The sequence below is a fragment of the Danio aesculapii genome, chromosome 3, assembly GCF_903798145.1.
Source record: "Danio aesculapii chromosome 3, fDanAes4.1, whole genome shotgun sequence".
In the NCBI taxonomy this organism is placed as follows: Eukaryota; Metazoa; Chordata; class Actinopteri; order Cypriniformes; family Danionidae; genus Danio; species Danio aesculapii.
In genome coordinates, this window is record NC_079437.1 from 3349932 (window position 1) to 3452400 (window position 102469).

Genomic DNA, 102469 nt, shown 5'->3' on the forward strand with positions numbered 1-102469 from the left:
ACTGGTGTGAGAGAGTATGTGTGCTTTGAGTGCGAGAAGACTTTTATTACAGCTGCGAACTTACAACAACACCAGATGATTCACACCGGAGAGAAACCTTACATGTGTTCACACTGCGACAAGAGATTCAGTCAGTTACCACATCTGAAAACACACCAGAGGATTCACACCGGAGAGAAACCGTACAAGTGTTCACACTGCGACATGAGATTTAATCAGTTATCACATCTGAAAACACATGAGAGAATTCACACTGGAGAGAAACCATACATGTGTTCACACTGCGACAAGAGATTCACTCAGTTAGGAGGCTTAAAAAAGCATGAGAAGATTCACACCGGAGAGAAACAAGTGAGATTCAGTCAGTCAGAAACATTGAAAACACACTAGAGTGTCACATCTGAGAGTAACCTTAACATACAAATATGCAAACTTGCAATATTGATGGGTCGTTCTGGAACAAATCTTTAAAGGTTCAAGAAACCCTCAGGTACTTTTATTGTGTTGAGCATCTGGTTAGACAATGTTAGCGCCTGTCAGCTTTAATTAGGAGGGAAACTGCATAATTTTGAGCTTTTGTGAGCTAATTTAATCTTCATGGTTTAAACAGATTTTTGGGGTAAGATCACAATCGGTGACGTATCGCAGAAACGCAGATGATGCGTCGATTTCTCATTATTATTCATAGCAGAGTTTTCTTATCCTATGAGAAGAGCCTGCTTCCTAATTATTCATAACTGCAAGTGGTGATTTCTAAGGGCAAGACAGACCTGCCAGTGCCAAGCTGTGAGACCCTATGTTGATGACTGGGGAGCCCGTGTCCACAGACCCACGGCACACAGTTTTTAGCCGTTGAAGGGTCGTATGTGTTTGTTTCCATGATCCACTGGGTTTGTTGCATGTTTTTCCCTGGGATCCTTTCAGGACCAATACAGCAAATCTCTTTGTGTGTAGCAAGCATTTCTGTCGGGAGAGCAGTTTGAGAATTGGTGAATGGCAGACTTTGTCTTTTATCAGTGGAGTTTGTTCACATTTAGACTCATTTATAGTGTTTATATAAACACGATTATCTTTATAATGATATAAAGTGTGGCGGTGTGTATGAAATACGAATAACAAATGTAGCCGGGCATTGATTTACTGTTTATTTCTTTGCATTTTAACTTTGTAAACTGTAAAATCATGGGTCTCCTCTAGTGTTGGGCGATATACAAAATTTTCAGATCGCCATATCGTCTCCCTGTGAGATTGTGATACACGATATATAAAATGTTAAATGATTTCTGCTGCTTTATTATGTCATAGAAGTAAAATATATTGATATTTAAAGTGTTTTCTTTGTTGCATGTCCACACTTAAGATGTTTACTTATGACACATGATGTCTACTGCTGAAAAGCAGAGATAATCGCTCGTTGTGATACAGATCCACAAAATGAGGTAGGAACACCTCAGTAAAGAGAAGAACTCAAAGAAATACAGGGAGGAATGAAGAGAAATGAAAGTGCCAGTCTACTCTTTCTGAAAATGAGTCCAATCTTCTCCACACTAAACTCATTTGCTGTGTCCCAATTCTTGTACTACGTTCTAGTCATCTCGACACATCATCCACATTTCTTTCATATTTAATTACCTACCATATTGGAGAAGCAGCAGCAGGTTAATCTAACGAGTCTTCCATGCAGAGAAATCTCCTCAGATATTTGGATAACTGCACATTCAGAAGGTAAATCTCCAAACACGCCTTTATATTATGGCCCGTTTCCACTGAGTGGTACGGTTCGGTTTGGTTTGGTACGCTTTTATAGCCGTTTCCACTGTCAAAAAGCGAACCGAACCGTAACATACCACTTTTTCGGCACCCTTTCGAAAGGGTACCAAACACGAGAAAGGGTACCAAAAGGCGAAGCCACACGCACAGCTGAACGCTATTGGTTTACAGAGATACGTCATTCGCTTACGCAACAAGCCAGAATGAAAACAAAAAACCCGCCATGTTTGAAATACGCAGCGAGAGATTTTAGCGGAATTATAAATACATATAATAACGAGCCATGGTCGATCTGGGCTCAAACAAACCTTGTCATCGTCTTGATGAACAGCCACAAAGCCATGGAGTAGAGCAGATTTACCCTGTGCCCCGTAGTTTTTTACAAGGCAGTCTGAGGCGCGAGCGGTTTCGCTTTCTTGCTAGTGCTCGCGCGCGTCTAACATTATATCTGAAATAACAAACTTCTTGAGCTGATGATAATAACCTGCACTTGATTATTGACGTGCTTTTGAAACCCGATCCTGTCAGACACTGACAAACGCGAGAGTGAAGCGCGGAAAAACAAAGGAGAAGCCGGAAAAAAGGAGCACATTATTTTTTGAGCAGACGTGAACACACTGCCTTATTTAATTATTATTGTTATTATCACCTTTTGGACTAATATGAACTCAGAATGATGGAATTACTCTCTAACAGAGGCTACATGTGCTGCTGAAGATTATAGACACAGATAAGAGGTTTTCACTGACTGTGGGCTATATTTTGTTTTGTTTTTAACCTAAATACGGACGAAATGTCTGCTGTGTGTAGTTCTTCTGTAGTTGGGAACATATCGGAGACTGTAAGGGGCTGTATGTGTTCATATATGTTCATTTATTTAGTTATTTAATATAATTACAGACGTTACAGTAGGCTTTGATCTGCAGTTATAATCAACTCATGTTCATTAAAAAGTTAGTAATAAACATTTCTACACAAGTATTTATGTGTGTAAAGCATCTGTTTTATGAGAAGTGCTTTTCATATATGTGAGCTACCTGTACAGCTTTATTGTAGACATTTCCTCGAGCTAGAATGACGTCGACTGAAACTTTCTGTCATACACCACGCCCACCAAAAGGGTACCCTTGTTAGTGGAAACGCAAGCCTGATAAAGGTGACCCGTACCAAACCGAACCGTACCGTACCAGTCAGTGGAAACGAGCCATTAGGTCACATTGTTGTTGCAGACAAAATATAACACACAAACGTGATTTTAATATTTCCATTCAGCTAGATGTTAATTAATAGTCATTCAAACAATGTTACCAAAGCCTTTGGACTTTTGACGGTTGGCCTCGCGCGTCCGCCATGTTTGTAGTTTGTTTGCACTCTCCCCCTTCTTACGGAAATAGTCGGAAATACGCCAGAACCGTTGACATCCTCTTCTCAACATTCTGCGGATTGGAACACTAATTCTATTTTCGAACACGCGTTCCCGCCTTCCACCATTCAAATACAAACCACATGATGGCGTCACCAGCGTGAACTTACAATCGTCCATAAACAAAGCAAAGCACTGCTGGGAAAGATAGCGGCACAGAATCAGGTTCAAAGTAAGTCCTGTTTCAGATTCATTCATGTACTTTACTACAGTAAAACACTATATAGTATTTATTCCTATTTTTTATGTTGATACTTCTATTTAAATTGTGTGAAGGTGACTGTCTTTTAGAGAGTTTTATGTTCTTTATCGGTTGTTTGTGCTCTGCAGATGATGTTTTCTCTCAAATGAAAGGGGATGTGGCGATTAGTGGATGTTGCTGTTATTGTCCTCTAGATGGCAGTAGTGCTGAGCACACAGTTAGCAGAGGCATTATCCGAGTAAAAGCTCAGAGCAAGGAAAACTCGTGTGGAGGAGGGTCGGAGGAAGCGGAAGCTACGTCACGGATTGAGACAACAACAAGCTGGAGTTCGCGGTATCTGTAACATTTCTTAAAAATAACAACTTTAAGTGAATAAACAGTCATCGCTTGATCTGATCTGTGCTTGTTGTGCAATCATGGATGATGACTCGGATGAGTCAATGATAAATGAAAGTATGGGCTTTACAGAAGTATTTTCCAAAAAGAAAAACTCTAAACGTAAGAAAGCCATGTATAAAGAACAGGAAGACTATGAGGATACGCATAATGTGGTAAATGGAAATAAAAAAAAAGACTAAAACGAGTGAGAAAGAGAATAAGAAAGACCAAACGCAAAATGAAATATCAGGATATAAAGTAATGATGACGTTTGACAAAGGTACAGGGAAACATCTACATCCAATAGGGCTGTCTAAGGCTATAGATAAGCTAATCGGAACAGTTAGTTTGGCAAGATGTATGGGACAAGGAAGAGTGCTAATAATAGTTAAGGACATTGCACAAAGAAATAAATTGCTTGGAATTAAAGAGATGAACGGAGAAAAAGTAAGTTCTAGAGAAATTAGAGTAGCCAAAAATGAGAAGGGGGTAATTGCAGGTGTTCCAACACATATTTCCAACGAAGAGATTGAAGAAAATATTATAGGAGGCAAAGTAATCAATGTGAGAAGATTGCTTAAAAATGTAAATGGGGATAGACAAGAAAGTATGAGCATTTTGCTGACATTTGAAGGTAAAATGCCTGAAAAGGTGAAAATGGGATACATCAGCTACACAGTTAGAGAATACATTCCAAAGCCCTTGAGATGTTACAAATGTCAGCGTATTGGTCATGTAGCAGCAGTATGTAGAGGAAAAATGAGATGTGTGAAGTGTGGGGAAGATCATGAATATGACAAATGTACAAATGATCTAAAATGTTGCAATTGTGGGGGTCCACACAGTGCGGCATGTGGAGGATGTGAATTTCAGATAAAAGCAAAAGAGGTACAGAAATTCAAGATGGAACACAAAGTTTCATATGCAGAAGCAGTCAAGAGCTGCCAGAAAAGGTAGATAAGAACAGAGGAAGTAATGACAAATGAAAAACAACTGGAAATGAATACTGAGACTGGGAACAGAAGGGAAAATATTTGTAATCACAAATGTATAAAGGAAAATGACTTAATAATGACAAAAGAGAACTTTCTGGTATTCATTGTCAAAGTGATTAATGTAACAGCTGTAATGACAAGCAGGTCAGCTAAAATTAAAACAATTCTAGATGCTGCAGCAGAGTTTTTAGGAATTACAGGAATTTCTGCCCATATGATTCATGACATTCTCACTCGATCAACAATAAATGATGCTTCTCAAGTTTCTGATTAGCTTAATGGTTATAAGTATTCTACAATGGAATGCAAGAAGTTTGATTGCGAATGGGCAAGAGTTTAAAAAATTTGTTTTAGAGTTAGAATATAAACCAAATGTAATATGTGTGCAGGAAACATGGCTTAAACCAAATATTCAGTTTGTTTTAAAAGGTTATAAATTGATACGGAAAGACAGGGAAGGGAGTCAAGGAGGAGGGGTAGCTACATTTATAAGTGATGAAATGACGTACAGAGTCTTGGGAGAGGTGGAGGGATTAGAGTGTGTGATGGTTGAGGTTTATTATTGTGAAAATTCACTGGTAATATATAACTTTTATAATCCGTGTAAAAAAATTCAATCAATTCACTTGAAAAGGTTGAAAGAGGAAAGAAAGAACTTTGGTGTGGGGATTTTAATGCTCACAATTGGTTATGGGGGAGTAAAAAAATAGATGATAATGGGGAAATAATAGAACAATATATGGAAGAAAGATCTTTAGTTTGCCTGAACACTGGAGAAGGCACTAGGTATAATATAATTGACAATACAGTATCATGTTTAGACCTAACATTTATTTCAAATGAAATAGCTAATATCTGTGAATGGAAAGTATTAAGTGAGAGCACAATTGGAAGTGATCATTTTCCAATAATATGTCAATTAAATGTAAGGAATTTTAATAGTGGTCAATATCTACAGAATTGCTGGAAATATGAGAAAGCAGATTGGGTAGCATTTGGGAAATACTGTGAAGAAAATTTAGTAAAAGTAAAAGAGGAAACAGTTGAAATATTATGCAAGTCATTGACAGATTTAATAATACAATCAGCTAATTTATACATCCCTATAAGAACTGCAGGTGAAAAAAAGAGGAACATTCCATGGTGGACAGAAGAGTGTAGCAAGGCAATTAAAGAAAGGAATAAGGCATTCAAACAGCTTAGGAAAAACATGAACTTTGATAACATGCTGATTTACAAGAGAGCAAGAGCTAAAGTAAGGAGACTGATTAAAACCGCTAAGAGGGAGGGATGGAGAAAATTTTGCTCGACGATGGGGAAAGATACCACCATAGATCAAGTATGGAAAATGTTACAAAATATGAGTGGAAAAGGGAAAAAGAGAAAACCAATACCAGTGTTGCTTGAGAAGGATGTAACTGCTATATCAGAAATTGAAAAGGCTAATATGCTAGGAAATGTACTACAAAGATTATATAGTATAGAATTGGGGGACGAGTATGTAGAAAGTAGAAGGGAGTTTATGGAAATGAATCCAAATATTATGCATAATAAAATAAATGGAAATAGTTGTATGGGTGTAGATTTTACAGCTTCAGAATTGAAAAGAGCACTGGGGAAATGTGCAAATACTGCCCCAGGTGGAGACAGGGTAAGCTACATAATGATTAAACATCTTTCAGAAAAAGTTATTTTATTGATTCTTAAACTATACAACAGAATATGGAAAGAAGGAGTTATCCCAAAAATGTGGAAACAAGCAATAGTAATACCGATTAAAAAACCAATGAAAGATCCTACAAAACCGGAAAATTACAGACCAATAGCATTAACATCAAATTTAGGTAAATTAATGGAAAAAATGATAATGAATAGAATTAATTATGATGTGGAGAAAAAGGAAAAATATAGCAAATATCAGTGTGGTTTTAGAAGAGGAAGATCAACTATAGATGCATTAAGTAAAGTCACTAATGAAATAGAAAAAGCAATTAACATGAAAGAGTTTATGGTAGTCGTGTACTTTGATATTGAAAAAGCATATGATACAGTTTGGCGAGAAGGATTGTTAGCTAAAGTTGATAAAATGAACATAGAAGGAAAATTATATAACTGGATAAAACAATTTCTGAATGATAGAACATTTATGGTTCAAGTGGGAAATGCTCATTCTTCATCTTTTAATGCAGAAAACGGTATTCCTCAAGGCAGTACTATTAGTCCATTGCTTTTTAATATAATGATTAATGATATTTTCAAAGACTTAGGACCTGGGATAGGAAGTGCTCTTTACGCTGACGATGGAGCTATATGGAAGCGAGGAAGAAACCTAAAGCAGGTACTTAAAAATATACAAGCTGCGATAGATAAGGTAGAAAAGTGGAGTAATTTTTGGAGATTCAAAATATCGATCAGTAAGTCATGTTATATGATCTTTAGTAGGAAAAATAAGATATCAAGTGACATTAAATTATCAATATATGGGAAATCATTAGAAGAGGTTAAAGAATTTAAATATCTAGGGATTTGGTTGGATAGCAGGTACACATGGAAAAAGCATATTGAGGAAGTGGAAAAGAAGTGTAGGAAAACTTTAAATGCAATGAGGGCAATAGCAGGCAAAGAATGGGGAGCAGAGAGATCATTAATGCTCACAGTGTATCAGGCTTTAATAAGATCGGTACTTGATTATGGGTGTATGGTATATGCGGCAGCATCAAAGACTATTTTAAAAAGACTTGATAGAATTCAATATAGAGCACTTCGAATGTGTATAGGAGCAGTAAAATCAACACCGGTTAATGCTTTAATTGTTGAAACAAATGAATTACCATTATATCTGCGTAGGGAGAAATTGGCGCTGGCGTATTGGTCATCTATTAAAAGCTATGCTGGAGAGAACATTGTAAAAGAAACTTTAATGGATTGTTGGGAGTATACAAATAATAGAGGAAGAGGATTTGGATGGGATATACATAATATAGCAAAAAAACACCAAGTATTTGATATAGTGGGTAATAAAAGCCCAGTATGGAGTGAAGTCCCCCTATGGATAATACCTGAAGTTAAAATTAATCTTGAGATCTTGGATAAAAGAAATGAGTGGGAGGAATCAGGTACACTCAAACAAAATGTATATAAGCATATAGTTGGAAAATTTTATGGGAGTACACAAATGTATACTGATGGATCTAAAGACCCTGACAAGGGTGTGACAGGAATAGGAGTGTGTGTTCCTGATTTGGAGGTATTTATAAAAAAAAGAACAACATCAGAACTGTCAATATATTCTGTTGAAATGGTTGCTATCATTGTGGGACTTATGTGGGTAGAAGAAGTGACACCAGACAGAGTTGTGATTTGCTCAGACTCTGCTTCAGTATTAAAATCATTAGCCAGTCATCAGTCATCTAGAGAAGATTTAATGAATGAAGTCTTTACATTAATATGGAGAATCCAAAGGAAAGGAATTCTAGTTGGGTTTTGTTGGATTCCAGCACATATAGGGGTGGTGGGAAATGAAATAAGTGATGAATTAGCTAAAAATGTGACTAAAAGAAAAGAAATCGATATAAATGTTCCATTAAGTAAAGGAGAAATTAAAAGTATTATTAAGAAAAATGTGACAATACATTGGCAAGAAGTATGGAATACAGATTTGAAGGGAAGAGGTCTATATAAAATCAAAAAGAATGTAGACACTAAAATGGTTATTCATGGAAGGAATAGGAAGGAAGAGGGGGGGTAATTACCAGACTGAGACTGGGGCACACCGGATTGAATGATTCATTGTTTTTAATTGGTATACATGAGAATGGATTATGTGACTCTTGTGATGTTAAAGAAACAATTGAGCATGTAATATATGAGTGTTTAAAATATAGAGAAGAAAGAAAGGAACTAATTGAATACCTTAAGGAGAAAGGAAAGGAAGATAAAGATATAGGATACCTATTGGGGTATGAGTTTAATTATGATCGGATAGGATATAGGACTCTAATAAATTTTTTATATAATACAGGATTAGATAAAAGGATATAATAAAATAATATATAACTAATAATAATATAACTAAAATATAACTCATGTAAGTAAATAAAATAAGTGCTCTGTTACAAGTCTAGAGATTAAGGAGTTCAGTGTGCAGGGGGGAGGAGCTGAACACGCAGCGTCAACCGGCGCCTGGACTCTGAGGTCTGTGGGATTGGGGCAGAGCAATCACAGAATCTGGTTGCACAACTAGCACAGTAGGTGGCGATATGCACAAAGAATGCAATTCGCCAAAAAACGAAGAAGAAGAAGAACTCGTGTGGAGGTTCAGTGCTGAAGAAATCACGACAACACACTCCAGCTTTTCTATTTAACCTTCTGCTGCCAGACTGTTTATCTGACGGACACTTCAGCTGCTTGCCTTTATTCAGTATATATTGGGGCTCAACTGTAAATTCCTCTACAAAAGCGATCAGGAACGCCGGACTGCTATTTCATCCGCAAACAGGTATGTTTCTTTCCTTATTTATGTTTCTTTCTTTATTTATCAGTTCATATTTTCAGAGAGTATCGCACAAAAGCAAGATAAAGAGGTTAAGATGTAAATTTCACGCTATCCTGACTGAATACCTGACTTTAACCCTGGCTGAGTCGCTTATAATAAGCAAGTTAAACATTAAGCTAAGCTATATGAAGTCACTTAAGATTTATTCTTTGTCTTTATTACTGTACTCGTAGCTCAAACTCGCCCATTTAGAAGCAAGAACTTTAATCATAAAGTGAACACAAAACAGAAGTCTGGAGCTCCTCCACTGGACTCTTCTTCTTTAGATGTTTTGTGGTAAACCAACATTAAAGGTGCTCTACTGACACCTGCCGGACTGGGGTGTGAAGCACTGATGGGCATTTTAGTTCTGGAAGCTGGACTGTTAGTTTTCTTCCTTTTCATTTAGTATTTTACTATTTTCCAGCATTCATTTGCTCCATTACTACCACTACACGAATCATCATTAACTTCTGAATACATTATTATTATCCAAAGACCTGAGGAGATTCTCTGCATGAAAGACTTGTGAATATCAGATTAACACACATCTGAATCTGCAATAATGTAGGTAATTAAATATGAAAGAAATGTGGATGATGTGTGGAGATGATTGAAAGGGGACGTAACTAACCCCCGGCTCCAGCTTGGAACTTTATGGTGGGCGAAGTGACATACCAGGTGGGCCAAAAACGTGTATCTTTCTATGTGTGTCTTGCTATGATTTATTGTTATTTCTATACATTACTAGATTCATCCATAACAGAGTTCACAAACAATATTAAAACTGTTTATTTCTCTAAAAGTAAAACATTTAATCACTTATGTTTGGCACAAGCTGAATTATAAAAATTAAAAATGCTTTTAATAAAATACTGGAAATAATTGCTCTTTTTAAAGTTTTATTCCTTAACTTTTTAAAATGTCAACTATACATGCAATGAAATCACCCTTATTGCTTTTAATGCATATAATAATGTTTATAGTAACTGTAGTGTTGTCACGATGCTGGAATGTCCAACTTCAAGATGATACCATTAAAAAATATTAACATTTCATACAACTTTCTATATTAGTGATTTTTAAAGACATCTTAATATTATTATTAATTATTATTTAATGCACCAGAGCCAAAATAGACATTAGTATTTTTTTAATAACAATTTTTTTTTAAAATAACAGATCTTTGCATATTAGCCTACTTGTTAGTGGTGGATAGCTAATATATTACCATTTATAGCCTATCAAAAACTTTTTTTAGCGTTTATTTCGCATATAACATTGTATTAATCAATACACATATGACGTTTAGCGTGCTTTACCATAGATGTACTGATCAGCTACTTTTGGCTGTCCCAGGCGCAAGGTTAAAAACCAGGGGGGACCGTGCCTTTGCAGTGGTGGCCCCCAAACTTTGGAATAATTTGCCTCCCTGCGTTAGGCAGGCTGCAACCCTTTCTGTTTTTAAATCAAGTCTTAAAACCCATTTTTACTCTTTGGCTTTTAATACCATATGAGAGTCATGTGTCTGTTGAATTTGTCCTTTGTTTTAAATGGTGTATGTGTGTGTACAGCACTTTGCTAAGCACTTGTTGTTTTTAAAAAGCGCTTTATAAATAAACTTTGACTTGACTTGACCATAGCACTCTGTGTGTGCGTCGACCTGCCCGCTGAAACATCTTAAATTATCAATATTTATTCAATACTCATTATTGAATCCTGAATTTTCAATTTTGTATTGCACTTCTGTTAAGCACAACAGTAAACAGTAACACTAATTACTTTAAAGGGAGATTTAATGGGAAAAATCAGTGATCTTGAAATTAGTTCAGTTTTTAGCCTTTTGATATTGTTTACACAGATCAGGGACCTGTTCTTCGTACATCGCTTTAATGATCTAAGATGATTTGGCAGATCCTGGATCTTTTAATCTTGATAACTGATCTCTGGCTAATTTGGTTCTTCAAACAAGTTCACAAATCAGATTGAAATGTCAGGATGAACTGATCTGAGATCGTTGCGCGTGTTGTGAAAGACAACAAATACACAGACCTACGTGCCTTTTGGATCGTTTATACGTGGGGAAATACATCTGTTTTGCTTTGCGGTTGTTGTAAACGTTTTAAAACTGTATGTATAAATGTGCCAACATAGTATTATCATAAGACATATTTAAATAAGTGTATCGCTCGCGTACACACAGCCTGCTTACCTTAACAAACGACAGAAATGAGGCGTGAGGAGCAGAGGTCTATCAAATGCCTGCAAGTTCTATCATGGACACAGAGCAACATTAAATTTTTGTCACGAAGTACAGCGAAAAGCAGCCCATACAGTCACATATGCTATACATTTTAAGGAGTGTAAATATTGCAGTTATGACAGAGTTAAATGTCCTCAGGAGAAAAAAAACTAAGAAAAATCACTTGATCACATTAAAATGACAGGTAATATGTGTGTATTTTTACATATTTATTCCCGTTTGCATTACTGAGAGCAGGACAGAGACAGGCTGCACTGGTAAGCTGTATCCCCATATTCCCATAATTAAACTAAATGATCAACAATTGAATCTGTCTTGACAAGTGAAGGAATTATCTACACGCAATATGAATTTCCAATTAGAAAAATACTACAAACTATAAAATACAATTTAGGTAAACACTTAAACAACAGAGAAACTCAAATGCCTGGAACACAAGCGAGCTGCACTCCAGACGAGTTCAGCTCGATGACGTATAATGTCTCCGACACCGCCTGTAGTCCCATTTAGCAACTTGATAGCAACTGTCTTTTTAAAGAAGCATAACCGATTTAAAACTCAAGAGTGTGCTGTAACTGATGTGTTTTATGTCGTAGAATAAAACGTGAAAGTATATTGAAGTTGTGTTTGCCACAAACCTTATTTAAGCGATTTAACTGAAATCCCATTGAAAAAACCCATTGACTTTGGGACGAGGGAACCGTAACTGCTAAAATGCTCGCTCCAGGGTTTTTGCATACAAGGTGACGTCATAGTTCCCCCACTTTATTGTACACGTTTGCAAAATTCTTCTCCCACCACCAGGTGGCAGTCTTTGTATTTTTTTTGGAGTGCAGATTGCAAGTTTTATTATATATATATATATATATATATATATATATATATATATATATATATATATATATATATATATTAGGGCTGGGCCAATACCCAATTGTAATTTAAACTTTTTTTCTACTATAAAATAAAATATTACGCTATGATTGCATACATCATTATGAAAAATATTAAAACATACTAGATTTTAATTTAATGCATTAATTCTGTTGTATTTTTATTAATTGTGTTTTTGTAAATAGATATTGTTCAGTTACTTCAATGTTTTAGACATTTATTGTCTTTTTATCGTTAAGGATTTATCACTGTTTCGTATTGAGTTGAGGGAATGAATATTATCTTCACATACAATAAATGATAGTACTCTGAGTAATTTTCTCACAACAAACTTTATTTTTGAGTACTTTTTCATGAGTCCTACAAGTCATCAAGCTGCAAACAATGCAGAGAAAAATGATGAAAAATAAACATTGGATTAATCTTTTTTTTTTTTTTTTGACGTAGAAAATAACATTAAATAAAATAAACGCTTTACATTCTTGTTGGGGAGATTTTTCATTTCTCGAGTAAAAAACAGTGGAAATATCTGCCGCCTTTCGTGCGCTGTATTAGTGTCGGCAGAGACCCCCTTTTTAAATTGTAATATCAATCTGGGAAAAAATACACATCACAAGCAAATAATTTTTGCTTTAACCTAAGAGAGCTCCTATTATAATGTGTGTGATCACAAAAAATTGTGATATTTTGATTTTCAAAATCTTATTTGTAATCATTACAAAACTTCTAAACAATTGTTAAACTGTTATTGTGTTACTTTTATTGTCTTTGGTAGCACTTTCAGATCGATAATAGTACTCAGTACTCATAGCACTAAAATATGTTACAAATAATAATTGTGTTACACATTATACATTTTATTTGACCATTTTGACTTTAAAGTTTTTTATTTTTCCAGAAAACGTTGCTAGAAAATTGTCCCAGAATGGTACAATAACACCACTATTGGTACAATAGCAAGCTGTAAATATCATAAAACAATGCTATCTTTTGACACTAATTTTGATCAAATCAAACACTAAAATAATTGTTTGTTAGTGTAATATTTTACGCCACATTGATTTATGCCATAAAACCTGGTCATTTTCAGGAATCGCTTTAATAAAATCAATAACCTTACTCGTGAGTCTGATTCAACTCAATTCACCTTTATTTGTATAGCGCTTTTACAATGTAGATTATGTCAAAGCAGCTTCACATAGAAGATCATAGTAAATTAAAACAGTGTAGTTCAGTTTTCAGTGTTTAAGTTCAGTTCAGTTTAGCTCGGTTCAGTGTGGTTTAATAATCACTACTGAGAGTCCAAACACTGAAGAGCAAATCCAACGATGCGCAGCTCTACAGATCCTGAACCATGCAAGCCAGTGGCGACAGCGGAGAGGGAAAAAAACTTCACTAATTGGTGAAAGTGAAGAAAAAAAACCTCGAGAGAAACCAGACTCAGTTGGGCACGACCATTTCTCCACTGGCCAAACGTCTTGTGCAGAGCTGCAGTAAAGGTGCCGGAGGCTAGAGAATGCTGGACCTCAGCAAAGACTCGTCTGTCCCGAGAGCGTCACCTCCTTTACTCGACTTTGCTGTTCTAGGTACTACCAGAAGCCCTAAGTTTTGAGATCTTTTAGAGCGGGTTGGATTGTAGCGAGACAGAAGATTGGTTAGATAAACAGGAGCTAGATTATTTAAAGCTTTGTAGGTAAGAAGCAATATTTTAAATTCAATACGAAACTTAACAGGCAGCCAGTGTAAGGAGGATAAAATTGGGGTGATGTGATCAAATTTTCTAGACCTGGTAAGAACTCTAGCAGCTGCATTTTGTACTAGCTGAAGTTGGTTAATAGAGCATGCTGGGCAACTAGCGAACAGAGCATTACAGTAATCCAGCCTAGAAGTCATAAAAGCATGGACTAGCTTTTCTGCATCTGAGATGGATAGCATACTTCATAACTTAGCGATATTTCTCAGATGAAAGAAAGCAGTTTTTGTGACATGGGATATATGATTTTTAAAAGTTAAATTGCTGTCCAATATGACACCCAGATCTTTTATAGTAGAGCTAACGCTAACTTTGAATCCCTCTAATTGCAGGTCGAGTTGTGAGATCTGCTGTGTACAGGATTTAGGCCCAATAAGTAATAATTCTGTTTTGTCTGAGTTTAAGAGAAGATAATTGTTGGTCATCCAGTCTTTAACATCTTTAATACACTCAGTTAGCTTGGACAGATTAGACGTCTCGTCAGGTTTAGTTGAAATATATAATTGAGTATCATCTGCATAGCAGTGAAAGCTGATCCCATGTCTTCTAATAATGTCTCCCAGGGGTAGCATGTATATTGTAAACAGTAAAGGGCCTAAAACTGATCCTTGAGGCACCCCGTATTTTACTGGGCTGATTTGTGAAGGCTGTCCATTTATATTTACAAACTGGTAACGGTCAGCTAAGTATGACTTAAACCATTGTAGAGCCTGTCCCTGGACACCTGTAGACTTTAAGCGATTAATAAGGATACCGTAGTCAATGGTGTCAAATGCCGCACTAAGATCGAGTAGAACTAATAGCGAGATGCACCCTTGGTCAGCAGCTAAGAGTAAATCGTTGGTTATTTTCACTAATGCAGTTTCTGTACTGTGATGAGCTCTGAAACCTGACTGAAACACTTCAAAAACATTGTTCGTCTGCAGAAAGGAGCATAATTGAGCAGAAACAACTTTTTCTAGTATTTTAGATATAAATGGAAGGTTTGAAATAGGCCTATAATTAGCTCAGTTGCTGGGGTCCAGTTGTGGTTTCTTAATAATAGGTTTAATAACAGCTAACTTGTAAGGATTTGGAACATGGCCTAAAGATAAAGAAGAGTTGATAATGTTAAGAAGAGGTTCTCCTATAACAGGTAGCAATTCTTTCAGTAACTTTGTTGGAACTGGGTCCAATATACACGTAGCTGATTTAGAGCTATTTATAATTTTGTCTAGCTCTTCCTGTTCTATGATTTTAAAGCACTGTAGGTTATTTAGATTCAGAGACGTGTTTACTGGATCTGAAGTATAAGGCGGTGCAGAAAGTTTAATATCTCCTATTTTCTGTCTAAAGCCTTCTATTTTATCACTGAAAAAATTCATGAAGTCATCACTACTAATTTGCGGTTTCACTTTCGAAATGCGGTATAAATTCCTCCCATTTTGGCATTTTGAATTCTTTTGAACGCATTCAGGTGCTGCTTGTCAAATTGACAAGGCTTCTACGTTCGTTCTTGCTGTCAATTGCGGAAGAAATTATTGATAAAAGGTTTCTGGTAAACCGCTGTGAAAGCTGCAAGACGTGTGACGTGTGTGCACGCAAGCGGGAGTCAGATTTCGATACAACACCGGCACTGCATGTTCCTCCATGTCGCGTCAGTGATGGGTCGTTCTTGAACGATTCGTTCATTTTGAACAAATCTTTTGCTTGACTCATGGAGTGAATCATTAATTTGCGCATGCGCACATTTGGAGCTTGCGTGCTACCCTGGAGTGGTCTGTTGTGTGCAGAATGTGCATGTGTGGCCTCAAACCATATCGATATGAACGATACTGGATAATCCTGCATCGCGTTGGGGAATCATATCGATATATATCCTCAGAAGTCGATATACCGCCCAGCCCTAGTTCCAAGGTGCATGATCAGCAGCCACATCTTAATAAAACTATAGCCTTCACAATGAAACTTCATACCAAACTTTTTAAAATCGTTATTGACCATGGTGTACGGGCAATAAATACTGATACCGAAGCTCTGAAATATTGTATTATAGTTCCTCGCTGATAATAGTTTTTGCAGGGTAGGATGTCTGAATATATTACTCAAGTGGACTTGATATTTTAAGGCCTTTAAATGATTTAATAGCTAGAAATCTCCTGAGCATAAGAGAAAGCTCAACCTATTTGATTACTGAGGTGACTTCAATTAAACTGATGCAATTAAAAAATGAAACTAGTTTGGTTAGCGCTGTTGCCTCACAGGGAGAAGGTTGCTGGTTCGAGTCCCGGCTGGGCCAGTTGGCATTTCTGTGTGGAGTTTGCCTGTTTTCCCCATGTTGGCGTGGGTTTCCTCCGGGTGCTCTGGTTTCCCCCACAGTCCAAACCCATGCGCTATAGGGGAATTGTGTAAACATAATTGGCCATAGTAGCTGGAAGGGTATCCGCTGCGTAAAACGTGTACTGGAATAGTTGTCAGTTCATAGTTGTCTACTATAATTTTTTGTGTCACTTATATAAAATGCTGTCTTTTCACTTTCATTTCAGGCCTGATGGAGGAGACACCCCATGTTAAAATGAGAGAAAAAACTAAATCACTAAAGGAAAGAGACAAAAAATGTTTCACCTGCACTCAGTGTGGAAAGAGTCTGGCAAACAAAGTGAATCTCAAGGTCCACATGAGGATCCACACCGGAGAGAAACCATTCACATGTTCTCAGTGTGGGAGAAGTTTCAGAGACTCATCAAACCTTAATCAACACATGAAGATCCACACTGGAGAGAAAACACACACATGTGATCAGTGCAGCAAAACATTTTTAAGGGCTTCAGAGCTGAATCTTCATCTTAGAGTTCACACAAAGGAGAAGCCTTATTCATGCTCTGTGTGTGGAAAGAGTTTTGTAAATCAAGGAAGTTTAAGATATCATCAGAAGACTCACACTGGTGTGAGAGAGTATGTGTGCTCCGAGTGTGAGAAGACCTTTATTACAGCTACAATCTTAAAACAACACCAGATGATTCACACTGGAGAGAAACCGTACAAGTGTTCACACTGCGACATGAGATTCAGTTATTTAGGAAGACAGAAAACACATGAGAGGATTCACACTGGAGAGAAACCTTACAAGTGTTCACACTGCGACAAGAGATTCAGTCGGATAGAAAACCACAAATCACATGAGAGGATTCACACTGGGGAGAAACCGTACAAGTGTTCACAGTGCGACAAGAGATTCCGTGATTCCCAATGTCTAAAAATGCACCAGAGGATTCACACTGGAGAGAAACCTTATAAATGTTCACACTGCGACAAGAGATTCAGTTGCATAGGAAATCAGAAATCACATGAGAAGATTCACACTGGAGAGAAACATTACAGGTGTTCACACTGCGACAAGAGATTCAGTCATTTAGGAAACCAGAAATCACATGAGAGGATTCACACTAGAGAGAAACGTCACAAGTGAAATTCAGTCAGTCAAAAACACTGAAAAACACACGAGGGTCACATCTGAGAGTAACCTCAATGTACAATTATGCAAACTTGCAATATTGATGGGTCTTGCAATATTGATGGATCACTTAATGTCCACACGGGGGACTATTTGAAAACTATTTACTGTACACCACACTGCTTTAATGCCAACAGCAGATGTCTTTGGCTAAAAGGGAGCTGAATGGAGTGAGGACCTAACTAAAAATGCTGGACTCTGCAGTTCTTATGTTATATCAGGTAAGTTCACGCTGTGCTGAATCATACACATTACTCATTTTTGATTGCAGCAATGTTGAACGAATATGGCCGATCAATTATTTGGCTTTTATTCAACAAATGCGTCAGCCAACACAGCACCAACAGTACGCCCAGGAAAAGACTGAATGGTCAGTTGTAATCTGAGGTATTTACGACACAAAGGAATGTGCTCACTGCACTGGACAGACATGGTCAAAACTTCTATAAGCTCCTTGCTTAAGACTGATGTTTTATTGTAAACTTTTATTCTCTCTTCATGTGTAATCAGCTGTTTTGCAATGTTTCCCTTGCTCCTGTATTAATATTATTGTTTTAATACTTCTGCAATCAATGTTTACCTCTACTGCAGCTAAACAAGCTCATAGATAGTTCATGTTTGATGTCCTTTTGAAGCGATTGTTTACATTTTATGTTAATACAAGTGCAACATATTAACATTTTAAGAAACTTGAACATTTCTGCCTTAGTTTACATCAAAGTACCTATGCAAATCACTATATTTCTGAACAAAGGACTAATAAGCATGTCTCAGGGAAGTTATTTCTGATTGGTCAAATTGGCCCTGGAGGGTGGATACAAACCATCCTTATAAAAGCTTGTGCCTAAGCCACTGCCCTAAGACAGAAGAGACCCAAAAGACCCGAAGACATTAGAAAGAAACAGACCTAAGCAGATAAACCTTCAAGAATGCAGAAACAGGAAACCCCAGAGACCCAGAAACCCCAGGCCAGAGAAAGGCTTGAACTCCGAGGACTCCAGGGAGCAGGCGGGGACCCAGACGAAATGGGTTAATCACACAGTTCAGACATTCCCATCTCTGATACGTTCTTTTCTTTCTTGTCCATCGAGAGTCTAACGTTAGTTAAGTTTAGTGCGCCGCAAACCAGTAGTCCTCATGATTTGCACTGTTGCCGCTTCAAGCTTGAAATGACCGACTTCACCCCACTCCAAGGCTCGCGAGGACAAAGAACGACCAGCCAGCCACGTGCTCAACAGAGGGAGCTTCTTCACATCACAAAGGAATGCAAGTAACACTTCCATCTGAACTGGTGTGAACTAAATGGAACCCTAAAGAGACCATAGAAGGGTTCGCTTGATTATTTTTGGTTCGCTTGGTTTGGTCTTACAAAATCTGAGGTTTTCCATCATTACATTCTCTCAACCTCTTACTTTACTTTCTTTACTCTTCTCTACACTTGTATGAATGTGTGTTTGTGTTAGGTGTTAGTTTCTGTTAGATTAGTCAATAAAGTTTCATTTTGTATAAAGACCGTTGCCTGTGCATATTTATAAATCTATTGTCTTAAACTTCGATCTTGCTACCCTGCTTAAACATAAATGGGTTTTTATTTTGATAGCAATAGCCGAAATTAACGTTCGAACGATCGCTGGATGATTCGTTTGTTCGGATTTAGAGTAGATTCTTTTGAAGCCCTGTTCAAATGAATCTTCTTCTTCCCTTTGAGCTAATCTGCTACAGTATTAATGGTGGAGAATGCACGGGAAGTTTAACTTTGAGCTAATCCGCTACAATAATAATGGTGGAGAACGCACGGGAAGTTTAACTTTGAGCTAATCCGCTACAGTATTAATGGTGGAGAACGCACGGGAAATTTAATTTTGAGCTAATTCGCTACAAATGATTTCTGCAAAAACAGTTAAATATGGTGAATTAAACTGCGGACGCTGAATGCTTAGAATGAAACGTAAACATGTAAGTTGTACAGTTCCGTCTTCTTTCCTTGTCTTTGGCTAAGCAGAGCCTCGGTTTTTAGCTGTACATAGTGTTGAATCTGGTCATCCTGGAGGATTATTTCTTGCTCATGACCACACAGAACAACATTGTTGGCATCCAAAGACTTGTAGATCTTTAAAGAGCCCATATTATAGATGAAATAGGGTCATATTTAGGTTGTAAGGGTCTCCAACAACAGTCTAATATGCATGCAAGGTCAAACAACACTTTGATGGTCTTATAATATGCATTTATTTTTACCTAGTTATCCCAGCGACTCCCATATGAATCGTTCAGCGATTCATTTGTACCCAAACCCGTCCTCAGCGCGAAGCTAATCTGCGCTGATTGGACCAATGACAGGCTGCTGCGATTGGTCGACGACACTGACAGGCTTCAGGGCTAGACAGAGTGAAATGCCCAGCAGATTATCAACAATATAAAAGTAGTCACAGTGCATACACGCTTCATAGTGGATTTTGGCTGCCAGTGGGTGAATGTAAATACAGACGATGGACTAGAAAATACTGACGACTAATTATTTTATCAAGCAAAAAGTCCAAGAACTGGCGAGGATATGTCCTAGCAGTCTACTTGCTCTTTTTACACACACGCACACACAGGGCCGGCGCGTCCAGAATAGAGACGGCGCGGCGGCGACACCTCCCTCCCCCTCCGCGTCCTCAGTTACATCCGCGATTACAACCCTAAGATTTCAACCGCGACACCCCCTAAAGTCCTCACTTTACAAACGGGTCCCTTTGATCACCCTTTGCCTAGAGCTTTACCCTATTCAGAGACACGCACACACACACATCAACCTCCTAAGAGGAGACACTCACACAAACGACCGTCCTCAGAGGAGCCACACACACACACATTACACACACACATAGCTGACTATCCATAAACAAAGCGGCACGCGTCGCGTTTTCAACGTGGCTTTACACGCGATATGAGAATATAAAGAGTTAACCTGATACAGTACACGCGGTTACAAGTAACAAAACACAACTAAATGCATAATTTGCAAGCTAGAGTAAACGAGGCAACAATTTTAATCGCACGTACTTACACTGGTGAAATGGGGGAAGAAACTGATTCATGATCCACTGATCCTTGTTCTGACAGTCTTTACCGATCCTTCCTTTAACAAACTGATGAAGTCTTCTTTGTAAGCAGGTAGTTTCCAGAGGCTCTCGATCTGCTCAAGGCTAGGCTATATGCTAAGGTTTCATCTTTGGGTGAATTGTCAATAATCTCCATCTGCACAGCGTGACTTCATTCTACCGGTGTCTGTGTGTCTCTGTGTGTGTGTGTGTGTGACTTTTTTCTGTTAGTGGGCGGAGCCGCAGGTTTCAAATCTCCCAGGCTTGCGCGTGCAACTACTTGTGTTTCGTAGCTGCGTCATCGTGAAACACCTAATAACTCGTTATCAAGACGACTCGTTTGAAGCACTATGAGTCGACTCTTTTATAGATGAATCAATAGTTTTAAACACTGTACACTTACAGATTTAAGCCTTAGCTGGATATTTCACTTCACTTAGAGCTGTGTGACACACTACATGGAAGGGCATTTTCAAAAAGCCATAATATGGGCTCTTTAACTTCTCTCTTGTAAAATCACTTGGAGCTTCAATGAGATTGTATATTTTGGGCTGGATGCTTGGTCACTTCGTCTTATCCAATATTCATTGGGAGGGTGCTATCGCAGATGGACCAGTCAGATAAACGCCGCTCACTTTAACGTTAATTTTGCCGAATAACTGTGCTTATCACTGGGTGACGAGCTGTTATAATACATTGAAAGCATTAAGTAAATTATAGATATAATATGTAATCAATATATCTTATTTCTAAGACAACAAACTCTTTACCGCATCGGATGTCATTCCCTCACTGTAAATACTAGCGTTCCTGTCTTTTTCTGCCACCTCGCTGCGCGTGCATTTTGAATGTTTACAAACATGGTAATTCGTCTATTGACCAGAAAAGACGGTGATGCAGTGTATGTCTGAACTTCTGCGTTAAACAGTCACTAATTGGCCTAATTGACTTATTGAGTATTTCACTGCGTGTGTTCTTTATGAGTGAATGAGCAAAAACGTGCTCTTGATGGAGTTAAAGACTGTCAGAAGGTCGTTTACAAAAGAGAGTCATGTACCAGCAGAATCGTGTGAAAAGTCAATCGATTGCTAATGAACTGTCTGAAAATGACTATACCGCTTTACTTATTGCTCTCGTCTTTTGAACTTATTTTCATTAAATTCTTTTGTTAAATTAGTTGTGAGCATCTGAATTACTATAACCGAGTGAATCCTTGAACTGAGTGAATCATTGAACTGTTTAAAGACCTGAATTATTTGAACTGTGTGAGTCATGGAAAGGTTTAAATTGTTCATATTGAATCCCTGTGTGACATAGTGCATGAATCAGGGTATCTTCCGTCCAATCCATATCTGTTTTCATACAAAAAATAGGGAAATTAAGAAAACGGCCGTTTTTCTGTTTTTCATTTGCTCACAAAAAACTAAAAAAAGATTTTGGCTTATTTATTTATTTATTTATTTTTTTTAATTTAGGGTAGGAAAATGGATAAACGACTTCAAAATTCATTATACACATGTACACCGTGCTGAAACGCCCATTTTCCTCTGATTGGTCAACCATATCTGAGCTTGTGATGTAGCCTTCAAAATAAGAGCCCTCTGTGGACCAGCACCCAGGCTTTTAATTATTATTATTTAATTATATATATATATATATATATATATATATATATATATATATATATATATATATATATATATATATATATAGTAGGGATGGTATACAGTTTAACCCAAAGAATGACCGGTCTGTCAGATGAAGAAGAGCCAAAGTCAGAGATTCAAATAAATAAATAGTTTACTGAAGATAGTTTGCAGTTTTATCAGCAGACACACACCATGAGTTCCTAGGCCGCTCTGACTTGCAGTACAACAATGCAGCAATTAAACTCTTTACACACGTCCAGAAAAGGTGGGATCCAGGTAAACAGTTCTCATTGGTTACAACAAAAATAGACAATTCTAAATGTGTGCGTCATTGAAGTATTATATCTAGCTTCAGATATGGATAGCCAAAATGTGTGCGTCAAGGAAGAATTGTACCTAACTCCAGATATGAATGGCGGCATGATTCTTGGGGGTCAGGCCCTAAACCAGGGATGGGCAAACTCGATCCTGGAGGGCCGGTGTCCCTGCATAGTTTTGCTCCAACCCTAATCAAACACACCTGCTTGTAGCTTTCTAGTGATCTTAAAGACACTAATTAGGGTGTTCAGGTGTGTTTGATTAGTGTTGGAGCAAAACTCTGGAGGGACACCGGCCCTCGAGGATCAAGTTTGCCCATGCCTGATCTAAACTATTAAGTGCTGATCTCCGACCTGTAAAAAGCTAAATCATAGACTCAGTAGACACTAGAGATAATCTGTTGTGGAAACTCAAGGTTGTTTCTTGCACGTTCAGCTGTTTTATCAAACTGGTTCAAAACTGGTTTAATCAACATTCGGCTACAATATCCTCACTACACACAAAGTCTATCTAGCATAAAAAGGAATTACTTTAAAAGAATTAACTGTAAAAATAGTCACTTTAGACATTTTAGATAGTGTTAACTCATAGAAATAACAATAGAGACAGATGCTTCTAGTCCTCAGCCCTCAGTTTCACTCAAGGTCTCCGTGACCTCTGACCTAGTTTGGTGGCTCTTGAAAAAGTTACACTGAGACAGGCAAATGCACTGAACATCTTACATAGAGCAGTGTGTTACTTATTCATTAGTTAAAATCAATTCAAAGTTAAATACTCATTTAAATGATCAAATAATTATATTTAATAAAAAAATGAGGAACAGGATGATGGAAAAGGATAAATGGTGATCCATGATGACACGGATTGGAAGGCAGAAATCTGAATCCTTGTTTATATATATATATATATATATATATATATATATATATATATATATATATATATATATATATATATTAGGGGTGGGCGATATGACCTAAAATTAATATCACGGTATTTTTCATCTTTTGAACGGTGACGGTATAATATCATGGTGTTACTTTCAATAGCAAAATAATATAAATCTCAAGGAAGAACGAACAAAAGAAAGTCTCACTTCTATCACTCTTTAAAGTTTCGGTTTGGGTCATTGTAAATGCTCCGTCTCGTTATGAGCTGATCTTCATTTCTCTGTGTTGGTGGAATAAAGCAGGCGAGTCAGCCGCACCAATTTATGAGCAGACAGAGCAGGATTCTCGCGATGACCTCGCAATTCCGCTCTTTGTTATGAGCCGTAGTTTCAGTGTAAACTTAGTAAAGGTGAGTTTCTTTGGCGATGATGTGTACAGTATTAGACTTTATATTTAGCGGACATTTGCGCTGAACACGCGGTGAATGCAACGCATCGAGATTCGGGCACCTTCTCCGAAAACACTCGATTGATCTCAGCTGGTGGATCAACATTTACCTCATGTTATGATCGCTGTCATCTGCGCCATTATTATTATTATAACTTTAGGTGAGGTTTGCAAACCTGTGCACTTTTCACTCTTCACCCGTTTGCATTTCCTGGAGTAACAAAAGCTCCCTGTTATCTGACAGCGGGAAGCGTTGAATGACTGACAGCTAATATGAACCAATACAGCGGCAGGGTAGAGCGATTCAGGAAGTTTATAGAGAAAATCAAATCAGATTGCACTACAACCATTATATTCAGACACACAAATGCTCCCAAATATATTATGAGGGCGCGTAGATTAAATTTCGGGTGCTCGTGCGACCAAAATGGTTGCAATTTCGAGCCCTGTAGTATAAGGACATGTATTCAGACCACAACTGAACGTTTGAAGAAAATTGAATGCCTTATTATTTAGAATTAGCTATTATTGATGTAAATGCAGCCGTTCAAGGCGCATAATTGATTTATTACGGTATTGACGATATTAGAAAATCCATGTCGTGGCGCAATGTCACACCGGTGATGACTATGACACCAGTGTACCGCCCACCCCTAATATATATATGAACTAAGTTTACATATTCTGTCATTTGATCAGTTAGCAGGCTTACATCAATGACTATAGCTTTACAGCGCGTGCGTCAAAGATGTAAAGTATAAAAATATAGTTAATGCACATTCGTCTTATTCTTCAGTAGATCTGTAGATGATGTATTTTATAAACTGATCATTAATAAGGACTAAGCTATTAATAACGGTAATTCTCTAAATGAAAAAGGCTTGATTAAAGTCCTGTCATTTTAAAGATTTGCGTGCTTTATGAATGCACTTCCCTCTTTTATTATTTCGCTATTGCAAAGAATCAGTCAGAGCTCAGAGAGACTGCATATGTTAAGCTTTTATGGTGCTGTCAAATAGTGAATAAATGACTCAAAAACAGATTAAGGACTCGAGACATGAACAAATCAATACCTTTTCCAGCTCAACATGTATATGTTAAGCTTATAGATCTATCACATGCTGAACCAAAGCACTGCATAAATTTAGATTATGGAAATGTGACGTGACAAAAATATTCAATTAACTACCCAGGGACTTGAAAGATGAAGGATAAATTGAGACCTCAGAAATCAAGACTAAATGATCATAGTTTATAAAATGATCTGAACTTACAATCGGTAATGTGAAGAGAGATTCAGTCAGTAAAACAAACTAAAAACACTACGAAAAGACTCAAACTGAGAGAAACTGCCCTGATAACACATTCAGCAAAACATTTACTTTTGTGGAAAGAGTGTAGATATCTGAACAATGGAAAAATACTGGTGTAGGAGATCAGAAAAGTTTTATCAGAAAAGTATTCTTAGTCAGTATTTCATGTATTGCCGTTATGTCGACTTGTATTATTAAAACTTTATTGTAAAAACTTTTTGTATTGGTCTATATTATTATAAAACTCATTTTCTTGTGTTAAATAATTTCTGCTGCATTATTACATCATATAGGTAAAATATATTGATAATTAAAATGTTTTCTTTGTTGCATGTCCACACTTAAGATGTTTACTTAAGATGACTTAAGATTTACTTACATGATGTCTACTGCAGAAAAGCAAAGATAATCACTCGTTGTGATACAGATCCAGAAAACAAGGTAGGAACACCTCAGTAAAGAGAAGAACTCGAAGAAATACAGGGAGGAAAAGAGGAATGAAAGTGCCAGTCTACTCTTTCTGAAATTAAATTTTAAATGAGTCCAATCTTCTCCACACTGAACTCATTTGCTGTGTCCCAATCCTTATACTTATACTATGACCTAGTCATCTCAACACCATCTACATTTCTTTCACATTTAATTACCTACCATATTGAAGAAGCAGCAGCAGGTTAATCTGCCATTCACTAGTCTTCCATGCAGAGAAATCTCCTCAGGTATTTGGATAACTGCATTCAGAAGATAATGTTCAAGCACGACTTTATATTAGTTCACATTGTTGTTGCAGATGAAATATAAAGCGGAAAACGTGATTTAAATATTTCCATTCGGCTAGATGTTAATTAATAGTCATTCAAACAATGTTACCGAAGCCTCTCTACTTTTGACGGTTGGCCGCGCGTCCGCCATGTTTGTAGTTCGTTTACACTTTTCCCCTGAGTATGTAGTTCTGATCGATTTTCGTCCAACATATAATAATATTGTGGACAATATTAGCGGTTAAATTACTTCAGATTTCTTAAATAACCGGAAATACACCAGAACCTTTCACATCCGCTTATCAACATTCTGCGGTTTGGAACACTAATTCTATTTTCGAACACGCGTTCCCGCCTTCCGCCATTCAAATACAATCCACATGATGGCGTCACCAGCGTGTACTTACAATCGCCCATAAACAAAGCAAAGCACTGCTGGGAAAGAGTCAGTCAGCTTCATTTACAAAACTCACTGTCAGGAACAAGTGGGAAATTATTACCTCAGAGGACCAGCAGATGCAGCTTTACTCAGAGGAGCACACGTGTTTCAGGTAACCTATTGTAATGTTATATATAATTTACCATAACTGAACCAGTCAAACTACTTGCAAATAAAAAAGTAGACATATTTATTAATTAGATCACCAAGGCTGTGATTACTTGAATAAAACATAAATAAAACCAGATTTAAAGTACTTGTTTTTCGTGTGAATGTAGTTTAAGGTTTTTCATTTGTGGTCAAAGTGAATTTTTCAGCATCAGTGCTTCAGTCTTCAGTGACAAAATCATTCAGAAACTGTTCATATATGCTGAATTGATGCTCAAATAACAGTTTATTATTACAACAGTGTTGCAGACACGTGATATGGTACTTTAAAACATTTATATTTTTAAACACTCATGAGAGAATCATTAAATAAACGTAAATGTTATAATAATCGAAGCAATGACCACATATTTTACTTAAAATGCTGTTATTTTGAAGAATATTTAAGCCATTAAAAACAGCTCCTCTAAATTGAAATACAATTTCACAACACTACTTTGTTGCATTTCTTATCAAATGCTTTGCTTTTGTGATTAAACGAGACCTCAAACATATTATTAAATCTGTTTATAATGTGCTAAACAACAGCAGTGTAGTTTCTTGTGAGCAATACATAAAATGTTTGTGTATAATAATCATATGTAGTAACTTCCGAGCTAGAAGGGAACCTTCTCTCAACTTTGGCTAACATTCCCTACAGGTTGTGTTAATGTTTTAAAGAAAACATTTCAATGTAATATCCAATGAATATTCAAAAAAATAATAATTCCAGAACAAGAACATTCTAGCAATGTTTTGAAACATTGGTAAGGGACCAGATTAAACAATGTTCTCTTAGACAACGTTTTCACAATGTTTCATAAAACCAAAGTAGGAACATTCTCAGTCACATTAGAAATGTTTTAAGAACATCGTTGAGATGTGGAATGTTCTTTGAAGAATGTTCTAGCAATAAGACATTTAAACAAAGCTACCACATTTTATTTTTTAAAAACCTTGTAAGATTATTGAAATGGCACCAGATTAAACAATGTTCTCTTAGACAACGTTTTCACAATGTTTTATAATACCCAAAGCAACAACATTCTCACAGTCACATTAGAGAAATGTTATAAGAACATGATTTCTTTTCAATAACAAGACAGAAAGACAATTAACATACTAATTTTAACCTGTACTTATTAAAATATAAAAAATGTCATTTTCAAAAACTTATTGCAAACAAATAAGTAAAACCTAAAGGTTTAAAAAATAGTGGCAAAGCATACAGATTTAAAGTAACTATTATTATTTCATACAATAAGTAAAATTTGTATTATGTGTCAGCAAATAATTCTTGTTTTAAATATACCAGATTTTAATTGTTTTTTTGTTTTATTTGTTACATGTGTTATACAACGAGCACAAGAATGTAAGAAAATGCAGTGCTTTAAACTTTCTTTTTCACATTGCTACAGTAAAATTAAATATTTTAAATGGTTATAGAGAGTGTTTTGTGTCTGTCATATCATTACTGTACATTTTAGAAACAAAAAAGAAAACAAACAATGTTATTAACTTATATGTAGAATATTTAGAGAAGACTGTCCTGACTTTGTAAAAGGCTTTCTGGGAACTAAAACAAAATACCTGCTGAAAATGTTAGAGTCTAATATTTTAACAATGGTACCATTAAACGGGATTAGAATGTTTTAGAGAACATTTACCTGTCTTTTAAGAGAATGTTCTGGGAAGTGAAATAAAACAATTCGTTGAAACGTTAGAGTATAATGTTGTAACAATGTTACTTCGAAATGTATTTAGAATGTATTTAAAGAATGTTTTCCTACAATTAACGAGAACATTCTGGGAACTTAAAGAAAACTACCTACTAATAATGTTATAAGAATGTTAGAATATAATGTTCTGAAACTGTTACCAGCGAATGTGGTTAGAATGTTTGTAGAAAATATTTTCCTATCTTGTAAGAGAATGTTCTGGGAACTAAAACAAAACTATCCGCTGAAAACAGTAATGCAACATTGCTTGGTAATATTCTCAGAAGATGTAGAGAACTAAAATTTCTTGCTCGGTTGCCATGTTTATTGCGGAGTTAACAATGAGCAGTCAGGAATGCCTCTTGCCCGAAGCTTATTTATAATACACGCTCTTCTACCCCCTTTATAAAACAAAGAACGTGTTGTCACCCCCTAGTTACTAAATAATGGCCCATCACGAAATTCTGGCACTCAAATGACTACGTCAATTAAATCTTACACCCAAAGGAAGAAAGACCTACTGTGTGTATCTCCTCTTTTCCTGTCCGGAAAGTATAGCACAGTTATTGTCTCTGCACAAGAGGATTTTCTGACATTTCACGTTTAAAAGTGTGTTTTGCTTAAACGTTTTATTGCTAATAGTTACTATGTTTGTCAGCAAGTGCATTCACTATAGTGTGCATGTAAATGAAACGTTGTAGCATGTGTATTATGCATGTAATTACTGTATTTGATAAAGGCTGTGATGTGTGGTGTCAAACTGGAGCTATAAGGCTTCAGAGAACATTGGTTTGGGTGATAAAACTGTATCTGCAAATAGTAGTTATTTACAAAGCTTCATTGAATTTTTTATCACAGTAAGTAAAGTATTATGTCCAACTCGTGACCACGGGTCTCCCCCACCCTGGACGTAGACAACCAGGGAAAAGAGAGCTCGCTTAGTAGCCACAGCCAGGGGTGTAGCAACGGGGGGTGTGGGGTGAGTCTCACTTTTAGAGACAGACCATTTAGAAATAGGTGATTAATAATTATATGAAGGTATGATGTCATACACCCCCCCCCCCCACTTTTAAAATGTCTGCTACGCCCCTGGCCACAGCCATTGGACAATCACAGAAGGGGCTGGGCTAAATTCGGCTTTCGCTTTGGCTTCACGAGGGGTTTCTACTCACAAGCTTTGTGTTGCCGTGTTGTGTTGCCGCTTCCCGTCCTTACAACACGCCTGCCGGACATCGCTCTTGGAAGTATATACTGCATCTGGGTGCTTTATGTGTTTCTAAGTTACTGCCTCAGCTATATGGTCTTGCTACTTTGCTTGTATAAATACTGAAATCCTGTTTTATATTATTATTGTTGGCCACGTAATAATATAACATAGATTTACTTAAGATAAAGTTACGCTGCTTACTTCTATTAGGGTGGACCAATAGACGACGTAAGTGTACATGTTAACCTGTTTCTGACTGTGAGCCAGTCGTTCGAATCTTCTGATTTGAATTAATTTGAACTTATGAGCTACTTCTTACAGTAAAGTACATATTAGATGGTCCAGGCACTACACATGTAATACTGTAAAATATTGTGAAACATGTTTGTTGTGAATATTAGTTCTAGTAATTGCTGGTGTTGATGTTGCAGAGCGAGCTGTACAGTGGACTAATATTATTCTACACATGCTGAAGGTGAACTCCATCACTGAGAACTTCATGGCAGAAACACCAGAAAGGCCTCTGGAAATGTCAGGTATGTTCAATTATGACTTCAGTTGAACAGAAATGCACTTATTTCGTTGACTAAGTTGTTCACAATCTACAGAAACACAAAGAAACTCATGCTCTGCACTAGTCAACATTTGAAGTGAATCAATAAATTTAAAGTTGCTTTAAGACAAGAATGGGACAAAGACAAAGACAAGAACTTTGATGAAAGATTGTGATTTACTTCAAGTGTTGCCTAGTGTTGATCTCCTCATTTACTCTGTCTCATACTAATGGCCCATTAGGAGACGGACTTTCCCTCTAAAGGTGAGAACGTCCTTCAATATTCATGACAAAGGCTCTACTATATATAATGTCTGTCTAACAAAAATGGGTTTTACGAAATGTAAATCAATACATTTTTAAATCTGAATGAGTAAACGGGGTGATTTTTACACCATTTTGTGGTACAAACTCAAACTATTAGCAAAAGCTTGATAAATACATTTTACTCTCTGCTTTTTTGCCCTTTTTTCAGTCCCTGTTTATGGAGCTCCTAATTGGACTGGTGGTGGAATAATTTGTAAAAGTTTTTGCATTCTCTTGCCAAGCTTTGCGTTCTTTCCAAGCGACAACCTCCCGCTCTCCCTCGGAAAGCCAATACGGAAGTAACTGAAACTGCAATTCATCAAAATTCTGCTAGTCCTGGCTCCATAATAGAGCAAATTTCAGTTGAGCCCACTGTTAGAATGGCCAACTTTACAACAGGAAAAAAGGTGTTTACAGCCTGGTACAAAGAACCATTTTGGTTCATATAGCTATTATTACCCTTCATGACAACTGTGAGGGGGGTGAATTTTTTTATAACTCATCCATTTCCTTTATATTAGGTTATATTAAGTTTGCATAATTAAGGGCGTGGCCACTTTAGTGACAGCTAGGTCTCGCTGGTCGCCGTCACTTCACCTCAGCTGAATCTGGCTGATTAGCTGCTGATCTTGGCATATTCATCGTATTTTTGTGTTGTTTTATGTGACTTTACACAGTCAGTTGCCTTTTGGACTTATTTCTTACAATTATCAGATGATATGGGATGCTGTGTACACTTAATTGTGCTCACAAACCGTTCACGTGGCCTCGTTTCCCTGGTGAGTAAAGTTATATACTTGTATACCATCTCTATAAATGTACTTGTTTTATTTAAGATCATTTATCATTTATAATGTTCTTTAGAGCTGTAATTCACTCCAGAATGTGACAGATTGATTAGCTGTAGGCTCTAGATCAGTCATCTGAAGCGTTATCATACAGTGTTATGCTGGAGTTCATCAATAGTCTTGCATTTACTAACACAGACTATATCTGAAGTGTTTGGAAGTAATTCGCGTTTTCCTCCTGTAGAAAAACGTCATAAGAACAATGTTTAGTGGCTCAATGTATTACTACAGTGTTTTTAAAAGTCTAAACACTTTATTGATATAGTGTACAGCCAAGCACATGTGGTCAGAACACAAACGAATCGCAGGTAATAAAGTATCAAGCGTTTCTCCCAAAGTAAAGTCTGTCTGCCAGGTCTAAGCAAAGTGCCAGCAGGTGTCTGTAGCTCCGCTCACTCTCTCCTCTTTGCCCTTGTTTGGTATCCCGCTGTGGGTGCGACGATGATGGTTGGCCGCGCCTACTTGTAGCTTCTTTTGCGCTCTTCAGAAACCTATGGGTGACGTCACGGATGCTACGTCCATATATTTTACAGTCTATGGTTCTTTCTCAAAGATGTTTGAAATCCCTTACAAAATCTGTTCATTTCAGAGTTAGACTAGACATATGTTTTTAATAAAACAAAGTGTTTGTCTATGTACAAGCAAGCATGAACCCAGTGTACGCAACAGAAGAATTATTCAATTATACTACACAATATTATATTAAATGACGTACATTATTGTATACCTGAGCTGTATTCAGTCTCTCTAATAAAAAAAAAAATGATACAATAATTGAATTAAACTAAATTAGTGTCGGATAAATAATCAACACATTAAAAATATCTTTGATTATATAAAATTTTATCAAATAAACAACACAATAATTTGGCTGGGAAATGAGTATAGCTTTTTATTTGATTTGTCAGACTTCTCCACTAAAATCAACATGTCTGAAAGTGCATCAGTCTTTTAATTGTGAAAATTAAAGTGCACCTTTCGTAGTTCAGAATGATTCAGTAATGAACCAGTGGTTCTTAAAGTCGAGGGACAATGAGGGACAATAACCTTTTAAAAGTACTATATTTTTTTGTATAACATCCTACAGGAGCCCAACATGTGAACCAAACTCCTGCTCCATCCATACAGAGACTAGCTCACATGCCTCTACAACATATTTTGGAGGTCTGGGACAGTACCTTTGGACTTGAAAACTGAGGTTGTGGTTTCCATGTTTAAGATAGGGGATCGGAGGGTGACTATAGACTACAGTCTAGGCCAGGGTGCTGGAGCAAAATCCAGCTAATGATTGAACCTTGGATACAGGGGGAACAATGTGGATTTTTTTGCGGTCCGTGGAGCACTGGACTGGGTTTATACCCTCGATAGGGTGCTCAAGGATTCATGGAAGTATGCCTGACCAGTCGACATGTGTTTTGGAGAAGGCATTTAGCCATGTCGCTTTATTACTTTCTGTGGGTGGTGCTCTTGGAGTATGTGGTCGGAGACTCTGTTAAGGGAATTTACGTTTATTAGTCAAATAATAACATGATTTAATTTATCAAAAAACATTCAAAATCATACCTGATGTTATTTATCCATACTGCTTTTATACTCTATTCTGTATACTGCGTTTATACTGTTCTCACACCAAGCTTGCTTTGCGTTATGGCAACCATGGCTTGAGGTTGCCTGCACAGTTTTAATGTTGTGCCACTTGTTGAGAGACATGGAAAATGCATTTTTTCACTTATAGTTCATGAATGCTTTGGTCAAAACTCTCTAAATAAGTGTCATTAGATTCAGAATGGCAAACCAAGCTTATTGATTAAAATGTTTGCTGACCAAAGCCCATAGAACAGTGTGCACCGTTCAGTGAATAGGTATTGAAATGAATAAGTTTAAATTATGGAGATGTGATGTGACAAAAATAACCTATTAACTATCCAGAGACTTGAAAGATGAAGGGTGAACTAATAGACTGCATAATGTGGAGACCCAGGTAATCAATTAATTTATCTTTACTGTTCATTATTGTTTTTTATTTTTGAAATGCCACCATTTACGTAACTGTGTATGTAACATTCAAATTAAATTCTGCTCAATTGAGTGAAATGACTTGAAAAAGGTTTACTATTTTTTGCTTAATGAGACCTCAGAGATTGTGGGGTGTTTATACCTAAACACTGGAAAATACTGGTGTAAGAGATCATTGAATGTGGGAAGTCTATATTTATATATTATAATCTACATTTGGTTTCCATGCATTATTCATTTTTGTTGATTTTATCATTAAAGTATTCTTATGGTCATTATTTATTGTATTTCATTAAATTTTGACTTGTTAAAATTTTCTGTAACCAATTTTCATATTTGTCTATATTATTGTGAAACTCATTTTCTAGAATACTTTTCGACAACACTGGATTCACATATATTTTGCTATGCCAGCAATTTAAGCTTATCTATTAGCGAATCATCCAAGTCCAAAACCTTTAATGTTTCTATTTCCATTGGAGTTGGGCGATGTCGACCAATTCATACGATGTCTACTGTGAAACATCGTGATAGACGATGGCATCGTCGTCATAGGCGGCGGCGGTGATTTAATTATTTATTAATAATTAATGAATTCATAACGAATTAATTATTTGTAGCCTACCGTTTCAACTACCTGACCCGCATGGTCTTTGTTTTACCCATAACCAAATCATAAATAAACAAAGATTAGTTACACACAAATTACCACCTGTCAATCACGTTTTCTGCAGGACTCGGACATGAATAGGCAGAGTGATCTGTGTCGTTATAATGGCGTCGACAAACTTTGTTGGTAAAAAAGATGCACAACCAACAGCAATCAACCAACAGTATCTAAGGTTTAGCTAAAATTACAAAGTACAAGTATGAAAGCGAATGATTGAAGCAGTGTACTGACGCTGCGACACGTTACCTGGTAGATTCAAAAGACAGAAGAGCCGTTAGATAGAGACAAGTTAATAGTATATAATTAATAATATTAAAAGAATAATAATATTATCAAGGTACAGCCTTGATAAACTGTCCGACGTGCACTGCTCTCTGGGGTTTTGTGTGTGTGGTCACTTGATGTGCGTTTTCAGCTGTATAGTGTGGACGGAGGGCTGTTCAGAAATGCTAGATAAAACACCAGTGTGGACGTGAAAAGTTTTCTTTCTATAATGCCATTTTGAAACTAAGATGTATTAGTGTAAACAGGGCCTGTGTGTGTATGCGAGCGGAGGATCGCATGCCCGGCTCAGCATAGTGATGTCTATCGGCCATTGGTCCATCTCTGCAGGGGACAGATAGATCTTTAAAAATATTTTTTATGATAAATTATTTTGATTATTAAGAGTCGCATAATCTTGTATTTATTTTTCATTTAATTTGATTATTAAATAGACAAAAAGTTTTATGTTCATAAATAAAATACCCTTATATAGAAAAAAATCAGAGAGGTGCATAAATGTGAATAATATTTATATTTGTATTAGTCTGTTATCATAAAACCTATCTTCTTATCATGTTATATGATGTCATAAAGCAGCAGAAATCATTTAAGTAAAATATATTAACATTTAAAGTGTTTTCTTTGTTGCAAGTCCACACTAAAGATGTTTATCCATGTCATGCGTTGCTTACAGCAGAAAAGCAGAGAAACGGTTCATTGTAATACAGATCCCCAAAACAAGACAGGAACACCTCAGTAAAGAAGAGAAGAAAGGCAAGGAGGAAAGATGATAAATTAAAGTGCCAGTCTACTCTTTTTGAAAACAAATTTCCTCTAATTTAGTAAGCCGTTTCAAATGAGTCCAATCTTCTCCATACTAACTTGCTGCGTCCCAATTCTTATACTTCTACCACGTTCTAGTCATCTCGACACATCATCCACATTTCTTTCATATTTAATTACCTACATTATTTGAGAAGCAGCAGCAGGTTAATCTGCCATTCACGAGTCTTTCATGCTGAGAAATCTCCTCAGGTATTTAGATAACTATACATTCAGAAGGTAATGTCCAAACACGCCTTTATATTAGTTCACATTGTTGTTGCAGATGAAATATAACACAAAAAACGTGTTTTCAATATTTCCAGTCGGCTAGATGTTAATTAATAGTCATTCAAACGTTAAGCCTCTCTACTTTTGACGGTTGGCATCGCGCGTCCGCCATGTTTGTAGTTTGTTTACAGTTTTCCCCCCGAGTATGTAGTACTGATAGATTCGCGTCCAAATAATAATATTGTGGGCAAAATTTGCGGTTAAAGTACTTCGAATTTCTTACAGAAATAGTCAGAAATACACCAGAGCCTTTGACATCCTCTTATCAACATTCTGCGGTTTGGAACACTAATTCTATTTTCGAACGCGCGTTCCCGCCTTCCACTTTTCAAATACAAACCACATGATGGCGTCACCAGCGTGAACTTGGAATCGCCCATTAACAAAGCAAAGCACTGCTGGGAAAGAGTCAGTCAGCTTCATTTACAAAAATCACTGTCAGGAACAAGTAACCTCAGAGGACCAGAAGATGCAGCTTTATTCAGAGGAGGACACGTGTTTCAGGTCAGCTATTATATTTATTTACCGTAGTTTAACCAGTCAAACGTTTGCAAATGAACCCTGAGATATTAATTAATTATATAACTAAGGCTGTGACAATTTGAACAAAAACATAAATTAAATATGCCTAAAAGTAATTGTTTTTCGTGTGAATGTAGTTTAAGATATTTTGTTTGTGGTCAAAGTGAGGTTTTCAGCATCAGTGCGTCAGTCTTCAGTGACAAAATCATTCAGAAACTGTTCATATATGCTGAATTGATGCTCAAATAACAGTTTATTATTATAATAGTGTTGCAGACACATGATATGATACATTTATATGATATATAAAATATATATTAAAAGCATTTAAGAGAATCATTAAATGAACTGAAATGTTATAATAATTAAAACAATGACAACATATTTTACTCAAAATGTTATTTTGAAGAATATTTAAGCCATTAAATGTACATTTCTTTATATTTACATTAAAAGCAGTTCCTCCTAAATTGAAATACAATTTAACAACATTACTTTTTGCATTTCTTATCAAATAAATGTTGCTTTTGTGAGCAAAGAAGACCTCAAAAAGTATTATCAAATCGGTTTATGATGATCTAAACAACAGCAGTGTAGTTTCTTGTGTGCAATATAAAAATGTTTGTGTATAATAGTAACATAATACTGTAAAATATTGTGAAGCATGTTTGTTGTGAGTGAATATTAGTTTTAGTAATTGCACGTATTGATGTTGCAGAGCGAGCTGTACAGTGGACTGATATTATTCTACACATGCTGAAGGTGAACTCCATCACTGAGAACTTCATGGCAGAAACACCAGAAAGGCCTCTGGAAATGTCAGGTATGTTCAATTATGACTTCAGTTGAACAGAAATGCACTTATTTCGTTGACTAAGTTGTTCACAATCTACAGAAACACAAAGAAACTCATGCTCTGCACTAGTCAACATTTGAAGTGAATCAATAAATTTAAAGTTGCTTTAAGACAAGAATGGGACAAAGACAAAGACAAGAACTTTGATGAAAGATTGTGATTTACTTCAAGTGTTGCCTAGTGTTGATCTCCTCATTTACTCTGTCTCATACTAATGGCCCATTAGGAGACGGACTTTCCCTCTAAAGGTGAGAACGTCCTTCAATATTCATGACAAAGGCTCTACTATATATAATGTCTGTCTAACAAAAATGGGTTTTACGAAATGTAAATCAATACATTTTTAAATCTGAATGAGTAAACGGGGGTGATTTTTACACCATTTTGTGGTACAAACTCAAACTATTAGCAAAAGCTTGATAAATACATTTTACTCTCTGCTTTTTTGCCCTTTTTTCAGTCCCTGTTTATGGAGCTCCTAATTGGACTGGTGGTGGAATAATTTGTAAAAGTTTTTGCATTCTCTTGCCAAGCTTTGCGTTCTTTCCAAGCGACAACCTCCCGCTCTCCCTCGGAAAGCCAATACGGAAGTAACTGAAACTGCAATTCATCAAAATTCCGCTAGTCCTGGCTCCATAATAGAGCAAATTTCAGTTGAGCCCACTGTTAGAATGGCCAACTTTACAACAGAAAAAAAGGTGTTTACAGCCTGGTACAAAGAACGATGTTGGTTCATATAGCTATTATGACCCTCCATGACAACTGTGAGGGGGGTGAATTTTTTTATAACTCATCCATTTCCTTTATATTAGGTTATATTAAGTTTGCATAATTAAGGGCGTGGCCACTTGAGTGACAGCTAGGTCTCGCTGGTCGCCGTCACTTCACCTCAGCTGAATCCGGCAGATTAGCCACTGATCTCGGCATATTCATCATATTTTTGTTTTGTTTTATGTGGCTTTACACAGTCAGCTGCCTTTTGGACTTATTTCTTACAATTATCAGATGATATGGGATGCTGTGTGCACTTAATTGTGCTCACAAACCATTCACGTGGCCACCGTTTCCCATGTGAGTAAAGTTATATACTTATACACCATCTCTATAAATGTATTTGTTTTATTTAAGATCATTTATCATTAATATTTTTCTTTAGACCTGTAAAGCACTCCAGAATGTGACAGATTGATTAGCTGTAGGCTCTAGAACAGTCATCTGAAGCGTTATCATACAGTGTTATGCTGGATTTTATCAATAGTCCTGCATTTACTAACACAGACTATATCTGAAGTGTTTGGAAGTAATTCGCGTTTTCCTCCTGTAGAAAAACGTCATAAGAACAATGTTTAGTGGCTCAATGTATTACTACAGTGTTTTTAAAAGTCTAAACACTTTATTGATATAGTGTACAGCCAAGCACATGTGGTCAGAACACAAACGAGTCGCAGGTAATAAAGTATCAAGCGTTTCTCCCAAAGTAAAGTCTGTCTGCCAGGTCTAAGCAAAGTGCCAGCAGGTGTCTGTAGCTCCGCTCACTCTCTCCTCTTTGCCCTTGTTTGGTATCCCGCTATGGGTGCGACGATGATGGTTGGCCGCGCCTACTTGTAGCTTCTTTTGTGCTCTTCAGAAACCTATGGGTGACGTCACGGATGCTACGTCCATATATTTTACAGTCTATGGTTCTTTCTCAAAGATGTTTGAAATCCCTTACAAAATCTGTTCATTTCAGAGTTAGACTAGACATATGTTTTTAATAAAACAAAGTGTTTGTCTATGTACAAGCAAGCATGAACCCAGTGTACTCAACAGAAGAATTATTCAATTATACTATACAATATTATATTAAATGATGTACATTATTGTATACCTGAGCTGTATTCAGTCTCTCTAATAAAAAAAATGATACAATAATTGAATTAAACTAAATTAGTGTTGGATAAATAATCAACACATTAAAAATATCTTTGATTATATAAAATTCGTATCAGATAAACAACACAACAATTTGGGGGGGAAATGAGGATAGCCTTTTATTTGATTTGTCAGACTTCTCCACTAAAATCAACATGTCTAAAAGTGCATCAGTCTTTTAATTGTGAAAATTACAGTGCACCTTTCGTAGTTCAGAATGATTCAGTAATGAACCAGTGGTTCTTAAAGTCGAGGGACAATGAGGGACAATAACCTTTTAAAAGTACTATATATTTTGCATAACATCCGCTGTGTAAAACATATGCTGTGGTGACCTCTGATAAATGAGGGACTAATCAGATGGAAATTGAATGAAGGAAAATTGTGTCGGCAAATATTAAATATTTAAATAAAGAAGGTGACTGGAACATCTGTGTATCTTGTTGATGGCCAAAATGATCAGGATTTTATAGTTGTATCACTTATATAAAATGCTGTCTTTTCACTTTTATGTCAGGCCTGATTGAGGAGAGAAAAATGAGAGAAAAAACAAAATCACTGAAGAGAAAAGACAAAAAACGTGTCACCTGCACTCAGTGTGGAAAGAGTCTGTCAAACAAAGACAGTCTTAAGGTCCACATGAGGATTCACACTGGAGAGAAACCATTCACATGCTCTCAGTGTGGGAAGAGTTTCAGAGACTCATCAAACCTTAATAAACACATGAAGATCCACACTGGAGAGAAAACACACGCATGTGATCAATGCGGAAAATCATTTCTGTTGGCTTCAGAGCTGAAGGTTCATCTTAGAGTTCATGCAAAGGAGAAGCCTTCATGCTCTGTGTGTGGAAAGAGTTTTGCGCATCAAAGAAATTTAAGAAAACATCAGAAGATTCATACTGGTGTGAGAGAGTATGTGTGCTTTGAGTGCGAGAAGACTTTTATTACAGCTGGAAACTTAAAACAACACCAGATGATTCACACTGGAGCGAAACCTTACATGTGTTCACACTGCGACAAGAGATTCAGACAGTTAGAAGGCCAGAAAACACATGAGAGGATTCACACTGGAGAGAAACCATACATGTGTTCACACTGCGACAAGAGATTCAGACAGTTAGGAGGCCTAAAAAAAACATGAGAGGATTCACACCGGAGAGAAGCAAGTGAGATTCAGTCAGTCAGAAACATTGAAAAACACACTAGAGTGTCACATCTGAGAGTAACCTTAACATACAAATATGCAAACTTGCAATATTGATGGGTCGTTCTTCGATCTTTCATTGTCTATGTGCAGATAGGGGAAAGGATTAGTTATTTTTCAAATATTCCATTAGCTTTGAGTCATTCGTTCAATACCTATAAATCTATCCTCTATGCACTTTGAGTCGGAAAAATGTATTTATTCATCTTTTCAAGTCCTCTGGTTTTTGAGTTGTTTGTCTTTACATGTAACTTGATGGCAGGATCGGACGTAGGCAATAGTTAAATTAACATTTCCGTCTGAAAGAGCTCAACTCTTTCAGTATTCATAGCATCCAAAATGTCTTAAACCCTGTCAATACACATTTAAAAGACATTGGAGAATGTGTTATTCTTTAAATTGAGGATAATTCATTAATATAGATCATTTAAAATATTTTACAATGGCAGTCCACAGAACCATTTGTGGGAAATGTATGAAATTTGGCACAGTGATGAAATTTCAACACTAACCACACCAAATTTGGAGTCTCTGACACTCTAGCACAGCCACTCCTATTCATCTTAACTTTTGGACCATAAGGTGCAAACATATATATATATTTATCTCTGTAATCTGAGCTCATGCTAAATAAAATAAAAAAAACACACTAAATTAATTGTCACAATTATTAATAGCTTAACCTGTTTTTTCTATCTCAATGATTCTTTTTTATAATGCTGAATATAGTAAAACCTGATCCATAATTGCTCAAGAAGTAGAAGAATCCGTCACAGCTCAGAGAGACTGCATATGTTATTATTTTTTGGTGCTGTCAAATAGTGAATAAATGACTCAAAAACCAGATTAAGTACTCAAGACATGAACAAATGAATACCTTTTCCAGCTCAACATGTATATGTTAAGCTTATGGATCTATCACATGCAGAACCAAACCACTGCATAAATTTAGATTATGGAGATGAGAAATGACAAAGTAACCAATTTACTACCCAACGACATTCAAATTAAACTCTGCTCAATTAGGTTTGTTATTTTTTGCTAAATGGTACCTCAGAGATCAAGACTCAGAGATAGCGGGGTGTTTATACCTGAACATTGGATAATACTGGTGTACGAGATCATTGAATGTGGGAAGTCTATATTTATACTTGATAATCTACATTTTTTGACATGCGTTGTTCATTTTTGCTTGATTTTATCAGACAAGTACTTTTATAGTCATTACTTTTTGCATTTCATTTATTTTTGACTTATTAAAATTTCATATTTGTCTATATTATTGTGATACTTCTTTCCTAGAATATTTTCGACAACACTGGATTCACATCATAATTTACTATGCCAGCAATTTAAGCTTAACTCTTAGCGGCTCATCAAAAGCTTTCTATGTTTTTATTTCCATCCCGAGGTAGCCCAAATGTTGTAGCCTATGATAGACCCTTTTAACAATGACGTCACTTCACTTTAGCCTTTCCGCCACACAGAGTATTAGTAGGCTCGGTTTACCTTTGAATGAGTCAGTATTTAAATGTTAATAATAAAAATATTAATAGTGCACGTTGTCATTTAAGACTATTAAAGGGCCCAGCCAACCCCAAAACTTTAGTTAATATTAAATCTTAAAAAAGGGGTAAAATAGGTGCCCTTTAAAGTTCCAGCACAAGTAAAATTACCTACAAGTCTACACTGTAAAACATATATGATCAATTAGTCATGACAGCATATGTTTTTAGCTTGCTGTAACTTGCTGAATAAAGTTAATCATGTTCTAACTCATTTTTATATGTTAGGCAAGATGTTTTTAGTCAGTTTAACAATATAAGTTTAATGGACTCATAAGGTTAATTTGATTCAGCTTAAAAATTTAAGGCAACAATTTTTTACGGTGTATAAAAACATCTTTAATAATTTACTCATCCATTAATGGCTTGTTCAGTTTCTCTTTTAAGGATTTAAGACCTTACACCAGGGGTCTCAAATTGGCGGGGGCCATTTCCGTCACTGACAATTCATAGGAGGGCCGCTTTAACATTCAAGCACAAGAAAAAAAGTGGAAACCTGACATAATTGATGCGTCTTAGGACAACCGATATGATGATTATATTTCAGCTGCTGAAATATATCTGTAGTGTGTATGGCAGAGCATTAGACACACTCAGTCATTCTTCCACAGACTATATGCAGTCAAAACTCCAGCTTTTTGCTTCATTCATTCATTTTCTTTTTGGCTTAGTCCCTTTATTAATCTGGGGTCGCCACTGCAGAATGAACCGCCAACTTATCCAGCATATGTCTTACACAGCGGGTGTCCTTCCAGCTGCAACCTATCTCTGGGAAACATCCATACACACTCATTCACTACGGACAATTTAGCCTACCCAATTCACCTGTACCACATGTCTTTGGACTGTGGGGGAAACCGGAGCACCCGGAGTAAACCCACGCCAACATGGGGAGAACATACAAACTCTGCACAGAAATGCCAACTGACCCAGCTGATGGTCGAACTAGTGACCTTCTTGCTGTGAGGCGACAGCACTACCTACTGCGCCACAGCGTCGTCGCATTTTGTTTCTTGCTGTACATATTAAAGGGGGAGTTTAAATTGCTAATAAAATGCTACAAATATTATATAATAAATAACAAATGTCTTCGCACAGTTATTTACCTGCTTTATGTTATTAATGTAGGGTAATGATGTTAATGATACTGGATAAATACCCTGTCTCTCAATATCAGTCTATTGTGTGTTTTCTCAAGGGTGTACTCGACTTATAATATTTTTTGTTTGTGCTGCCCAATAGTTCATTCATTCACTTTTCGGCTTAGTCCCTTTATTAATCAGGGGTTGCCACAGCGGAATGAACCGCCAACTTATCCAGCACATGTTTTACACAGCAGATGCCCTTCCAGCCGCAACCCATCTCTGGGAAACATCCATACACACTCACTCACACACACTATATGGACAATTTAGCCTACCCAATTCACCTGTACTGCATGTATTTGGATGGTGGGGGAAACCGGAGCACCCGGAGGAAACCCACGCGAACGCAGGGAGAACATGCAAACTCCACACAGAAGCGCTAACTGACCCAGCCGAGGTTAGAACCAGAGACCTTCTTGCTGTGAGGCGACAGCACTACCTACTGCACCATTGCGTCGCCCTGCCCAATATTATAATTTAAACCTCAATTTTCTTTACATTTGCACAAAGTTTTAAAAGAATTCCTTGGTGGTTATTCTAAATAAAAGGCTAATTTGATCAATGATTTCCTTGCACAGGCTCATATTTCACTGGAATTATCTAAATTAGAAAATATTCTAGAGCAGGAGTCGGGAACCTTTTTTTCAGCAGAGAGCCATTTCTGATTTTTCTTTGGCAAATGCAATTTTTTAAAGAGCCATTTGGGATATAGCAGCATCACAAGTCCATGAACTAAGAAAGGATCATTTCTAGATTTTTTTTCTTTTAGCCATCAACACTGATGAATGAATTTACGTGCTCAGGGTTACCTTAGATATGTAAGTAGCACGCCCTTTATTAGTGTCTGATTCTAGTTAATCCACAGCGCTGCACATGCGCATTGGTTGAAATGTCCTTTTATTCTTATTCATTTTGCTGTAAAAATATACAATAAAAAGGTCATTTTGATTGTCTTTTCAATAGAAAACTGATTTTTAGTGACAGTTTAAATGTTTTATTGAAAGGAGACCACATATTTTTGGTCAAAGAGCCACATGTGGCTCCTGAGCCATAGCTTCCCTACCGCTGTTCTAGAGAATGCTTCAATGTTGAAGGTAAAGATATCTGAGATATATGCAGTCTTAAGAGACCAAGCTGATACTTTTTTAATCTCACTAAAAAACGCATGGGAAACAGACTTTGGTTGTAAATTTGATGACGATCAGTGGGATGTTGTTTACAGATGTATTTCGTTTTCATTTTCTAGTAACAAGATAATTGAATAAAAAATTCAAATTTATACAAAGAATATAATTGACCCCATCACCTCAGTAGGATATATCCAATTCAGTTCAATTCAATTCCCCTTTATTTGTATAGCGCTTATACAATGTAGATTGTGTCAAAGCAGCTTCACATAAAAGGTCACAGTAAATAGGAACAGTGTAGTTCAGTTTGTAGTGTTTAAGTTCAGTTCAGTTTAGCTCAGTTCAGTGTGGTTTAATAATCACTACTGAGAGTCCAAACACTGAAGAGCAAATCCAACGATGTGCAGCTCTACAGATCCCGAACCATGCAAGCTAGTGGAGACAGCGGAGAGGGAAAAAAACTTCACTAATGGCGGAAGTGAAGAAAAAAAACCTTGAGAGAAACCAGGCTCAGTTGGGCATGACCATTTTAATTTCTCCGCTGGCCAAACGTCTTGCGCAGAGCTGCAGTCTCAGTGGCGGAGACTGGAAGCTGGCCTCAGCGAAGACTCATCTGTCTCTGGAGCGTCACAGGTATCAGTCTCATGTTCTCCACTCTTCCATGACCACCACAGTAGCTGCTCAGGATACGGCCTGGTCCAGGATATGGAAACCTTGGGATCATCTCGTCGTTGGTCTTGGATCGAATCAGTGACTCTGCATAGTCTGAGGGCCTCGGGAAGAGTATCCCCAGGTGGAAATGGAGAATAATATCCCGGTGCATCGACTTTATGTAACCGCCGGTGTAAGAAACATAAGAGCACCATTATGCAGATTTTTTTGGAACTGTAAAAGCTAAATGAGTTTTGGGATTCATGAGTTTTCTGTGATGTTCCTGGGAAAGAAATCTCTCAAGACTCCTTTAATATATGTTTTTGGGGTGGACTTGAATGAGGTATCAGACCCTTTTTTTAACCAAAAGGATAGGTCTAATTTCTAAGTATCTAGGAAATGTATTCTGTTATACTGGAAACAGGAACTCTCAACATTTGGATTGTTTAAAAATATCATAAATGACACGCTGCATTTGGGATATCTAACATATAGCTTAAAAAAACAAAACACACATATTTTTAGAAACCTGGATTATTCTTATGGACCTGTTATGAACCCTTTGACCTGAGCCTACATAACACCTATATGCTGTTATTTGATTCCTGTTTTAATCTAGTAACATAAACTGGATTGTTGATGTATATATTTTTATATTTGTATTTGATGCTACTTAATGCTAAATATTCTTTTTGTCAGTTGTGCTGTTTGTTATATTGTAAAATGATAAATAAATAATAATAATAAATGCTACAAATATTAGGTATAATTAATATTATTCTGTCCCAACCAATTGTATTGTCCCAATAACGTAAGAAAAGCAAAAACAAAACAGTTTGTGTAACTGAAGTGACTTTACTGGCAATTGTTAATCTCAATTTCTTTATGTTTTTGTAAAACTTCAACAAAGAGGGGAAATGTGTGTATATATTCATTTACATTTACATTTAGTCATTTAGCAGACGCTTTTATCCAAAGCGACTTACAAATGAGGACAAGGAAGCAATTTACACAACTATAAGAGCAGCAGTGAACAAGTGCTATAGACAAGTTTCAGGTGTGTAAAGTCTAAGAAGCAAAGCATTAGTAATGTTTTTTTTTTTTTTTTTTTTGGAGAGAGAGAGAGAGAGAGAGAGAGAGGGCACAGTTAGTGGTATAGCCAGAGAGGCAATTGCAGATTAGGAAGGAAAGTGGAGACTAAACAGTTGCGTTTTTAGTCGTTTCTTGAAGACAGCAAGTGACTCTGCTGTTCTGATGCAGTTAGGGAGTTCATTCCACCAACTGGGCAGATTGAATGTGAGAGTTCGGGAAAGTGATTTCTTCCCTCTTAGGGATGGAACAACGAGGCGACGTTCATTCACAGAACGCAAGTTTCTGGAGGGCACATATATCTGCAGAAGTGAGAGCAGATAAGGAGCAGAGCCAGAGGTCACTTTGTAAGCAAACATCAGAGCTTTGAATTTGATGCGGGCAGCAACTGGCAGCCAGTGCAAACGGGTGAGTAGCGGAGTGACATGTGCTCTTTTGGGTTCATCAAAGACCACTCGTGCTGCTGATTTCTGAAGCAGCTGAAGAGGTTTGATAGAACTAGCTGGTAGCCCGGCTAGCAGAGAGTTGCAATAGTCCAGTTTGGAGAGAACAAGAGCTTGAACAATGAGTTGAGCTGTATGTTCAGATAGGAAGGGTCGGACCTTTCTGATGTTGTAGAGTGTGAATCTGCAAGATCGGGCAGTTCTAGAAATGGGCTCAGAGAAGTTCAGTTGGTCATCAATCGTAACTCCAAGGCTTTTTACCATTTTGGATGCAGTGATGGTTGCTCCGTCCATCTGGATTGAAAAGTTATGGTGAAGAGTCGGGTTGGCAGAAACTTCAAGCATTTCCATTTTCGTGAGGTTAAGCTGGAGATGATGATCTTTCATCCAGAGTGAAATGTCTGACAGGCAGGCTGAAATGCGAGCTGGAACCGAGGGATCGTCAGGGTGAAAAGAGAGGTATAGCTGGGTGTCATCAGCATAGCAGTGGTAGGAAAAACCATGTTTCTGGATGACTGTTCCTAAAGATGCTGTGTAGATAGAGAAGAGAAGTGGCCCAAGAACAGAGCCCTGAGGTACCCCAGTGTTTAGATGCTGTAGGTTGGACACTTCTCCCCTCCACGACACCCTGAATGACCTGTCCGAGAGGTAGGAACTGAACCATTGAATAACAGTGCCTGCGACGCCCAGTGACTCAAGCGTAGATAGCAGGATCTGGTGGTCAATTTGTTTAATTCAACCAGCTGTACAATTTTACTAATGTACATAGTTTTTTATGTAAACATTAATAAGCATAGGAGGGAAATATTAGAAAATTAATCATCAAACAAAATACAAGTGGAATAAAAAACTGATAACAATCAAACGACCCTTAAATATTTACAAAAATAGAGCTTTAGTAAAAATAGAGCACCTACGGACATATATTTTAACGTTTAAATCAGTCACAGGATTAAAACGCATGCGTGTTACTCTCGACCGTTCACTGAGAAACCGAAAGTGAAACTAATCTGAATGCAGTACTTTAAATGTCGACCAGGTGGTTAGACCAGACACGACTGCACAACAATGATAGTGGTTCAAACATATATGTTTTGGCGGGCCGATTCTCTTTATATTTTTGACGTCAGTTGCTGGCCAGAGGGAGGAGGAGGGCATAATTACTTTTTTTTTTTTTTTTTATCTCTGCCACCATATTATAACGTTTCTAGATAATTGAAAGGTTATTTAAACATACACTGAATGTCCCATCATGGTTATTTTAGGCAAGTTAAAAATAACCATCCTGCAACATTGTAGGAACGTTATTTTATGGTTGCAGGAAATAAAACCTGAAAATAACCGTTCCACTAATTTTATTTTTGAGTTACTCAGAAAATAACCATCTAAAATATAAGGTTAGGGGAGCGTTATCTTCGTCGTTGTTTTCTATTCTCCAGAAATCAATGATACTCTCATATTATTAACATCACATACCACAAGGAAACCTGATCAAACTAATTTACAAGACTGTGCCTATCCATATGATAAATACTACAGTAATTTTCTGAAATATTCTGGTAAAGTGTATTTTTTTTTTATTTAAATATTAGGCCTATTGCTTTTTAATGATTGCAGTACATACATCATATTGTCATGAACTGATAAACTTTATTGAGTATACTTTAGTTTTTACTACAGTAAACTGGTGCATTGGAGTGTGTAATGTGTGAAGGTGACACATTTTTTGTCTTAAAATGTCTTTTAGTCACAATTAGAGAGTTTAATGTTCTTTATCGGTTTTGTGCTCTGCAAATGATGTTTTCTCTTAAATGAAAGGGGATGTGGCGATTAGTGGATGTTGCTGTTATTGTCCTCTAGATGGCAGTAGTGCTGAGCACACAGTTAGCAGAGGCATTATCCGAGTAAAAGCTCAGGACAAGGAAAACTCCTGTAGAGATTCAGTGCTGAAGAAATCACGACAACACACTCCAGCTTTTCTATTTAACCTTCTGCTGCCAGACTGTTTATCTGACGGACACTTCAGCTGCTTGCCTTTATTCACTATATATTGGGGCTCAACTGTAAATTCCTCTACAAAAGCGATCAGGAACGCTGGACTTTGTTATTTCAGCTGCTATTTCATACGCAAACAGGTATGTTTATTCCCTTATTTATGTTTCTCACCTTATTTATGTTTCTCTCCTTATTTATCAGTTCATATTTTCAGAGAGTATCATTTAGACACGGGAACTGCGAGAACTGTAATCATAAAGTAAACACAAAACAAAAGCATCCATCTGAGGTCCATTCTTCGTATGTGGATTTCTCAGTAAGCTGGATTTGGTTCTTGACCATTTGACATGATCCAAGATAGTTTCGTTCTTCACTCTTTTTTAAATTTTTTTTATTTTTTATTTTAGGAAAAATGCATTTATGTAGTCGTGCACATGTTTTGACAGTTAATATGATGGTGGGTGCTCTACAAAAGTTGCAGACACTTTTACCAACCTAAAAATGCTTTTGTATTGAAAAATTAATTTATTAATTTATAATACTATGGCTACTATAATAAAGAACATCCGCTCTGACTGTAAAACTGAATAAGTTGCTAAATCTGACACATGAAAGTGTAAAGCCTGCAGCCCACAACAAAGATGTACAGTTATTGCGTATCATATTTAACAAACCGGTTACTATTAATGTGTAATTTTGCTCACGTGGATAATTGAATATTAATCAGATGATGTCATGCTGTGTCGTCAGCCAATCGTTGCATTGCTGATCATGATTTCGAGTATCAATAGATCTGTCTTTCACAACACAAGCAGCGATCTCAGATCAGTTCACGCAGATATTTTAATCTGATTCGTGAACGTGTTTGAAGAACAAAATTAGCCAGAGACCAGTTATCAAGATTAAAAGATCCTGGATCTGCCAAATCATCTTAGATCATTTAAGCGAGGTACGAAGAACGGAGCCCTGGAGCTCTTCCACGGGACTCTTGTTCTTGATGGTTACCGCCACCGCTAGGCGAAGCACTGATCGGCATTTTAGTTCTGTAGACTAGACTGTAAGTTGTCTTCCTTTTAGTGTAGTATTTTACTATTTTCCACCATTCATTTGCCTCATTACTGCCGCTACACGAATCATCATTCATGGAGTGTAAACAAACAACAAACATGGCGGACGCGCGAACTCAGCCGTCAAGTAGAGAAGCCTCGGTAAAGTTCTTTGAACGACTATTAATTATAATTTTGCCAACTGGAAAAGATTTAATTCCCGTTTCTGTGTTATATTTCGTCTGCAACCACTATTTGAACTAATATAAAGGTGTGTTAGGACCTTAACGTCGGAATGGATGATTATCCAAACACCTGAGGAGATTTAATTGAGGTAAAGTTGGTTTTATATTCACACATTCGTTCAGTGTCAACTTGTGACATGGTCCCTGTATTGTTTACCATGGTACTTTGAATATTGGGTCTGAAATCTCATCTAAGTATGACTTGAAAACAACATTAGCACTATTTATTTGACTGTGAACAATGTACTTTGATCATATGATTTCCCTATTTAAGCAAAGATTTATTTATTTTAAGTTAACTTTAGTTAAGGAGAAAGTCAGAATGTGCGAATATAAAACCAACTTTACCTCAATGGAGATTTAAGGGCATGAAAGACTCGTGAATGGCAGATTAACCTGCTGCTGAATCTACAAAATGGAAAGTAATTAAATATCAAAGAAATGGTGATGATGTGTCGAGGTGATTGACAGGGAACGTAGTGCAACACAACGGTCCGTTAATGAGGTACAGACTCAACAGTATGTACCTTTCCCTCTCAAAAAGTACATACTTTTAGAATGTTGTATAAGAATTGGGACACAGTGAAAGTCTAGTTTTGTAAGCTGACTATCAAAACACCTCCTCCTGTTCACCACAGTCCAAGCTTTACTTCTTCATATGCTTGAACTTCTTAAGTAGACTATCAAACACAGTCAGTGCCCCTCATGGCCAGGTAAACAATGTCTAAAAAAAACAATGTAACAGACATTGTACAGTGGATCTTACTCCTGTCTGGGAGTGCATTGCTTTAGGAACAAGATTTTTAAAAGTGCACTAAAGTGGTCATAATTTCATGTAGTTTTTGTGTACTTTTCATTTTTTTGTCATTTATTTAAAATGTTGTTTTTGTATTTTTATTTCAGGCTTGATGGAGGAGACACAGCATCATGTCAAAACAAGAGAAACTCACTTGCTGAAAAGAGAAGACAGAAAATGTGTCACCTGCACCCAGTGTGGAAAGAGTCTGGCAAACAAAAACAGTCTCAGGAATCACATGAGGATCCACGCTGAAGAGAGACCATTCACATGTACTCAGTGTGGGATGAGTTTCAAATACTCCTCAGCCCTTAATAAACACATGTTGATCCACACTGGAGAGAAACCACACACATGTTCTCAGTGTGGGAAGAGTTTCAGACACTCATCAACCCTTAATAAACACATGTTGATCCACACTGGAGAGAAAACACACAAGTGTGATCAATGCAGCAAAACATTTTTGAGGCGTTCAGAGCTGAAGGTTCATCTTAGAGTTCACACAAAGGAGAGGCCTTATTCATGCTCTGTGTGTGGAAACAGTTTCACACATCAAGATAGTTTAAGAAGACATGAGAAGATCCACACTGGTGTGAGAGAGTACATGTGCTTTGAGTGTAAGAAGACTTTTCGTACGGCTGCAAAATTGAAAATTCATGAGAGGATTCACACTGGAGAGAAACCTTACATGTGTTCACACTGCAACAAGAGGTTCAGTCGTTCAGGAAGCCTAAAAACACATGAGAGGATTCACACTGGAGAGAAACCATACAAGTGTGTATACTGCAACAAGAGATTCAGTCATTCAGGACATCTAAAAAAACATGAGAGGATTCACACTGGCGAGAAACCATACAAGTGTTCACACTGCAACAAGAGATTCAGTTGTTCAGGACATCTCCAACTACACCAGAGGATTCACACTGGAGAGAAACCTTACATGTGTTCACACTGCGAAAAGAGATTCATTCAGTCAGTACATCTTAAATCACATGAGAGGATTCACACTAGAAAGAAACCTCCCACATGAGATCAGTCTCGAGTTTCACACAGTTGTTGCATCTTAAGGAACACATGAAAATCCACACAGGAAAGGAACAGCCTGAATTAAAGTATGTGAAAAATACTGTGTAACCAGAGCCCAAAACTTATTTTCTGCCAAACTTGCCTAGTCGTCTTTAATGCCTTGATTAGTCGGATCCAGGGGCGGAGCTACCCTGCTTGTAATTGCATTGTGACTGCTAAAATCTCGAGACCCGCAATCACACTTGGGTATCATAATCCAATCCAATTTAGCAGACATCATACTGAGAGACAGCTCGGCTAAGAAGTGCATTGGGGACGTGTTTTCAAGTAAGTGAACATCCAAAACTATTATTTTGTTGGTTTATTTGTCCCATGATGTGTAACATTTCAGCCTGGTTTAAGCTAATGGCCTGGTTGAAAGAAAAGTTAGGTTGCAGTTATGCATGCTGGGGCGTTGCTAGACATAAAGCTCTACTGGGGCACAGCACCCCCTCCAAACAAACAAAGAAAAAATTATATATATATATATATATATATATATATATATATATATATATATATATATATATATATATATATATATATATATATATATATATTATAAAACAGATTTTCTTTTTTTACAATTATTATTTTAAATAAACAACAGAAATTAATCCTAAATGTACTGGAAAACAATCTAAAGTCACAACTGGAGTGATGCTAAAATTATTTAAGAAATCTTTTGCATGTGTATTAATTTTATTAGAATGAAATTCAATAGACAGTTCAATAGAATACAACAATACGGTTTATTAAGTCTAACCTCACTGACTTCATCGCTCCTTTCTGCTTCATACCAAAAAAATCTATCACCATCATATTATTTAAAGCCTGTTTTGTCTTCTTGCAAAACTCCCTGCATGCCGACACCTCCGCATAAAAGCAGCGCGGCTTTTTTTTGGCGTGCAGGTTCACATCTGGACCGGGAGCAGAGCAGCGCGTCAGCATCAAGCAGGAGCGGTGCGTGAGGCGCACGCAGATTTGTTTTTCTGTTCAAGCTCAGTTTTCTTTTTGATTAAACTACATTGCTTCCATCAGCGTTGGTTCGATTGCACATAGAGAATAACGTCTTTATTCTGGGATTGCCACTCTTAATAATTACACTTGCATTGAAAGTAAATCATGTCTCAAAGCATTTACTGGGGCACTGGCGATTTTTACTGGGGCACGTGCCCCAATCAGTGTGGTCTAGCGATGCCCCTGGTGGCATGATTTACTGGTGCCATGGTAGTATCGTGATACTATGGCTCCAAAAAGCTGGTGGTGCCACTGTAGTTCGTAAACAGCAGTATCGTCATTAACGGTCTATCTACAATAGATAATGTTGCATGTGGAAAAGTCACTAAAATGCTCACATGTTTGTGCAACAATAGATCCTTTTAATTTAATAGTCTGTGGAGCCCTTTAAAGGCCCACGAAACCCCCTTGTTTCAGCAGGGTTTTTTCACACCTCTACTTTGGAAAAAGTCAGGAAAGTGGGCGTGTCCAGCTCTGTTTATGGGGGAGTGTCGGAGGAGGGAAAAAGGCAAGGTCCGTAAAAATATGCGTAAAAATGGGAGTGTCGGTTTGGGCACGCGCTGATTTTCACAGAGGCAAGACAAACACAGACGCAGAGGAGAAAGACAGGGACTGTGTTGACATGGACATCAATAATCAAATTATTTGCCAAATTATTAAATGGTGGACTTCAACTGCAGTTTGGCTTTTTCATTCAGGAATTTCATTCATGCCCCTCGTGAAAAATTAGGTATTTAATTCGAGGAATTGCTGGAAGTGTGTGTTATTCATGGATTTCACCATTTTCAGATGCGAAAAGCTGTCTGGTTAAAAATATGTTCCTCAGACACGTATTTCTGTCTTGCGTTGCGTGTACTGTACTGCCACACGAGTCCAGCTGCGCTCTCATAGTGGGGAAATGAAAACCTTCTCTCTGCCGTCTGAACACTGTAAAAGGTAAAAACAGTATTCGAAGCTATCATGCATATTAATGAAGTTGCACCGCATACACAATAGAGCGCGCTGATTGGTTTGAACCAAGTCTTACTCATGAATGACTGCAACACACTCAGAGACGTCATAAGGTACTCCCAGGTACAGACGTCCAGTCTACACGCTGGAATACACGCTAAGATCTCATGGCCGTGACGCAGCCTAAAAAATTTGTTTCAAATTGGAAGTACGAATTTGCTTGAAATAACGCAAAAACAACCAATTTTCACTTTTTAGTCCAATATTTGTGTCCTAATAGTGTTTTTAGCAGTGTGGGACACATATATGACTGTCAACAGCTCAAAAAATGTGTTTTGGTGTTTCGTGACCCACCATGTTTTTGCGTTATTTCGAGTAAATTCGTACTTCCGGACTGTGACGGGCTAGGAGATCTCCTCCCCAGTTCTTGGAGTTTTTGCTCTATAAAATAGTCGTCGGTATTTTCAAGTCCATCGTCTGTATTTACATTCACCCACTGGCAGCCAAAATCCACACCTTACACTATAAAGTGTGTATGCACTGTGATTAATTTTATATTGTTAATTAGCTGCTGGGCATTTCACTCTGTCTCACGCTGAAGCCTGTCAGTTTCGACCAATCGCAACAGGCTGTCATCGGTCCAATCAGCGCAGATTAGCTTTGTGCCAAGGAGTGGTTTGGGAACAAATGAATCGCTGAACGATTCATATGGGAGTCGCTGGGATAATCAGGTAAAACTAAATGCAGATTATAAGACCATCAAAGTGTTTTTTGACCTTGCATGCATATTAGACTGTTGTTGGTCTTACAACCTAAATATGACCCTATTTCATGTATAATAGGGGCTCTTTAAAATCTCAAAAAAAGTACTTGAGGGTTTCGTGAACCTTTAAAGACGGACCTTAGTGAAATGATTTCTAAGTTACTTAGTTTACAGTACGTTAATATCACTACAATAGTATAGGCTGAAAGATCCGCTGTAAATGCTGCTCTCTGAGTGTAAACATGTAAACACTGCATTCAAACTTACCGTCGTGTAGGATTTTCTCCGCATTTTGTTACAGGAATAACACACACGGCTTTCTGACGCTACCTGCCGAGTGCATCTAAGTTACAGAGAAATGTGGAGGGTTTTTTCTCGGTAACAAACACTGCATGAATAACACACACATCCAGCAATTCCTCGAATCAAATATCTAGTTTTTCACAAGGGGCATAAATTAAATTCCTGAATGAAAGAGCCAAACTGCAGTTAAAATCCACCATTTAATGAGTTGGCAAATAATTTGATGACTGATGTCCATGTCAACAAAGTCACTGTCTTTCTCCTCTGCGTCTGTGTTTGTTTTGCCTCTGTGAAAATCAGCGCGTGCCCAAACCGACACCCATTTTTATGCACATTTTTACGGACCTTGCCTTTTTCCCTCCTCTGACACTCCCCCCTCAACAGAGCTGGACACGCCCACTTTCCTGACCTTTTCCAAAGTAGAGGTGTGAACAAACCCTGCTGAAACAAGGGGAGTTTCATGGCCCTTTAAAGCCTTTTACAATGGGTTATTTTCACTATTTATAATGGCATAGTTGTCAAAATAGGACAAAAGGCTTGAACTAAATTATTGAAACTAAACTTAAATTCTGACCAGAAGCAGAAAATCAGAGCACATCACACCTGTCCTCAGGTCTTTACACTGGCTCCCAGTTACATTCAGAATAGATTTTAAAGTATTATTACTGGTCTATAAATCACTAAATGGCCTAGGACCTCAATACATTACAGATATGCTCACTGAATACAAACCTAACAGATCACTCAGATCTTTAGGATCAAATAGATTAGAAATTCCAAGAGTTCAGTCAAAGCAGGGTGAATCGGCTTTCAGCTACTAACAGCGCCCCCTGCTGCTGGAATCAGCTTCCAGAAATGATCAGATGTGCTCCAACATTAGGCACATTCAAATCAAGACTGAAAACACATCTGTTTAGCTGTGCCTTTACTGAATGAGCACTGTGCTACGTCCAACAGATCACACTATTGTGTTTTTCTCTTCTTTTTAATTCTTTTATAACCTGTTTTAACACATTTAATCTGTTTTTATTTGTTTTTTATCATTTTTATTATTTGTTTTTATTTCTCTTATACTTGTTTATTTTATTCCTGTTTGTGTAAAGCACTTTGAATTGCCACTGTGTATGAAATGTGCTATATAAATAAACTTGCCTTGCCTTAAATATGTATTTGTGTGTGTGTGTGTTCTTTACGACCAGTGCTAAGTTCAATGTGGACCAGGTTTACATCTTCAGTTCTGGGAAAAGGCGGAAAAGACTGCTCAAACAATAGTACAACAGGTATGGCTGCTTGGACTATACCACCTTGATGTTAACTCCAAGGGGGAGAAGAGGTGAACCCACTGTGGCTTCACAGACTCTTTTCGCATTTATATTGTGAACACAAACAAAATAAACAGTAACTAAACAGGAGGAAATATAGTGAAATCTATATTTATATAATACAAAGGTACAGTCGTTATGACCCTGCCCTTAGCATTTGCATTAATTTGCGATCTGCTAATGCTCGGGAGGGCAAATATTTTCAAATCGTTCACACCAGGCTATCCTGGTATATTTTTTTAAAAATATACGTGTATTAATATATACACAAATAACTGTATTATTTTTTTCATTTTAATAGTAGACCTATCAAGTCTTTAATGATTGCTATGCATACAGGATATTGCAGTATTAGCTATCATGAACCGATACGCTGTAATAAATACTTTAGATTTTACTACAGTAAACTGTTGCATTAGAGTGTGTATATTTTAACGGTATTGGGTATTTTGTTTTATTAATATAGTTGTATCAGCAACATATTCATGTACTTTACTATAGTAAAAGCATTATATAGTGTTTACTCATATTTTTAATGTGGGTACTTTTATTTGAAATGTGTAAAGATGACACATTTTTTGTCTTAAAATGTCTTTTAGTCACAGTTATAGAGTTTTATGTTCAATATCGGTTGTTTGTGCTCTGCAGATGATGTTTTCTCTCAAATGAAAGGGGATGTGGCGATTAGTGGATGTTGCTGTTATTGTCCTCTAGATGGCAGTAGTGCTGAGCACACAGTTAGCAGAGACATTATCCGAGTAAAAGCTCAGAGCAAGGAAAACTCGTGTGGAGGTTCAGTGCTGAAGAAATCACGACAACACACTCCAGCTTTTCTATTTAACCTTCTGCTGCCAGACTGTTTATCTGACGGACACTTCAGCTGCTTGCCTTTATTCACTATATATTGGGGCTCAACTGTAAATGCCTCTACAAAAGCGATCAGGAACGCTTGACTTTGTTATTTCAGCTGCTATTTCATACGCAAACAGGTATGTTTCTCTTCTTATTTATGTTTCTTTCGTTATTTATCAGTTCATATTTTCAGAGGGTATCGCGCAAAAGCAAGGTAAAGGGATTAAGATGTAAATTCACGCTATCTTGATTGAATTATAACCCTGAGTCTGTTATAAGAAAGTAACTTACTAAAGATTTATTCTTTGTCTTTATTACTGTACTCGTAGCTCAAATCTGCCTATTTAGACACGGAACTGCAAACACTTTAATCATAAAGCAAACACAAAACAGAAGTCTGGAGCTCCTCCACGGGACTCTTCTACTTTTAAAGTTTTTTTTGGCGGCTGGCGAACCAACATTACTGGACTGGGATGTGAAGCACTGTTAAACGGTTTAATTCTGTAAGCTATACTGATAGTTGTCTTTTTCTTTAGTGTAGTATTTTTCTATTTTCCACCATTCATTTGCCTCATTACTGCCGCTACACGAATCATCATTCATGGAGTGTAAACAAACATGGCGGACGCTTGAACTCAACCGTCAAGTAGAGAAGCCTCGGTAAAGTTCTTTGAACGACTATTAATTATAATTTAGCCGACTGGAAAAGATTTAAATCACGTTTCTGTGTTATATTTCGTCTGCAACAACAATTTGAACTAATATAAAGGCGTGTTTGGACATTGACATCTGAATGGATAATTATCCAAACACCTGAGGAGATTTCTCAGCATGAAAGACTCGTGAATGGCAGATCAACCTGCTGCTGAATCTACAATATGGAAAGTAATTAAAAATGAAAGAAATGAGGATGATGTTTAGAGATGAATAACAACAGAACGGTATGTTAATGAGGAAGTAGTATGTCCCAAAGTTTGCATACTCTTCTGTTACACACACATACTTTTAAAGTGTACGGTAGCATAAGTCTGGTGTTGCCTGTTGACTTCATATGCTTGAACTTCGAGAGAGAATATTAGACAAGGGGGCTGTTCCATAAACCAAGCTTGGAGAAAAAGTGAGTCTTCTTTTGGTAAGTCAGGTTTATTAATGGCGGATTTTGTTTCAAAAATATAATTTACCATGGTTCAAACTCAGTTACTCTGGCTTATGCTGGGAAACTTATGCTGGGACACTAGCCTGGCGGGTTAACTCCAGTCTATGGTTAACTCTCAGGCTAAGTCTTAAGTTTAAGCTTAATCAAAGTAATGTTAACATTCACCTGCCGTAATTTGATGCCATTTTATTTTACTCTTAATATTGATTAAAACTTTATAGTCACTTAATAGTTCAGATTTTTAAATTCAAACAAGTTATTCCAAGCGAAACCAATACAAACTGCATTTAAACTAAATTTGTATATATTTTTTCTGTTTCTGTTGCTTTTTTTTTCTATTTATTAATTTTATTTAATATTTCCCCTCAGCATATTAATTTGGGCGTAATATTTTTTGGTCTGTGATCTTCAGTTTATTTTTTGGTAGACAAGTTCTAATTTTTTCTTTGGTACTCAATAATGTAATGTATATGCACGAATATATTATTGTAAAGCATCCTGTAGAAAATATTAATTTATATTAGAGATCTGCGAGGGGTGTGCTTAGCTATATATATATGGATGGATGGATATAGTTTATGAATTACAAAAAAATCTAATAAAGGAAATAATATTAAGAAAGCACTGACTGATATAAAGAAGTATGCTCCATTTCTTAAAAAATGACTGTAAAATGAAGCTGTAAACCCAGAGTGGGATAATCGGGAGATGGATGCGGCCCGAGCAGTAGCCTCAGTTTAATTTAAAGAAACACAAGTGTGCGGGACACACTAGTGTCAATGGTAAAGCAGCAGTTTGCAGTGGTTTCAGGAGCAAATTAAAAATCCCGCCGCTTGTGCGTGCACGGCTCTTTGTTGCCATTATTTTAAACTTAATGTGCTGACGTTAAGGCATCACCACCTTACCGCCATAATGAGATGTCAACCGCGGTGATGTGGTTATTACCGTCATCACCGCTCATTTTTTGTTTGTTATTTATTTTTGCTTGTGAATCTTTCAGGATTGTAAAGAAAAACAGAATAAACTAAATAAAAGGCCTGCCGTAAGTATTCTCCACTTAAATTACGAATTTAGATTACAAAACGAAAACACTGAATCCTTATTAATAACCAGCATAGGCTGTTTTTATTTCAAGCTTATTTTAATAAAGCAGGCCTACTAACTCAATTCAATCGCTCAACGGAAAATAAGTGCACCGCTGTAATTTCTATATCCCAATCCCTTTTAATACAACATTTTTATTACAAGTCATTATTTTAAAGATTATGACTTGAGAATATGATTTTACCTCAGTACAGTACTTTTCTCCTTCTCTCTCGCTCTGAGTTCAGGTGACGAAGTGTTGTGAAGTAGTTAAACTCTCCTCAGTTTAATGCACAGTGTTAGGCCTATCTACAAAATAAACAAGAATAATGAATAACCTTTGAGGTGAAGCGATGTGCCTCAGGGTCTGCTATATGCCGCGGCCAAAACACAAACATGGTCTGCAAAATACAATCATAATATAAATAAAATAAAAGTGAAATCTTCAGTTTTCAATAATGTATCTTCGTAAACTGAATGATCAAATTTTATTGAGCAGCCTATATCATCACTGTTTATGACAAACATTTATTGATCAGTATTATGACCTCATGTCTAGGGCTGAGGTTGAAGAAAATAAATAAATAAACAGTTGGCAGTTTATGATTTAAATGGCCTTAAAGGTTCTTTTACTGTGAGAAGGCGGAAAATATTGTATTTACAAGAAAAGAAAGAAATGAGCGCAAACAAAAATAGCTTCAGGGCTGAGCAAGGCCAAAATAATAAACAAAGTATTAGCTAACTCCACCACGAATATAACTTACCTGATGAACCAAAAGAAATGCAGAAAATAAATTACAAAAACTACCCTTACTAAAAACAGGAGAAAATGTCAGTTCAAAGTAAATGGCACTCAGCCCCTACAGCGCTTAGCTTACAGCTTTTTTATACAATATATAGGTGTGTGACAGTCATAACAAGGAGGGGAGATGAAAAAGGTGGAGATCACCTTAAAGTTCACAATTTTAGATCAACAAGAAAAGCACTACAATACGTTTTAAACAAGAATGTTATATAAATTACTATAAAAACTTGCCTAGCCTTGCATTAAATAATGGCCTAAGTTTTAAATGATATTGCTACATATGTAGCCTGAGATGATCTGCAGTTTCCTGTCAGCCTTCTTTCTTTTTTGTTGAAAGCTTTAGTTTTGGCTTATTATGTTCAAATAATATGTTTGAACTCTAAACGCTGCTCACTCGCTCTGTCTCATTTCTGAGCTCTTCCAGTTCTCGTAGTTGCCACGTAGTTGCTCGTGGTAGCACAACATAATCGACGCATCTTTGCTTACTTTTCAGGGTTACATGACAGTAAGATGCACGAGCAGTGATCTAGATTATTTCAACTGAACTCAGATTAGTTAGATTAAATGATCTTCAACTTGCTGTTAAGAACCAATTTAAGCGTGGACGTTTAGCTCGGCTCATTGAAGTCAGGTTTTTGACTTTAATCCCCGCTTTTATAAGCGACTTATGAAACAGCCCCAAAGAGTGCATATGAGAGCAAGAGTGCATTGCTTTAGGAACAAGATTTTTTAAAAGGTCACCAAAGTGATCAGGATTTCATGTAGTTTCATGTACTTTTTAAAATAATTTATTTAAAATCCAATTTTTTTATTTATTTCTTTATTTCTTTTTTATTTCAGGCTTAATGGAGGAGACGCGCAACCATGTCAAACCGAGACAAACTCAATCACTGAAGAGAAAAAACAAAAAATGTGTCACCTGCACTCAGTGTGGAAAGAGTCTGGCAAACACAGAGAATCTCAAGGTCCACATGTTGATCCACACTGGAGAGAAACCATTCACATGCTCTCTGTGTGGGAGGAGTTTCAGAGACTCATCAAACCTTAATAGACACATGTTGATCCACACTGGAGAGAAAACATACAAGTGTGATCAGTGCAGCAAAACATTTTGGATTTCTTCAGGGCTGAAGAGCCATCTTAGAGTTCACACAAAGGAACAGCCTTATTCCTGCTCTGTTTGTGGAAAGAGTTTCACACTTCAAGATAGTTTAAGAAAACATGAGAAGATCCACACTGGCGTGAGAGAGTACATGTGCTTTGAGTGTGAGAAGACCTTTCGTACGGCTGAACATTTGAAAATACATGAGAGAACACACACTGGAGAGAAACCTTACATGTGTTCACACTGCAACAAGAGATTCAGTGATTCAGGACATCTAAAAAGACATGAGAGGACTCACACTGGAGAGAAACCTTACAAATGTTCACACTGCGACAAGAGATTCGGTAATTCAGGACTTCTAAAAAGACATGAGATGATTCACACTGGAGAGAAACCTTACAAGTGTTCACACTGCAACAAGAGATTCAGTAATTCAGCACATCTAAAAAGACATGAGATGATTCACACTGGAGAGAAACCTTACAAATGTTCACACTGCGACAAGAGATTCGGTAATTCAGGACTTCTAAAAAGACATGAGAGAATTCACACTGGAGAGAAACCCTAGGCGTGAGATCAGTGTCCAGAGTTTCACACAGTTGTTGCATCACATGAAAATCCACACAGGAAAGGAACGGCCTGAATGGCATGAGTTAAAGCATGTGTAAAATACTGTGTAACCAGAGCCCAACACTTATTTCCTGCCAAACCTGCCAATGACCAGTGACATGAGAATATTCAATTCACCTTTATTTGTATAGCGCTTTTACAATGTAGATTGTGTCAAAGTAGCTTCACATAGAAGATCATAGTAAATTGAAACAGTGTCAGTTTAGTTTTCAGGGTTTAAGTTCAGTTTAGTTCAGTTCAGTGTGGTTTATTAATCACTACTGAGAGTCCAAACACTGAAAAGCGAATCCATCGATGCGCAGCTCTACAGATCCCGAACCATGCAAGAGAGTGGCGACAGCGGAGAGAAAAAAACTTCACCAATTGGGGAAAGTGAAAAATTACAAAAAAAAAACCTTGAGAGAAACCAGGCTCAGTTGGGCATGACCATTTCTCCTCTGGCCAAACTTCTTGTTCAGTGCTGCAGTCAAGGCGCTAGAGGCTGGAGAATGCTGGACCTCAGCAAAGACTCGTCTGTCCCTGGAGCGTCACAGGAATCAGTTTCATGCTCTCCATGACCACCACAGCAGCTGCTCAGGATACGACCTGGTCCAGGATTATGGAAACCTTGGGATGAGTATCCCCATGTGGAAATAGAGAATAATTAGCGTAGCTGCTGTTCATAGTGTATATAAAAGAGATGCAAAACCTGTGTAGAGGTTGTGTATGTATCATACCGCTAAGTGATGCATGGAGTGTATGATTTTCTAAAAAGATACGTCTTTAATCTAGTTTTGAACTGTGAGAGTGTGTCTGAGCCTCGGACATTATCAGAAAGACTATTCCAGAGTTTAGGAGCCATAAATGAGAAGGCTCGGCCTCCTTTACTTGACTTTGCTATTCTAGGTAATACCAGACTAGCTTTTCTGCATCTGAGATGGATAGCATACTTCGTAACTTAGCGCTATTTCTCAGATGAAAGAAAGCAGTTTTTGTGACATGGGATATATGATTTTTAAAAGTTAAATTGCTGTCTAATATGACACCCAGATCTTTTATAGTAGAACTAACGCTAACTTTGTATCCCTCTAATTGTAGGTCGAGTTGTGAGATCTGCTGTGTACAGGATTTAGGCCCAATAAGTAATAATTCTGTTTTGTCTGAGTTTAAGAGAAGATAATTGTTGGTCATCCAGTCTTTAACATCTTTAATACACTCAGTTAGCTTGGACACTTTAGACGTCTCGTCAGGTTTAGTTGAAATATATAATTGAGTATCATCTGCATAGCAGTGAAAGCTGATCCCATGTCTTCTAATAATGTCTCCTAGGGTTAGCATGTATATTGTAAACAGCAAAGGGCCTAAAACTGATCCTTGAGGCACCCCATACTTCACTGGGCTGACTTGTGAAGGCTGTCCATTAATGTTCACAAACTGGTAATGGTCAGCTAAGTATGATTTAAATTCTACAGGTGTCCAGGGACAGGCTCTACAATGGTTTAAGTGGTCTATGAGGATATTGTGGTCGATGGTGTCAAATGCGGCACTAAGATCAAGTAAAACTATTAGTGAGATGCACCCTTGGTCAGCAGCTAAGAGGAAATCGTTGGTTATTTTCACTAATGCGGTTTCCGTACTGTGATGAGCCCAGAAACCTGGCTGGAACACTTAAAAAATATATACCAGACAAGTTTTTATATTGGACATGCAGTTATACTACTACATTAACTCATAATGATGGGTCGTTCTTGAATCAATTGTTCATTTAATGAGTCTTCTCTTGGAGTGATTCGTTCATACGCGCACATTTGTGCAGATGGAGGAGGAGATTAGTTGTTTTTTCGAGTCTTCTATCAGGTTTGAGTTGTTTGTTCATCACCTGAAAGACAAAAGACAATCATGTACAGTCAGAGCTGGAAGAAGATTTGATCCGTTCATCTCTCGAGTCTTCGATTTGCCACTTTCATCAAACGTAATACGCATCGACAATAATATAATGAAGGTGTTTACGTGAAGAGCTTTCATGTAAGAGTTTCCTGTTATTTTGGGTGACTTTAACTGCAGTTCAGCAGTTTCACATTCACTCATGAACATTTCATTCATGCCCCCGTGACAAACTGGGGTATTAGACGCAAATAAGGCGTAAGGACTGGTGAGAGTGTTATGGAATTTAATAACGCACGCCGAATGCGGTGTGTGTGTATTTGCGGTCATTTACTGACAGCCGTGTGTGTGGATCTTGTCGGAAAATATGGCGAAAAGTCCTACATGATGGTAATTGTTTGATCAAAGTGTTTACTTCAATAATGCCACTAATATCTGCATACTCCACATGTCTTAATTCCATTTCTGTTTAGTTCAGTGATGACTTTAGTCAGATTAAGGTGATCAAAAATCTCTGTTACGAGTTTCTGTATGCCTACAGTTCAGTATTCATGTTTAACTGAATAAACAGTCAGTAAGCACGAGTACATCTTATTGAACATCATTTCTTTTCATCACCAATTATCATAGTAGATCAGTTCCTCAAGCAGTTTGTGATGCATTTTGGAAACAGGAGATGAGCCCCTGGTCTAATGCGCCACCTGGCTTGAGAAACTCATTCTCAAAGACTTACTTTGAGTCATTATTTGGGTAGCACACATACTCTGAATGCCTTTGGCAGAATTCAAATAAGCCATTTTAATCTAGATTAATTCCAAGATTACAGTGAGATTAATCTAGATTAATAAAAATTAATCTAAGCCCACCTATTATAAATAAACACTTCCCTTTTAAAAAAGCAAAAAAAGAGCGAAAGCGTGCCCGCGTGCGCATGTGCGACTGAGTGCTGTCTGATTGCGCATGTCTGGCTGAGTTTGCATGACTCTGAATGCGCATGCAGAGATTGCACCGGTCTGAGATTTCGTCGTGTCTGCAGCCAGATCCTTCTCATATGTTGGAAACGAGAGGAAAAGGTACGGAAATAGGAAGAAAGATGTCTTTATTACAAGATTAAGGATTGGTCATACGTTGGCCCACACGGAACCTACGTGTGCTGAAATCTGCAGATTTTTAGCTCATCATTGAGTCTATGTATTTACTTGTGTGTACATTTATATTTATTCAGTTTTTAAATTAATTACAGTAATATTATTGACAATATGAAAATATTTATATCATTTATTTACAATATACTTTGTACAGTAATATTTTCTGTCTTTTAGTAGATATATCATATGAGAGACTTGCTTTGTTTACCATATAAAGTGCATTCAATTGGATTTAAATTGTAAACATTAAAGTATAAAATGTATTACTTTTTATTTAATATATTAAGATTTTAGTAATGATACTCCCAAAATAATTCAGCATAAATCCACAGATTTTTACCAAAACTCTGCACAGAAATGGCAAAAAATGTCTGCAGATTCTGTCTGGACCTACAGTCATATGTCATTAAATTACAGCCTGTATTTAAATAGGAAAGCTTGAATCAGGGAAGTGTGGTGATTGTGGAGAAACAGTGAAGCATAACATTGTAGAATGTCCTGCTTATGAAAGAGAGAGGTTTCAGTTAATCCAAGAACCCAAGAAGCAGCTGGAAGTTGAGGTCATTTCTTTAAAAGTTTTGCTCGGAAATGCGCTTAGACAATCAAGAATTCAGGAAATGTTAATGAAATATTTGGCAAACAGGAATAATGGATATCATTTTTTCTAGAGGGTTTTTATTTATTTACATTTTATTATTATTGAATGTTTTCTTTCTCTCTCAAATATGCGCATTCACGCTCCAGATCAGTAGGTGGCGGTAATGCAGTTATTCGTTGGTTTGCAAAACCGCTATAAAACACTAGAAGAAGAAAAACAACAACAACTCGCTTGGAGGTTCAGTGCTGAAGAAATCGCGACAACACACTCCAGCTTTTCTATTTAACCTTCTGCTGCCAGACTGTTTATCTGACGGACACTTCAGCTGCTTGCCTTTATTCAGTATATATTGAGTATATACTGTAAATTCCTCTACAAAAGCGATCAGGAACGCTGGACTTTGTTATTTCAGCTGCTATTTCATACGCAAACAGGTATGTTTCTTTCCTTATTTATGTTTCTCTCCTTATTTATGTTTCTCTCCTTATTTATCAGTTCATGTTTTCAGAGAGTATCACACACAAGCAAGATAAAGGGGTTAAGATGCACATTTCACGCTATCCTGACTGAATTATAACCCTGAGTCTGTTATATGCAGGTATACAAATTAAGCTAAGATAAGCTATATTAAGTTACTAAAGATTTATTCTTTGTCTTTATTGCTGTACTCGTAGCACAAAGCCCGTTCCAGCCACTGAGAAAAAACCCCCAAATAATTACAATGTTTAATATATATATATATATATGTATATATGTATAAATATATATGAAGTCGCAATTCTGAGTTATAAAGTTAGAATTGTGCGTTATAAAGTCAAATTTCTAAGTTATAAAGTCGCAAATCTGAGTTCTAGTCAGAGTTCTGAGTTATAAAGCGACTTAACTCACAATTCTAACTTCATTACTCAGAATTGCGACTTCATAACTCAGAATTGCGACTTCATAACTCAGAATTGCGACTTCATAACTCAGAATTGCGACTTTATAACTCAGAATTGCGACTTCATTACTCAGAATTGCGACTTCATAACTCAGAATTGCGACTTCATAACTCAGAATTGCGACTTCATAACTCAGAATTGCGACTTTATAACTCAGAATTGCGACTTCATAACTCAGAATTGCGACTTCATAACTCAGAATTGCGACTTCATAAATCAGAATTGCGACTTTATAACTCAGAATTGCGACTTCATTACTCAGAATTGCGACTTCATAACTCAGAATTGCGACTTCATAACTCAGAATTGCGACTTTATAACTCAGAATTGCGACTTTATAACTCAGAATTGCTACTTTATAACTCAGAATTGCGACTTTATAAATCCGAATTGCGACTTCATAATTCAGAATTGCGACTTCATAACTCAGAATTGCGACTTTATAACTCAGAATTGCTACTTTATAACTCAGAATTGCGACTTCATAACTCAGAATTGCGACTTCATAACTCAGAATTGCGACTTCATAAATCAGAATTGCGACTTTATAACTCAGAATTGCTACTTCATAACTCAGAATTGCGACTTCATAACTCAGAATTGCTACTTCATAACTCAGAATTGCGACTTTATAAATCAGAATTGCGACTTTATAACTCAGAATTGCTACTTTATAACTCAGAATTGCGACTTTATAACTCAGAATTGCGACTTTATAACTCAGAATTGCGACTTTATAAATCAGAATTGCGACTTTATAAATCAGAATTGCGACTTCATAACTCAGAATTGCGACTTTATAACTCAGAATTGCGACTTCATAACTCAGAATTGCGACTTCATAACTCAGAATTGCGACTTCATAACTCAGAATTGCGACTTCATAACTCAGAATTGCGACTTTATAACTCAGAATTGCGACTTCATAACTCAGAATTGCGACTTCATAACTCAGAATTGCGACTTTATAACTCAGAATTGCTACTTTATAACTCAGAATTGCGACTTTATAACTCAGAATTGCGACTTTATAACTCAGAATTGCGACTTTATAAATCAGAATTGCGACTATAAATCAGAATTGCGACTTCATAATTCAGAATTGCGACTTCATAAATCAGAATTGCGACTTCATAACTCAGAATTGCGACTTTATAACTCAGAATTGCGACTTTTATAACTCAGAATTGCGACTTTATAACTCAGAATTGCGACTTCATAATTCAGAATTGCGACTTCATAACTCAGAATTGCGACTTCATAACTCAGAATTGCGACTTCATTACTCAGAATTGCGACTTCATTACTCAGAATTGGGACTTCATCACTCAGAATTGCGACTTCATAACTCAGAATTGCGACTTCATAACTCAGAATTGCGACTTCATAACTCAGATTTGCGACTTCATTACTCAGAATTGCGACTTCATCACTCAGAATTGCGACTTCATAACTCAGAATTGCGACTTCATAACTCAGAATTGCGACTTCATAACTCAGAATTGCGACTTCATAACTCAGAATTGCGACTTCATAACTCAGAATTGCGACTTCATAACTCAGAATTGCGACTTCATCACTCAGAATTGCGACTTTATAACTCAGAATTGCGACTTCATAACTCAGAATTGCGACTTCATAATTCAGAATTGCGACTTCATAATTCAGAATTGCGACTTCATAACTCAGAATTGCGACTTCATAACTCAGAATTGCGACTTCATAACTCAGAATTGCGACTTCATAACTCAGAATTGCGACTTCATAACTCAGAATTGCGACTTCATTACTCAGAATTGCGACTTTATAACTCAGAATTGCGACTTCATAACTCAGAATTGCGACTTCATAACTCAGAATTGCGACTTCATAACTCAGAATTGCGACTTCATAACTCAGAATTGCGACTTCATAATTCAGAATTGCGACTTCATAATTCAGAATTGCGACTTCATAACTCAGAATTGCGACTTCATAACTCAGAATTGCGACTTCATAACTCAGAATTGCGACTTCATAACTCAGAATTGCGACTTCATAACTCAGAATTGCGACTTCATTACTCAGAATTGCGACTTTATAACTCAGAATTGCGACTTCATAACTCAGAATTGCGACTTCATAACTCAGAATTGCGACTTCATCACTCAGAATTGCGACTTTATAACTCACAATTCTGACTTCATAACTCATAATTGCGACTTCATAACTCAGTATTGCGACTTCATAACTCAGAATTGGGACTTCATAACTCAGAATTGGGACTTCATCACTCAGAATTGGGACTTCATCACTCAGAATTGGGACTTCATCACTCAGAATTGGGACTTCATCACTCAGAATTGGGACTTTATAACTCAGAATTGCGACTTTATAACTCAGAATTGCAAGATAAAGGGATTAAGATGCACATTTCACGCTATCCTGACTGAATTATAACCCTGAGTCTGTTATATGCAGGTATACAAATTAAGCTAAGATAAGCTATATTAAGTTACTAAAGATTTATTCATTGACTTTATTACTGTACTCGTAGCACAAACCTATGGAAGCCCGTTCCAGCCACTGAGAAAAAACCAAATAATTACAATGTAAACAATATATATATAGTATAAGAATAAGTCAGAATTGCGAGTTATGAAGTCAGTTTTCTAAGTTATAAAGTCGCAAATCTGAGTTTTAGTCAGAGTTCTGACTTAATAACTCATAATTGCGACTTTATAGCTCACAATTCTGACTTAACTCGCAATTCTAACTTCATAACTCATAATTGCGACTTCATAACTCAGTATTGCGACTTCATAACTCAGAATTGGGACTTCATCACTCAGAAATGCTACCTCATAACTCAGAATTGCGACTTCATTACTCAGAATTGCGACTTCATAACTCTGAATTGCGACTTCATAACTCTGAATTGCGACTTCATAACTCAGAATTGCGATTTCATAACTCAGAATTGCGATTTCATAACTCAGAATTGCGACTTTATAACTCAGAATTGCGACTTTATAACTCAGAATTGCGACTTTATAACTCAGAATTGCGACTTCATAACTCAGAATTGCGACTTCATAACTCAGAATTGCGACTTCATAACTCAGAATTGCGACTTCATAACTCAGAATTGCGACTTTATAAATCAGAATTGCGACTTTATAACTCAGAATTGCTACTTTATAACTCAGAATTGCGACTTTATAACTCTGAATTGCGACTTTATAACTCAGAATTGCGACTTCATAATTCAGAATTGCGACTTTATAAATCAGAATTGCGACTTCATAATTCAGAATTGCGACTTTATAAATCAGAATTGCGACTTCATAACTCAGAATTGCGACTTCATAACTCAGAATTGCGACTTTATAACTCAGAATTGCGACTTCATAACTCAGAATTGCGACTTCATAACTCAGAATTGCGACTTCATAACTCAGAATTGCGACTTCATAACTCAGAATTGGGACTTCATCACTCAGAATTGCGACTTCATAACTCAGAATTGGGACTTCATCACTCAGAATTGCGACTTCATTACTCAGAATTGGGACTTCATCACTCAGAATTGCGACTTCATAACTCAGAATTGCGACTTCATAATTCAGAATTGCGACTTCATAACTCAGAATTGCGACTTCATAACTCAGAATTGCGACTTCATAACTCAGAATTGCGACTTCATTACTCAGAATTGCGACTTCATAACTCAGAATTGCGACTTCATTACTCAGAATTGCGACTTCATAACTCAGAATTGCGACTTCATAACTCAGAATTGCGACTTCATAACTCAGAATTGCGACTTCATTACTCAGAATTGCGACTTCATCACTCAGAATTGCGACTTCATAACTCAGAATTGCGACTTCATAACTCAGAATTGCGACTTCATAACTCAGAATTGCGACTTCATAACTCAGAATTGCGACTTCATAACTCAGAATTGCGACTTCATAACTCAGAATTGCGACTTCATAACTCAGAATTGCGACTTCATCACTCAGAATTGCGACTTCATCACTCAGAATTGCGACTTCATCACTCAGAATTGCGACTTCATAACTCAGAATTGCGACTTCATAACTCAGAATTGCGACTTCATAACTCAGAATTGCGACTTCATAATTCAGAATTGCGACTTCATAACTCAGAATTGCGACTTCATAACTCAGAATTGCGACTTCATAACTCAGAATTGCGACTTCATAACTCAGAATTGCGACTTCATAACTCAGAATTGCGACTTCATAACTCAGAATTGCGACTTCATCACTCAGAATTGCGACTTCATAACTCAGAATTGCGACTTCATTACTCAGAATTGCGACTTTATAACTCAGAATTGCGACTTCATTACTCAGAATTGCGACTTCATAACTCAGAATTGCGACTTCATAACTCAGAATTGCGACTTCATAAATCAGAATTGCGACTTTATAAATCAGAATTGCGACTTTATAACTCAGAATTGCTACTTTATAACTCAGAATTGCGACTTTATAACTCAGAATTGCGACTTTATAACTCAGAATTGCGACTTTATAAATCAGAATTGCGACTTTATAAATCAGAATTGCGACTTCATAATTCAGAATTGCGACTTTATAACTCAGAATTGCGACTTCATAACTCAGAATTGCGACTTCATAACTCAGAATTGCGACTTCATAACTCAGAATTGCGACTTTATAACTCAGAATTGCGACTTCATAACTCAGAATTGCGACTTTATAAATCAGAATTGCGACTTTATAACTCAGAATTGCTACTTTATAACTCAGAATTGCGACTTTATAACTCAGAATTGCGACTTTATAACTCAGAATTGCGACTTTATAAATCAGAATTGCGACTATAAATCAGAATTGCGACTTCATAATTCAGAATTGCGACTTTATAAATCAGAATTGCGACTTCATAACTCAGAATTGCGACTTTATAACTCAGAATTGCGACTTTTATAACTCAGAATTGCGACTTTATAACTCAGAATTGCGACTTCATAATTCAGAATTGCGACTTCATAACTCAGAATTGCGACTTCATAACTCAGAATTGCGACTTCATTACTCAGAATTGCAACTTCATTACTCAGAATTGGGACTTCATCACTCAGAATTGCGACTTCATAACTCAGAATTGCGACTTCATAACTCAGAATTGCGACTTCATAACTCAGATTTGCGACTTCATTACTCAGAATTGCGACTTCATCACTCAGAATTGCGACTTCATCACTCAGAATTGCGACTTCATAACTCAGAATTGCGACTTCATAACTCAGAATTGCGACTTCATAACTCAGAATTGCGACTTCATAACTCAGAATTGCGACTTCATAACTCAGAATTGCGACTTCATCACTCAGAATTGCGACTTTATAACTCAGAATTGCGACTTCATAACTCAGAATTGCGACTTCATAATTCAGAATTGCGACTTCATAACTCAGAATTGCGACTTCATAACTCAGAATTGCGACTTCATAACTCAGAATTGCGACTTCATAACTCAGAATTGCGACTTCATAACTCAGAATTGCGACTTCATAACTCAGAATTGCGACTTCATTACTCAGAATTGCGACTTTATAACTCAGAATTGCGACTTCATAACTCAGAATTGCGACTTCATAACTCAGAATTGCGACTTCATAACTCAGAATTGCGACTTCATCACTCAGAATTGCGACTTTATAACTCACAATTCTGACTTCATAACTCATAATTGCGACTTCATAACTCAGTATTGCGACTTCATAACTCAGAATTGGGACTTCATAACTCAGAATTGCGACTTCATAACTCAGAATTGCGACTTCATCACTCAGAATTGCGACTTCATAACTCAGAATTGCGACTTCATCACTCAGAATTGCGACTTCATAACTCAGAATTGCGACTTCATAATTCAGAATTGCGACTTCATAACTCAGAATTGCGACTTCATAACTCAGAATTGCGACTTCATAACTCAGAATTGCGACTTCATAAATCAGAATTGCGACTTTATAACTCAGAATTGCGACTTCATTACTCAGAATTGCGACTTCATAACTCAGAATTGCGACTTCATAACTCAGAATTGCGACTTTATAACTCAGAATTGCGACTTTATAACTCAGAATTGCTACTTTATAACTCAGAATTGCGACTTTATAAATCCGAATTGCGACTTCATAATTCAGAATTGCGACTTCATAACTCAGAATTGCGACTTTATAACTCAGAATTGCTACTTTATAACTCAGAATTGCGACTTCATAACTCAGAATTGCGACTTCATAACTCAGAATTGCGACTTCATAAATCAGAATTGCGACTTTATAACTCAGAATTGCTACTTCATAACTCAGAATTGCGACTTCATAACTCAGAATTGCGACTTCATAACTCAGAATTGCGACTTTATAAATCAGAATTGCGACTTTATAACTCAGAATTGCTACTTTATAACTCAGAATTGCGACTTTATAACTCAGAATTGCGACTTTATAACTCAGAATTGCGACTTTATAAATCAGAATTGCGACTTTATAAATCAGAATTGCGACTTCATAATTCAGAATTGCGACTTTATAACTCAGAATTGCGACTTCATAACTCAGAATTGCGACTTCATAACTCAGAATTGCGACTTCATAACTCAGAATTGCGACTTCATAACTCAGAATTGCGACTTTATAACTCAGAATTGCGACTTCATAACTCAGAATTGCGACTTCATAAATCAGAATTGCGACTTTATAACTCAGAATTGCTACTTTATAACTCAGAATTGCGACTTTATAACTCAGAATTGCGACTTTATAACTCAGAATTGCGACTTTATAAATCAGAATTGCGACTATAAATCAGAATTGCGACTTCATAATTCAGAATTGCGACTTCATAAATCAGAATTGCGACTTCATAACTCAGAATTGCGACTTTATAACTCAGAATTGCGACTTTTATAACTCAGAATTGCGACTTTATAACTCAGAATTGCGACTTCATAATTCAGAATTGCGACTTCATAACTCAGAATTGCGACTTCATAACTCAGAATTGCGACTTCATTACTCAGAATTGCGACTTCATTACTCAGAATTGGGACTTCATCACTCAGAATTGCGACTTCATAACTCAGAATTGCGACTTCATAACTCAGAATTGCGACTTCATAACTCAGATTTGCGACTTCATTACTCAGAATTGCGACTTCATCACTCAGAATTGCGACTTCATAACTCAGAATTGCGACTTCATAACTCAGAATTGCGACTTCATAACTCAGAATTGCGACTTCATAACTCAGAATTGCGACTTCATAACTCAGAATTGCGACTTCATAACTCAGAATTGCGACTTCATAACTCAGAATTGCGACTTTATAACTCAGAATTGCGACTTCATAACTCAGAATTGCGACTTCATAATTCAGAATTGCGACTTCATAATTCAGAATTGCGACTTCATAACTCAGAATTGCGACTTCATAACTCAGAATTGCGACTTCATAACTCAGAATTGCGACTTCATAACTCAGAATTGCGACTTCATAACTCAGAATTGCGACTTCATTACTCAGAATTGCGACTTTATAACTCAGAATTGCGACTTCATAACTCAGAATTGCGACTTCATAACTCAGAATTGCGACTTCATAACTCAGAATTGCGACTTCATAACTCAGAATTGCGACTTCATAATTCAGAATTGCGACTTCATAATTCAGAATTGCGACTTCATAACTCAGAATTGCGACTTCATAACTCAGAATTGCGACTTCATAACTCAGAATTGCGACTTCATAACTCAGAATTGCGACTTCATAACTCAGAATTGCGACTTCATTACTCAGAATTGCGACTTCATAACTCAGAATTGCGACTTCATAACTCAGAATTGCGACTTCATAACTCAGAATTGCGACTTCATCACTCAGAATTGCGACTTTATAACTCACAATTCTGACTTCATAACTCATAATTGCGACTTCATAACTCAGTATTGCGACTTCATAACTCAGAATTGGGACTTCATAACTCAGAATTGGGACTTCATCACTCAGAATTGGGACTTCATCACTCAGAATTGGGACTTCATCACTCAGAATTGGGACTTCATCACTCAGAATTGGGACTTTATAACTCAGAATTGCGACTTTATAACTCAGAATTGCAAGATAAAGGGATTAAGATGCACATTTCACGCTATCCTGACTGAATTATAACCCTGAGTCTGTTATATGCAGGTATACAAATTAAGCTAAGATAAGCTATATTAAGTTACTAAAGATTTATTCATTGACTTTATTACTGTACTCGTAGCACAAACCTATGGAAGCCCGTTCCAGCCACTGAGAAAAAACCAAATAATTACAATGTAAACAATATATATATAGTATAAGAATAAGTCAGAATTGCGAGTTATGAAGTCAGTTTTCTAAGTTATAAAGTCGCAAATCTGAGTTCTAGTCAGAGTTCTGACTTAATAACTCATAATTGCGACTTTATAGCTCACAATTCTGACTTAACTCGCAATTCTAACTTCATAACTCATAATTGCGACTTCATAACTCAGTATTGCGACTTCATAACTCAGAATTGGGACTTCATCACTCAGAAATGCTACCTCATAACTCAGAATTGCGACTTCATTACTCAGAATTGCGACTTCATAACTCTGAATTGCGACTTCATAACTCTGAATTGCGACTTCATAACTCAGAATTGCGATTTCATAACTCAGAATTGCGATTTCATAACTCAGAATTGCGACTTTATAACTCAGAATTGCGACTTTATAACTCAGAATTGCGACTTTATAACTCAGAATTGCGACTTTATAAATCAGAATTGCGACTTCATAACTCAGAATTGCGACTTCATAACTCAGAATTGCGACTTCATAACTCAGAATTGCGACTTTATAAATCAGAATTGCGACTTTATAACTCAGAATTGCTACTTTATAACTCAGAATTGCGACTTTATAACTCTGAATTGCGACTTTATAACTCAGAATTGCGACTTCATAATTCAGAATTGCGACTTTATAAATCAGAATTGCGACTTCATAACTCAGAATTGCGACTTCATAACTCAGAATTGCGACTTTATAACTCAGAATTGCGACTTCATAACTCAGAATTGCGACTTCATAACTCAGAATTGCGACTTCATAACTCAGAATTGCGACTTCATAACTCAGAATTGGGACTTCATCACTCAGAATTGCGACTTCATAACTCAGAATTGGGACTTCATCACTCAGAATTGCGACTTCATTACTCAGAATTGGGACTTCATCACTCAGAATTGCGACTTCATAATTCAGAATTGCGACTTCATAACTCAGAATTGCGACTTCATAACTCAGAATTGCGACTTCATAACTCAGAATTGCGACTTCATAATTCAGAATTGCGACTTCATAACTCAGAATTGCGACTTCATAACTCAGAATTGCGACTTCATAACTCAGAATTGCGACTTCATAACTCAGAATTGCGACTTCATAACTCAGAATTGCGACTTCATAACTCAGAATTGCGACTTCATAACTCAGAATTGCGACTTCATCACTCAGAATTGCGACTTCATCACTCAGAATTGCGACTTCATCACTCAGAATTGCGACTTCATAACTCAGAATTGCGACTTCATAACTCAGAATTGCGACTTCATAACTCAGAATTGCGACTTCATAATTCAGAATTGCGACTTCATAACTCAGAATTGCGACTTCATAACTCAGAATTGCGACTTCATAACTCAGAATTGCGACTTCATAACTCAGAATTGCGACTTCATAACTCAGAATTGCGACTTCATAACTCAGAATTGCGACTTCATCACTCAGAATTGCGACTTCATAACTCAGAATTGCGACTTCATTACTCAGAATTGCGACTTTATAACTCAGAATTGCGACTTCATAACTCAGAATTGCGACTTCATAACTCAGAATTGCGACTTCATAACTCAGAATTGCGACTTTATAACTCAGAATTGCGACTTCATAACTCAGAATTGCGACTTTATAAATCAGAATTGCGACTTTATAACTCAGAATTGCTACTTTATAACTCAGAATTGCGACTTTATAACTCAGAATTGCGACTTTATAACTCAGAATTGCGACTTTATAAATCAGAATTGCGACTATAAATCAGAATTGCGACTTCATAATTCAGAATTGCGACTTTATAAATCAGAATTGCGACTTCATAACTCAGAATTGCGACTTCATAACTCAGAATTGCGACTTTTATAACTCAGAATTGCGACTTTATAACTCAGAATTGCGACTTCATAATTCAGAATTGCGACTTCATAACTCAGAATTGCGACTTCATAACTCAGAATTGCGACTTCATTACTCAGAATTGCAACTTCATTACTCAGAATTGGGACTTCATCACTCAGAATTGCGACTTCATAACTCAGAATTGCGACTTCATAACTCAGAATTGCGACTTCATAACTCAGATTTGCGACTTCATTACTCAGAATTGCGACTTCATCACTCAGAATTGCGACTTCATCACTCAGAATTGCGACTTCATAACTCAGAATTGCGACTTCATAACTCAGAATTGCGACTTCATAACTCAGAATTGCGACTTCATAACTCAGAATTGCGACTTCATAACTCAGAATTGCGACTTCATCACTCAGAATTGCGACTTTATAACTCAGAATTGCGACTTCATAACTCAGAATTGCGACTTCATAATTCAGAATTGCGACTTCATAATTCAGAATTGCGACTTCATAACTCAGAATTGCGACTTCATAACTCAGAATTGCGACTTCATAACTCAGAATTGCGACTTCATAACTCAGAATTGCGACTTCATAACTCAGAATTGCGACTTCATTACTCAGAATTGCGACTTTATAACTCAGAATTGCGACTTCATAACTCAGAATTGCGACTTCATAACTCAGAATTGCGACTTCATAACTCAGAATTGCGACTTCATAACTCAGAATTGCGGCTTCATAACTCAGAATTGCGACTTCATAACTCAGAATTGCGGCTTCATAACTCAGAATTGCGGCTTCATAACTCAGAATTATGACTTTATAACTCAGAATTGCGACTTCATAACTCAGAATTGCGACTTCATAACTCAGAATTGCGACTTTATAAATCAGAATTGCGACTTCATAACTCAGAATTGCGACTTCATAACTCAGAATTGCGGCTTCATAACTCAGAATTGCGACTTCATTACTCAGAATTGCGACTTCATAACTCAAACATTGTATTTATTTTTCTTTTTTTATTCAGTGGCGGAAACGGGCTTCGATACAAACCTGACCATTTAGAGGCGGGAACTGCAAAAACTTTAATCATAAAGTAAACAAAAGTATCCATCTGGAGCTCCTGCACAGGACTCTTTAGATGTGTAATGGTGGCTGGTAAACCAACATTAAAGTGTGTGAAGCACTGATGGGCATTTTCGTTCTGTAAGCTGGACTGTTCTTTTTCCTCCTTTTCTTTTAGTGTAGTATTTTACTATTTCCAGCATTCAGTTGCCTCATTACTACTGCTACACGAATCATCATTCAGTTTCTTACTGCTGTCGGAGCTGGTGTAACCCAGGTTATTAGAGCCAAATTAATCCTCAAACAGAAAAAACATTATTAAAACATTTAGGGAAATATTTTGATAATTACATGATTATATTTGACATGTATCAGGGCTGGTGTAGCAGTCGATTCTGTTCCCTTCTGGAATTCCAATTCCCCCTCTACGAAGTGTGTCCGATAATGACTGTATAAAATACGGATCACGCGACAGTGCCTTTTCCTATTGAAAGCTTTGAAAGCAAAACACCTCGTGACGAGCACAAACTCTTGCAAAAGTATTTTTTCTGAACTTGAAAAACATAAAGGATTAACATAACTATAGCCCTAGGCGCAATATTAAACTGAGGGTGCTTAAACGCTGACATTAGAAAAAAGCTAAGAATACAAACAAGAACCACTGAAACCACATAATGTGAGTGTAAGATTCATTTTGTTACACTACTTTGTTTCGCTTTCCGTACATCCAGTTGTGTTTGGGTGTGTCTGCATATGCTGTTAGCGGACACGCTTCGTAGAGGGGGAACTAGAATTCCAGAAGGGAACAGAATCGACTGCTACACCAGCCCGTGGCATAGGCAAACACCAGGGGTGCCAGAAATGGGGGAAGAAAAAAAGTGTAACTTCCACTGTTCTTAACTAGTTGGTATTATGACTTCAGAAAATAAGCCCACATTATATTAACTGCATAGTGCAAATCCTACTAAGTAGTAGTAGTATTGATAATAATAATAATAATATTAAACGGTACGGTACGGTACAGTATGGTTCGGTTTGGTACGGGTCACCTTTATCAGGCTTGCGTTTCCTCAAACAAGGGTACCCTTTTGGTGGGCGTGGTGTATGACAGAAAGTTTCAGTCGACGTCATTCTCGCTCGAGGAAATGTCTACAATAAAGCTGTACAGGTCACTTACATATCATATGAAAAGCACTTCTCATAAAACAGATGCTTCATACACATAAATACTTTATGTGTTTATTACTAACTTTTCAATGAACATGAGTTGATTATAACTGCAGATCAATGACAGTGCAAAACAGCCTACTGTAACGTCTGTAATTATATTAAATAACTAAATAAATGAACATATATAAACACATACAGCCCCTTACAGTCTCCGATATGTTACCAACTACAGAAGAACTACACACAGCAGACATTTTGTCCGTATTTAGGTTCAAAACAACACAAAATATAGCCTACAGTCAGTGTAAACCTCTTATCTGTGTCTGTAATCTTCAGCAGCACATGTAGCCTCTGTTAGAGAGTAATTCCGTCATTCCCGGTTCATATTAGTCCAAAATGTGAAGATAATAAGTTAGTTATACATGGCATTTTGTTCATGTTTGCTGAAAAATAATGTGCTCCTTTTTTCCGGCTTCTCCCTTGTTTCTTCACGCTTGACTCTCGCGTTTGTCAGTGTCTGACAGGATCGGGTTTCAAAAGCACGTCAATAATCAAGCGCAGGTTATTATCATCAGCTCAAGAGGTTTGTTATTTCAGATATAATGTTAGACGCGCGCGAGCGCTAGCAAGAAAGCGAAACCGCTCGCGCTTCAGACTGGCTTGTAAAAAACTACGGGGCCCAGGGTAAATCTGCTCTTCTTCTTGGCTTTGTGGCTGTTCATCAAGACGACGACAAGGTTTGTTTGAGCCCGGGTCGATCATGGCTCGTTATTATATGTATTTATAATTCCGCTGTAATCTCTTGCTGTGTATTTCAAACATGGTGGGTTTTTTGTTTTCATTCTGGCTTGTTGCGTAAGCGAATGACGTATCTCTGTAAACCAATAGCGTTCAGCTGCGCGTGTGGCTCCGCCTTTTGGTACCCTTTCGAAAGGGTGCCGAAAAAGTGGTTCGGTTTGGTACGCTTTTTGACAGTGGAAACGGCCATAAAAGCGTACCAAACCGAACCGTACCGTACCACTCAGTGGAAACGGGCCATAAGACGCCCCCCTTCTCCGAATATTTAGACTTTTCCTGCTACACAGGGTTAAATTTTTTGATGGGTCAATAAGCGCAGCATGTCAAAACGTGGTGCTCAGGGGAGGCAGAAAAGAAGAGCAGGGAAACGCAACAAAGACAGAGGTATTGTTACGATAAAGATGATTATGTTGCTGTATCCGAATGATAATTGATAACGCCATTAACAATAATCATGACACTTATCTGTCAACCCTCTCGTTTTTTGCCCACTATCATCACGTGTATTTTCCCTGTATGTTTAATTTTTCTAGGAAAAGGAAAAGTACCGATCTCAAATGGGAAATACAAGAGCTATTGCAAGAGCTGTTCGAGAGAATTTAACAGAGGTGCTTTTGCTTTTTTTGGCTTGAAAGTACATTGAAATTAATGTAAAACCATCTCAACCTCTGAATTAGCGTATCCATGTTGATTGACAGACGTGCTCCGTATGATAAACTGTACCAAGATCAGCTTCTGTACGTGCTATAAAAAGAGGAGCGAAAGTTTGGGATACTTTGGTGATTTGGGTGTGTGTTTTAAACAGACAAATACACTTAATAATAATATGACAAGTTCAGATGCAAAAGCCCTAAGCACCACTTTCGTTAAAAATTACACTGACATTGACATTGAGTGAAGGCTTTAGGCACGTACTACACAATCAACAAATAGATTTGCTTCAAATCATCTAAATCGCCACGTCAGCACATTCAGAAATAACAGTTTGTTGACAAAAACCTGTAAACGCCACTTGCCTTTGGCAGCAAAAGCCTCTATATCCCGAGAACCAATCAGAAGCGCGAGTCGAATCGTATGTTTTAATGTAGTGATACGCCGGCTTTTCTGAAGAGACATTTCACTTTCGATTTTAAAAGACGGAGTTTGATGAACTGGATGAGCCTGTCCAATTGTCAGTGAATGGCAAATGAAAACACCCCGTACCTCAAAACTCTGTGCATTATACCAAAAAGAAATGCATTCATAACGTGTTTTTGCACAGCGACTCTACTTTGAATGAGTCCGATTTACTATACAATAAACGGCAACTCCATTTCACAAAATACAGAGTTAGGATGTCGCTCTTTTATCCCACGTGGATGCTATGAGGATAAACAAGAGACTTTCAATGAAGGCTTTCTAGAGTTTGGACACCTAAACTGGCCTAAACGGATGCCCGTTTTTATTCACATCGCCTCATACTGCAGGTTCTTATCAAATTATACCCAATCAAATGCTCTCTACAGGGTTAATACGGTCATGGAAAACCTGGAAAAATCAGGAAATTTTGACATGGCATTTTCCAGGGCTGGAAAAGTTTTGGAAAATCAGAAAATCCCAAAGATTTTTGGGAAAGTTATGGAAATTAGTTTAACAAATATTTCTATACTTGTATATAGGTTATTTGTCTTTACTTTTATTCTGTCCTTGGGAAAAAACATGGTGTCACATTATTAGTGCTGTGTAAGCATTATCAAAATACATTTTACATGGATATAAAAATAATAATAAACTAAATTGATGTTTTATGATGTGATGTCATCAATTTGAATGTGCACTGTTTTTATTGTTTACCATGTATACATAGACATTACATAAAACATCAGGGGCCTCATGTATCAACGCTGCGCATGCACAAAAACTACGCCAGATTTTACGCTCCCGTTTGGATTTTGGAACGTGAGAATGTGTGTTGGTCCACACCAACTTCATGTCTGGCGTACGTGCATTTCTTGTGTGTGTTTGTTTTATTTCCATTGGTGACTCCTAGTGGCAGTTGTTTTAAATTGCACACTACAAGGTATCTTTAAGCTGTGCGATGGCAGCTGTATGGGACGGGATCATCTGCATGTCTAGCAGGTATATAAGGTTTCCATAACATGCAGTTGACCAGCCAAACATTAAAGTGCAATTTGCAGTGATCGACGGTTTTCCCAATGTAATCGGAGCGATCGACTGCACGCACATTGCTATAAAGTCACCATCTGAAGACGAATTTGGATACGTGAATAATAAACATTTCCATTCCATAAATGTGCAAATAATATGTGATGCTCAAATGCGCTTAACAAATATTGTAGCAAAGTGGACTTAGTCAACCCATGATCAATTCATCCTCACAAACAGCATGGTTGGGATGTGGCTTCAAGGTGGCAGGTACTTGGTCAGTTGTTGTGCGGGTGATTGGGCAGCTGAAATGCTGGTGGAGCTGCCTTGATAAGAGCGGAGGGGTGCTGCTATACCGCCCTAACAAAGTGTTCCTCTAATACATCTGTGTCTCCCACAGACACGGATACTACTCCAGACAGTAAAGTGTCACCCACAATTGAGGCTAGTCTCTCCTCAAAGGGTGTTAGTTCAGCATCCCCTGTTCTACCGCTTGTCCGGTCCACACTTTGATGATGTGCCACTGTTCTCCTCTTAACCTGCACCTTTACATTGAACCATTCCTTTTTAAATTTGTTCACAGTGCGATGTTCAGACTCCACTGTGTTAACCGCATCAGCTAAACTCTGCCACTCTATTTTTTTCTTTTGTTGTTAATTCCGGAGGACAAACTTGCAAATAACAGTTTCTCTTCTTGCTTGCTTTTGCCATTACTTTGTCTTTTGGTTTTGCCAAAGTGGAGTCATAGGCTGCATGGAGTCACGTTAATTCAGACGTACTAATATGCGTGGGATTCTGCGTACACAGTGTTTCATACATCTGATTTTTTTTACTGCACATTTACAGCTTTGTCCGTACACAAAGTTTTAGTATGAATTCAACGCAAGTCTTTGTACATGAGGCCCCTGGTCATGAAAGTTTACTTGAAAGTCCTGGAAAAGTCATGGAATTTTAGTAGTAAAAATGTGTATGAACCCTGTCTCTAGTGCAGGGGTGTCCAAACTCAGGGGTGTCATGCAAAGTTCAGTTTCAACCTTAATCAGAAACACCTGGGATAGCTAATCAAGCTCTTACTAGGCTTTCTAGAAACATCCTTGCAGGTGTGTTGAGGCAAGTTGAAGATAAAATCTGCAGGACACCGGCCCTCTAGGACCAAGTTTGGACATTCCGCTCTAGTGTCTGACATGCCCCACCCCCTTCAAGACACTTCACATTTGATGCACTTGAGCTTAACCACTCCCACTGGCAGAGCAGTGATAAAACATAATTGGCTGTTTTTTTAAAAAAAGGGGAGGATACACTATTTCTTACCTTCTCTTTGTGTTTTGGTTGAGATTACGTTAATGCATCGAATATAGATGCATATTTTAAAGCACTTCGTGAGACCTTTAAATATAAAAGAAATGTGGATAATGTGTCGAGACAATTGACGAGACGTAACTAAGCATCATAATGGTCCGTTAATGATGAAGTAGTATATCCCGAAGTTTGCATACTCTTCTGTTACACACTCAAAAGTATGTAGTTTTTTTCACAAATAAAGTACATAACTTTGGGAACGAAGTATATGTATGCAAATTGGGACACAGCATAGGTCTGGTGTTCCTAGCCAACCACCAAAACATCTCCACCCCTTCCCCACAGTCTACGCTGACTTCTTTATATGCTTGAACTTCTTAAGTAGACTAACAAACACAGTCAGCACCCCTAATGGCCAGGTAGCAAACTATGTCTAAGGCAGGGGTGTCCAAACCTGGTCCTGGAGATTTTAGCTAAACAAACAGACCTGAACCAGCTAATCAAGCTCTTACTAAGTATACTAGAAACTTCCTGGCAGGTGTGTTGAAGCACGTTGGAGCTAAACTCAGCAGGATACCAGCCCTCCAGGACAGAGTTTGGACACCCCTGGTCTAAGGCAACTATGTAACAGACATTTCGGTTACAGCGGGTCCTACTCCTGTCTAGGAGCAAAAGTGCACTGCTCCAGGAACAAGGTTTTTGAAAAGGTCACCAAAGTGGTCATGATTTCATGAGGTTTCTGTGTACCTTCACTTGTTCGTCCTTTATTTAAAATTCAGTTTTCTTATTTTTATTTCAGGCTTGATGGAGGAGACACAGCATCAAGTCAAAACGAGAGAAACTCACTTGCTGAAGAGAAAAGACAGAACATGTGTCACCTGCACCCAGTGTGGCAAGAGTTTGGCAAACAAACACAGTCTCAGGACTCACATGAGGATCCACACCGGAGAGAAACCATTCACATGTTCTCAGTGTGGGAAAAGTCTGGCATACAAAGCCAGTCTCGAGATTCACATGAGGGTTCACACCGGAGAGAAACCATTTACATGCCCTCTGTGTGGGATAAGTCGAGCAAAAAAATCCAGTCTCAAGAATCACATGAGGATCCACACGGGAGAGAAACCATTCACATGCTCTCAGTGTGGGAAGAGTTTCAGACTTTCATCAAACCTTACTCACCACATGATGATTCACACTGGAGAGAAAACACACAAGTGTGATCAGTGCAGCAAAACATTTTTGAGGGGTTCAGAGCTGAGGATTCACCTTAGAGTTCATACAAAAGAGAAGCCTTATTCCTGCTCTGTGTGTGGAAAGAGTTTCTCACATCAAGGAAATTTAGGAAAACATCAGAAAATTCACACTGGTGTGAGAGAGTACATGTGCCTTGAGTGTGAGAAGGCCTTTCGTACGGCTGAAGACTTGAAAGTACATGAGAGGATTCACACTGGAGAGAAACCTTACAAGTGTTCGCACTGCAACAAAAGATTCGGTCATTCAGGACATCTAAAAATACATGAGAGGATTCACACTGGAGAGAAACCTTACAAGTGTTCATACTGTAACAAGAGGTTTACTGTGTCAGGACAACTAACTAGCCATGAGAGGATTCACACTGGAGAGAAACCTTACTGGTGTTCACATTGTGACAAGAGATTCAATCATTCAGGATATCTAAAAGTACACCAGAGGATTCACACTGGAGAGAAACCTTACAAGTGTTCACACTGCAACAAGGCCTTCAATCGTTCAGGATATCTAAAAGTACACCAGAGGATTCACACTGGAGAGAAACCTTACACGTGTTTACTCTGCAACAAGAGATTCACTCAGTTAGGACAATTTATCATGCATCAGAGAATTCACACTGGAGAGAAACCTTACAAGTGTTCACACTGCAACAAGGCATTCATTCATTCAGGACCTCTAAAAATACACCAGAGGATTCACACTGGAGAGAAACCCTACAAGTGTGCACACTGCGACAAGAGATTCACTCAGTTAGGATATCTAAAAATACACCAGAGGATTCACACTGGAGACAAACCATAGGCATGACATCAATGTCCAGAGTTTTACAGAGTTGTTGTATCACAAGGAAGACATGAAAGTCCACATGGGAAAGAAACTGCCTGAATGGCATGAATTAAAGTATGTGAAAAATACTAGTGATGCTCTGATCAGAATTTTTGGGGCTGATCACCAAGATCCTGATCTGCTGATTGCGATCACAGAAAGGCAGGGGAATGGCGATCTTTTATCTATAATCGATCAGAGTTTGCACCATTTGTAGAAATGAAACTAAGGCCCAATCTCAATCCTACCCCTTAGCCCTTACCTGTAAAGGGGTAGGGGTGTCCCAACGCGGCGTTCGTGTTTTACCGTCATGCTTTAAAAAAAAAAAAAACGCTAAAAAAACCCCCGCTAAATTTGGCTAACTATAATCCATAATAATAACTCTTGTATAGCAGTCCCACAACATTCTGACACTCATTGATTGCTATAGACTGAAGATATTCTGGGGGAGGGGCTTAGACCAGATGTGAGTTTCTGCAGATTTTGTGTGATTTGGATGTTCAGAAATGAAACTAAAGTGACAGATGTTTAATTTTATTGGTGATTTCGAATATGAAATTTAATCATAAGCTTGACAAGCAATTTTGGAGAATTTGATGTTTTCTTATTCAAACTGAGTGCTCGAGCATACTGCCCGAGAAGCGTTTCAAAGATGGCCGCCGAGTGAAATGACTTGCATTAAAGGGACTTTGGCATGTCCCAGCCTTCCATGGCAACCGCTCATTGGAAGACAGTGCCATGGGGATGGACCAAACCAGATCACTTAAAACTGCAATGGTAAAATGTTGCTTTTTGCATTAGCTTGCTCGCACTAGCTGTGCTCTCTGCCCCCTTTTGCCCTGCTCGGACACCGCACCGCCACACGATTGGGTCACCACAAACGTTCCATGCAACCTCTTAAAGTTTCAGGACCGCGGAAACCACAAGAACTTCCGCAAACTGACTCTCAGCGTTACACCCGGTAACCCAGGCCAACCTCCACTCACGAGAAAGTGAATCCCATAAACATCACTGAAGCATGTCATGAACCAATCAGGAGCGCCGTGTTTCCCAGAGGCCAGCCCGCCAAGGGAAACTCGAGACTTCCAGCAAAAGCGCAAGTAGCACAAACAAACGTTGTCTCTTGCTGATGTGCAGGTGCAAATGGATTGACTTGGCCAAATCTCTGCTTTTGTTTCTCAAGTGTGATTCTAAGATCTAGTAATAAGCACTAGAAGTAATTTGGGACGGTTGTCAACTTATTTTGCATCCTCTGAACTGTCTCTGTGTGAATGTGTGTGTGCTTTTGATGTTCGTTTATTACGTAGTTAGTTTCATGTATCGTAGTGTAGCTCAATAAATCTTTGTTTAAATTTGTTTATGTGCTTCTAAGTCATTGCCTTGAGCTGTAGATTTTGTTACCTTGCTAAAAGTTAACCCAATACTGTGTTATTATTGCTGTTGGCCACGGAAATAGTATAAACAAGATTGGTAAATACGATGTCTTCTATTTGCTGGACAAATGGTAGATAAAGTGGGAACGTTAATCTGATTCAGTCTTACTGAATTTAGTTAAATCAAGTGATTCGGTTCCTTGAAATGAGCCAACAAATCCCTGATTAATCTTTTAACGTAGGTTGATCCCCACAAAGACATAAGAACAGCCTAATTATCTATTTAAAACAAAGAAATAGTTGGCCAAAGATTAAAAGTCAGGGAATGAGTAATGATAAGTTTCTCTTACCTCGGATGTAGCATCGTCGCAATTGCACATAGCTTCTGTGTATCAACGTCAGCGAATTGTCTTCTGACAGCTTCCACCATGGTCAGACTCCACTGTCTTGTCCAAGAGTCGGGTGAGAGCTCTTATACACGGAATCACATCCACACTGGACGCAGTTGATGAGCTGATCTGTTGTGTGAGCTCTTCAAATGGGGCAAGGATGGAGACTATATTTTCGATTAATTTCCACTGGTGTATTGTGAACGTGCATGGCAATTCGTGTTCTGCAGCATAGACTGCAAGCACCAGTTTCTGTTTGAACAGACTCTGGAACATGTACAATGTACTGATCCATTGGGTGGAAAAATCTTGGCAGTTTTTTTACTCGGCTGGCCGAGTTTCTTTTGGGCATTTTCAAGCCAGGTATAATGTATGTCATGTAGTGAAATTCGATGCAGCACTATGTAGTGATAGTCCATCTGTAGCTGTGTGTGTGTGTGTAAGCCTGTAGAGTCCAACAGTTGTTCTTGACAGGGAGCAGGAATTTCAGAGCGTCCTCCTTATCTTGCTATCCGGGAGAAGTTTTTTGTCTCCGACTATCTGGCAGGTAAAACACAGGGAAGCTGAAAGAGAAGAAAAGTTTTTCAAATTTGGGTCAATATCTGCCAACTTCACAGATATTAAATGTCCGTCACTGGTCTCCATGTCAGGCCAAATCTTGTTGCAAAGCCGCTAGTTTCACCCGGATGTTTTCCAATTTGCGGTCTAAGACTGCAGTCTGATTTGTAGCGACCCTGCTCACCACCGTTTCAATCAAGGTAGCCAGCTTGGTGGGGTTTTGAGCCGAACTGACCTCTTTCTTTAGTCGTCGATACCCCAGGGCTCGTCTAGGCCCATCAGCAGAAACCCTGTTATCAAAGTTTCGAATGGATAGATATCTTACATATCTTCCAGGGACAGAGCAGTCAGGCACATGACGCGCCACTTCTCGCACCCATCCATCATGTATCCAGCTGCAAACGTCCTCGCAGGACAAGTGGGCTCTCTCTATCCCAAACTTCTCATCGCGAAGATGATGTCAATCGCGTTCAGTTGATCAAATCCATAATTCCCTATTTGTTTGGATAGCAAGGCACGGAGAGCCTCAGTAAGACGAGACTAGGAGCCACCCAGGAGAGATATAGGAGGGAGAGGAAAAAAATGCGACCGCCTTCGCCGAGAGCCAAACGGAGAATGCTTAAAGTGCCCAACAATGCATCTTCCAGAGGCTGTGATATCCAAAATACTTCGCTGGGATAATATCCCCCCATGCACAGCAAGCTGGAGAGTGTGTGCCGCACATGGCAGGCCAGGGAAATCTGCGTCTCTCATTGCTTTCTGCATGTTTTTGGTGTCTTCTGTCAAAAATTGCGTGGATTTTTTTTCTCTTTGGATCCCCCTTGACTGAAATATGCTTTTAAATGCGTTCACCAAAGCCTCCGCAGAATGTGACCCTGTGAAATCCTGACAGTGTAGCACAATGTTGTGTCTTTCGAAGTTTGAGTCAATAAAGTGTGCTGTTAAGCTTAGCAGGCATCTGCACTCCATTTACTTTATCCTTCAGAAGCCTGTCAATGTTTGTGTTCACTGTTTGGTACAGCGTGGGGAGACGCACATTAGTATTTCCTGCCTGGGGGTCGTATCATGGATCAAGGCAGCTTAGCAGGCGACGGAACCCTTTATCCTCCACAACGGTTAGAGGTTGTCCATCGAGTCAAATGAATTCCATTATTCTGAACGCGATGTCCTTCCACCTTGTACTATACCTGCTGTATGGTTCACGTGGTTTAAATGCTCACAGTCGCCTGGTTGTGGGATGAGGATGTTGTTGGCCTCCACTGGTTTAGCTTCTCATATCCCGCATATTCAGTAGTATGGCATGTTCTAAGTTGCCTAATCATGTTAGTGGTGTTAAAATACCTCTGCTTGCTTCCACCTCGAGGGATTTCATCACGACATGCATTGCAAACGGCTAACTTTACGTCTTTAACGGACACTTTGAAAAACTTCCAGACGGGAGAACTCATGTTGACAGTTCTGTCAGTTTGGATGGTAAACGCTGGTGGACAGCCATTTTAGGTCTCTTCTGAGATGCTCAATTGGGTTTAAGTCAGGGATCTTGTAACCCACGATACACACATGTATTGTAAGTTGCTTATCAATGGACCAGATGCTCAGAAGTCTAGATTCCTCCACAGAGAAAGATGATACAGTAAAGGACTCAGACACAGAGATAAGGTAAGAATAATAAAAGATTATATCGTAGCAATTCAACGGAAATATAAAATAAAACAACTTCTAGGTTTTTTTCATGGTTATATAATGACCTCAATCTTGTTTACACGGTCTAATAACACTTTTTCTTTCCTCTACAGGGTTTTATGGCAGCATCACAGGTAAGGTCTGTTAATATTAAATATTGTTTTGGTTTTATTGGGTGATATGGGGGCTCAGTGGTTAGCATTGTCACCTCACAAGAAGAAAGGGCAATGGTTTGAATCCCAGCTGGGCCAGTTGGCCTGTTGTTCTGTATGGAGTTTGCATGTTAAATCAGAATAATCAAACACAGCTGGACTGTAGGTTGAGTATTAGGTCAAGGATGATCAGAGTTATTCGAATATACGAGTGCCACAGCAAAGGGTCTGAATATTTAGGACCACGTGACAATATGGGGTGAAAAAAGAGTGAAAAAATAAAGATGTCTGAATACGCTCCATTATACATATATATTCAATAATCATATAAGGAAATATTGTGTTTAAAATGTGGAGAATCTTTAGATACTTGTAAACATTTTCCGTATTTGAGTTTATTCCCTCAATTAAAAAAAAAGAGGCAGAAGAAGTCAAATTCTCCATGACATGTAGATACTCCTGTGGGTCATTAAATCGCTCTGACAGCTGAGTCGCTGCGCTTCAGCCAATCACAGCGCAGGAGGCAAAATTACACATCCCAGAGGAGCAGATCCAGACCAGGACACGCTGGAGCAGCAGTGTGATGAATGCTTTTATTTGACTGTCTTTACACGCTCGTCTGCTTTCCACTAATGCACGCCTCTGATTCTGCGCACCCACAGGAGGACAGTTCTCAGCACACAATTTTTAGCTTTAAAGACGTCTAATAGCCATCTAAACATAGTAAAAACTGCTGTAAGATTTACAATATTACTGGCAATTTTGGTTGCCAATAATACAAGTGCACTGTAAATTAACAATGACAACTGTGCTGTAGTGTTGCAGCATAACTATGGAGGCTTGAGAAAACCAACATACTGTTACACTACATAATCTTATTATTCCTCCATCTTCTTCTTAAACTATTTTAAGAACCCATCTCCTCCTAAACTGTTCATACTACAACCACCAAACTAACCCCAAACCTCCAAACTATGCTGAATTAAGCTGCTCTGTCTTTTTTCAACTGATCCCACTTACAGTTTTCCCAAAACTGCTCCAGAAAAGGCCCATTGACTTAACATTGGACCAAACTTTGGGACCTCATAACTTTGCGCCAGACTGTCAAACAGACTTTAGGTTATGTTAATTTAACTCAGACTACCAATCTGCCAATCACTGATGACCTTTCAACTTACTAGCCACACCCTAGCAACCACTTACAGCACCCTAGCAACTGTCTCATAGACCTTTATTGTAAAAAACTGCCATTGACTTTACATTGGACATACTAATAATATACCAATACATACTGACAATATACTAATCCATAATAGAAACATACAACATGCCAACATACTAGCAACATGCTAATTCATACTATAAACATACTAATCATACTAGCAACATGCTAATGCATACTAAAATAATTCTAACAACATGCTAGTTTATACTAGACACATTCTAATTCATACTAGAACCATGCTGATTTATGTTAGCAACTGCCTAGCAACTATTCAGAACACCTTAGCAATCATCTAGCAACACCTTAACTGCCTACCAACACCTTAGCAACCACCTAGCAACAGCTCAGAACACCTTAGCAACCGCCTAGCAATGCCTTAGCAACCACTCAGAACACCCTAGCAATCGCCTAGCGACCAGTCAGAACACCCTAGCAATGCTTTAGCAACAACCTAGCAATGCCTTAGCAATCACTTAGAACACCCTAGTAACCAAGTAGCAACACCTTAGCAATGACCTTGAACACCTAAGCAACCACGTAGCAACATCTTAGCAACCACATAACAACGCCTTAGCAACTGCCTAGCAACCAATCAGAACAACCTAGTAATCACCTAGCAACATCTTAGCAAATGAGCTAGAACACTTTAGCAACTGGCTAGCAACGCCATAGCAACCACCTAGCAGTGCTTTAGCAACCGCCTAGCAACCAATCAGAACACCCTAGCAACACCTTAGCAATGACCTAACAACACCTTAGTAACCGCCTAGCAACAACCTAGCAACATCTTAGCAACCACCTAGCAATGCCTTGGCAACTGCCTAGCAACCATTTAGCAACAACTTAGCAACACCTTAGCAACGACCTAAAACACCTTAACAACCACCCAGAACACCCTAGCAACATCTTAGCAACCGCATAAAACATCATAGCAGTGCCTTGGCAACCACTCAGAACACCTTAGCAACCACCTTGCAACGCCATAACAACTAGTCAAAACACCCTAGCAACGCCTTAGCAACCACTCAGAACACCCTAGAAACCATTCAGAACACCCTAGCAACCACTAAGCAACACCTTAGCAACCATTCAGAATCCCCTTTCAACTGCCTAGCAAGAAACATGCCAATTCATACTAGAAACCTGCTAACAGATATGTAGTTCTGACTGTTTCACACTTCTCAAACGACTTCAGTTATTTAAACTTTAAAACTACTTCAAACTTTCAGACGAGGCTTTCTCAAGACGCCATAAAGTCTGTTTATGAACTTTACTGCTCTACTTGTAATTATTAATTTACAGTGTGGGGGCGACACTGTGGCTCAGTGGTTGGCACTGTCGCCTCACAGCAAGAAGGTCACTGGTTCAAGTCCCGGCTGGGCCAGTTGGCATCTCAGTGTGGAGTTTGCATGTTCTCCTCGTGTTGGCGTGGGTTTCCTCTGGGTGATCCGGTTTCCCAGTCCAAACACATGCGTTATAGGTAATTGAATAAACTAAATTGGCCATAGTGTATGAATGTGTATGTTTCCCAGTACTGGGTTGCAGCTGAAAGGGCATCCCTTGCGTAAAACATATGCTGGATAAGTTGGCGGTTCATTCTGCTGTGGCGACCCCTGACTAATAAAGGGACTAAGCTGAAGGAAAATGAATGTGTTGCTTTATGCTCCAGTGGCCATCAGGGGGCCCCAAGAGTACATGAAATAACTTTGACTTTTTTTGAAAGGTCATCTCTTTCTGGCATAGATAAAAACAGAAACAGAAAGAAGAAAAGAAATCCGATGCCTCTCATGTGCTGTATGAGCTCAGAGAAAAGCTCTGATTCACCACAGAGCAACGCTGGTCACTGGATGCGTAATGAAGGATCTGTCTGCAGGGGATTTCTGGACTAAAGCTTACTCCTCAACCAACAGCTTGAGTGTGAGTGTGTTTGGAGCAGGGGCGCCGCTATGGAGGGGGGGTAAGTTCGATTCTAAGGGCCCATACATTCAGGGGGCCCCCAGAGACCTAATAAAGGGCCCGCGATACCCCCCCCCCCCATATCGCCAACCCCCCCCTATTGATTTTCAAATCGCGATACATACACCCCCTGCCACACACCCCTGACCCCCCGCCCTGTTCAACCCTATCATCCGCGATAACCCCCTCACTCGTCAGAGGGCCCGTGGTGGCTAGCGGCACCCCTGGTTTGGAGTGAGATCCTCCTTCAGTCTGTGTCTCTGGCAGGAGTTTAAAGGATTGAGTGTTTTCCCTTCATATGCGTGTCACAGTAAAATGCTGAAATATCTACAAACTTCTGAAATTTCCTCAATTATTAATCAGTGTTAGTGGTGATGCAGTACAAGTAACTTCATATATTCATTTTCTTTTCGGCTTAGTCCCTTTATTATTCTGGGGTCGCCACAGCGGAGTGAACCGCCAACTTATCCAGCTCGTTTTATGCAGCAGATGCCCTTCCAGCTGCAACCCATCACTGGGAAACACCCATGCATTCTTGCATACACTACGGTCAATTTAGTTTATTCAATCCTAAATAGCACATGTGTTTGGACTGTGGGGGAAACCGGAGCACGCGGAGAAAACCCACGCCAACACGGGGAGAACATGCAGACTCCACACAGAAATGCCAAGTGGCCCAGCCGAGGCTCGAACCAGCGACCTTCTTGCTGTGAGGCGATCATGCTACCCTTGACATGATGCTCAGTTGGTACTAATGGGCCCAAAGTGTGCCAAGAAAATATCCCCCACACCATTACACCACCACCAGCCTGAACTGTTGATCCTAGGCAGGATGGATCCATGCTTTCATGTTGTTGATGCCAAATTCTGACCCGACCATCCGAATGTGGCAGCAGAAGTGGAGACTCATCAGACCAGGCAACGTTTCTCCAATCTTCTATTGTCCAGTTTTGGTGAGCCTGTGTGAATTGTAGCCTCAGTTTCCTGTTCTTAGCTGACAGGAGTGGCACCATAGTCTTCTGCTGCTGTAGCCCATCCGCCTCAAGGTTGGACGTGTTGTGTGTTCAGAGATGCTCTTCTGCAGACCTCGGTTGTAACGAGTGCTTATTTGAGTTACTGTTGCCTTTCTATCAGCTGGAACCAGTCTGGCCATTCTCCTCTGACCTCTGGCATCAACAAGGCATTTGCGCCCACAGAACTGCCGCTATTTCCTCTTTTTCAGACCATTCTCTGTAAACCCTAGAGGTGGTTGTGTGTAAAAATCCCAGTACATCAGCAATTTCTGAAATACTCAGACCAGCCTGTCTGGCACCAACAACCATGCCACGTTCAAAGTCTCTTAAATCCCCTTTCTTCCCCATTCTGATGCTCTGTTTGAAGTGCAGCAGATCGTCTTGACCATATCCACATGCCTAAATGCATTGAGCTGCTGCCATGGGATTGGCTGATTAGAAATTTGCGTTAATGAGCAGTTGGACAGGTGTACCTAATAAAGTGTCCGGTGAGTGTATGATGTGATGTGTAGTTATGAACTACTTTACTCAAGTCATTTCTCAAAATCAGATCCAGTATCCTGCAGCACCCTTAAAATGGAAAAAAGTGAAGCGCTCGCTTTGAATATTCATTGCTTAATGTTACACACTACACACTGTAAAAATATCCGTGAACTAGCGGTTGTCGATTTATTATTCACAATTTATTTATGTTTTTAAATTGCATTATGGGAGCTTAATCTTTATTCTAACAACTTTAACCACAAAAAGGGTGGAAAAGGTGACTTCTATGAACATGTTTAATAGTTTGCAGTGCTGTATTGTCTGAGTTGGTGTTGTATTTTACGCTACAAACACCTTGTAATAAACCACCAGCACGTTTTCTGTTATTTTACAGACTCATTTCTCTAGATATTAGTTCTTATATTATTTCAAACGGCTAATATGTCAATAAAAGTCACTTTCCTAAACTGTGGAGTTGATTTTCAACATCAAAAGTCGACAGAGCACAGATCAACATCCCATAATGCAATTCACAATCGGAAATAAATGAAAAATATTAAAATAATACAGTAATGAATAAACATTAAAAGGTGGGAAGTTTACGCTGCTATTCCAACACAATCTCACAGCAATTCAGTTTAGTGGCTAATACGTATGAAGTCGTACAATCTCATTTGATCAATTGGGTACGCTTTGCTCATCCCCCAATGATGGTGGGGTTGAGGGGTGGGGTTTGGTGCCACGCCTTCGTATTGAAGTTGTACAATTTCTGAACTTGTTCGAATTAGCCACAACACTGACATTTCCTCGTGAGATCAGGATGGCTATTCTGAATAAATAACTGGACAAAGTAGTTTAAGTGGGTATGTATGTATGTATGTATGTATGTATGTATGTATGTATATATATATATATATATATATATATATATATATATATATATATATATATATATATATATATATATATATATATATATATATATATATATATATATATATATATATATAGAAGAGGTTTGATAGAATTAGCTGGAAGCCCGGCTAGCAGAGAGTTGCAATAGTCCAGTTTGGAGAGAACAAGAGCTTGAACAATGAGTTGAGCTTTATGTTCAGATAGGAAGGGTCGGACCTTTCTGATGTTGTAGAGTGCGAATCGAGCAGTTCTAGAAATGTGGTCAGAGAAGTTCAGTTGGTCATCAATTGTTACTCCAAGGCTTTTTACCATTTTGGATGCAGTGATGGTTGCTCCATCCATCTGGATTGAAAAGTTATGGTGAAGAGTCGGGTTGGCAGAAACTTCAAGCATTTCCGTTTTCGCGAGGTTAAGCTGGAGATGATGATCTTTCATCCAGTGTGAAATGTCTGACAGGCAGGCTGAGATGCGAGCTGGAACTGAGGGATCATCAGGGTGAAAAGAGAGGTATAGCTGGGTGTCATCAGCATAGCAGTGGTAGGAAAAACCATGTTTCTGGATGACTGGTCCTAAAGATGTCATGTAGATGGAGAAGAGAAGTGGCCCAAGGACAGAGCCCTGAGGTACCCCAGTTACCTCATATAGGCTTATCTTTAATACAATATATTTTTTTCAAACTCTTAAAACGTCAATGAAAGTCACTTTGTGAAACTGTAGAAGTGAAATCATCATCAAAAGTGGACAGAGCAGAGGTCAACATCCCATAATGCAATTCACAATCGTAAATAAACAGAAAACACAAAATACAGACTAAAATATTCAATCACAGATATTTTTTTACATTATTGAACTCATTAATTTCCTTAAAAGAAGTAATAAGATACATATTTACCTTTGTAAAGGGTTAACACGAGTCGCTTTCCTCATGATGGTTAAGAAAATGTCTCTGAATGGAAGTGAATGAGCGGGTCTCTTGTTCAGCACCATGGACAGCACACAGAGACTCTGGATATATGAGAACAAACAACAGCGGCGGTCTGTTTGTGTGTTGGCATTAGTTTATTTAATGCGTATATTGGCAGCGTGGTGGCTCAGTGGTTAGCACTGTGGCCTCACAGCAAGAAGGTCACTGGTTCAAGTCTCGGCTGGGCCAGTTGGCATCTCAGTGTGGAGTCTGCATGTTCTCCCCGTATTAGCGTGGGTTTCCTCTGGGTGCTCCGGTTTCCCAGTCCAAACACATGCGCTATAGGGGAATCGATGAACTAAATTGGCCTTAGTGTATGAGTGTGTATGGGTGTTTCCTTACTGGGTTGCAGCTGGAAAGGCATCCGCTGCTTAAAACATTTGCTGGAATAGTTGGCGGTTCATTCCGCTGTGGCGACCTCTGATGAATATATATTCATTTTAATGTTTAGACACATGTGCCCAGTCTTCTGTGTGTGTGTGTGTGTGCTGTTGTTTTCCTTTGCCTTTGCCACACCCTGATTATTCTCCATGACAACCCTTGTTAGTGTCACCTGTATGTAACTGTCTCGTCCTCTTGTCATCTCGTTGTCTCCCGTGTGTATTAATGCCCTCAAGAGAGTAGGATTAGCTTGAACAGAGGCGATGTGTCTCCACCAATATGCACAGATTATTGATATGCCCCCACCGATAATTAAATATAATTCAGAAAGGGTTCAATCAGATTCACTGTCCTACCTCCCTCAAACACACATGGACATGATTGGCTGTCAATGTTTGGATGTTTGCAGCGCCAAAACTGTCAGGAAATCTTTCAGTCAGGCTTTACTGTGCGAGACTCAGGTGGGACATCTGGAGCTGCATTTCAGAGAAAAGTCCACCATAATAGTAAATATGGCTGTGGAATTAATCCATTTAGTTTTGATTTTGGGCTCCAACAACCATAATCGAGGTGAAATGGTTATTGGGTCGCATGCCTGCTCCATTCCTGTAGTCTGCGTTCATTCATAGAGCATCTCTTCATAACTCTGCATATGTCTGTGTGTGGATCGGCCCATGGGACCTTGATTTGTTCAGATTTGTGATGTTTTGGAGAAGAGCAGATGCTCCACACACACACACCATCTGATCTCATGTAACCTTACAGCGGTGGTCCACTGAGATTATCATATTTTAAACATTAGTTGATGTGTAATGTAGCTGTGTGAACGTAAACAACATCTCTGAATGTAAGACGCTCAATGCAAAGAGAGAGATTAGCTTTAACAGAGTTAGCTTAGCACAGCCAACAGCGAACGAAGTTTGGGGACTACAAAAATATACATCTGGGCTAGTGAGCTCACAAGGGCTTCAGGTTACGCGTTTTATACACCCCGCACAGTGAAGGGGCGTGGCCAGAGGCGCTGTAATGTTACAGCAGAGAAAGCTACAATGGCGTCCAAACGCTGGTATTTCCACAGAGCTTCTTCTGTTTCTGTATTTGGGCTTTCAGAGGACACGACACAAAGACAGAAGGGCTTACAGCAGGGGTGTCGAACTCATTTTAGCTCAGGGGCCACATGGAGGAAAATCTGTTCACACATGGGCCGGACTGGAAAAATCATGGTATTTGTAATGTGAAAACAACGGGTGGGGTGCGGTTGGGTCAAAGCGTGATGTATTTGACGAGCGGTGGGAGGGGAGTGCGCGGCGATGTATGTGAAGCTATGATGTAAAGAAGACAGGTGGGAATAGAGAGGGGTGCGCAACATATTTGAGGAGCAGGGGGTGGGAGATGGTTGAGACATGCGATTTGCAGGATATCATCATTCGTTTGCGGGCATTCAGTCCAACTAAAAAAACAGCTTAATCCAGCCTAAGCTGGTTTTAGCTCGTTGACTAGCTTGGTTTTAGAAAGGTTTTGGCCACTTCCAAGCTGGTTTCCAGCCATTTCCAGCCTGGTCTTAGCTGGTCAGGCTGGAAAATGACCAGCTAAAACCACCTTGACCAGCCTGGTTTAAGCTGGACATAGCTGGTTTTGGCTGGGCTCCCAACCTGGCTAAACTGGTCAAGCTGGTTTTAGTCATCTCCCAGCCTGACCACCTAAGACCAGGCTAGAAACCAGCCTGGAAATGGCCAAAACCTCTCTAAAACCAGCCTGGTTGACCAGCTAAAACCATCCAACCAGCCTAGGCTGGTTATGCTGTTTTTTTCAGTAGGGAGGGGTCTCCATGCATATGCGGGAGACTCCAGGGTCTTCTAAGAGACAAAACGATATCAGGGTGTCTCATACAGCATTGTAAGTTGTAAGTGAGGTTGCATAATTTATTTGAGTCCTGATACCTGGCATCTTTCAGCTTTTACCAGCGTCAATATCAGGCGTCACATCCTGAGAGGCAGCCAACTTCAGGATGTGATTCAAGTGCTTGTGCATGAGTTTTCTTTTATTTACGCTCATTACAGAGAAAACAGATATGTAAATCCAAACATAGTGGCTAATTTGTATGAATTCGTACGATCTCATTTGTGCAATTTAGTATGATTTGCTTATCCACCAATGACATTTGGGTTTAGGGGTGTGGTTGGGTGCCACGCCTCCTTTTTAAAATGGTACATTTTCATACGGCTAAACGAATTAGCCACTAAACTGACTGCTATCTGAGAAGGCAGTCAAACTGACGCTGATTCAGGCTTCTGGGTGGGATGAAATTAATAGTTTGCTATTCCGCCATCCAGTGGACACAATTAGAACAGCAGTTTCTTTTATTGAAAAAAATGCAGCTCATTTTTATACTTTTACAGAATCATCGTACGTTTGACACCCCTGGCTTACAGTTTAATTTAATTATGTTCCAGAGAACTATATAAAAAAAACATAGATAGCATTTGACAAAGGAGAGCTTCCAGAATATCTCCAGAATATCAGGGCTCCTCAAATTGACGAAGCTGTGGATTGTGAGCCACAACCTGTATTTGTTAAAATCGATCACTTACATTCACAGTATCTAACGTTAACATTATGTTGTAGCAAGGACGTAAACAAGGATGTAAACAGCAGGAAATTATGTTTGGCACTGCTAACACTTTAACTACAAATTCATATTTATCAGCCAAACCACTGTAAACACACACACTCTTCAGCAGCGCTGGAGTGTCTCTCTATGCGGACGCTTTCCCTGCGTTCTACATCTCAAATAACAAACTCACAAAAGATATGAGAACCTTTCATATTACTTACACATGCTTAAAACCCGAATATATGTGAAATACACTTGTCAGATGTTTATTTAGAGAGCAGGCGTGAGGCTCAGCTGTGTCCTCTGTCTCACTTTTAGTCTAATTCAGGCTCAAATTGATACGGTTAACAGCTACTCTCTGTGACTCTCTGTTTACACAGCACAAAAGCTGACATGGAGCCGGTGTGTGAATCACAGCACATTATGTTAGCTGACCAATCACAGCCTCTGGAGGGCGGGCCTTTCAGAGGAACTAGGAAAAAAGACAGCCGTTTTCATGTTAGCTGAGTAGCTTTGAAAAAATAGCATGAGCACACATTGCTTTGCATCTTATAAACACAATGAAGCCTTTAAAATACACCCTGGACCACCTCTTTAATAAAGATACTGCAGCTGTAAATATACATTACACTGGACTATATATATATATACCATCTGCTGTTAAATATTTTAGGCAATCTAAGTCCAGTTATCATCTCAAAAACTGTACTTTGTAACATTTTTTACTACAGTGAGGTTGAAAGCTTGGTTCTGATTGGCTGATGAGCATCCTGAGCTGTGATGTTATTGTCGCATGTACGCACAGCTAAAGTAGTTCCGTCTGTTACAGGGATGTGATGCTGACAACAGGGGTGAGGATCCAAACGCTGGGTTTTATTCACAGGATGGTCAGGCAAGCAATGGTCAACACTGGAGCAAATAGATGTATGAGGGCAATCCAGAGTCATAGTCAAACAAACAGGCAGATGGTCAGAAGGCAGGCGGCAGACAGGAATAAACAGATAAACTAGGCGGAGATCAAAGCAAGACAAAGGTAACACATAATGTCACTTAAACAGATAACAAGACTCAGCAACATTGTGTGTGTTTGAGCTGCACTTCTAGTCCAAGTAACGAGTCTGTGAGCAGCTTCAGCTGTGTGAGTGTTTGCTATCACTGGTGACTTGGAGCAGGTGTGTGTAGAAAGGTTTTGGCCACTTCCAAGCTGGTTTCCAGCCATTTCCAGCCTGGTCTTAGCTGGTCAGGCTGGAAAATGACCAGCTAAAACCACCTTGACCAGCCTGGTTTAAGCTGGACATAGCTGGTTTTGGCTGGGCTCCCAACCTGGCTAAACTGGTCAAGCTGGTTTTAGTCATCTCCCAGCCTGACCACCTAAGACCAGGCTAGAAACCAGCCTGGAAATGGCCAAAACCTCTCTAAAACCAGCCTGGTTGACCAGCTAAAACCATCCAACCAGCCTAGGCTGGTTATGCTGTTTTTTTCAGTAGGGAGGGGTCTCCATGCATATGCGGGAGACTCCAGGGTCTTCTAAGAGACAAAACGATATCAGGGTGTCTCATACAGCATTGTAAGTTGTAAGTGAGGTTGCATAATTTATTTGAGTCCTGATACCTGGCATCTTTCAGCTTTTACCAGCGTCAATATCAGGCGTCACATCCTGAGAGGCAGCCAACTTCAGGATGTGATTCAAGTGCTTGTGCATGAGTTTTCTTTTATTTACGCTCATTACAGAGAAAACAGATATGTAAATCCAAACATAGTGGCTAATTTGTATGAATTCGTACGATCTCATTTGTGCAATTTAGTATGATTTGCTTATCCACCAATGACATTTGGGTTTAGGGGTGTGGTTGGGTGCCACGCCTCCTTTTTAAAATGGTACATTTTCATACGGCTAAACGAATTAGCCACTAAACAGACTGCTCTCTGAGAAGGCAGTCAAATTGACAATGATTCAGGCTTCTGGGTGGGATGAAATTAATTGTTTGTTATTCCGCCATCCAGTGGACACAATTAGAACAGCAGTTTCTTTTATTGAAAAATTTCAGCTCATTTTTATACTTCTGCAGAATCATCATACGTTTGACACCCCTGGCTTACAGTTTAATTAATTATGTTCCAGAGAATTCTAAAAAAACATATAGATAGCATTTGACAAAGAAGAGCTTCCAGAATATCAGTGCTCCTCAAATTGATGAAGATGTGGATTGTGAGCCACAACCTGTATTTGTTAAAATCAATCACTTACATTCACAGTGTCTAACGTTAATGTTATGTTGTAGCAAGGACGTAAACAAGGATGTAAACAGCAGGAAATGCTGTTTGGCACTGCTAACACTTTAGTTACAAATTCATATTTATCAGTCAAACCACTGTAAACACACACACTCTTCAGCAGCGCTGGAGTGTCTCTCTATGCGGACGTTTTCCCTGCGTTCTACATCTCAAATAACAAACTCAAAAAAGATATGAGAACCTTTCATATTACTTACACATGCTTAAAACCCGAATATATGTGAAAGACACTTGTCAGATGTGATTTTAGAGAGCAGGCGTGAGGCTCAGCTGTGTCCTCTGTCTCACTTTTAGTCTAATTCAGGCTCAAATTGATACGGTTAACAGCTACTCTCTGTGACTCTCTGTTTACACAGCACAAAGGCGTGGTGACATGGAGCCAGTGTGTGAATCACAGCACATTATGTTAGCTGACCAATCACAGCCTCTTGAGGGCGGGCCTTTCAGAGGAACTAGGAAATATGACAGCCGTTTTCATATTAGCTGAGTAGCTTTGAAAAAATAGCATGAGCACACATTGCTTTGCATCTTATAAACACAATGAAGCCTTTAAAATACACCCTGGACCACCCCTTTAATAAAGATACTGCAGCTGTAAATATACATTACACTGGACTATATATATATACCATCTGCTGTTAAATATTTTAGGCAATCTATGTCCAGTTATCATCTCAAAAACTGTACTTTGTAACATTTTATACTACAGTGAGGTTGAAAGCTTGGTTCTGATTGGCTGATGAGCATCCTGAGCTGTAATGTTATTGTCGCATGTACGCACAGCTAAAGTAGTTCCGTCTGTTACAGGGATGTGATGCTGACAACAGGGGTGAGGATCCAAACGCTGGGTTTTATTCACAGGATGGTCAGGCAAGCAATGGTCAACACAGGAGCAAACAGATGTATGAGGGAAATCTGGAGTCATAGTCAAACAAACAGGCAGATGGTCAGAAGGCAGGCGGCAGACAGGAATAAACAGATAAACTAGGCGGAGATCAAAGCAAGACAAAGGTAACACATAATGTCACTTAAACAGATAACAAGACTCAGCAACATTGTGTGTGTTTGAGCTGCACTTCTAGTCCAAGTAACGAGTCTGTGAGCAGCTTCAGCTGTGTGAGTGTTTGCTATCACTGGTGACTTGGAGCAGGTGTGTGTGTTGCATGACTGAAAATGTAGTCCATAACATGGCAGATTTGTAGGTTATGCGAATGTGAGTGTTTACCAGCAATCTCTGGTTGTAGATCGCTGGTGATTGTGACACCGGCAGGTTTTAAGGGTATTAAAGCTTCATATCACGGAATGATTTCAATTTCCCAGTACTGGGTTGTGGCTGGAAGGGCATTCGCTGCCTAAAAACATATGCCAGAATAGTTGGCAGTTCATTCCACTGTGGCAGCCCCTGATAAATAAGGCACTAAAGCCAAAGGAAAATGAATGAATGAATAAATACTTAATCTAATTATCTATCTATCTATCTATCTATCTGTCTGTCTGTCTATCTATATAGTAAGGCTTGAAGCTTACGCTGCTATTCAGAAAGCAGGTGAAGGATGGCGTGTTTAAATCAGTTATTTATCTGACTCCATTAATGTAGTTATCATCATTGATAAAGAGAGAGAATCTCTACGCCTTAAAGCAGGCACAGTTGTTTATTAAGTTACACGTTTAAATATAGAGACGGTAGAATTAAAATAACGTACTGTATAGGTTAGCTTAGCTGTAACAAATGCATTGCTGTGTAACAAAGACAGTGAAACTGCCTTTGTTAGCATATGAGGCTGCACAGCGGTGTGAGGGAGATGCAGAGTCAAAGCCATTCTCCCAGATCAACAGTTACCTTTCCTTTCTAAATCCTGAGCAAAGCGCTATCAAACATGAGTGAAAACCAACCCCCAAAACCAGCTGAACATAAGAGCAAAGTTGAGGAGATGAAGTGGGGGAGAAGTACATTAACATACCCTCCTCAGGCCATGACTCAACAATAGTAGATTGTATATTA

At 38.1% G+C, this 102469-nt stretch overlaps 6 protein-coding genes across 8 annotated transcripts in view; all 6 read left to right on the top strand.

The window, feature by feature from the left end:
* The window catches only part of LOC130220689 (gastrula zinc finger protein XlCGF7.1-like), an 8034-nt gene extending 6787 nt beyond the window's left edge, over positions 1-1247 (top strand). Inside the window, exon 2 of the mRNA XM_056452913.1 lies at positions 1-1247. This exon is cut by the window's left edge and continues 392 nt beyond it. Coding sequence (XP_056308888.1) covers positions 1-390 — 390 coding nt within the window. The 3' untranslated portion in view covers positions 391-1247.
* A 7557-nt stretch (positions 1248-8804) lies between these two features.
* Positions 8805-19215, top strand: LOC130220686 (gastrula zinc finger protein XlCGF7.1-like). Its single transcript, XM_056452908.1, has 2 exons — positions 8805-9266; positions 16738-19215. Exon 2 carries the CDS (start codon positions 16743-16745, stop codon positions 17658-17660), a length of 918 nt encoding a protein of 305 aa, XP_056308883.1. The 5' UTR covers positions 8805-9266; positions 16738-16742; the 3' UTR covers positions 17661-19215.
* Positions 19216-39327: 20112 nt separating this feature from the next.
* LOC130216701 (zinc finger protein 239-like) lies at positions 39328-39940 on the top strand (the record flags this gene model as incomplete). Its single annotated transcript, XM_056448583.1, has 1 exon — positions 39328-39940. A coding segment is annotated over one exon (555 nt), but the record flags the coding sequence as incomplete, so codon positions are not given.
* An 8077-nt stretch (positions 39941-48017) lies between these two features.
* On the top strand, positions 48018-51284 carry LOC130220687 (zinc finger protein 239-like). The gene is made up of 2 exons (XM_056452909.1): positions 48018-48100; positions 50155-51284. The coding sequence occupies exon 2, from the start codon at positions 50160-50162 to the stop codon at positions 51075-51077; it is 918 nt and encodes a 305-aa protein (XP_056308884.1). The 5' UTR covers positions 48018-48100; positions 50155-50159; the 3' UTR covers positions 51078-51284.
* On the top strand, positions 48054-63552 carry LOC130220688 (gastrula zinc finger protein XlCGF71.1-like). 3 transcript variants are annotated; one of them, XM_056452910.1, is made up of 3 exons: positions 51324-51400; positions 55349-55429; positions 60208-63552. In XM_056452910.1, coding segments are annotated over exons 1-3 (915 nt in total). In that variant the 5' UTR covers positions 51324-51399; the 3' UTR covers positions 61041-63552. The 3 variants fall into 3 exon arrangements, with proteins under 3 accessions (XP_056308887.1, XP_056308885.1, XP_056308886.1); XM_056452912.1 differs by lacking the exons at positions 51324-51400; positions 55349-55429 and adding an exon at positions 48054-48100; XM_056452911.1 differs by lacking the exons at positions 51324-51400; positions 55349-55429 and adding an exon at positions 56136-56460.
* A 1375-nt stretch (positions 63553-64927) lies between these two features.
* Positions 64928-84471, top strand: LOC130220685 (zinc finger protein 420). The gene is made up of 2 exons (XM_056452907.1): positions 64928-65145; positions 83190-84471. Exon 2 carries the CDS (start codon positions 83195-83197, stop codon positions 84440-84442), a length of 1248 nt encoding a protein of 415 aa, XP_056308882.1. The 5' UTR covers positions 64928-65145; positions 83190-83194; the 3' UTR covers positions 84443-84471.
* The last annotated feature ends 17998 nt before the right edge of the window (positions 84472-102469 follow it).

Bases quoted from the DNA above. Each gene is read 5' to 3' on its own strand.
- LOC130220687 (XM_056452909.1), top strand. From the start codon at position 50,160: ATGGAGGAGACACAGCATCATGTCAAAACAAGAGAAACTCACTTGCTG.
- LOC130220688 (XM_056452910.1), top strand. The intron at 55,430-60,207 runs GTATGGCTGCTT...TTTTTATTTCAG, and splicing joins CTCAAACAATAGTACAACAG to GCTTAATGGAGGAGACGCGC.
- LOC130220685 (XM_056452907.1), top strand. From the start codon at position 83,195: ATGGAGGAGACACAGCATCAAGTCAAAACGAGAGAAACTCACTTGCTG.
- LOC130220686 (XM_056452908.1), top strand. From the start codon at position 16,743: ATGGAGGAGACACCCCATGTTAAAATGAGAGAAAAAACTAAATCACTA.